This window comes from Salvelinus namaycush, chromosome 22 (assembly GCF_016432855.1).
Source record: "Salvelinus namaycush isolate Seneca chromosome 22, SaNama_1.0, whole genome shotgun sequence".
NCBI lineage: Eukaryota > Metazoa > Chordata > Actinopteri > Salmoniformes > Salmonidae > Salvelinus > Salvelinus namaycush.
In genome coordinates, this window is record NC_052328.1 from 4349219 (window position 1) to 4470040 (window position 120822).

The following is a 120822-nucleotide window of genomic DNA, read 5'->3' on the forward strand; positions in this document are numbered from 1 at the left end:
GCCCTCACTCCAGCCTCTCTCAGCCTATTGCGGACAGTCTGAGCGCTGATGGAGGGATTTGCTTTCCTGGTGTAACTCGGGCAGTTGTTGTTGCCATCCTTTATCTGTCCCGCAGGTGTGATGTTCGGATGTACCGATCCTGTGCAGGTGTTGTTACACGTGGTCTGCCACTGCGAGGATGATCAGCTGTCCATTCTGTCTCCCTGTAGCGCTGCCTTAGGCATCTCACAGTACAGACATTGCAATTTATTGCCCTGGCCACGTCTGCAGTCCTCATGCCTCCTTGCAGCATGCCTAAGGCACTTTCACGCAGACGAGCAGGGACCCTGGGCATCTTTCTTTTGGTGTTTTTCAGAGTCAGTCGAATGGCCTCTCTCTTTAGTGTCCTAAGTTTCCATAACTGCGACCTTAATTGCCTACCGTCTGTAAGCTGTTAGTGTTTTAACGACCGTTCCACAGGTGCATGTTCATTAATTGTTTATGGTTCATTTAATAAGCATGGGAAACATTGAAGAGCCGTGAAGTTATTTGGATTTTTACGATTATCTTTGATAGACAGGGTCCTGAAAAAGGGACATTTCTTTTTTTGCTGAGTTTAGGAACCTCCGTGTCACCTGTAGCCTCAGTAATCGGTTTCTGTCCATCCAGCCTAGCCATTGTGACAGGTATAACGGTCATGACCGCTGGCTATAGGGAATGAAGTCTGCAGTTAGCGAACACCAGTGCCCTCCTGCACCTGTAGATAGTGGTGGTGGATGGCTCTCTAAGTGAACCAGAGCTCTGGGCCCTCCCGCCCAGCCCTCTCCTGCTGTCAGAATGAAATCAATAGGGATGAAATAGTGTTGCCTTCCACAGATAAATCTGTGTTCGTCTGACGCCGACTCTGGGAGCAGTCCAACAGATTACCTTTAGTTTGTGCTTTTGGAAAATGGTGGCCAGCCTTAAAGATAATAGCTTAATCCAAATGGAGCAGACAGAGCGATTCCCTGTCACGCCAGATGGCTTTGCAGCAAATCTAATGTTTGTGGGAAAGAAATTATACTTCATAAAATCTGGGTCTGGAAAAGGGCTTGATTATATTCAGATGCATTGCTAGAAATATTTCATATCTCTTTGTGCTTCACAGTTGGGAACAGATGAGGGATCGAGGGATAACTGAGTTGTATCTCCTTTCCGGTTTGTGCTACTTTGTTGGCATTTGAATATATATCTGACAGTGAAAGATAGGAGGAATTTGTGATGATTAATTGGCCCACTTCACAACCCTCTGGAAAAGAAAAGAGGAAAACAAAAAGTCTCCACTGAAAACGCCAGAATAAAAGTTCAGCAAAATGTTAGAAGGATCTCAAATGAGTTGTACTTTTGTGGAGCTTGAGGAAAAGTTGCAACCAAAATCTGTGCTCAATTGAATGTTCAACTGTTTGATATTAATTTCCATAGTATGACGAATGTCCCCCATTCAAGTTCTTATTTTTTTAAGGCTTGGGGCAGTCCAACTGCTCACATATATTTTTTTTATTGGATAGGACAGAAGTAGAGAGGAAAAGAGTGTCCTGAAAATATCAGTAGGCCGGATTTAAGCACATGCTGCAGCAGTATGTGCACAGGAGGCAGCGGCTTAGACAAACCTAGGCACTAATTCTGCTTTTCAACTGTAACACCAGTGTAACACTAGTGTATACACCCTTATGTTATACTTGGGAAATTGTTTTTCCATAGCTAGGCCTGACAGTGAGGACTTGTGAAGTGAAAAATCATCAACCTCTGCATAATCAAAACAGTTGCTTTGTGAGAAGGTGTTTTTAAAGTTCACAGTTAGTCATTTTCATGTTAATGTCAGCTTAAAAGTACCGGTCACCTGGCTTTGGCCCCAAGTGAGTGCAGGTCCGCCGCAGCCTTGGCCCGGTGAGTACATTTTACAGTTTACGATAGTAAAATGTTTACTATAGTATAAATACTGTAGTAAAAACAGTAGTACATACTATAGCAATTACTGTACGTTTTTTGTGGCTGTAGTACACTGTCGTATTGACTGTAGTGTTTTTGTGGACTCTAGTATCCTGTAATATTTAATGTAGTGTTTCTGCAGACTGTAGTATTTACTGTAGTGTTTTGGGTGATATCACTGTAGTATTTACTAAAGTGATATTGCTTTATTACCTTTGACAAAGAATTGGGGGGCATTCTCCTTGAGGAAACCTACTGGAGAAATATGAAATTAGCAAATGTTTCATAACCTCAATAGGGTATGTGGGCCAACATCCTGTAAAATTGCAGAGCGCCAAATTCAAAATACAGGAATACACATAATAAGCATTCATAAAATATAAAAGTGTTATACATTGGCTTAAAGATTAACTTCTTGTTAATCCAGCCACTGTGTCAGATTTCAAAAAGGCTTTATGGCGAAAGCATACCATGCGATTATCTGAGGACAGCGCCCCATGTAAAAGAGCATTCAAACTTTTACCAGCCAAGTAGACGAGTCATTAAAGTCAGAAATAGCAAAAAAAATGTATCACTTACCTTTAATGATCTTCATATGGTTGCACTCACAAGACTCCCAGTTACACAGTAAATGTTTGTTTTGTTCGATAAAGTCCCTCTTTATGTCCTAAAAACTCTGTTTTGTTGGCGCGTTTTGTTCAGTAATTCAATGGCTCCAAGGCGGTCACAACAGTCAGACGAATACATACTAAAAGTACCGGTAAAGTTCGTCAAAACATGTCAAACGATGTTTATAATTAATCCTCAGGTTGTTTATTGTCTTTATAATCAATAATATTTCAATAGAAAGGAAAAAAAACAAACGGCGAGCTCACGGGAGTGCGCCAAATCAGGTCTGCAAACTTCCTCTGTCCTCTGACCAAAATGGCTTTTTACACGTCGTTTTTCAAAATAAAAGCTTGAAACCATGTCTAAAGACTGTTGACATCTAGTGGAAGCCATAGGAACTGCAATCGGATTCCTAACCCATTGGATTTTCTATAGGCATTGAGTTGAAAAACAGCCACATGAAAATAATTCCACTTCCTGGATGGATTCTTCTCAGGTATTTGCTTGCCATATCAGTTATGTTATACTCACAGACATAATTCTAACAGTGTTGGAAACTTTAGAGTATTTTCTATCCAAATCTACCAATTATATGCATATCCTAGCTTCTGGGCCTGAGTAACAGGCAGTTTACTTTGGGCACGCTTTTCATCCGGAGGGTGAAAATACTGCCCCCTACCCAAGAGAGGATAACCTGTTTCTAGGTAGGTAGGACTGAGCTCTGAACAGAGAGCTCTGCTCTTTTCTATAATGTCGGGGAACGTAATATATGGTATATACATGGCACATACAGTGTATTCGGAAAGTCTTGTCTTACATTATAGCCCGATTCTAAAATGTTTTAAAAAAACGATTTCTCATCAATGTACACACATTACCACATAATGACAAAACAAAAACAGGTTTTTCGAAATTTTTGCAAATGTATTAAGAATGAAAATAAAACCTACCTCATACCTTACTTACATAACTATTCAGACAATTTGCTATGAGACTCGAAATTGAGCTCAGGTGCATCCTGTTTCTAAAACTTGATACGAGTCCACCTGTGGTAAATTCAATTGATTGGACATGATTTGGAAAGCACACACCTTTCTATATAGGGTCCCACAGTTGACAGTGCATGTCAGAGCAAAAACCAAGCCATGAGGTCAAAGGAATTGTCTGTAGAGCTCCGAGACAGGATTGTGTCAAGGCATAGATCTGGGGAAGTGTACCAAAAATGTTCTGCAGTATTGACGGTCCCCAAGAACACAGTGGCCTCCATTATTCTTAAATGGAAGAAGTTTAGAACCACCAAGACTCTTCCTAGAGCTGGCCGTCTGGCCAAACTGAGCAATCGGGGCAGAAGGGCTTGGTCAGGGAGTCCACCAAAAACCCGATGGTCACTCTGACAGAGCTCCAGAGTTCCTCTGTGGAGATGGGAGAACCTTCCAGAAGGACAACCATCTCTGCAGCACTCCATTAACCAGGCCTTTATGTTAGAATGGCCAGACGGAAGCTACTCCTCAGTAAAAGGCTCATGACAGCCTGCTTGGAGTTAGCCAAAAGGCACAAAAAAGACTCTCAGACCATGAGAAACAAGATTCCCTGGTCTGATGAAACCAAGATTGATCTCTTTGGCCTGAATGCCAAGCGTTATGTCTGGAGGAAACCTGACACCATCCGTACTTTGAAGCATGGTGGTGGTGTAACAGTACTCTTCTTGTGTTGTGTACAATCAATCATCGACACAAACTCCAACTTGTAGCATCAGTCAAGGAGATGTATTCTGATAAAAACAGCACAAAATTGCATGTCATGCAATGCACGGCTCACCATCCAACTCTGCACTCACGCACTGTACAAAATATACAACCCCCCCACCAGACACAGTAAGTTACTAGCTAGCATTAGCTTGAATTCTCTACAACAAAATGCACAACAAATATTCCCCAAAAAAATTATGCATCTTGTTTGTGATGTTTGAATAACATTAACAAACAATTTATATAAATTGTACAATCAAATCATCACTTGGGAGTGTAAAAATCACTTTTGACTTACAGTGCTTTGCAACCAACAACTTACCGCTGGTTTGGTGCTTATTCACTGGGAAGAGTCTAACTGAAACATCCTCCCTCGTAAGCAAGCCACGCAAACCAGCCAATAAGATGCCATGTTCAGTAGGTGAAGGCATGACCAAACTCAAACCAAAAAACGCATTAGCTTAACAATAAAGTGGCAAGGGGAATCACCAATATAACCTTGTTACAGTGGGAACATCATGCTGTGGGGATGTTTTGCAGCGTCAGGGTCTGGGAGACTAGTCAGGATCGAGGGAAAGATGAACGGAGCAAAGTGCTTTGATCAAAACCTGCTCCAGAGCACTTAGGTCCTCAGACTGGGGCTAGGTTCACCTTCCAACAGGACAACGACCCTATGCACACAGCCAAGACAATGCAGGAGTGGCATTGGGGCAAGTCTCTTATTGGGACAAGTCTCTGACTGGCCCAGCCAGACCGATCTAACATCTCTGAAGAGACCATAAAATAGCTGTGCAGTGACGCTCCCAATCCAACCTGACAGAGCTTGAGAGGATCTGCAGAGACGAATGGGAGAAACACCACAAATACAGGTGTGACAAGCTTGTAGTGTCATACCCATGAAGACTTGAGGCTTTAATCACTGCCAACGATTCTTCAACAAAGTACTGAGTAAAGGGTCTGAATACTTTTGTAAATGTCTCTAATTTGATCTAATGTGAAAAACACAATTTCAAATGTTGATGCATAAGACCGAATCCAGGTGGTGAGTCACATTTGAGATTTCAGTGGAGGCTCCTCAGAGAAGGAAGGGGAGGACCATCCTACTCAGTGAATTTCAGAATTTGGCCAAATGTAGTCTGTGTATATATAGCTTGTGTTCAATTCAATTGGGGAGCTATCTAAAAGAAACCAACGAGGCACTGAAACAACTCTGTACTCTGCTAAAGTTATCTAGATGTACAGCATTAACCATTCGCTTCCAGAACCGTATGTCAGCAGTAAAATATGCTCTCAGGACTGTATTATGGCTGTACTCAAATGTGCTGGTTGATAAAATACCTGTAATGTTTGAAAAGGGTATGTTGTTCTTAAATTATATTGTAAATTGGCATGGTAGAGTTATGTCCTTCATGGAGTTATCAGAATTGCACGGGAAGGTCTGCTCAATCCAAGAATACAACCAATTGATTACAGCATTTCCCCAAAAATGGAGGAGGCATGGAACTGGTCTGTCTGCCATATAATATAAAGGATCAAAACTGGCGGAGGAATAAAAATAGCATAAATTGTGCCATACAGATTGCAAAATAGTTGGGAAGAGATTTTTGATGTAACGATTGCATGGTATGAGTTGATATAAAAAACTATGCAAGATTCAAGACGTGCTTTTCAGCTAAAATTATTATATAGAATTCTTGCCACCACCAAAATGTTGAATATTTGGGGCATAAAGTCATCAAAGCTCTGCAGATTTTGTTGTGAGGATACAGAATCAATTTACCATTTATCTTGGTATTGCCTTCAGGTAGCCTGTTTCCGGTCTCAGGTTCAGGAATGGCTGAAAATGCATAGCATTGATCTAAAATTGACCCTAGAAATAGTTATGTTAGGAGATCTGGAGAGACCGGGTTAGTCAATTACTAATATACTAATACTCTTAGTAAAAGTATTTATCTTCAACTTGCAATCTGTGGATTCTATTCGTTTAGATAGATTGAAATTGTACATTAAACATCACAGCATTGTTGAAAGATACGTGTTGCGTAGAAATCCGAAGTGGGTGGCCAGTCGAGATAGTTGGGATGTGCTGAGGGAAGCTGAGGATTAGGATGTGGAATTGGATACAAGTGGGGGTGGAGTTACTGTGTGAGCGATAGAATGATGGTCAAAGATAAAAGTAAAAAAAACTGAGGGGGAGTGGTTTTACAACTAATGCAGGTTTGCCTGAGGCTGATGCCGTGCAGGTGTTTGTACACATGCATATACACACACTCTCATTCAAATAAACACATACAAGAACACACACATACATGTAATAGTGCCAGACATGCACACAAACATATACATTTGGCATTGCTGTTATGATTTTAGTTGTCCTTGACGTCCTTTGTTTTAAATGTATTATTTTGTTATTATTTTGTGTTTGCATTGTTGTTTGTTGTTTTCTTCTGTCTTTTCCTTTTTCCTCTTTATTTCATTCTCTTGGTTGTTGGTGCATTGGGGGGTTCTTGGGGGTGGAGAAATGAATTAATTAAATGTTTTATGTTTTATTTTTCTTCTTTGGCGGGGGACTGTGGGAGGGGTCTCGAATGGTTGAGGGACAGCTACTGGGGAACTGTGGGGGGATCTTGGAGGGTTCAGGTTCACGTTTTTTGGCCTGGTGGTAGATTCGTCAACGTGCCCTTGAGCAGGGCATTGACCATGGATGCGCTCTGTGTGGGAATCTCTGAATTACATTTATGAACTGAATGACTAGAGAGGTGGAGGTAAAAAATAAATAGGCACGCCAGGTGAACTCCTGTGTGGGCTACATTGATCTGTTCTAAAAGGAGATATAAAGCACTTTCTACACCTGAGGAAGAAATATCATCGTAATTTGAAATAGAACATTTCATTACTTTGAGCCTCTGATGGAGGCAGATTCATACATTCCTCTGTGACCTATAAAGCATGTCGACCTTGACTTAATATCTTACAATAACTGAAGCCAGAGTAAATAGATTTTAGATGTTGCCATTCTGAAGATGAATAAATGAAAAGAGGTGAAATGACAGGGTTTTTGTGGGATTTGCATCTTTTTTTTAAACTTTACTTAAGATTATCGCCTCTGTGAACGTACATGGCTAAGTGCCGTAGCTCCCTATCATAAAATAAAGAAGAAAGATCACTTCCAAAGTACATTTCCTGCCGCTGCTCAATCTTGAGTGAGTGTGTGTGTGTGACTGCATTCATGGCTGTGTGTGCATGTGTGTGTGCAGTGGTGGAAAAGGCACATTTTTTCCAAGATGGCGTAGCAGTGCAGACGTGTTTTGTCGTTGTCCCGTGTAAATTTAGTTTTTTTCATCTTTTTTTGTATATATTTCAATATTTTTCAATCTCTTTTTCCATGTTTAAATTAAACATACCTTCCGGCAACCCGCCTCACACAATTGTGATACGGATCTGCTATTTTTAGACCTCAGCTAGAACCTCCATCAGAAGCTAGCCATCAGATGCTAATTAGCTGCTAGCTATTTAGTCATTGTTAGCCACTACTAGTGGTCTTTATCTTTAGCTCAGGCACCAGTCACTTTTAGCCTGGATAATACCCGCCAGTCTGCACAGCGCGATATCAACCCTGAGCTTATCGGACTCCTTTTCTCCACTACTTCACCAGATTCCTGCCGTAAGCTCTGGACCATTACTCCAGAGTTGCCCAGCCCCGAAGCTAGCCTTGAGACAGGCCCATCTCCCAGCCTGCTCAGTGGGCCCTATGATCACTCGGGTACACAGCTGATGCCTCCCGGACTCTTCACTAACACGACTAGAAGCCACTACATCACCGGATTCCTGCCGTAAACTCTGGACCTTTGCATCGGATCACCGCAGCTAGCTGCTACCGAGTGGCTATACAATAGTGGCTAACGCCCTTGTCCCGAAGCTAGCACCAGTTACTCTCGAGCAAGGCGCATCTCCCGGCTAGCAAACGGAATTACTCCAGCTACAATACCTCTTTTGCCAATTGGCCTGCACCCTTTGTCGACACGGAGCTCCGCCGATCCATCACGACTGGTCTGCCGACTTAATCCCGTCCAATGTGCCCTCAACCGGCCTTTGTCGGACGTCGGTGAAGAAGTTTCTGCTAGACCCGGCCTGCTTAACTTTAGGAACGCTGTGTCCCCCGCTTGCTAGTGTAGTAACAACTACCTAACGGATTCGCTGTTTCATCTATTGCTGTTCACTGGACCCTATGATCACCTGGCTACATAGCTGATGCCTGCTTGACTGTTCATTAATTATGGTACGCCTTGATTATGGTACTCGGGCCCTGTGTGTAGTTAACTGAGTCTCTCTGCCAATTCATCGCCCTTTTACCTGTTGTTGTTTTTGTCTTAGCTGATTAGCTGTTGTTGTCTTTCCCGTTGTTGTCTTAGCTAGCTCTCCCAATCAACACCTGTGGTTGCTTTATGTCTCTCTCTAATGTCAATATGCCTTGTATACTGTTGTTTAGGGTAGTCATCATTGTTTTATTTTACTGCGGAGCCCCTAGCCCCACTCAACATGCCTCAGATACCTCTTTTGTCCCACCTCCCAGACATGCGGTGACCTCACCTAGCATAACTAGTGCCTCCAGAGATGCAACCTCTCTTATCGGCACCCAATGCCTAGGTTTAACTCCACTGTACTCGCACCCTACCATACCCCCGTCTGTACATTATGCCCTGAATCTATTCCACCACGCCCAGAAATCGGCTCCTTTTGTTCTCTGTCCCCAACGTACAAGAAGAACAGTTTTGATAGTCTTTTAGCCGTACCCTCATCCTACTCCTCCTCTGTTCCTCAGGTGGTGTAGAGGTTAACCCAGACCCTGTGTGTCCCCAGGCGCTCTCATTTGTTGAGTTCTGTAACCGTAAAAGCCTTGGTTTCACGCATGTTAACATCAGAAGCCTCCTCCCGAAGTTTGTTTTACTTACTGCTTTTAGCACACTCCGCCAAACCTGATGTCCTTGCCGTGTCTGAATCCTGGCTTAGGAAGGCCACCAAAAATTCTGAGATTCCATCCCCAACTACAACATCTTCCATCAAGATAGAATTGCCAAAAGGGGAGGAGTTGCAATCTGCTGCAGAGAAAGCCTGCAAAGATCTGTCATATTTCCAGGTCTATGCCCAAACAGTTCGAGCTTCTAATTAAAAAATGATACTCTCTAGAAATAAGTCTCTCACTGTTGCCGTTAAGGTATAGACCCCCCTCAGCTCCCAGCTGTGCCCTGGACACCATATGTGAATTGATTTCCCCCCATCTATCTTCAGAGTTTGTTCTGTTAGGTGACCTAAACTGGGAAATGTTAACACCCCGGCCGTCCTACAGTCTAAGCTAGATGCCGTCAATCTCATACAAATTATCAAGGAACCCACCAGGTACAACCCTAAATCTGTAAACACCCTCATAGATATTATCCTGACCAACTTGCCCTCCAAATAAACCTCTGCTGTTTTCAATCAGGATCTCAGCGATCACTGCCTCATTGCCTGCATCCGTTATTGGTCCACGGTCAAACGACCACCCCTCATCACTGTCAAACGCTCCCTAAAACACTTCTGCGAGCAGGCCTTTCTAATCGACCTGGCCCAGGTATCCTGGAAGGATATTGTCCTCATCCCGTCAGTAGAGGATGCCTGGTTGATCTTGAAAAGCAATTTCCTCACCATCTTAAATAAGCATGCCCCATTCAAAAAATGTAGAACTAAGAACAGATATAGCCCTTGGTTGACTCCAGACTTGACTGCCCTTGACCAGCACAAAAACATCCTGTGGCGTACTGCACTAGCATCGAATTGTCCCAGCGATATGCAACTTTTCAGGGAATTCAGGAACCAATACACACAGTCAGTTAGGAAAGCAAAGGCTAGCTTTTTCAAACAGAAATGTGCATCCTGTAGCTCTAACTCCAAAATGTTCTGGGACACTGTAAAGTCCATGGAGAATAAGAGTACCTCCTCCCAGCTGCCCACTGCACTGAGGCTAGGAAACACTGTCACCATGATAAATCCACGATAATCAAGAATTTCAAGAAGCATTTCTCTACAGCTGGCCATGCTTTCCTCCTGGCTACCCCAACCCCCAGCCACCAGCTCTAAACCCCCAGCAGCGACTTGCCCAAGCCTACCCAGGTTCTCCTTCAACCAAATGCAGATAGCAGATGTTCTGAAAGAGCTGCAAAACCTGGACCCGTACAAATCAGCTGGGCTAGACAATCTGGAACCTCTCTTTCTAAAATTATCCGCCGCCATTGTTGCAACCCTTATTACTAGTCTGTTCAACATCTCTTTCATATTTTCCAAGATTCCTAAAGATTGGAAAGCTGCCACGGTCATCCCCCTATTCTAAGGGGGTGACACTCTAGACCCAAACTGCTACAGACCTATATCCATCCTGCCCTGCCTTTCTAAAGTCTTCGAAAGCCAAGTTAACAATCAGATCACTGATAATTTCAAATCCCACCATACCTTCTCCTCTGTGCAATCCGGTTTCTGAGCTGGTCACGGGTGCACCTCAGCCACGTTCAAGGTACTAAACGATATCATAACCGCCATCGATAAAAGATAGTACTGTGCAGCTGTCTTCAGCGACCTGACCAAGGCATTCAATTCTGTCAATCACCGTATTCTTACTGGTTTCTCAAATGACTGCCTCGCCTGGTTCATTAACTGCTTCTCAGACAGAGTTCAGTGTGTCAAATCGGAGGACCTGTTGGTACCCCCTCTATGGGGATGCCACAGGGTTCAATTCTCGGGCTGACTCTTTTCTCTGTATATATATCAATGATGTCGCTATTGCTGCAGGTGATTCCTTGATCCACCTCTACACAGAAGACACCATCCTGTATACATCTGGCCCTTCTTTGGACACTGTTAACAAACCTCCAAACGAGCTTCAATGCCATACAACACTTCTTCCGTGGCCTCCAACTGCTCTTAAATGCTAGTAAAACTAAATGCATGCTCTTCAACCGATCGCCCCCACCTGCCCGCCCGACTAGCATCACTACTCTGGACGGTTGTGACTTAGAATATGTGGAAAACTACAAATACCTAGGTGTCTGACTAGACTGTAAACTCTCCTTCCAGACTCATATTAAGCATCTCCAATTCAAAAATAAATCTAGAATCGGCTTCCTATTTTGCAACAAAGCCTCCTTCACACACGCTGCCAAACATATCCTCGTAAAACTGACCATTCTACCGATCCTCGACGATGTCATTTACAACATTTGCCTCCAACACTCTACTCAGCCAACTGGATGCAGTCTTTCACAGTGCCATCCGTTTTGTCACCAAATCTCAATATACCACCCACCACTGCGACCTGTACGCTCTTGTTAGCTGGCCCTCGCTACATATTCGTCACCAGACCCATTGGCTCCAGGTCATCTATTAGTCTTTGCTAGGTAAAGCTCAACCTTATCTTAGCTCACTAGTCACCATAACAACACCCACCCGTAGCACGCGCTCCAGCAGGTATATTTCACTGGTCATCCCCAAAGCCAACACTTACTTTGGCTGCCTTTTCTTCCACTTTCTTTTCTTTCACTTCTCTGCTGCTAATGACTGGAACAAATTGCAGAAATCGCTGAAGTTGAAGACTTAAATCTCCCTCACTAACTTTAAGCACCAGCTATCTGAGAAGCTAACCGATCGCTGCAGCTGTATATAGCCCATCTGTAGATAGCCCATCCAACTACCTACCTCATACCCATATTGTTTTTATTTACTTTTTTTGCTCTTTTGCACACCAGTATTTCTACTTGCATATCATCATCTGCACATCTATCACTCCAGTGTTCATTTTCTAAATTGTAATTATTTTGCTTCTATTGGCCTATTTATTGCCTTAACTCCTTACTACATTTGCCTACACTGTATATAGATTTTCTATTGTGTTATTGACTGTACTTTTGTTTATCCCATGTGTAACTCTGTGTTGTTTTTGTCGCACTGCTTTGCTTTATTTTGGCCAGGTCGCAGTTGCAAATGAGAACTTGTTCTCAACCGGCCTACCTGGTTAAAAAAAGGTGAAATTAAAAAAAACTGGGAAAAAATATATAAGTGTAAAATATAAGTGTCTAAAGTAAATGTAATTGCTAAAATATACTTAAGTATCAAACGTAAAAGTATAAATAATTTACAATTCCTTATATTAAGCGAACCAGATGGCACAATTTTCTTGTTTTTTAAATTTACGGTATAGCCAGGGGCATAGTTCAACGCTTAGACATAATTTACAAACTAAACATTTGTCTGAAGTGAGTCCGCCAGATCAGAGACAGTAGGGAAGACCAGGAATGTTTTCTTGATAAGTATGTGAATTGGACCATTTTCCTGTCGTGCTAAACATTCAAAATGTAACGCGTACTTTTGGGTGTAAAGGAAAATGTATGGAGTAAAAGGTTGATTATATTCTTTAGGAACGTAGTGAAGTAAAAGTAAAAGTATTTTTTACTTAAGTACTTTATACCACTGTGTGTGTGAATGTGTGTATTTGTGTGTGCCCTCTGCCTGTGTGTGTACATGTATATCCATTCAGGCATGTGGGGGTTCGGTATGTGAGTGTATTCCAGGAGAAACTCATTAAGGCAGAGGGGAGTGGGTGGAGAAAGCCCAGTAGAGTGACAGGTCTATTTACCCTGTAATCTGTAGTTAAGGACTGAGGGGGTGGACACAGTGCTTGCACACTCCCTTAAAATACCTTCAATTGAAAAACTAGAAAAAAGAGGCAATAGTACTGTTTGTCCATTTTGAGATGCCATAGCCATTATAGACTTCCTCTAAATAGTCAATAATGAATCAATTATAACTCAAGAAATGTGTGTAGTCGCTCAATTTTGCATCTGACTAGGATGTTTGGTCACTATTTCTCAAGTGAAAAAAATTGCATGTGGATGAGTCATCTCTCATTGAATGACTACAGGCACTTCAATGAAAAATCCCTATTGTTGAACAACTGCCGACAACAGTGTTCTCCGTTTTGCTCTACGACCCCCACAAGTGTCACAGTACTCATCTGAATGTAACCCGGTACAGGTTTAAAAAAATGAATGGAAGTATGGAGGTATTTTTTTACCAACAAAAAAAATTGGTTAAATTAAAATAAAAAAAATACATTTAAATTACAGGTTGTAATGCAACAAAATAGGAAAAACACCAAGGGGGATGAATACTTTTGCAAGGCACTGTATATGTCCAAAATACAAAAATATTTACTCAGCTTTCTTAAATCTCCTAGATATAAGACAGACACTTCAAAACCTTATTCTTTATAATACATTTTTTGACCGTGTTACTCAATGTGTTTCTATGAGCTATTTTAGTAAAGGCCAAAGTCAATATTTTATCAAATAATGTTCTAATATTAAAAATCTAAAATTCTAATATGTTTAATATGTTAGCTTAGTAGAACCCCCCCTTAAAGGCGTAGACTTTTAGAGATTTGAACAGTTAAAAGTGTACAAACGTTTTAAGTCCATTAGCAAATATCGAATCCTCTTCAAAGTTCTATACATACAATGTTGGAGCGCCAGTTTGATGTCTAACGTATCAAAGAATTAAAAACATGGTATTACCATAAAGAGATTGTGTGGTCCTGTAGAGCATGGGGCTTGCAAAGCCAGGATTGTGGGTTTGAGTCCAGCTGGGGCCACCCATATGAAAAGAAATGTATTGTGAGTGACTGAGAGCTAATGTGCATATGTGTGTCTCCCTCAGATTAACAGAGTTCCTGGAGCCCTTTGAGAGAGTAATCCAACCAGAGGAGCTGTGGCTCTACAAAAACCCCTTGGTGGAGTCAGACCACATCCCCAAGAGGGTCATGTTCGTAAGTGACACACACACAGACAGATGGCCGCACACACACAAGAGCACACACATGCACACACCATCATCATCACCATCATCCTCATCCCACTCATTATATTACCTCTTTACAAATGAGACTCAAATGCAAGAATTCAGATGGTCTGTGAACTGGAGAAATAAGTCATTCAGGATAATCAATATCTTGTAATGCGTCAAATTCTCTATGGGTATATGTTCTAAGCATTCATCAGAAGATATGAAAAGTGCATCACAGAGCCATATTGATCAATCGTCCTGAAAGAAATTGCCTGCAAGTCTCTACGGAAAGAATACGGCCAGTGGAGGTCCATGGAGGACATTGCCAATCCATTTTCACAAACATAACATAGCAAAATCTCCAGTACAGCTTTGTCAGTTGGAAGCATATAAAACATAAGCAAATCACCGACTGTAAATCTAAAACACCCAAACTCCTTAATGCTGATTGCCAAGCAGAGACGCATCGGGTCCCATTTTTACGGTCTTTGTTATGACTCTGCGCCAGGGATTGCACTCCAAACCTTCCAATCTCAGGGCAGACCATAAGGCCACCGAGTTGGCTCTTTCATGTGTTAGTGCTGTCTTATTGTTGAGGGATATGTTGTACTGTAAGGTCATGTACAGTCGAGGCCAAAAGTTTTGAGAATGACAAATGTATTTCCACAAGGTTTGCTGCTTCAGTGTCTTTAGATATTTTTGTCAGATGTTACTATGGAATACTGAAGTATAATTACAAGCATTTCATAAGTGTCAAAGGCTTTTGTTGACAATTACATGAAGTCCATGCAAAGAGTCAATATTTGCAGTGTTGAACCTTCTTTTTCAAGACTTCTGCAATCTGCCCTGGCATGCTGTCATTTAACTTCTGGGCCACATCCTGACTGATGGCAACCCATTCTTGCATAATCAATGCTTGGAGTTTGTCAGAATTTGTGGGGTTTTGTTTGTCCACCCGCCTCTTCAGGATTGACCACAGGTTCTCAATGGGATTAAGGTCTGGGGAATTTCCTGGCCATGGACCCAAAATATTGATGTTTTGTTGCCCGAGCCACTTAGTTATCACTTTTGCCTTGTGGCAAGGTGCTCCATCATGCTGGAAAGGCATTGTTCATCACCAAACTGTTCCTGGATGGTTGGGAGAAATTGCTCTCGGAGGATGTGTTGGTACCATTCTTTATTCATGGCTGTGTTCTTAGGCAAAATTGTGAGTGAGCCCACTCCCTTGGCTGAGAAGCAACCCCAAACATGAATGGTCTCAGGATGCTTTAATGTTGGCATGACACAGGACTGATGGTAGCGCTCACCTTGTCTTCTCCGGACAAGCTTTTTTCCGGATGCCCCAAACAATCGGAAAGGGGATTCATCATAGAAAATGACTTTACCCAGTCCTCAGCAGTCCAATCACTGTACCTTTTGCGGAATTTCAGTCATCCCTGATGTTTTTCCTGGAGAGAAGTGGCTTCTTTGCTGCCCTTCTTGACACCAGGCCATCCTCAAAGTCTTCACCTCACTGTGCGCGCAGATGCACTCACACCTGCCTGCTGCCATTCCTGAGCAAGCTCTGTACTGGTGGTGCCCCGATCCCGCAGCTGAATCAACTTTAGGAGATGGTCTTGGCGCGTGTTGGACTTTCTTGGGCGCCCTGAAGCCTTCTTCACAACAATTGAACCTCTCTCTTTGAAGATCTTGATGATCTGATAAATGGTTGATTTAGGTGCAATCTTACTGGCAGCAATATCCTTGCCTGTGAAGCCCTTTTTTGTGCAAAGCAATGATGACGGCACGTGTTTCCTTGCAGGTAACCATGTTTGACAGAGGAAGAACAATGATTCCAAGCACCACCCTCCTTTTGAAGCTTCCAGTCTGTTATTCGAACACAATCAGCATGACAGAGTGATCTCCATCCTTGTCCTCGTCAACACTCACACCTGTGTTACCAAGAGAATCACTGACATGATGTCAGCTGGTCCTTTTGTGGCAGGGCTGAAATGCAGTGGAAATGTTTTTGGGGATTCAGTTTATTTGCATGGCAAAGATGGACTTTGCAATTAATTGGATTATTAGACTCTTAAGGATTAATAGACTCTTAAGGATTAACCTGTTTAACCTGGATTAACCTGGTTTAACCTGTTATTTCATATGAACAAACATGTCCATCTTATCTCCCATTGGCACAAAATACTAGGCTACTAGTTTTTCAACTATACGATTTCTGTCCTGTGTGTGTTCTCTGGTGTACTTTTAGATTGCCAGATTGAACAAAACTCTTCCAACATTGATCACAGCTATAACGTTTCTCTCCTGCCTGCTTGCAGTGCAATACACCCACCACTAGAAACTGTGTGTATGCATGGTCTAAAGTTTATGTACATTCTACATCAAGTTGAATTTTTATAAATGACAACTTTGCATTACAACTTGCACACACATGTTTTGGAATTTATTTTATGCACACTCATGGTTTATAAATGTGACCCGTTTCAGGAATCTAGGAGTGTGTATCGGGTCATTACTTCACAGAGCCGTTTGAACGGAGCCGTTTGAACATCATTTTTTTTATCATGACTTTACTACCCTGCATGAATCTGCAGCCAGTCAGCTAACGTTAACTAGCTAACAGTACACTTTAACTTGAAATGTAACCACTTTCTGTTGAAATTAGAAACGTGTTTTATCTGAAAATGTTGCTATCATACTTGAATTCCACTGATTTCAAAACTTGGTCCTCCAGTAAGTGGGGAGCATACACATAATGTTAGCTAGCTAACAGTACACTTCAACTTGACAGTAGGCTTATGCAGTTTAATAGTAATAGTTGGCATTATGGTTCATTGTTTAGCTTGCTAGCTACATGTCTTAACAACAAACTCCACTATGCAAATATCCATTTAAATAGAATGTCACTGCATCAACTGTTGACAGACATACTAGCTGGTAAATTTGCTCTGGTAATCTACTGCAATTTCAGACCACAGGTAAGATAGTCTAGCTGGCTACATTTTCAGATATTACACATTTCAAATTTTGACAGGAAGTAGTTTCATTTCAAGTTAAAGTGTACTGTTAGCTAGCAAGCTAACGTTATCTGGCTGGCTCGCTATCTAATGTTACGTGTATGATCTTATTATTCGTATCTCAGACCCATTTGCTTGACTAGTTATAGCCTAATGTTAGCTAGCTAACATTAAACCTGGTGGTTAGATACCTGCAGATTCATGCAGGGTAGTAACGTCACGAGTTAGGATTATGGTTCATTGGTTCACCTAGATAGCTACATGTCTCAACTAAAGACTCTCGTCAGACTGTGCAAGAGCACAGTATATCTGATGAATTTACGAACGCTCAACACCCGTTGAATATGGCCAGTGTCCGTAAACGTTGGCAAAAAAGCGTAATTAAATTGCGGATAACATGGATAACATGAAAACAGCCTAACCAGCTCTATCTTTGGTGAGTAAAATGGTCAGAGTGGGGTGTTCTCTCATTATGGAAGTAGCTAGCAAGCTAGCCAATGTTAGCCATTTAGCTTGGGTGCTTGACTGACGTTGGGAGGTCAGAATGCTCGGATCAACCCTACTCCTCAGCCAGAGCGTCCAGTGTGTGCTTGAACACTCCGAGAGCAGAATGCTCTGAATTTACGAATGGACAATCTGACACAACAGTTGCAGTCACCAACGCTCTGGATAACATAACAGCCTAACCAGCTCTGCTATGGCGAGTAATGTTCAGTGAGCTGTTCTCTCATTTGTGTGTGGAAGTGGCTAGCAAGTTAGCTTGGTTGCTTGACTGCTTTTTTCCCTTTGTATTGTTATTATGAACAGAACAAACACAAAAAAAGAAATATATAAACAAGAGTACATATTACATATCGAGATACATTTTAAATTTGTCAAAAAGATTTATGGTAGGTAAGGTTTTTTTCTTTTTACAGTTAATATTAATATTTCAATTCTATCTTAAACAATGTGAAGAGGGGTTTGTTCTCCGCCCACTTTAGTTTAAATCAAGGTCCATATAATTTGGATCAAAATAAAACGTAATATCAGAGTCTTTCAAATTAACATTAATAGTAGTTACTTTTAAAATGAAATCTTACTCCAAAATCTTCTGACATAAGAACAGTACCAATATAAATGATCATGAGTCTCTGGGTCACAACCACAAAATACACATTTGTTATCAATAGCTATTTTTTTTAAATGGGGTGGATCAGCTTAAATTTGCGGAAATATTGTTGCATCCATCAATGTAATTGTCTGCATAATTGCCAATCCCCCATAACTTTTTGGGGGTAAATATATACATCCATATACATATGCATACTGTGGCAGACCAGGGGGTTTGGTCAAGACGTTTATCCAGATCAGACACGGACAGAGAAGGATTAGCTCAGTTTCAAGGGTGTTTATTTAAGTAATCCATCAAAAACAAAAGGATAGGTCTCCCCCATGAGACCCTCTCCGGGATGTCGACTTCAGGGTTCCGGGTCTGGCTGTATCCTGTCGGGCACAAAACTGAACTCCCTCTTGTTACCTCTGCAACCATCAACAATAACACGGGAGTCCTTTCTTCCCCCCACCCCCTGTGTGCTGCCCTTCTGGCAGATTTATGGACCTTGCACAGCTGGTGAGCAATCCGCCCTTGATTACTCACCAGCTCCCAATTAGTCCTGGCTGGAGAGCCCGTCGAGACCTGGCACGTCCAGCAGATGGAGCCATCGCCTCGTGACGTATACTCCATCTGTTACCAGGCCTCGACGAGTCTCCCCCTGGTGGCTGACCTGCTGTACGCCACAATACATATGCTCATATATACATATACATACCTATATAGATATACATACTCTTTTTAGATTATACCTTTATTATTCCCCGCGAACCCTACCACCCTTCCCCCAATTGGAGTAAACTAATAAACAATAACATTTAGTCTTCTACCTTCAGTTTATACATCTTATACACATTTTACAGACACAATCTATTTTAAAATAGTTATATATTTTTTTGTTTTTAGTCCTTCCTCTATTTCTGATGTCCATCCAGTTTGATTTCTACTTGTAACTGTGCTATTTCACAACATTTCTGAACCTATATACATTTTACAGATCCCGTATGTTTTACATTGGTTATCTTGTTATTAGTCCCACCCTTCAGCTCCATTAAACCCCTCCCATCTATCTCTCAACGCCATCCATATTGGATTTCTACTTGCCATATATTTTTCAACTGTGCTGTGATGCTTCACAAAAGTACTGAACCTTTCTATTTTCATAGCTTCTGGAGATTGTAAATGCTAAAATAATGTATATATTATTGATTGATTGACTATGGCTTTTCAAATCACCCAGAAATTGCTATATGCAGCATTAGTTCTAGGCAAATGTTGCAATTCTTCAGCCATTCCTGGACCTATGACCAAAAACAAGCTACATATGGACAATACCAAAATAAATGATCTAATGACTCTGCCTCCTCACAGCAAAATCTGCAGAGCTGGGAAGATTGTATCCCACATATATATAACATTCTATTGGTTGCAAGAATTTTGTATAGTAATTTAAATTGAAAAATTTGAAGTTTTGAATCCTGCGTTGTTTTGCGTATCAATTCATAAACAATGTGCCATGGAATGGGTACATCGGAAATCTCTTCCCAACTATTTTGCAATTTATATGGCACAGCTGTCAGTTTTTTATTACCTAAATGAAATTGGTATATGTTTTATTTATCACACTTTTCTTTAACCATTTATGTTCTTTAGTACAGGGCCGACATACAAGTTACTTACTTTTTTCCCCTTCTACTTGCCTCTTCCATTTTTGTGGTAATGCTGTAATTAGCTGGGTAGGTCATTTTGGGTAGAGCAGACATTTCCATGTGTCTGTGTTAGCTGCATGTGCGACAACTCCACCAGTCCTATTTATGATATCATTCACAAAAATTATATATATTTTTTTACAATCTTTATAAAAATATGTTTTTTAATCAATTAGTATATTTGAGTTCAACGACACTATTTGTTGTATTATTTGTTCTGTCTTTTCGGGTGGATTAAACTGAAATTGCAACTAACTTTCTAAGGCTTGTTTAAAAAATAAGGATATTTTGGAGATTATTTCCTTTTCAAACAAGCAGGTGTAATCTGAATAAAGGGAAAAAGGCCATTCTTGAACATAGGATGAGACATTCCTACCAATTTACTAGAGAACCAGTTTGGATTTAATTATAACTTTTGTATGACTGATGCCTTTAGTGAGAGGTCTAATGCCTTAATATTTAATAATTTCTGTCCTCCGAATTCATATTCGTTATATAAATAGGCACTTTAAATTTTGTCTGGCTTGCCATGCCAAATAAAATTGAATATTTTTTGTTCATATCATTTAAGAAGCAGGTCACTATGTGTAGGCAAAACCATAAGCAAATAGGTCAACTGTGATATGACTAAAAAGTTAATCAGGGTGATTGTTCCACAAATAGACAAGTATTTTCCTTTCCATGGTAGCAAGATCTTGTCTATTTTTGCTAACTTTCTATAATTTTTTTTTGAGTGAGATCATTTCTTTCGATTGGGATTTGTATACCGAGTATGTCCACATCTTCGTCAGACCATTTAATTGCATTTTTTAGGGATCCACTTATCATAATTTGGTTTTTATCCAGAGAGGATAGCAAAAGGATCTAGATCCTCTATGAGGCCATGGAGAGATTCTAATTGTGGTTTAAAAAGAAAACATGAATCATCAGCGTACAATGACACCTTAGTTTTTAAGTCACGGATTTCTAATTGCTTAATATTATTGTTTGATCTAATCTTAACAGCTAACATTTCGATGGCAATAATAAATAGATATGCCGATAGTGGACAACCTTGTTTTACTCCTCTAGATAGTTTAAAACTTTCTGAGAGGTAGCCATTATTTACTATTTTACACCTAGGGTTACTATACATAACTTTAACCCATTTTATAAGAGATTCCCCAAAATTGAAATATTCTAGGCGTTTATATATAAACTCCAGTCGTACTTTATCAAAGCCTTTTCAGAATCAGCTATGAAAACCAGGCCTGGTGGCCCCGATATTTCATAGTATTCTATTGTTTCCAGTACTTGTTTTATATTATCTCCAATGTATCGTCCATGTAAAAAAAACTATCTGATTAGGATGAATAATATCTGACAATTATTTTTTAAATCTATGTGCCAAGCATTTTTCTAGGATTTTTGCATCACAACACTGAAGTGTAAGAGGTCTCCAATTGTTTTAAATGGACTGGATCTTTATATATATACCACTTGCGTTCTGTTGCAGTAATAATGATATCAGACCTTCTTGTTGCGTGTCTGATAAACTACTATTTATATAGGATTGGTTAAAACATGCTAATAATAGTCCTCTGAGTATATAAAAAAAATGTTGTATACTTCCACTGGTATGCCATCCAGCCCTAGAGTTTTCCCAGCCTTATAGGCTTTAAATGCATCAAGAAGTTCCTCCTCTAATTTGGCCTTCACATGAAGAAGGAAAAGAATAGGAAAATAATCCATGCAATTAGCTTCAGTTAGTGGAGATGGAGGAGGCTGAAATGAAAACATATTCTTAAAGTACTTTACTTCCTCGTTCAAAATATAATTTGGTGAATCATGCGTGACTCCATTTATAACAAGTTTCAATACATTTTTGGGGGTAGGATTTCTATATTGAAAATTGAAAATGAATTTGGTGCATTTTTCTCCATATTCCATTCAGTTCGCTATATTTTTTATAATATATTACACTGCATCTTTCTTCAATAAGTTCCTCCATTTCTTTTTGTTTTTCCTCTAACTTATTCTGTGCCTCTATGGTAGAGTTTTTATTGCTATCTAACTGTACCTTTAGTCCTTCAATTTCCTTTGTTAATATGGACTCTTTTGATCTAAATTGCTTTTGTTTTATAGATGAGTACTGAATTGCATTGCCTCTAAAGGCACATTTAAAAGTGTCCCATACAATAAGGGGATTTGCTGTACCTATGTTATGTCGGAAAAAGTCCGTTATAAACGATTCTGTCCTAGTTATAAACAATTTATCATCTAGTAGGCTTTGATAAAATGTCCAATATCCTCGCCCACGTAGAAATTCTGTAAGAGTAATATATATGCCAATTATGTGATGATCCGACCGCATTCTGTCCCCTATCAACACTTTTTAAACTTTTGGTGCCAGAGAGAATGGCATAAGACAGTAGTCAAGACGACTATCAAGCTAGTCACTAATTCCAACATATCCATGACATTCATGATTTCCTTAAGTGTCTGAGGGTGATAGTTTGTAGTGTGATTTCCTTTCCGGTCCATAGAGGTATTTAAGGCCATATTAAAATTTCCCACCATAATAATAGAGTCTAGTGTTGCTTGTAGAGTTGATACATTCTTAAATATATTTTCAAAGAAGCTTGGATCATCATTATTTGGACTGTATAGTTTAATAAGCCATATATGTTTATTGTCCAATAACATATTTAAAATAATCCAACTACCTTGATGATCTGTTTGGACAATTTGCACATTTGGATCAAAATGACTGTTAATTAAAACCATCACCCCTTTTGAATTTCATTGCCCATGGGAGAAATATATTTTGCCCCCCCCAGTCCTTTTTCCACAAAACTTAATCTAAAATTGTTGAATGAGTTTCCTGTAAACAATAGACATTATATTCCTTCTCTTTTAGCCAGGTAAATACTGATGGTCTTTTCTTATTATCTGCTAAGCCATTACAATTGTATCTGGGTATACTTATTTCACCACTTACCTTAATGAGACACAACTTTCAATTCTATTTATCAAAATATATGTTTGTAAACGTACCATTTAAAAGTAACATGATCAATCAATCAATTTTATTTTATATAGCCCTTCGTACATCAGCTAATATCTCGAAGTGCTGTACAGAAACCCAGCCTAAAACCCCAAACAGCTAGTAATGCAGGTGTAGAAGCACGGTGGCTAGGAAAAACTCCCTAGAAAGGCCAAAACCTAGGAAGAAACCTAGAGAGGAACCAGGCTATGAGGGGTGGCCAGTCCTCTTCTGGCTGTGCCGGGTGGAGATTATAACAGAACTATGCCAAGATGTTCAAAAATGTTCATAAGTGACAAGCATGGTCAAATAATAATCATGAATAATTTTCAGTTGGCTTTTCATAGCTGATCATTAAGAGTTGAAAAACAACAGGTCTGGGACAGGTGGCGGTTCCATAACCGCAGGCAGAACAGCTGAAACTGGAATAGCAGCAAGGCCAGGCGGACTGGGGACAGCAAGGAGTCACCACGGGCGGCAGTCCCGACGCATGGTCCTAGGGCCCAGGTCCTCCGAGAGAAAGAAAGAGAGAAGGAGAAAATTAGAGAGAGCCAAGATTTTCAAAATGTTCATAAATGACAAGCATGGTCAAATAATAATCAGGAATAAATCTCAGTTGGCTTTTCATAGCCGATCATTAAGAGTTGAAAACAGCAGGTCTGGGACAGGTAGGGGTTCCATAACCGCAGGCAGAACAGTTGAAACTGGAATAGCAGCAAGGCCAGGCGGACTGGGGACAGCAAGGAGTCACCACGGCCGGTAGTCCCGACGTATGGTCCTAGGGCTCAGGTCCTCCGAGAGAAAGAAAGAGAGAAGGAGAAAATTAGAGAGAGCCAAGATTTTCAAAATGTTCATAAATGACAAGCATGGTCAAATAATAATCAGGAATAAATCTCAGTTGGCTTTTCATAGCCGATCATTAAGAGTTGAAAACAGCAGGTCTGGGACAGGTAGGGGTTTCGTAACCGCAGGCAGAACAGTTGAAACTGGAATAGCAGCAAGGCCAGGCGGACTGGGGACAGCAAGGTGTCAGCATGCCCGGTAGTCCTGACGTATGGTCCTAGGGCTCAGGTTCTCAGAGAGAAAGAGAGAACGAGAGAATTAGAGAGAGCATACTTAAATTCACACAGGACACTGGATAAGACAGGAGAAGTACTCCAGGTATAACCAACTGACCCTAGCCCCCCGACACATAAACTACTGCAGCATAAATACTGGAGGCTGAGACAGGAGCGGTCAGGAGACACTGTGGCCCCATCCGAAGAAACCCCCGGACAGGGCCAAACAGGAAGGATATAACCCCACCCACTTTGCCAAAGCACAGCCCCCGCACCACTAGAGGGATATCCTCAACCACCAACTTACAATCCTGAGACAAGGCCGAGTATAGCCCACAAAGGTCTCCACCACAGCACAAACCAAGGGGGGGCGCCAACCCAGACAGGAAGATCACGTCAGTAACTCAACCCACTCACCCCTCCTAGGGACGGCATGAAAGAGCACCAGCAAGCCAGTGACTCAGCCCCTGTAACAGGGTTAGAGGCAGAGAATCCCAGTGGAGAGAGGGGAACCGGCCTGGCAGAGACAGCAAGGGCGGTTCGTTGCTCCAGAGCCTTTCCGTTCACCTTCACACTCCTGGGCCAGACTACACTCAATCATATGACCTACTGAAGAGATAAGTCTTCAGTAAAGACTTAAAGGTTGAGACCGAGTCTGCGTCTCTCACATGGGTAGGCAGACTGTTCCATAAAAATGGAGATCTATAGGAGAAAGCCCTGCCTCCCGCTGTTTGCTTAGAAATTCTAGGGACAATTAGGAGGCCTGCGTCTTGTGACCGTAGCGTACGTATTGGTATGTACGGCAGGACCAACTCGGAAAGATAGGTAGGAGCAAGCCCATGTAACGCTTTATAGGTTAACAGTAAAACCTTGAAATCAGCCCTTGCCTTAACAGGAAGCCAGTGTAGGGAAGCTAGCACTGGAGTAATATGATCAAATTTCTTGGTTCTAGTCAGGATTCTAGCAGCCGTATTTAGCACTAACTGAAGTTTATTTAGTGCTTTATCCGGGTAGCCGGAAAGTAGAGCATTGCAGTAGTCTAACCTAGAAGTAACAAATGCATGGATAAATTTTTCTGCATCATTTTTGGACAGAAAATTTCTGATTTTTGCAATGTTACGTAGATGGAAAAAAGCTGTCCTTGAAACAGTCTTGATATGTTCGTCAAAAGAGAGATCAGGGTCAAGAGTAACGCCGAGGTCCTTCACAGTTTTATTTGAGACGACTTTACAACCATCAAGATGAATTGTCAGATTTAACAGAAGATCTCTTTGTTTCTTGGGACCTAGAACAAGCATCTCTGTTTTGTCCGAGTTTAAAAGTAGAAAGTTTTCAGCCATCCACTTCCTTATGTCTGAAACACAGGCTTCTAGCGAGGGCAATTTTGGGGCTTCACCATGTTTCATTGAAATGTACAGCTGTGTGTCATCCGCATAGCAGTGAAAGTTAACATTATGTTTTCGAATAACATCCCCAAGAGGTAAAATATATAGTGAAAACAATAGTGGTCCTAAAACGGAACCTTGAGGAACACCGAAATGTACAGTTGATTTGTCAGAGGACAGACCATTCACAGAGACAAACTGATATCTTTCCGACAGGTAAGATCTAAACCAGGCCAGAACTTGTCCGTGTAGACCAATTTGGGTTTCCAGTCTCTCCAAAAGAATGTGGTGATCGATGGTGTCAAAGGCAGCACTAAGGTCTAGTAGCACGAGGACAGATGCAGAGCCTCGGTCTGACGCCATTAAAAGGTCATTTACCACCTTCACAAGTGCAGTCTCAGTGCTATGATGGGGTCTAAAACCAGACTGAAGCATTTCGTATACATTGTTTGTCTTCAGAAAGGCAGTGAGTTGCTGCGCAACAGCTTTTTCTAAAATTTTTGAGAGGAATGGAAGATTCGATATAGGCCGATAGTTTTTTATATTTTCCGGGTCAAGGTTTGGCTTTTTCAAGAGAGGCTTTATCACTGCCACTTTTAGTGAGTTTGGTACACATCCGGTGGATAGAGAGCTGTTTATTATGTTCAACATAGGAGGGCCAAGCACAGGAAGCAGCTCCTTCAGCAGTTTAGTAGGAATAGGATCCAGTATGCAGCTTGAAGGTTTAGAGGCCATGATTATTTTCATCATTGTGTCAAGAGATATAGTACTAAAACACTTAAGTGTCTCTCCCGATCCCAGGCCCTCGCAGAGCTGTGCAGATCCAGGACAGCTAAGCCCTGGAGGAATACGCAGATTCAAAGAGGAGTCCGTAATTTGCTTTCTAATGGTCATGATCTTTTCCTCAAAGAAGTTCATGAATTTATTACTGCTGAAGTGAAAGCCATCCTCTCTTGGGGAATGCTGCTTTTTAGTTAGCTTTGCAACAGTATCAAAAAGAAATTTTGGATTGTTCTTATTTTCCTCGATTAAGTTGGAAAAGTAGGATGATCGAGCAGCAGTGAGGGCTCTTCGGTACTGCACGGTACTGTCTTTCCAAGCTAGTCGGAAGACTTCCAGTTTGGTGTGGCGCCATTTCCGTTCCAATTTCCTGGAAGCTTGCTTCAAAGCTCGGGTATTTTCTGTATACCAGGGAGCTAGTTTCTTATGACAAATGTTTTTCGTTTTTAGGGGTGCAACTGCATCTAGGGTATTGCGCAAGGTTAAATTGAGTTCCTCAGTTAAGTGGTTAACTGATTTTTGTCCTCTGACGTCCTTGGGTAGGCAGAAGGAGTCTGGAAGGGCATCAAGGAATTTTTGTGTTGTCTGAGAATTTATAGCACGACTTTTGATGCTCCTTGGTTGGGGTCTGAGCAGATTATTTGTTGCGATTGCAAACGTAATAAAATGGTGGTCCGATAGTCCAGGATTATGTGGAAAAACATTAAGATCTACAACATTTATTCCATGGGACAAAACTAGGTCCAGAGTATGACTGTGGCAGTGAGTAGGTCCAGAGACATGTTGGACAAAACCCACTGAGTCGATGATGGCTCCGAAAGACTTTTGGAGTGGGTCTGTGGACTTCTCCATGTGAATATTAAAATCACCAAAAATTAGAATATGATCTGCTATGACTACAAGGTCTGATAGGAATTCAGGAAACTCAGAGAGGAACGCTGTATATGGCCCAGGAGGCCTGTAAACAGTAGCTATAAAAAGTGATTGAGTAGGCTGCATAGATTTCATGACTAGAAGCTCAAAAGACGAAAACGCCATTTTTTTTTTTGTAAATTGAAATTTGCTATCGTAAATGTTAGCAACACCTCCGCCTTTGCGGGATGCACGGGGGATATGGTCACTAGTGTAACCAGGAGGTGAGGCCTCATTTAACACAGTAAATTCATCAGGCTTAAGCCATGTTTCAGTCAGGCCAATCACATCAAGATTATGATCAGTGATTAGTTCATTGACTATGACTGCCTTTGAAGTGAGGGATCTAACATTAAGTAACCCTATTTTGAGATGTGAGGTATCACGATCTCTTTCAATAATGGCAGGAATGGAGGAGGTCTTTATCCTAATAAGATTGCTAAGGCGAACACCGCCATGTTTAGTTTTGCCCAACCTAGGTCGAGGCACAGACACAGTCTCAATGGGTATGGCTGAGCTGACTACACTGACTGTGCTATTGGCAGACTCCACTAAGCTGGCAGGTTGGCTAACAGCCTGCTGCCTGGCCTGCACCCTATTTCATTGTGGGGCTAGAGGAGTTAGAGCCCTATCTATGTTGGTAGATAAGATGAGAGCACCCCTCCAGCTAGGATGGAGTCCGTCACTCCTCAGCAGGTCAGGCTTGGTCCTGTTTGTGGGTGAGTCCCAGAAAGAGGGCCAATTATCTACAAATTCTATCTTTTGGGAGGGGCAGAAAACAGTTTTCAACCAGCGATTGAGTGCTGAGACTCTGCTGTAGAGCTCGTCACTCCCCCTAACTGGGAGGGGGCCAGAGACAATTACTCGATGCCGACACATCTTTCTAGCTGATTTACACGCTGAAGCTATGTTGCACTTGGTGACCTCTGACTGTTTCATCCTAACATCGTTGGTGCCGACGTGGATAACAATATCTCTATACTCTCTACACTCGCCAGATTTAGCTTTAGCCAGCACCATCTTTAGATTAGCCTTAACGTCGGTAGCCCTGCCCCCTGGTAAACAGTGTATGATCGCTGGGTGATTCGTTTTAAGTCTAATACTGCGGGTAATGGAGTCGCCAATGACTAGGGTTTTCAATTTGTCAGAGCTAATGGTGGGAGCCTTCGGCGTCTCAGACCCCGTAACGGGAGGAGTAGAGACAAGAGAAGACTCAGACTCAGACTCCGACTCGCTACATAATGGGGAAAACCGGTTGAAAGTTTCTGTCGGCTGAATGAGCGACACCGGTTGAGCATTCCAACAGCATTTCCCTCCAGAAGCCATGAGAAAGTTGTCCGGCTGCGGGGACTGTGCGGGGGGATTTATACTAACGTTACTATCTGTACTTACTGGTGGCACAGACGCTGTTTCTTCCTTTCCTACACTGAAATTACCCTTGCCTAACGATTGCGTCTGAAGCTGGGCTTGTAGCACAGCTATTCTCGCCGTAAGGCGATCGTTCTCCTGTATATTATGAGTACAGCGACTGCAATTTGAAGACATCATGTTAATGTTACTACTTAGCTTCGGCTGTTGAAGGTGTTGACGAACCATGTCCAGATAAAGCGTCCGGAGTGAAAAAGTTGAATGAGGGAAAAAAGTTGCGATGGAAAAACTAAAAATATAAACGGTAATTAAAAACAAAAACAAAACAAAAAACGTAAAGTTGTCAGCTAGCAAAGTAAAGTAAAGTTGGCAGCAAAACGCACAGCAACAAAACGCACAGCAACACGTCTGCAGATTCAACAGGAAGTGACGTAAGCCATGATGATTGATTGCATATATAGCTGTACCATGATATTTGCATTGCTACTAAGTAAACCTCCAATTGGTCCCCACTATTCCACCCGCTAAAAGCCCTCCTCATCCCGAGTTGGGTTGTCATCCCAATGCCCGGCAGACCTCCCCCCGACCCCCCGTATCCCATAACCCTGAAAGGACTGGGACCCATCCTTCGAAAAGAGCACACATTGCGATTTACAGAACAGAAGTAGATCAACTGCCAAATGCATTTCCATCGCCCTCACCTCGATTTGTATTACATATAGCCATCAACAAAATATATACATATTTCAAAAATCCTGTTTCTTATTTTCCATAATTAGCTATTAATATTTGTAGTAATGTAGGCAATTTATGCAAAGGATTTTACCTCTCACCAGTCTCGTCTTTACCAAAATTACATTATTGCAAGCAATTATTATATTAGCAAACAATTATTGTGAATCATCCTATATTGTCCCTAACATATATTACTCCTTCGCAACAGTTGTGGGATACGCACATACACCCACACACTCATACACACTCAACTCTTTCCCCCCACACAACCATAGGCTCACATTCTCAACAGTTGCACCATCCCAGAGCCCAACTCAAGAAAGGTCTTGATTTACAAATGCATATACAGTTGCAGCTGTATGAGAAGGCCTGCAAGACTGTGCAACAAAAACAATGGGCAGAAATGGAGAGATTTTATTAACCATTGTCACGTCCTAGATGATGGAGGTCAAATGTACACCTTTTCCCTGACCATGAATAGCTATTTTGAATCTGTGTATAATAAAGGTCTTTACGGGGATGCTTGACTGCTGTTGTTAGGACAGAACGCTCAGATCAACCCTTAAAGGGATGGGTGGGGCAAAAGCTTAAGGACGATGCTGAATGGGTGTAAACAACCAAGGACTCTCCAGTAGTAGGTACCAAAACATTCAAAGGCCATTTTCTCAATAGTGAGTTTACAAGTTGATCAACTTTCAAAGCAAAATGACTTTCCCATTGTTCCTCAACTGCAGTGTATGATTATACTATTATGTAGCTCTGAGTCTCTACTTTTATCCAATGTAAAAAAAAAAAAACACCATTTCAAATTGTGCTACATAAGACAGATTTGAGCTGGTCGGTCACAAATGTTGATTGATCATTTTAATTTTTCAGATAGGCCTAGTTTGGGTTTCTAAAGATAAGCAGCTGTAACATCGCAATGCCTTCACAAATATTGTGGGATGAAGATGTAACATATTCTGGCGAATTTGTTACGATATTTGAGAAGAAGAGCAGGGCTACCCGGCTGGCAAGGAATTTTAGCAACCAGGAAATGGTGGAGCAATATCGGCATAGTGCATCTTTAATTGTCATTTGACTGTTTGCAATCCTTCCTAATTAGCTGATTGCAAGCCTGTGGCCTTCTGCCTCAAGCGCTTCAGTTGCAATGTTAAATAAAAGAAAAACGCTACAATTAATAATTTTTTCAACGTGAGACTCATTGGCCTTGGCTCATTTTCTGTGAAGAACATGTCAAATAACACCTTTTCATTGAGTGCACACTGTGCAGCCTCTTACACATGTATATTACTTATGTGGTGTTCGTGTCCACTGGACCCAAGGGTAATAAAAGTGTGGGAAAGTGGGTAGGTGAAAACAAGTAAAAATGAAGAAAAACAGGTTTGCTGTGTGCCTTCATTCTGTCTCCCTCCTCCCTGGGCCTTCTGTTTCAACATTACACCAATAATCTGTCTGTTTCCCTGCCTGTCTGCCTCACACTCTTTACACTTTGTAGCGTGTGAAACTACACGTCTTGTGGGAACCTGCAAAATGTTATTACAATACATTATTTAGATACATTGTAAAATAAAATCTGTATTTTCCCACACTCTACCCCAGTCAGGTGCAAATTGGGAGAGGGACACAACAAATAAATAGCTTTTCATGTATGGCTCCTTACCAAAGTCAATCAGTATGGCAAAAATAATCTCTGCTCAGAGGGTCTTAGAAATAGTCTTTGCAGAGAGAGAAGCTAGTGTGGATGGAGCTCTTCCACTTTGGATATTAAGACTTTTCCGAATATGAGGATCATGTCTCTGTCAATTCGGGAATCTGACAGTGAGTTGGAAGAAGATTGACCCTCAGCTAGCCCCAGGACCAGCCTGTCAGGAACCAGCTAAATAGCAGTCTGCAGGAGGAGAAATAAAGATGTCCATTTTTTTAAGTGTAATGGTCTTCTTGCCCAAGGAATGAGTCACCCTGCATGGCTGCCAAAGTGATAAGGACGCAACCAGGACCAACTCGGATGGCGGATACTCATGTGCAGGACATAAAGTCTTCTTTTGAACTGTTCATCCCAGACACCATCCAGAAAATCATTCTGGAATGCACTAATTTGGAGGGAAGGCTTGTTTTGGGAGAGAGATTGGAAGGAGATGGACCAAACTAATATACATGCATACTTACTGGGGTTCTTATCCTTGCTGATGTTTTCAGATATAATTGGGAATTCACAGAATCCCTGTGGGATGCAGAAACTGGCAGACCACTTTTTTGGAAACAATGTCTCTGGAAAACTTCCACATTATTTCCAGGATTATCTGCTTCGATAACCGAGACACCAAACCTGTTCGGCGGCAGAAAGACAAGCTACCTGAAATCAGGTCAGTGTGGGACAAGTGGGTGGACCACATTCCCCTGTTTTACAACCCTGGGCCCAAAGTTTCTGTTGATGAGCAGCTTATGCCATTTAGGGGCTGCTGCCTCTTCAGGCAGTACATGCCGTCTAAACCGGCAAAGTATGGAATCAAGATCAGGGCTGCCTGTGATGCTGCTTCATCATATGCTGGAACTTGCAAGTGTATATGGGGAAGCCAGATGGAGGAGCCCCAGAGAAGAACTAAGGGATGCGGGTTGTCCTGGACATGACACAGGGACTCCGGGGCCACAACATAACGTGATAACTTTTTTACTTTGCACAAGCTGGGACAAGAGCTCCTCAAGAGGAAGCTGACAATGGTAGGAACAGCTGTTGAATACACGGAACAGGCCAATCAATTCCTCTAAGTTTGTGTTCACAGCCGACATGTCCCTTGTGTCCTACGTGCCAAAGAAAGGCAAAAATGTGGTACTCATGAATACGCTACATAGGGATGGGAGAATCTGTGGCCAGGAACATCAAAAAACAGAAATCATAATGGATTACAATGCCACAAAAGAAGGGGTGGACAATTTAGACAAGCTGGTGACTGGCTACAGCTGCAAAAGAAGAACCCTACTGAACCCTAGGCTTCAGGAGGAGGATGCTGGTGCCCCATCCACCCGACCCACAGAAGCAACAACTCCAATACCGCAAGTAAGTGTCAGTGATGTTGTTGCATGTGTGTGTTTCTGACTCTCCTACCTTGGCCTGCTGTAACTATATATGTTGGTGAGTGATGCTGCCGGCAGATGTTAGGAAAATGTCTGAACTAAGTGTTTTCATCATTCTAGATTGTAGCCGGTAGCAACAAGAAGAAGCGCTGCAATGTGTGCACCATTGAAGGACTCTTCCATAATTAAACATTATTATTATTAGAGGATCTCTTTTTAGAGCCAGAAATGTCAATGACATCCATCTTCCGGACTCTTCCTTTCAAACAAGAAGAACTCAATTTAATGATACTCATGTTTGTAATCATTAGACCCACATTCCTGTTTTCTCTCTCTCCCTGAAAATTAGTTAGAAATCTCCCTTTAATCACAATGACATCCTCAACTAACCGGTGCCCCCGCACATTGACTCTGTACTGGCACCCCCCTGTATATATTGTTCTTTTTTACTGCTGCTCTTTAATTACTTGTGACTTTTATCTCTTATTCTTATCTGTATTTTTTGAAACTGCACTGTTGGTTAGGGGCTCGTAAGTAAGCATTTCACTGTAAGGTGAAACCTGTTGTATTCGGCGCATGTGACTAATACAATTTGATTTGATTTGAAAGATGTGACTTTTTCAATGAAACCTCAAACTTTTGCATCGCAAGCAGCGTGTTACAGAATCCCCATGCCGAATGCGCTGTGGAACTAATTCCAGCATATGTGTTGTTATTTATTTATGTCTGGCTGGCGCGGCGTACAGTGGTTCTTCCTTTAAAAGTTGTATCATACTGCAGCACAGCTTGTGGGGTGCCGCAGAATTATATGGCACATTATTTAAGTGTCAGCCATTGTTGACATTAATGCTAGTTAATGCTAGTTTGACCACCAGCGGGAATATTTGAGAAGTTAAGTTATTGAAATGACATGGAGCTGTAGACCTAAGAGTCCTGTTTACTGTAGCTGTTTTAGCGTAGCTTACTTATTGGCATACAGGTGTCATGACTCTCTCTCTCTCCTGGGTGAGGATCAAAGGGACCCATCAGCTAGGCCAATGGCTGACAGATAACCAAACTCTCTCTCTCTCCTGGGGGAGTTGTCCTGGTATTATGTCTTAACAACCGGATCGTAAATACCTGGCAGAAACTTGCCCTTTGGTTCTGCAGTACTGAGAAAGAAATGTGATGTGTGCAGAGAGAAACTTTGCCAAAACTCCAACATCCAAAAGTGTACAATGAAAAAATATTTCTAACATAAAGAATGTGGGAAATGGCTGGTGGGGAACCAAACAATAATCATGTAATATAATTCATGATTTTGTGATGTCATTAAGGATGGTATAACAAGATAACTGTAACTCTGAAGGTGTACACGTTCTAGTTATCAGGTTTGGATCTAAATGTTGTATAAAATAAATGATTAAGTATAAGAATACTTTTGTGAAGATAAAATATGATTGTTGCCTTCTAAATGAGATAATTGTTTTTCTCATGAACTTTTGCGAAGTCAGTAACCATGCCCAACTTGATGAAACACCCCCTTTTTACCCAAGCATAAAAGGACTCGAAACGAAATGAAAATTCGATTAAAACATGCCGGGTTGCTGCCGGTGTGTAAAGTGGTCCTAGCTGTACGCTGGATAATCAACCATTGAGACCAGTCTACGTGCAGCGCAAGCTGAATACGTTACCAATGGCTAAATCTCTACAGACTAGACAGAGTGGAGCAGTGGCTACACGGCTGGAATTTGTTAAAACTACAAGTCCAGAAAATGGTAGGACCCTATGAAACTCTCGACGAGTGAAGAAGGTGAAGACTATACCAAACATTCTCAGTCTGCAGCTGGGTAATGTAAAGTAGTCTAGAACAATCTACACAGTTGGGAAAGAAAAACAGTTCCCTATCACCACTGTGTGATAACCCTCTGATGGATCCATTCTAACAAACACTCCAGAACAAAAGAAGCCTACAACTATGTAGGACATTGTGACCTCTGGTGGATCACCAGAGACTTACATCAAACCACCACATTAAACCATCGAGTTCAACAGAGAGACGACAGAGAAAGACATCTACACATAAATATGTATTGCATTTCTTTTCTGAATGAGCGGTTGTTAGGGTGCTAAATATCCATATTTACGGTGAACGTATTTTTCAACTGTATGTACAATAAGTCCACTCTCTATGTCTCTTCCACTCCTCATCTTTCCCCAACCCCTTTCCATTGTGTAACAAGCCGTCATATCGGGTTAGTCCACTAGGGACTGTGTTCCATTGCATTATGTCAGTAATCAATAATCTATACTGTGTTTATGTATTTCTGTGTGATATTTTAGGTTAGTTAATAAATAAATAATTAAGCCAATTTGTGTATCGCTGAATCATCACTTAGGCTAGGGTTCGTGCAGATTTACGAGGTCAATGATGTTCAGAATGAGAATGATGAGGTATTAATACATTAATAAGTGACTTATCTATAGATATGAATATATCTTATAAGAGTTTAATTCGGGAGATAGTAACTCGTCAAATAGGTTTTCCTGTGGTGCTCCAAGTTACTAATTAATTAACTGTTACATGATTCATTTAATCATGTAATAATTAAAATGTGTTAATTGATTTAATAAAATAACAGTCATCACATTAATTATAGTCACGACACAGGCCTACTTCAATATATAGTTAATCAATCAATCATTCATTCATCTATGCATGTCATCACACAGCATACAAGTCATCTTTAACTTCACTAGGGTAGGGGGCAGCATTCGGAATTTTGGATGAAATGCATGCCCAATTTAAACTGCCTGCTTCTTGGGCCCAGAAGATATGATATGCATATAACTGGTAGATTTGGATAGAAAATACTCTAAAGTTTCCAAAACTGTTAAAATAGTGTCTGTGAGTATAACAGAATTGAGAAAATCAAGAAAGAAAATTGTAGTTTTCTATTCAATGCCATTACAGTATCCATTGACTTAGGACTCAAACTGCAGTTTCTATGCCTTCCACTAGATGTCAACAGTCTTTAGAAATAGTTTCAGGCTTGTATTCTGAAAAATGAAGGAATAAGAGCATTCGGAATGACTGGACGCTAAAGTGTCGCAGAGCTTTTTCATGCGCTCGACAGAGAGAGAGCAATTCTTGTTTACCTTTGAAATTGACAACGTTATTGTCCGGTTGAAATATTATCGATTATTTAGGCAAAAAAAAACCTGAGGATTGAATATAAACATCGTTTGACATGTTTCTATGAACTTTACGGATAAAATTTGGATTTTTTTGTCTTCCTGTTTTGACTGCGTTTGAGCCTGTGGATTACTGAAGAAAACGCGCGAACAAAATGGGTTTTTTTGTATATAAAGAGGCTTTATCGAACAAAATAAACTTTTATTGAGTAAATGAATGTCTGCTGAGTGCAACCATATGAATATCATCAAAGGTAAGGGATTCATTTCATCTCTATTTCTGACTCTGACTCTGTTCTACTTGGCTTGTTACTGTTTGTAATGAATTGTCTAGTGGGCTATGTTCTCAAATAATCGTAAGGTATGCTTTCGCCGTAAAGCATTTTTTAAATCTGATACCGTGGTTGGATTCACAAGACGTTCATCTTTAAACCTATGTAAAATATGTTTTGTTTTCTGAATTTTTATAATGAGTATTTCTGTATTTGAATTTGGCGCCCAGCAGTTTCACTGGCTGTTGAAGAGGTGGGACGCTAACGACCCACATACCCAAGAGAGGTTAAATACATTAAAGAATTGTTGTTATAAAATGAAATAACAAAGGGAGTCTTGAAATATTTAAACAATGAATCAACCTCAACATGTCGGCTACAGCGGTTGAATTCAGGAATGCATTTGACTGTTTTTAATATTAGGAAAATATGGTGCTGTACAACGTGACCGGTCGGGAGTAGGCCTAGGCTACTAAGTGACTGCGAGTGAAGAGCAAAATAATCCTAACATTTCCACACCCTAACTGTAGGCTAACCAATACCCAAACAGAGATTCAGTGAAAATAAAAATCTAATTAATTTATCAAGACCAGTCCCCATGCTTGTCTCAGAGCAGCACAAAATGGTGCTGAAAAATTTGACCACACGCGAGTAGGCTATTGCTTCAAATCCTATTATAACAATTGGACAACTTTGGGAGTTTCAGTAAGCAACAATTTGTTATCTTCCTTAGCCTACTTTATTCCAATATGTCTGTTATCCCCATAGTAAGTCGTTATGGATCCATCCAGATGTGGTTAGAAAACAATGCATTTGGTGGGCTATGAAGAAATGGAAGAAGTGACATAACTCGCAAACACCCATGAATACATTTAAAGTCCCTAAACTTGGCAAGAGTCTATTGTCCTGCTGACAACCCAGCAAGGGTGGAAGGCTTCTTTTGTATTCTTAAAATAACTCCAGTACAGAGAAGAGAAAGGACCCTTAAATAATTAAACAATGTATAAACTGCAACATGTCAGCTAAAGCGATTGAATTCACAAATGCATTTGACTGTTTTTAATATTGGCTGTCAAACAAAAACACAGAAGCTGGCTTGATGAAAACTATGTACATTTTGTCTGTTCTCTTTGGTTGCAATGTCATTTTATTTTAGATAACAGTTACCTTTCAAAAACGAGCTGTTTAAGGGTGGAGTTTTGTGCGGGTTGAGGAGTACTGGACAGGTGTGATTCCAGGTTACAATAGACCATAAGTATACAGCAGATTGCCGATTGTCCTCACCTTGATTATCCTGTAACAACATACTGTAGCATGACCAGGATCTCTATTCATTTAAGTGAACAGATTAGGGCTTTCAGGATGAAAGGAAAATCTACTGGAGACATTTCAAAAATACTATTATATTGGGGGATTATGTAGCTGAGATGTACAGTAGTTGAAATAAACATCTGCATTTTGAAAGAGTATTTTTATCATTATTTTATTAACAAAAGCATAAAGATGTTGATGACAAATTACTGTACATTATATGCTTGATCCAACATTTTATGTAATTTTAATGCAGGGTTAATAATAATAAAAATAATAATCGTTGGATAACAGATCGGCTCTCATCTATCTTCAGTATGATTTAAAATCTTCCAGGACCACCGACAGTTTTTTTTATGCCTGACGCAGGACTCTAGTGTCAGAGAAGAGAGACTCTCTCAGACTGAAAACACCTCCATTAACACCTCCACCGATAGATCAGCGTTCTAACTCCCCATTGTGATAGATTGGTGCAATGACAGAATGCCACCATCTACCACTAACGGTCGCAGCATAAGCTCAAAACTTTCAAAGGAAGAACCACTGTAGTCTAGCTCTCCCCTCACTTGAGAATATCGATCACCCCCAGCTCATGGCTTCAGCCAATCAAACTGACCCCATGCATCCCACACTGACCCCATGCACTTATCATGCACCCTGTGATTGGTCAGATGCTCCTAGCAGTCTAGTCAATCTAGTCCTTTGCATGCTCCCTCAAAAGTATAAGTATTAGCCGGGCCTGAACCATGTTTTCTGGTCTGAGAACGTGAGTGGACATATAGGCATGAGATGTGTTAACAAAGTAAGTTGTTGTCGATGTTGTTGTCATTGCCGTATGTGCAGAGTAGCATTATTCTATGTAGTTCTCATTCCTGTTATTACTAAGTTACTACTACTGATATTGTCTGCAATGATTAGTGACTGTTTACTACTACCTATTTCCTATAGATTTAAATACAGTCCTTGCTCTTGAATGTTGGTGTGCAATAGCCTACTATATGCTATATACAGTCCTTGCCATTATTCTTACTGTCCTATTGCCATGCTAGTCATTAATCTGGTGTTGCTATGTAATACATGGTAATTATTAGGTCAATATTAGATACAATCCTTGTTGTTCTATTCCATATCCCAATATATCGTACTGCATATTTCCATTCAGGCCAATGTATTTATCTCCTGTATAGCATATTCATTCTACAGTATCTCTGTTTCTGTCCGTTACAGAACCATCCCCATGCATATGCCCATGTTCATCTCCAGTGTGTTTAAATAAAGTTCCCGTGTGTGTTAATTCTTTGGCTGCTCCCACCTAACTGGGAATGTGTGTCACAGGTCAGCAAATACGCAGAGTGACAGCGGCTTACTGCTGTCCCCTGATACAAATTTGAAGAAGGTTAACACCATAACGTCTGTGTAACTTCCTCCCCTGCCTTCTATAAAAAGCAAGGAAAATTATATTAAAAAACTAAAAAGGAACTCTCTCCAAAAATACATTTTATTGTGATGACAAAATAACATATTTGTATTGACAAAGCAACAATACGCTAACTTTGCTTCTCCATCTATCGCTTTTGGCGCTTCACACAGACAGGGCTGTGCCTATCCTGTATCTAATCCATAGTCATCCTTCATCCCAGAAGTTTAAGAGCCCTACTCAGTCTGACCTCTCATAGACCCGCTATGATCTCCTGGGTGAGGTTATAATTGCCAGAGAGCGATAGTGATTTTGATACAGATTGCTTAACTGATACGATACATTTGAATTTAAAGACTTAAATGGTCCAATTATCGCTATCTCAAGGGAAATTCGATGTGCTGTGAACATCAATGTGCTGCACATCTTATGAATCAAGTGTTTGCATCCACTGCAGACTTTGAAGGAAAAACAGGATTATTGAATTTGGGCCGAAAGTAATGAACACTTTTTGAAGCAGAAATAATAACCTGGTGTCTGTGAAGGCCCAAGTCTCCTATGGAGTGACAGCCACTGAACACCAAACAGAATGCTCCCTTTAGTGCAAGAGATTCCAGAGCACAATAAAGAACCTTGTCAGTGGCAGCTCATTTTGCACTATTTTGGTTAAAACCTTTAACGGTAGATGCCACACTGCACACTCCCAGTGTAAGGAAAAGTAATTTTGTGTCAAGCCAGGAAAATCGCTCTTGTGGACCTCTTTAGGTAATCGGCAACAATGTCAGTGTTGTCTTTAGATTGTGTTTGTTCTTGTTTTCGTCACAGGCAATTTCGTTTCTCACTCCTTTGGCTGTGATATTCGTGGTGAAGATCATTCGGCGGACAGATAAGACAGAAATCAAGGAAGCGTGTCTAGGTATGTATGTTTTGAACCCTTAAATTGTCTCGTCATTTTCTCAGAACTGTTATCATTATTTACATCCTACAGACATGCTGTGAGTATGATTAAATAAGTGGCTGTAATGCAGGCCTTACCACATCTCACATCCTGTAGGAGGAATAGTAGTTGGTAAGGTAACATCTAATGGGGATCCGTATAAGCAATTTTAATAAGGTTAATTACATCCTCCTCCTTTCGTTCTTCATATTCACCATTATCCTGAATCTGTGTTTTATTATGCCAATTTTTGGTCACACTATAAACAAACTACAACTTATAGCATACATAAAGTCATCCGAAGCATGACATAAATGCTTCACACATCATCTATAAGCTTATGTCATACTATGTATAAATGGTGTATAAAGTGTGACATAACAGTGATGTTTTCTAATGCGGACTTGATGTGAAAGAAATACGGTAGGGTGCTTGAGTTGTGATGACTGGTCTAATGTGTGGGAATGAAATCAGTGAGTTGATATGTCCATATTAAGTGCATATTATGTATTTTTGCATTACTGAGGCATATAAATTGTGGGGGGGGGGGGGGGGGGGTGCTAAGCTGACATATGGAATTGTTTTACGATGGTAATCCTATGGATCATTTAGCTATTTGATTTGGAATTTTAGGAACCCTTTAGATATCACTGAAATAAAATCCCCAAGCTGACAAGGGAAAAATCTGCTGTTCTGCCCCTGATCAAGGCAGCTAAGCCACTGTTCCTAGGCCGTCATTGAAAATAAGAATTTGTTCATAACTGACCTGCCTAGTTAAATAAAGGTAACAACATTTTTTTAAATTATTTGATAAAATAAAGATTTTTGCTTTTACTATTAAAGCCCATGATGCATTGAATAACACATTCATAAATGTCATAAAGGACAGTCAAAAAATGAATAATAAGAAACAAGGTTTTGAAGTTTCTGTCCTAAATCAGTATATATAGGTAAACACATGTATATGTTTTTACCTATATTTAACCCCTTTTTTTGGGTAGGCACAACACTACCTTCATACAGTACTTCCATTTGTTTTTTTTTTAAACGATACCGGTTACTTTCAGACGAGTCCCGTGACACTTGTGAGGGTCGTAGAGCAAAACGGAGAACGCATCAGGTAACACTTTACATCAGGTGCACATTAATTAATATTTAACTAAATAGTAATAAATGTACTCATAACATAGTAGTTACATGTAAACGTTTTAGAACACCTACTCATTCAAGTGTTTTTCTTTATTTGTACTATTTTCTACATTGTGGAATAATAGTGAAGACATCAAAACTATGAAATAACACATGGAATCAAATAGTAACCAAAAAAGTGTTAAACAAATCAAAAAATATTTTATATTTGAAATTCTTCAAGTAACCTCCCTTTGCCTTGATGACAGCTTAGCACACTCTTGGTATTATCTCAACCAGCTTCACCTGGAATGCTTTTCCAACAGTCTTGAAGCAGTTCCCACATATGCTAAGCACTTGTTGGCTGCTTTTCCTTCATTCTGTGGTCCGACTCATCCAAAACCATCTCAATTTGGTTGAGGTCGGGGGATTGTGGAGGCCAGGTGTATGTAATAAGGGTAATACGTTTTTACACAAGTGTAACAAAGATATGTTATTACAAACCAGTTTGTCTGAGATTATTCCACGTGTAATTACTCGTGATTTATGTAATTACAAGATGTCTTGTTCCAAATGTAGCTAACATGTTCTGTAATTACACTTTTGCAGTCTCCTGTGTAGCACCATGTAACCTTGTTACATGTAACTACATTAATCACTCCCACCAAAATAAGCTAGGCAAGGACTCCGCCAGCTACTGTAACAATGCACACCCTATCATTAACTACAGCTAGAGTTATCTTATTTCCATATTATTTGGCTTAAAGGATGTATTGAATGAAACCTGGTCCTGACTGAGTCCGAACGCTCCTTGGCGACAACACCACCAGGCTCCAGAGCATCAAAGCTGTAAAACAGGAAATAACAAACAAACAAATTGAAGACATTACAACCTTGCATAACATCAATTCACCTCCCAAGTTTAGATAAGAAGAAAAACCTCATACAATGCAATGAAAATGATATTCACCTGAAGTGCTGGTACTGCTTGATCTGTGGCAGCGGCCTGAAGTACGGAGTCAGGTGTTGTTGCCAGCCATAGCTTTCCACCAGTACCGTACCATCCTCCAGTCCAATCAGCTGTAGGATGTGGACCCGTCACAGTGCTGTCCTTCACAACACCAGCAATCTCAGACAAAGTGTTCCCTCTGGTCTATCTGGAGCACTGCTTGATGAGGCTGAAGCACCAGTCGGGGGCAAACATGGTGTGGCCTGTGATCAGGAAGTGAAGGTCCAAACTGTGGTGGAGCTTGTGCATGGTCCGCCAGGCACAATACCAGAGCACAGACTTGTTCTTGTTTTTGCCACTGCAGTTATCACAATTCAGGTCCACACGTTTCCCCTACTCCGTGATGGTGAAGAAATGGCGCATGTCGTTGGTGACTGCGCTGCTGCCTTTGCTGAAATACATCAATCAATCAAGTAGTTGACTTGTTGTGGTATTCCTTCACAGCAGACACCAAACAAGCCACACTTGCGAGGAGTTAAAAAGTAGATGGGACCTGGCTGCATAGGTTAAGAAGGATGGATAGTGCACCTGCAAACAACAAAAGAACATTAAGATAAATTACAATTCATTGTCTCACCCCTGTCAATCTGTCTTTCCATCTCTCAGTGAAAGGTATTTGCCTGCCTCCCATATACAGACGTGCTCAAATTTGTTGGTACCCCTCCACAAAACACAAAGAATGCACAGTTCTCTCTAAAATGGCCCCGTGTGGCTCAGTTGGTAGAGCATGGCGCTTGCAACGCCAGGGTTGTGGGTTCGATTCCCACGTGGGGCCAGTACAAAAAAAAAGTATGAATGTATGTACTTGTAAGTCGCTCTGGATAAGAGCGTCTGCTAAATGACTTAAATGTAAAATAACTTGAAACTGACAAAAGTAATTGGCATCCACCATTGGTACTTCCATATTTAATAGAAATCAGTCTTTGCTTTTTATTTTTTATTAAACATAATATTGTAAATAATAAAACAAATGAAAATGGCATGGACAAATATGATGGGACCCTTAACCTAATATTTTGTTGCACAACCTTTAGAGGCAATCACTGCAATCAACATTTTCTGTAGCTCTCAATGAGACTTCTGCATCTGTTAACGGGTAGTTTGGCCCACTCTTCCTGAGCAAACTGCTCCAGCTGTCTCAAGTTTGATGGGTTCCTTCTCCGGACTGCAAGTTTCAGCTCTTTCCATAGATGTTCGATAGGATTCAGATCAGGTCTCATAGAAGGCCACTTCAGAATAGTCCAATGTTTTGTTCTTATTCATTCTTGGGTTCTTTTAGCTGTGTGTTTTGGGTCATTTTCCTGTTGGAGGACCCGTGACCTGCGACTGAGACAGAGCTTTCTGACACTGGGCAGTATGTTACACTCCAGAATGCCTTGATACTCTTGAGATTTCATTGTAACCTGCACAGATTCAAGGCACTCAGCAAAGCAGCACCAAAACAGAACCGAGCCTCGTCCATGTTTCACTGTAGGTATGGTGTTCTTTTCTTTGAAAGCTTCATGTTTTCGTCTGTGAACATAGAGCTGATGTGACTTGACAAAAAGCTCCAGTTTTGACTCATCTGTCCAAAGGACATTCTCCCAGAGGGATGGTGGCTTGTCGATATGCATTTTAGCAAATTCCAGTCTGGCTTTTTTATGTTTTTCTTTCATAAGTGGAGTTCTCCTGGCTCTTCTTTCGCTCAGAAAACGGGGGATGGTGCGATCAGAAACTGACGTACCTTCACCTTGGAGTTCAGCTTGTATCTCTTTGGCAGTTATCATTGGTTCTTTTTCTACCATTCGCACTATCCTTCTGTTCAATCTGGGGTCGATGTTCCTCTTGCGGCCCCGCCCAGGGAGGTTGGCTCCAGTTCCATGGACCTTAAACTTCTTAATAATATTTGCCACTGTTGTCACAGGAACATCAAGCTGCTTGGAGATAGTCTTGTAGCCTTTACCTTTACCATGCTTGTCTATTATTTTCTTTCTGATCTCCTCAGACAAATCTCTCCTTTGCTTTCTCTGGTCCATGTTCAGTGTGGTGCACACAAGCTTCTTCGCTTTATTCTATGACGTTTGGTATTTTGTATTTTATTAGGATCGCCATTAGCTGTTGCAAAAGCAGCAGCTACTCTTCCTGGGGTCCACACAAAACATGAAACAGAATGACATAATACAGAGCATCAATAGACAAGAACAGCTCAAGGACAGAACTACATAATTTCTTTTCAAAGGCACACGTAGCCTACATATCAATGCATACACAAAAACTGTCTAGATCAAATAGGGGAGAGGCCATACCAAAGGCATGCAATATTTCATGATAAAATAGCTTTTAAATGTTATAAATTTTCAGGAGGAATGAAGCATTATTTCAATGAGCTATGAGGGTAGCAACAAATTTGAGCATGTCTGAATATACACTACCGGTCAACAGTTTTAAAACACCTACTCAAGGGTTTTTCTTTATTTGTACTACTTTCTACATTGTTGTCACGCCCTGACCTTAGATATCCTTTTTATGTCTCTATTTTGGTTGGTCAGGGCGTGAGTTTGGGTGGGCATTCTATGTCTGGTGTTCTATGTTGTCCTTGTTTTGTATTTCTATGTGTTTGGCCTGGTATGGTTCCCAATCAGAGGCAGCTGTCTATCATTGTCTCTGATTGAGAACCATACTTAGGTAGCCTGTTCCCACCTGTGTTTGTGGGTGGTTATTTTCTGTTTAGTGTTTGTTGCACCGTTCAGAACTGTTCGTTGGTCGTTTTGTTGTTTTTGTTCGCGTATTCATCTTTATTAAAAGTATTATGGATACGTACAACGCTGCACTTTGGTCCTCCTCTCCTTCTCCCGACGACGCTCGTTACAATTGTAGAATAATAGTGAAGACATAAAAACTATGAAATAACACATGGAATCATGTAGTAACCAAAATAAATGTTATACAAATCAAAATATATTTTATATTTGAGATTCTTCAAATAGCCACCCTTTGCTCTGATGACAGCTTTACAAACTCTTCGCATTCTCTCAACCAGCTTTACCTGGAATGCTTTTCCAACAGTCGTGACGGAGGTCCCACATATGCTGAGCACTTGTTGGCTGCTTTTCCTTAAGTCTGCGGTCCTACTCATCCCAAACTATCTCAATTTGGTTGAGGTTGGAGGATTGTGGAGGCACGGTCATCTGATGCAGCACTCCATCACTCTCCTTCTTGGTCAAATAGCCCTTACACAGCCAGGAGGTGTGTTGGGTCATTGTCCTGTTGAAAAACAAATGATAGTGGGACTATGAGCAAACCAGATGGGATGGTGTATTGCTGCAGAATGCTGTGGTAGCCATGCTGGTTAAGTGTGCCTTGAATTCTAAATAAATCACAGACAGTGTCACCAGCAAAGCACCCCCACACCATAACATCTCCCCCTCAATGTTTTACGGTGGGAAATACACATGCGGATATCATCCGTTCACCCACAATGCGTCTCACAAAGAGTAAAGAAAAAATGTCCCCCGGTCTAATGTCCATTGCTCGTGTTTCTTGGCAACACAAGTCTCTTCTTCTTCTTATTGGTGTCCTTTAGTAGTGGTTTATTTGCAGCAATTCAACCATAAAGGCTCTGTGAAGCATTTATTTGGGTTGCAATTTCTGAGGCTGGTCACTCTAATGAACTTATCCTCTGCAGCAGAGGTAACTCTGGGTCCATTCCTGTGGCGGTCCTCATGAGAGCCAGTTTCATCATAGTGCTTGATGGTTTTTGCAACTGCACTTGAAGAAACCTTCAAAGTTCTTGAAATGTTCCCCAATGACTGACCTTCATGTCTTAAAGTAATGATGGACTGTCGTTTCTCTTTGCTTATTTGAGCTGTTCTCGCCATAATATGGACTTGTTCTTTTACCAAATAGGGCTACACAGGTCTGTCCTGGGCTTAGTGCTTGAGATGTGGGGCAGCAATTTTCTCCACAGATTCCTGATGGAAGGCAGCCCGACTACTCGTTCCTCTAGAAAATACAGAAATAATGTGAGATTAGTAAAAGTAGTGCAAATCATGTTGGAGGTCAATTAAATAATCAAAATGTGTTTATGCTTTACATACCAACTGTTGTCATCAAATCCTTGTAGCCACATTGCTGCTTTTGTCACAAGGGATGGCAACAGATTTGTGTTTGTGTCCTGGGTGGCGTCCTGGTAATACTATTGCATTAGCTAGCTCTCTTTTTGATGGGAGGAATCAGACCATTCTTCTTGTATGACTGGAGGAGGAGAGTCAGGCGTGTTCTGCTGATGCTGAAAGACAAATTCCAGATACTAATGTTACACACAATTCATACATGTAAGTTGATGTTAGTTAGCAAGCCAGCCATCTAACCAGCAAGCTTTAACTTGGGGTATTTTGTTTAGATATGTAACGTTAGCTAGCTAGCTAGCTAAAAATGATCTAAAATCCCAATCCATAGAGTAACGTTATTACGCCAGCCGTCGAACTCCAGCTGGCTAGCTAACAGCAAGCTTTAACTAGCAATACAAACCAATTTTCATAGCTAGCTAAAGTCAACCAAACAGGTTCACTGTTAGCTAGCAAGCCAGCCATCTAACCTCCGCTAAGGTTAGCTAGCTAACAGCAACCTTTAACTTGGGGTATTTTGTTTAGACATGTAACGTTAACAATAGCTAGATAGCAAAAAAATATACTAAAATCCCAATCCATAGAGAAACGTTAGCAAGTCAGCCATCAAACTCCAGCTGGCTAGCTAACAGCAAGCTTTAACTAGCAATACAAACCGATTGTCATAGCTAGCTAAAGTTAACCAAACAGGTTCAATGTTAGATTCTTACCCGTATACATGGATGAAAGTTTCACTGCAGACTGATTCATTTTCAGAGTCAGAGAGACTCAGCATCATCCTTCAGAAAGTAGTCCATCACAACAAACTCAAACCTTCTTCTATGAGGTTTAACGGCAGTTGGCATCCAATTTGTTGCATTACCGCCACCTACTAGACTGGAGTAAAACTCCCTTGTACTTTGCTTGAAAAATAAAAATGTACTAAATAAATACCCCACCATCTAACACTACACTCACTAATTTCAAAATTATATAAAATAAGATTAACACCACCCTACTCCTGTCACGTGTGCTTCCTCTCCGGCCTCTAGGTCACCAGGCTGCTCGTTAGGGCGCACACCTGTCACCATCGTTAGGCGCATAATGACATTCACCTGGTCTCCATCACCTCCTTGATTACCTGCCCTTTATATGTCACTCCCTTTGGTTGCTTCCCCAGTCGTCATTGTTCCTGTTCTATGTCGGTGCGCTGTTCGTGGTTCTTGTGTTGCTCTTTTATTTAATAAACGTATTCACTCCCTGAACATGCTTCCCGACTTTCAGCGTACATCGTTACAACTCCACTAATTAAATGTATTTATCCCTACCTCATGCCATCATCCTGAAAGGATGGGACGTCACCTCTTAACACACCCTGTAACTCTTCTAATGTCAAGTCTCGCACACCCAAATACCTCTCTGCAGCTGCCACCACAACCTCTATTTTCTGTGACTTCCGTTCCATCCCTGCAGGACTGTTGATAACCATTGCTATAAGTGCTAAAAATCTCACTGAAACTTATATCCCTTTTTTGTCTATCCCTCTTTACTGGTATATCTCTGCTACTCTCACCACTCCTCGCCCTTAACTTCTCTGGGATATGTGGGACGGTAGCGTCCCACTTGGCCAAAAGCCAGAAAAAATGTAGCGTGCCAAATTCAAATATATTACTATAAAAATCAATCTTTCATGAAATCACACATGAAAGACACCAAATTAAAGCTACACATGTTGTGAATCCAGCCAACATGTCAGATTTCAAAAATCACTAACCTTTGATGATCTTCATCAGATGACACTCATAGGACATCATGTTACACAATACATTTATGTTTTGTTCGATAATGTGCATATTTATATCCACAAATCTCGGTTTACATTGGCGCCATGTTCAGAAATGCCTCCAAAATATCCGGAGAAATTACAGAGAGCAACGTCAAATAACAGAAATACTCATCATAAACTTTGATGAACGATACATGTTTTACATATAATTAAAGATACAGTGATCCCTCGCCACTTCGCGGTTCACTTATCGCGGATTCGCTATTTCGCGGATTTTCATAATGCATTTTTTTTTTTTTTTTGGTGCATTGTGCTCTGCATTCTGATTCGCTAAAAACTCACTCCCGCTTCTTGTATCAAAACATGCTACGAATTGTGCTATCATTTTGTCGTCTCGTGCAGTTATGTGTACGTACATAAAACAGCTTGGCAAATTTACATTAAGTTGGCCAAATTATCTTGTAATTTCGAACATCTCCTAAACCCATAATGTCGACGAAACGGCCTACACGTGAGTCACTGTATTTGTATACATGTAATAGTTGCTAATTGTAAAAAAAAAAAAAGTTTTCTATTTCGCGGATTTCACTTATCGCGGGTCATTTTCGGAACGTAACCCCCGCGATAAACGAGGGATTACTGTACACTTGTTTTTAATGCAACCGCTGTGTCAGATTTCAAAAAAACTTTACGTAAAAAGCACACCATGCAATAATCTGAGACGGCGCTCAGATAAAAACAACATTTCTCCGCCATGTTGGAGTCAACAGAAATACAAAATTACATCATAAATATTCCCTTACCTTTGATCATCTTCATCATAATGCACTCCCAGGAATCCTAGTTCCACAATAAATCGTTGTTTTGTTCGATAATGTCCATTACTTATGTCTAAGTAGCTACTTTTGCTAGCATGTTTAGTGCACAAGTCCAAACGCTCGCGCAGGTGCAGGCAAACTCGGACGAAAACTTCAAAAAGTTATTTAACAGGTTGAATAAACTGGTCAAACTAAGTAGAGAATCAATCTTCAGGATGTTGTTATCATATATATCAAATAACGTTCCAACCGGAGCATTCCTTCATGTCTGTAGAAGTTATGGAACGCAAGGCGATATCATGAGGAAAGCACATGACCAGGAACTGGCATTCTGCCAGACCAATGACTGAAACACCTCGCATCTGGCCCCACATCACACTAGAGGCTTCATTCCACGTTCTACAGACTGTTGACATCTAGTGGAAGGCGTAGGAAGTGCAAACAGATCCATATCTTACAGGGAATTGAATCGGCGATGAGTTGAACATTGACCAGTCTCAGAATTCTCACTTCCTGTTTTTTCTCAGGTTTTTGCCTGCCATATGAGTTCTATTATACTCACAGACATCATTCAAACAGTTTTAGAAACTTCAGAGTGTTTTATATCCAATAGTAATAATAATATGCATATATTAGCATCTGGGACAGAGTAGGAGGCAGTTCACTATGGGCACGCAATTCATCCAAAAGTGAAAATGCTGCCCCCTATCATAAAGAAGTTAACCCATCTTCCTCTTCTTTCTTCACTGCCTCAGCATATGACAACTTCTGCATTACTCTAACCCTGGAAACCTCAACCTGCCTCTCTCGCACGGAAACCTCAACCTGCCTCTCTCCTACAATTAACACATTCCATTACTTTCCCCAATACTACACATTCCTTTGTCTCATGCCCTTCTGCACACTTCTCACACCTTGCATCCTCCCTCCTAAACACTGCTGCCACATGCCCATAAGCTTAACACCTGTAACACCGTAATGTATTCGGCACATACGCTTGTACAGGATAACATATATCCTAACTTCACTTTTTCTGGCAAAGACTCAACTTCAAAACTCAACAGAACAGGCAATGACTCTTCTGTTCCCCCATTCTCACCACCCTGTCTGCATCACATCAAACGATGAGCATCACATACACCGGGAATCTTTCCCCTCAGCTGGTCAACATTTACATTTACTGCTACCCCAGTTATCATTCATTTCATTTCTGCCCTTTCTTGAGTGAAACAATTCACTTTTCCTGCCCCGTTTTACTCCGAGCGCATTCTCCCTCTGACCAACAGAAACACAAACAATTATCACTAGACCACTTTTGGTTACCCTCACCGATTCCCCATTACTCAACTCTTTTTTTTCACCTACCATGCAACCACAAATGGATCAGTCAAAAGGCAAGAGTCCACTTTTTCCATAAACTTCACTCCTACTGTCATCTTTTTCCATATCTTCGGGTGCGTACCTCGTCTCCAATAACTTCACTGCACGTATCACCTCCGATACTTCACCCTCACTCACTTCCATTTCTCCTCCTGTCTTTAGCTCCCTCTGCTTACACAGTCTACCATTCTTCTTTAACAAACCATCTTCCACCATTTTAATCAGACTCAAGCTCACCCTCTTCTTCCCTCTCGCTCTTAGACCTCCTCTCCCTCTCTTTTTCCCTCCATTCCTTCTCCGTTTTCCACGTGTACGTCTCCTTATGATAATACTGCACTACTCCTGACAAACATCTTGTTTTTGCTTTCTCTAGGGACTCCATTTCCACCGAGGTGTCCGCCTTCCGCACACAAACTCATCTCTTGGCATGTCCAGCCCACTCATTATTTCAGCCAATTATGGCTAGCGAGAAGGTTGCTTACTTTTTCTTTGGCTAAACCAACTAGGCTCGTAATTTAATTATTTTATTTTTATTTACAGATGGAATACAAGTTTGATATTAAGGCACATGAAAGTTCACATGTTCGAGAAGGCATTTCTGCCAAAAAAAACGCGTTTTTATAAAAAAAATATTTTTTACGTTTAAATGAATCTCCTGTGATGTCGTGACTTGCGGAATATGCCTAGTTTCCTGAATCGGGTCACATATTATTTAGCATAAAGGATGTACTGAATTAAATGTAAGAACAATGTATTTACAATGGATATACGTTCAATACAATTACATATTTCACAGGATATATTAACATTTCAGTTATTACACTCTTGTTAAAGAAAAGTATCGTGGCTACAATGTTTCTACATAGGAGCAAGCAACTTAATGTAAAGTGAAACACATCATGGATTACTCATGCAATTACTATGTAGTTACTATGTTGCAACGATGGCAGACACCCAATACAGTACTTGTAGTTGAGGGAATCCATTTCAATCTAGGATTCCAATCTTTTTTGTGTGGTTGATTGTAATCCAGTTTATTCAGAGACCTTACATATGCTCTCCAGCAGTCACTCAGAATGGTGCCTTCCGTCCGGTACCGTTGCCCCACCTTTGGTTAACGACCCCTACCTGCCTTGACCTGTCTATTGCCTGCCCATGTTGGATTCGTAAACCATTGTTATTTCGACGTTGTCTGCATCTGGGTTTTACCTTCATACCTAATAGAAATATCCTAAAAGCTGGATTATTAATAATACCCTTTTACATTCAGTTTGTATATGAGCAAAAATTTCCTCAGAGTGAATATAGGTAAACAAAGCTGGTTGCTTTTTCAGAGTCAAAATTGCTCATAATCCTGTGTTGGTCAACAACTGTATGAATCACAATGCAACTCTCACCTTTCTCAGGCTTTTCGTCATTCTGCTCAGGGTCATTGAGCTCCGTGCAATGCCATCCTCTATAACAGTGGTTCCCAAACTTTTTATAATCCCGTACCCCTTCAAACATTCAACCTCCAGCTGCGTACCACCTCTAGCACCAGTGTCAGCGCACTCTCAAATGTTGCTTTTTTCCATCATTGTAAGCCTGATACAATACATTTATTAAACATAAAGAGTGTGAGTTTGTGTCACAACCTGGCTTGTGGGAAGTGACAAAGAGCTGTTATAGGACCAGGGCACAAATAATAATCAATGTTGCTCTTTATTTAACCATCTTACATATAAAAGTTTTTTTCATTGAATATAGTGAATAACTCACAGGTTAATGAGAAGGGTGTGCTTGAAAGGATGTACATAACTCTGCAATGTTGGGTTTGTATTGGAGAGAGTCTCAGTCTTACATCATTTTCCACACACAGTCTGTGCCTGTATTTAGTTTTCATGCTAGTGAGGGCCGAGAATCCACCCTCACATAGGTACGTGGTTGCAAAGGGCATCAGTGTCTTAACAGCTCGATTTGCCAAGGCAGGATACTCTGAGCGCAGCCCAATTCAGAAATCTGGCTTCTGCATTATTTCAATTTTCACAAAACCTCTTGTTGCAATTTCAATGAGGCTCTCTTGTTCAGATATTGGTAAGTGGACTGGAGGAAGGGCATGAAAGGGAAAGTATATCCAGTTTGTCATCCGTTTCAGGAAAGTACCTGAGTATTTGCGCACCCAACTCAATCAGCTGCTTCGCTATATCACGTTTGACATTGTCCGTAATCTTGAGTTCATTTGCACACAAATCATACAATGATGGAAAGACCAGTGTGTTGTCCTTTTTAACCGGTATTATAGTGCACCTGTTTATTATACTCTCTCCTGCACTTGACTTTGCCTCCCATATACACGCCTTACAGCAGCTGTCATACCGCTCAGGAAGGAGAAGCGTTATGTCTCCTAGAGATGAACGTACTTTGGTGCGAAAAGTGCAAATCAATCTCAGAACAACAGCAAAGGACCTTGTGAAGATGCTGGAGGAAACAGGTACAAACTTATCTATATCCACAGTAAAACAGTTCCTATATCGACATAACCTGAAAGGCCGCTCAGCAAGGAAGAAGCCACTGCTCCAAAACCACCATAAAAAAGCCAGACCACGGTGTGCAACTGCACATGGGGACAAAGATCATAATGACCATAATGACCATTGTTATGTTTGGAGGGAAAAGGGGGAGGATTGCAAGCCGAAGATAACTATCCCAACCGTGAAGCACGGGGGTGGCAGCATCATGTTGAACTCAATCCTATAGAAAATGTGTGGGCAGAGCTGAAAAAGCATGTGCGAGTAAGGAGGCCTACAAACCTGACTCAGTTACAACAGCTCTGTCAGGAGGAATGGGCCAAAATTCATCCAACTTATTGTGGGAGCTTGTGGAAGGCTACCTGAAACGTTTGACCCAAGTTAAAGACTGTTCACAGCTGGAGGAAGCTGAAGGGAATGCAATCTGGGTCATATCCCTTTATATAGTGGATACGCTTTCAATTGAAAAACACCCATTTCAAAATAATGGCACCTCCTGGATGGATTTTCCTCAGGTTTTCGCCTGCCATATCAGTTCTGTTATACCCACAGACATTATTTTAACAGTTCTGGAAACTTTTGAGTGTTTTCTATCCAAATCTACCAATTATATGCATATCCTAGCTTCTGGGCCTGATTTACTTTGGGCACGCTTCTCATCCGGAGGTGACAATACTGCCCCCTTTCCCAAACAGGTTTAAATAAAGGTTAAAAAAAATGTTTTTTTTTAAAACACTAACTAAAGGATTCCAAAGTACTGTACAGGGTGGCTACTATTGTTGTAACATAGTACAGTTGTTCGTCCTTTAAAAGGTGCAGCATACTGCGACGCAGCTTGCATGGTGCTGCAGAATTCTATGGCACGTGAACCACTGGTATTGAATGCTAGTTAGTGCTAGTTTGACCACCAGAGGGCATCTTTGAGAACCATTTGATAGCCTTCAATAGTGACAAGCAGGTAAGTGGGAGACGGGGAGGAAGGAGTAGGCTGTCCTTGTAAATAAGAATTTGTTCTTAACTGATTTCATTTGTGTTTGTAACGTCCTGACCAGAGTTCTTATGTGTTTTGCTTGTTTAGTGTTGGTCAGGACGTGAGCTGGGTGGGAATTCTATGTTGTGTGTCTAGTTCGTCTGTTTCTATGTTCAGCCTGATATGGTTCTCAATCAGAGACAGCTGTCAATCGTTGTCCCTGATTGAGAATCATATATAGGTGGCTTGTTTTGTGTTGGGGATTGTGGGTGGTTGTTTCCTGTCTTTGTGTTTTGTCTGCACCAGCAAGGACTGTGACGGTTAGTGTGTTTTGTCAGTTTGTATAGTGTTTTTGTTTTGTCTATTAAATTCATTATGTCTAATTACCACGCTGCACATTGGTCCTCTGATCCTTCTCGCCTCTCCTCGTCTGAGGAGGAGGACGAAGTAGACTGCCGTTACAGTGTTATTTCATAGTTGAGATGTCTTCACTATTATTCTACAATGTAGAAAATAGTAATAATAAAGAAAAACCCTCGAATGAGTAGGTGTGTCCAAACTTTTGACTGGTACTTGCTTAATTAATTTGATTAATATTATGGTGTTTATATTCCAAGAAAATCAAAAAACCCTCTGGGTTTCCATTAGAATGGAACGGAAAATATGGCGTTCTACAATGTGATGGTCGGGAGTACAGTACTGGGCTATTTAGCTAAAGCATCCCTGTGTTGTGTGGGCACATGGGAGACCAGGGTTCAATTCCCCAACGGGGAAGAAGAAGTAGGCTGTCCTTGTAAATAAGAATTTGTTCTTAACTGACTTGCCTAGTTAAATAAAGGTTAAACTAAGGGCATAACATTTCTACACCCTAATTTTCTAATTCTAGTATAACCAATACCCAAACAGAGATTCAGTGAAAATAAAACTCTCATTGATTTATCAAGACCAGACCCCATACTTCTCTCAGAGCAGCGCGAAACGGTGCTAAAATATTTGTAGGCTATTTCTTAAAATCCTATTGATTCTAACGTCAATATGCTCTTTAAATAAATAAGACCTACACCACTTTTAACAGCACATTTCTCAACACTAGTGAGACCCATGTCGCCTACGGTAAGCCTACAGCATATCGAAAAATATGCATATGCTACAGAATATCGCTGAAGCTGGAGACTTATATTTCCCCCACTAACTTGAAACATCAGCTATCTGAGCAGCGAACCAATCGCTGCAGCTGTACATAGCCCATCTGTAAATAGCCCATCCAATCTACCAACCTCATCCCCAAATTGTTTTTATTTGCTTTTCTGCTCTTTTGCACACCAGTATTTCTACTTGCACATCATCATCTGCACATCTATCACTCAAGTGTTAATTTGCTAAATTGTAATTACTTGCTACTATGGCCTATTTATTGCCATACCTCCTCACGCCATTTGCACACACTGTATATCGACTTTCTTTTTTTTCTATTGTGTTATTGACTGTACGCTTGTTTATTCCATGTGTAACTCTGTGTTGTTGTTTGTGTCGCACTGCTTTGCTTTATCTTGGACAGGTCGCAGTTGTAAATGAGAACTTGTTCTCAACTAGCCTGCCTGGTTAAATAAATGAAAATGAAAATGAAAATCGATAAGTATTTTTATCATTATTTTATTACATTGTTTTAGTTTTAACGTGTAGACTGGCACTAAGAACAGAATAGCGGGAACGTTTCCCTAGTCAGTGCCATTATTAGGGCAATGCCCCTTAAAGTGTTGCCAGTGTGTCCGAGTGGGCGAATATTATTTATTATTATTTATTAATTTAGAATTATATAAAAGCCCCTTAGGTATTCTCACAGATATATTATTAACCCTGATTTTCACAAGCGTAGCAGGCTTGCAATTCTGCAAACAACGTTTCTAAGATGGGCTATTAGCAGGACAATATATGTTGGTCATGAATCCCGAGTGGCCCACAATGCGATTGCTTGCAGTTCTCCAGTTTTATCCACTGAGATAGCGGAGGGTGCACAAGGTTCAAGGCACGAGGGCAGGGGGCACAGGATGGGCCGGGCCGCAGCGCACAGAAGACAGACCTAGCCTATGGGGAAGGGAGGAGGAGGAAGGGGGAGGGGGTATCTGGAGCATCAGCATTTGTGGGTTCAATTACAGGCTCAAAATAAGTAGAAACAAAAAACTTTCTTCTGAAACTCGTCAGTCCATTCGTGTTCTGAGAAGGCTATTCCATGTGATAAATAGCGAAGATACTGAAGATCTCGTACAACGCTGTGTACTACTCCCTTCACAGAACAGCGCAAACTGGCTCTAGCCAGAATAGAAAGAGGAGTGGGAGGCCCCGGTGCACAACTGAGCAAGAGGACGACAGATTTGCCGTTCTCACAAATGCTGATGCTCCAGATACTCAACTAGTCTGAAGAAGGCCAGTTTTATTGCTTCTTTAATCAGGACAACAGTTATCAGCTGTGCTAACATAATTGCAAAAGGGTTTTCTAATGATCAGCCTTTGAAAATTATAAACTTGGATTAGCTAACACAACGTGTTGTTGGAACACAGGAGTGATGCTTGCTGATAATGGGCCTCTGTACGCCTATGTAGATATTCCATCAAATCTGCCGTTCCCAGCTACAATAGTCATTTACAACATTAACAATGTCTACACTGCATTTCTGATCAATTTTATGTTATTTTAATGGACAAGAAATGTGCTTTTCTTTCAAAAACAAGGACATTTCTATGTGACCCCAAACTTTTGAATGGTAGTGTAAGTGTTTTGATTTAGAATTCACCATTACCATGCACCTGTCTCGAAACAGTGGAAAAAATACATGTCATCTATGCACTTAAATAGCGAATGGAGGATGCTTTACCTGTGGTTCATTTTCATGCCAGCCAGGTAGGCTATACTCCTGTTGTAAAGATAAGCTATAGATATAGTAGGCCTAGCCTATAGAAAGCTGATTGGATCCTCCTCTTATTAATAGAGCCCATCACTCTCTTTTCTCATGCAATTGCGTAGCCTATAGAAATGTTGCACAATATAAGCTCATGTGCTCTAATGAAGTGTTTGATTAGATTTTCAATTACATTTGCATTGATGTCAGAGAGACAGAGTGCTGAGTACCAGACAGTTGGCAAGTTTGGTAGGCTACTAATGTCCATCATCAGCATTAGAGATGCCTAATTTCCATGATTGAACAGTCACGTGGAATATGATTGACTTCATGATAGATGGCCACTGGTGTGGAATTAATACGGTCACCGCAATAGCCCTAGTCATGGGTGGGTATCTCTCACATTCATTTGAAAGGCATGCTGGGGAAATATGCAAATAAGGATTTTCAACCTACAATATTAAACAACAGGAAATGGAGTCTTTCCTAGTTTATGTGGGATTCAATGACATTATAAAGGGCAGCTCAGAATAGCTGAATATGGATTTTAAAGATCTGATTGGGTCACTACTTGACACCAATAAATGCCCCATAATATCGGGCCCTCTGCCCTCCCTAAAACATGGCATTGAACAGTTCAGCAGACTTTTAGCTCTCCATAACTGGCTACGAGACTATTGCAGGTCTGTGGGTGTAACATTTATTGACAATTTTGATACCTTCTGGAAACAAAGCTCGTTTTATAAGGAGGATGGGATCCACCCAAATAATTTGGGTTCCTGGATCCTTTCACAGCATTATAAGGCTGCGTTGAGACAATGACTTTTCAATGACCCAAGCCCAGCTCATTTAATCCCTACCATTGTGTCGCTGAGTTGTCATAATGCTTCAGCAAATGTACATTATCCCAGGGGTGTTGGAAGACACAATGTAAGTAACCTAATTGATGTCCCTCTTACTGCCCTGCATGCCTCTCCTGATCCCACAGATATTGTATGCAGTAATGTGCCCATGTGCCTCTGAACCAGAGTCATACTGTTAGCACTGAGGTGATGTGCTCTAGTAAGAGGTCCACTGTGTGCAGCTCACCCTGCACTAACATAAATAACATGTTTACCTCTGCTAAGCTTCCCAGTAAAGCAATAAAAACAATCAAGAATCCCATAAAAGTGCTAAAAATAGCCCACGTTAATACATGAAATCAATAAATTGCTAATAACAGATGGAGTTCATATTCTGACCATCTCTGAAACTCACTTAGATAATTTAATGATAGATTGATGGCAATACATGGTTATAAGATCTACAGAAAATACAGAAATGCGAAAGGTGGCGATGTGGCTGTTTATATTCAGAACCATATTCCTGTAAAGCTTAGAGAGGATCTCATGTTAAATACTGTTGAAGTAATATGGCTACAGGTTCATCTGCCTCACCTAAAGCTCATTCTGGTGGGAAGCTGCTATAGACCACCAAGTGCTAACAGTCATTATCTGGATAAAATGCTTGATAATGTGTGTGATATCAACAGAGAGGTATATTTTCTGGGTGATTAAAATATTGACTGGCTTTCATCAGGCTGCCCACTCAAGAGAAAGCTTCAAACTGTAACTAGTGCCTGCAACCTGGTTCAGGTTATCAGTCAACCTACCAGGGTAGTTACAAACAGCACATGAATGAAATCATCAACATGTATTAATCACATCTTTACTAATGAAGCAGAAATGTATTTAAAGCAGTATCCAAATCCATCAGATGTAGTGATCACAATATAGTAGCGATATCTGGGAAAACAAAAACCAAACCTAATATGGTTTGGTTTTTTGTTTAAGAGGTCATAAAATAAGTTTTGTAGTGATTTCTATGTTGTTGATGTAAAGAATATTTGTTGGTCCGTGGTGTGTAATGAAGAGCAACCAGACGCTGCACTTGACACATTTATGAAATTGCTTATCCCAGTCGGTAATAAGCATGCACCCACTAAGAAAATGACTGTAAAAACTGTTAAATCCCCATGGATTGATGAGGAATTGAAAAATTGTATGGTTGAGACGGATGAGGCAAAATTAATGGCAAATAGGTCTGGCTGCACAAACGATTAGCAAACATACTGCAAATTAAGAAATCATGTGACTAAACTGAATAAAAAGAACACTTTGAAATAAAGATAAATGACATAAAGAATGATAGTAAAAAGCTTTGGAGCACCTTAAATGACATGTTGGGCAAAAAGGCAATCTCAGCTCCGTCACTCATTGAATCAAATGGCTCATTCATCACAAAACCGACTGATATTGCCAACAACTTTAACAATTTTGTCCTTGACAAGATCAGAAAACTTAGGCCAGCAACAAATATGCCAGCAACAAATGCTGACACTACACATCCGAGTATATCTGACCAAATTATGAAAGACAGGCATTGTAATTTTGAATTCTGTAAAGTGAGTGTGGAAGAGGTGAATTTTTTTTTTTTTTCTGTCAACAATGACAAGCCACTGGGGTCTGACAACTTGGATGGAAAATTACTGAGGATAATAGTGGACGATATTGGCAGTCCTATTTGCCATATCTTCAATTTAAGCCTACTAGAAAGTGTGTGCCCTCAGGCCTGGAGGGAAGCAAAGGTCATTCCAATACCTAAGAATAGTAAAGCCGACCAATCAGCCTGTTGCCAACCCTTAGTAAAATTTGGGAAAAAATTATGTTTGACCAGATAAAGGTAAAAGTTTTGACAAAATACTTTCAGCACGCTTATAGGGAAGGACATTTAACTTTTTAAGGCTAGAGAGCAGTATTCGGAAGTTTGGATGACTGAGGTGCCCAAAGTAAACTGCCTGTTACTCAGGATATGCATATGCATGGTAGTATTGGATATAAAACACTCTAAAGTTTCATAGGGGGCAGCATTCGGAATTTTGGATGAAAAGCGTGCCCAAATTAAACTGCCTGCTACTCATGCCCAGAAGCTGAGATGTGCATATTATTAGTAGATGTGGATAGAAAACACTCTGAAGTTTCTAAAACAGTTTGAATCATGTCTGTGACTATAACAGAACTTATTTGGCAGGCGAAACCCCGAGGAGAAACCATTCAGATAGTTTTTTTTTAGGTCACTCTCTTTTCAATGAGATTTCATTGGGAATCCAGATTTCTAATGGACCTTCTTGCAGTTCCTATCGCTTCCACTGGATGTTAACAGTCTTTAGAAATTGGTTGAGGTTTTTTACTTTGAGAAATGAAGAAGTAACACTGTTCAGAATGAGGGTAGATGGAAGTGTACTCTTTGTTAGAGGCGAGTGACCTGAAAATTAGCTACACTTTGTTTTCCTCCGGTATTGAACACAGTATATCCCGTCTTAAATTTTAGCAATTATTTACGTTAACCTCTCTTGGGTATTTTTTATTTATTTTATTTTATTTAACCTTTATTTAACCAGGAAGGGCTCATTGAGATTTAAAATCTCTTTTTCAAGAGCGTCCTGGCCAAGATAGGCAGCACCAAGTCATTACAAAAATTACAGACAGACAACATGAAAAACTACAAGTAATCTAGTAAAAACCATTGAATTCACAAGAGTATAACAATATCAAAAACAGCAAATTAAAAACATTGACAGGCCAGGGAATCAGCCTCAAAATCCTTCATCAGTGATTTAAAAACACCAATCGGGACAAGTTCTTCCAGTTTAAAATTATTTTGTAAGGTGTTCCAAGACGATGGCGCAGAGTACATAAAAGACCTTTTACCAAATTCAGTTCGGACATTTGGAACAGTTAGCAGGATAAAGTCTAGCGAACGAAGAGAGTACCCATCACATTTCTGAACAATAAAAATGCCCAAATAAAAAGGTAGTAAACCCAAAATGGCTTTGTAAATAAAAGTATACCAGTGACTGAGCCTACGAGTGACTAGAGAAGGCCAGCCAACCCTGGTATATAAAGTGCAGTGGTGCGTAAGGGTTTTGCAGTTTAAAATAAATCTCAAAGTGCCATGGTAAAGAGTGTCAATTGATCTCAAACACTGAGCGGAAGCATTCATATATAAAATATCCCCATAGTCTAGTAAAGGCATGTCACACCCTGGCCTCTGTTATATTGATTTTCTTTATTAGTTTAGTTAGGTCAGGGTGTGACATGGGATGTTTGTGTGTTTTTTCTAGTTTAGGGTGTGTGTATTGTTTAGGGGGTTGTGTATGGGGTTGTGTTCAGTAGAGAGGTCTAGGAAAGTCTATGGTTGCCTGGTTTGGTTCTCAATCAGAGACAGCTGTTTATTGTTGTCTCTGATTGGGAGCCATATTTAAGGCAGCCATAGACTTTAGGTGATTGTGGGAAATTGTCTATGTTCTATGTTGCATGTGTGCACTTAGTTCGGTTTAGCTTCACGATCGTTTGTTTTGTTCGTTTATTAAAAGAAGATGTCTTTTTTCCACGCTGCGCCTTGGTCCACTCATTCGTCTCATAACGATCGTGACAAGGCATAAATGTAGCTGATACTAGCCTCCTTCTGGCTTCAAAAGAAAAACAGGCCTTATTCCTAAAATAAAATCCCAATTTCAGCTTCAATTTTTTTGTAAGTTGTTGAATATGCAATTTAAAAGAGAGGCTGTCATCAATTAGAATTCCAAGATATTTATATGAGGTTACAACCTCAATCTCCTTGCCCTGACAGGTAGTAATAGGTGATAGGTTCAGAGGTCTATTTCTTGCATTAGAAAACACCATTAGTTTAGTTTTGTCAGTATTGAGGATAAGCTTCAATTGACACAAGGTATGTTGAACAGTATAAAAAGCAGTTTGCAAGTTCTGGAAAGCTTTTGTAAGAGATGAGGCACAACAGTAAATAACAGTATCATCAGCATAAAAATTAAGTTGTGCATTTTGGACATTTTTGTCTAAATCATTTATATAAATAGTGAATAAGAGAGGACCAAGTACAGAGCCTTGGGGCACACCATTCAGGACAGACAATTTAACAGACATAAGCCCATCAAATTGAGTGCACTGAGTTCTATCAGACAGATAGTTAGCAAACCATGCAACTGCATGCTCCGAAAGACCTACACTCAACAATCTCTGCCTTAGTATAGCATGATCAACTGTATCAAAAGCCTTAGAGAGATCAATAAAAAGTGAGACACAGTGCTGTTTTTTGTCAAGGGCTTCAGTGATATCATTTAAAACCTTCATGGCTGCTGTAATTGTGCTATGCTTCTTCCTGAAGCCCGATTGGTACATTGATAAAATATAGTTAGTAAATAAAAACTCTTTTAGCTGTTCACTTACAAGGGTTTCAAGTATTTTCACCAGGGGTGACAGCTTTGAGATTGGCCTATAATTATTTAAAAGAGTTGGATCTCCCCCTTTTAAAAGTGGTAGGACAAAAGCTGATTTCCAGATCTTTGGAATTTCATTACATTCCAGGGTTAGATTGAACAGATATGTAAGTGGTTCAGCTATGAAATCAGCTGCCAGATTTAAAAAGCAGGGATCCAAAAGATCAGGACCTGCAGGCTTTCTTTGATCTAAGGATTTCAGGGCTTTATGTACCACCTGCACTGAGAATGGCAGAAAGCTAAAAGTTTGACCAGCTCTCACTGGTTCATCCACACAGGGTTGTACAGAGACAGAGGACACTGGTTCATCCACACAGGGTTGTACAGAGACAGAGGACACTGAATCAAACAGCCTACCAGATGATACAAAGTGCTCATTGAAACAATTCAGCATTTCAGTTTTGTCATATATAGCAACAGAGTCCTTCAAAACACATGACGGTAATTCATTAACATTACTGTTACCAGACATAGACTTAATAGCATTCCAAAACTTTCTAGGGTCATTCAGGTTATCAGTGGTAACAGACATAAAATATTCAGACTTGGCCTTCCTGAGAAGAAAAGAACACTTGTTTCTTAACTGCCTAAAAATAAGCCAATCAGCATCAGAACAAGATTTCCTTGCTTTAGCCCAGGCTAGATTACGGTTGTGAATAATACAAGACAGCTCAGAAGAAAACCATGGATTATCCCGCCCTTTAACCCTGAACCTGCGGAATGGGGCATGTTTGTTTACTATTTGGAAAAAACCATCATGAAAGAATATCCAGGCAGTTTCCACATCAGGGATAAGCTCAATCTTGCTCCAGTCAAAATAAAACAAATCATGAAAGAAAGCCTGCTCATTAAAACACTTCAAATTTCTCTTACGAATAAAACGTGGATTTGTCTTTGGAACCTTAGTATTTCTAACAGCAACAACAGCACAATGGTCACTTAAATCATTACAAAAAACACCAACCGCAGAATATTTATGTGGAACATTTGTCAATATCAAATCAATCAGGGTAGATTTATCTGGGCATTTAAGATTTGGGCGAGTGGGTGAATTAATCAACTGGGTAAGATTCATAGAATTACAAAACATTTTTAAATCATCAGACACCGGCTTTAACCAACACCAGTTGAGATCACCAATCAAGATCATTTCACTGTAAAGAAGTTTAGACATAAGGTGCGTCAAAGAAGAAAATGCATCACTGAGAGCAGAGGGGGGTCTATAACAGCCAATCACAGTTATAGAGAGGCCCTTTGAAACCTCAATATTCAAAGCAAGAAATTCCAACTGTTTACAAAGAGTTTCAGACTTTGCCACACTTACATGGAATTTAGATTTTACATATATAGCCACACCCCCACCTTTCTTAACCCGATCAGTGCGATAAACATTGTAACCACTTATACAAATATCCTTATCAAAAATAGACTTGCTGAGCCAAGTTTCAGAAAACACAATTACATCAGCATCAGTTGATTTAGCCCAAATCCTAACCCCATCAATTTTTGACAACAGGCTGCGTACATTTAAATGAAAAATACCAAAACCAGATCTTGATTTAAAATCAGAGGGGGTTTGGAGACATTGCATATCAGGGCCAGGGTTAGGTTGCACGTTACCTGATATCAACAACAGAAGAATAACTAGGCACCTCTGTTTAATAACCTTGCACGGCTTCTCTTTTTTAAGAGACCTACTGCAAGCGAATTCTACAAGTGAGTTTCCAGACAATACAAAACAGTCATTTAAAACCATTAGACTTTGGTAGTGACACATTCGTACTGTTCACATCATGCCACAAATGCATCGGCACTTGGACGAGTGGACCGAGTGAAAAAGAGCGAGTTCCTGCAAACAAAATGTCTAATGGACGCGAGAGTACATTGTCAGATGTACTCACCCTGCGACAATGTTCGTTTTCTCCAGAGTTCAGTAAAGTCAGTGCACAAAGCAATACCACGTAAATTGTCATTTTCTCTGACAAAAAAAACAAGAGGCCAGTGAAGGTAAGTGGAGAGAGGGACAGCGTGTATGTGAGTCAATGTGAGTGTTTGCGCGTGTGAGTAGATTGGGTGTTGAGGGCGATAGAGAGAACGGGTTGAGCTGCCACTGACAGCCAGGCGAAGAGCAAAAAGGAGCAGCTTGGACAAGACACTCCGCGGACGAAGGAGGAACTCAGGCCAGCCAGAGATAGGGTTACTTTGGTAAACTTCAAGTAATGAAGTGTCGAGTTGAGGAGGACCCGTGATCTTTACACCAGCAAAAATAAAATAGTTTGCACTACACAACAACGAAGTTACACAACCATAAATAAATAGATTATTAGTAGGTTAAAATGTACTAGTCACAAAGAAACGACTTGACATGCTGCCATCTTGGATTTTGTGTTTAGGGTTGTGAGACGTTAGCGTCCCACCTCTTCAACAGCCAGTGAAACTGCTGGGCACCAAATTCAACAAAATACAGAAATACTCATTATAAAAATTCAGAAAACAAAACATATTTTACATAGGTTTAAAGATGAACTTCTTGTGAATCCAACCACGGTGTCAGATTTTAAAAATGCTTTACGGCGAAAGCATACCTTACGATTATTTGAGAACATAGCCCACTAGACAAATCATTACAAACAGTAACCAGCCAAGTAGAACAGTTACACAAGTCAGAAATAGAGATAAAATGAATCCCTTACCTTTGATGATCTTCACATGGTTGCACTCAGCAGACATTCATTTACTCAATAAATGTTCCTTTTGTTCGATAAAGTCTCTTTATATCCAAAAACCTCAATTTTGTTCGCTTGTTTTCTTCAGTAATCCACAAGCTCAAACGCAGTCAAAACAGGAAGACAAAAAAAATCCAAATTGTATCCGTAAAGTTCATAGAAACATGTCAAACGATGTTTATATTCAAACCTCAGGTTGTTTTTAGCCTAAATAATTGATAATATTTCAACCAGACAATAACGTCGTCAATTTAAAAAGTAAACAAGAAAGGCACTCTCTCGGTCTCGCGCATGAAAAAGCTCTGTGACACTTTAGGGTCCACTCATTCAGACTGCTCTTACTTCCTCATTTTTCAGGATACAAGCCTGATACAATTTCTAAAGACTGTTGACATCTAGTGGAAGGCATAGAAACTGCAATTTGAGTCCTAAGTCAATGGATACTGTAATGGCATTGAATAGAAAATTACAAAACCAAAAGAAAAACTACTTCCTGAATGGATTTTTCTCAGGTTTTCGCCTACCAAATCAGCTCTGTAATACTCACAGACACTATTTTAACAGTTTTGGAAACTTTAGAGTGTTTTCTATCCAAATCTACCAGTTATATGCATATCATATCTTCTGGGCCCGAGAAGCAGGCAGTTTAATTTGGGCATGCATTTCATCCAAAATTCCGAATGCTGCCCCCTACCCTAGAGAAGTTAAGAAATACCTAAAGTTGTGTTACAAAAGTAGTTTGAAATGTTTGGACAAAGCTTACAGGTAACTTTTGTAGTCATGTTGCGCGAGTTGGAACTGGTGTTTTTCTGGATCAAACGCGCCAAATAAATGGACATTTTGGATATATATCGATGGAATTAATCGGGAAAAAATGACCATTTGTGATGATTATGGGACATATTGGAGTGCCACCAGAAGAAGCTCGACAAAGGTAAGGCATGAATTATATTTTTATTTCTGCGTTTTGTGTCGCTCCTGGAGGGTTGAAATATGATGGTCTGTGGTTGCTATCCTCAGATAATAGCATCGTTTGCTTTCGCCGTAAAGCTTTTTTGAAATCTGACAGGTTGGCTGGATTCACAACAAGTGTAGCTTTAATTTGGTATATTGAATGTGTGATTTCATGAAAGTTAAATTTTTATAGTAATTTATTTGAATTTGGCGCTCTGCATTTTCACTGGATGTTGGCCAGTTGGGACGCTAGCGTCCCACATATCCCAGAGAGGTTCATATTTTCAAGCTTTACTAACGACATGACTCAACATATACTGTACACGTCAGCTACTACAGCGACTGAAATGACTGCAACACTTAAGAGCTACAGTTAGTTTCAGAATGGATGGCAAGGAATAAGTTAGTCGGAAATATTTCAAAAACTAAAAGCATTGTATTTGAGACAAATAATTCACTAAACCCTAAACCTCAACTAAATCTTGTAATTAATAAAGTGGAAATTGAGCAAATTGAGAAAATTGAACTGTCATGTTCAAAACATATGCAACAATAGCTAAGATGGAGAGAGGTCTGTCCATAATAAAGCGCTACTCTGCCTTCTTAAACCTCTACAGGATTGGTGTGTCCCCCCGTGGGACGGTTGAGCTAACGTAGGCTAATGTGATTAGCATGAGGTTGTAAGTAACCATTTTTTCCCCCAGGATATAGACATATTTGATATGGGCTGAAAGCTTAAATTCTTGTTAATCTAACTGCATTGTCCAATTTACAGTAGCTATTACAGTGAAAGAATACCATGCTATTGTTTGAGGAGAGTGCACAAGTATGGACTTGAAAATGTATTAATAAACCAATTGGGCACATTTGGGCAGTCTTGATACATCATTTTGAACAGATATGCAATGGTTCATTAGATCAGTCTAAAACTTTGCACATACATTGCTTCCATCTAGTAGCCAAACTCTAAATTGCGCCTGGGCTGGAATAATACATTTTGGCCTTTCTCTTACATTTCATTTCATTGTTTGTATTATCTTTTACCAGATCTAATGTGTTATATTATCCTACATTAATTTCACATTTCCACAAACTTCAAAGTGTTTCCTTTCAAATGGTATCAAGAATATGCATATCCTTGCTTCAGGTCCTGAGCTTCAGGCAGTTAGATTTGGGGGTCATTTTAGGCAAAAATTTTAAAAACGGGTTAGATCCTTAAGAAGGTACAGGACTACCAACAAGGCAGGTCCTACAGGCCCTAGTTTTTGTCACACCTGGACTACTGTTCAGTCGTGTGGTCCGGTGCCACAAAGAGGGATTTAGGAAAAATGCAATTGGCTCAGAACAGAGAGCTAACAGTAATAATATGCATGTCTGTGTGAGCTGTCTGTTTGACCTAGTGGCACACAGCTTGGAAACCCATGCCTACCCCACAAAACATGCTACCAGAGGTCTCTTCACAGTCCCCAAGTCCATAACAGACTATGGGCGACGCACAGTCCTACATAGAGCCATGCCTACATGGAACTCTCATTCACATCAAGTAACTCATGCAAGCAGTAAAATTATATTTAAAAAACAGATAAAAATACACCTTATGGAACAGCGGGGACTGTGAAGCAACACAAACATAGGCACAGACACATGCATACACACACAAGATAACATATGCACTATAAACACACGTACAAGTGGGTTTTGTGTTATAGATATGTGGAAGTAGAGTAGGTGCCTGAGGGCACACAAATAATGTGTTGTGAAATCTATTTTGAATGTATTGTAATGTTTTTGAAGTTGTATAACTAACTTAACTTTGCTGGACCCCAGGAAGAGTAGCTGCTTCCTTGGCAGCACCAAATAGGGGTCCATAATAAATACTGTTACACTATGTGTTTTTCCCTAACACTAAAACATGTTAACAGCATCAACTATAATAAAGTATTAATTTAAGTCAGAATATGCAACCCCCATGATATAGAGACCAACCCTCTAGGGATGTTAGTTTGTGAACACTTTGAAAAGTGTAATTTTAACACAATTTTGATGGGACACACTTTTGAAGAGAGTGTGGGTGTTAAAATTCCTTGTGGTTGTCTTACCTAGCTAACTTAAGTTGAATGCACTGATTGTAAGTCGTTCTGAATAAGAATGTCTGCTAAATCAGCCATTCTCACCCCCAGGTCTGTGAGCCAATGTGGTCCATGGAGCAATGCCTGCCTGTCTGTGTCATTTCCCTCATGAAAAAGTCCAACTGATTGCACTGTATTCTTCTCACTTCACTTCACCCTTGTGTGGTGTTCATGTTTTTTTTATTCACCCAATGTTCGCGGGTCTGATGGACCTACAACATTATTGGGTTTTTAAAACAATACAGCCGTAACAATTTGTGGCAAAATACTTAATACTTAGATGTTGACTTATATCATTTACAAGCAATATAGAAAGCATACATGTTTAAATATTTGTGATCTGCTAGATCACATGTATCAATAAAAGCGCAATTCGTTTCTTTAAAAATAAAATTTGATTTTTGTTTACAAAAAAACGAATAGCGCAATTATAATCAAGACATGGGTGGAATAAATCATGTTTATCTTGAACAAATATAAATGAGACAAGGTTTTCATCACTATTGATGTTTATTGTTTTGAACTGAACAAATTGGAAGGACACATTTTACATACAGTATTTTATGGAAATGATAAATGAGCCCAATTGAACACAAATTAAGGCCGGTCTACACACCACATGAGGGATAGAGTTTTACTGTGTGTGTGTGTGTTGCAAATGTATTTTTGCACTTGATGCATATGTACTTTGTCTTCCTGTCCTTGGGCCCACACAAATCGCAACACTTCTTCTTGTTGCTACCGGCTGCAATCTAGAATGATGAAAACACTTAGTTCAGGAATTTTACTAACATCTCATTCACATATATAGTTACAGCGGGCCAAGGTAGGAGAGTCAGACACACACACATGCAACAACATCACTCACACATACTTCCGGTATTGGAGTTGTTGCTTCTGTGGGTTGGGAGGATGGGGCACCAGCATCCTCCTCCTGAACCTCCTCACGATGGCTGCAGAAGCTGGGCTCCTTGGGATATGTTGGCTCCTCTGGATTTAAGGTATTACCAATGCCTTGCCCAGCTCCTCGAGAAAGAGCCATCTCCTCTTGAGCTTCCCTCTGTTCCATTCTGGGTTCAACGCCATCCAGATGACAAACCCGTGGTACGCCGAGATGTCCAAGATATGTTAAAGAAAATCACAAGCGGCCACCGCGTGTTCTTCTTTTGCAGCTGTAGCCAGTCATCAGCTTGTCTAAATTGTCCACCCCTTCTTTTGTGACATTGTAATCCATTATGATTTCTCTTTTTTTGTTGTTCCTGGCCACAGATTCTCCCATCCATATTTCTCCTCCTGCAGGCTGCTGATGAGCTGGTTGATGACGGACTGGTCCTGGGGCTGGCTCCCTGACGGGTTGGTCCTGGGGCTGGCTGAATGTCAATCTCATCCTCTTCTTCCAACTCACTGTCAGATTTCGACCTGACAAAGACATGATTCTCATATTCGGAAAATTCTTCATCTTCCAAAGTGGAAGACGCTCCTTCCACACTAGCTTCTCTCTCTGCAAATACTATTTTAAGGCCCTCTGAGCAGAGATTATTTTTGCCACACTGATTGATTGTGGTAAGGAGCCACAGATGCAAAACACTTTTCCACACTTTATTACCCTTGGTAATATAAATGTGTAGGGGGGTCCACTTAATGACAATGTTTTATTTTACATGTTCTTCACAGTAAAGGAGCCAAGGCCAATGTGTCTCAGGTTGAAAAAAGTATTCATTGTATCATTTTTCTTTTAGTAAACATTGAAAATGGGTCCCACAGACCCGAACACCACATAAGGGTTAATGCGCCTCTTGGTTCATAGAACCACGGTTACGTGAGTAGCCACCGATAGCCGCTATTAGCGGTTGTGACAAACAGATCGGCTTCTTTTTTCTTCTTACTCTCAAGCCGCGCAGGACACCTCATAAGGGATTTTAACAAAATTGCATTTCTGTCACGTTCCTGACCTGTTTTCCTTTGTCATGTATTTGTTTTAGTTGGTCAGGGCGTGAGTTGGGTGGGTTGGTCTAGGTTTGATTTTCTATGTTGGGATTTTGTGTTCGGCCTGGTATGATTCTCAATCAGAGACAGCTGTGAATCGTTGTCCCTGATTGAGAATCATACAAAGGCAGCCAGGGTTTCACTTGTGTTTTGTGGGTGTTTGTTCCTGTGTCAGTGTTTGGGCCACACAGGACTGTTTCAGGTTAGTCACGGTTGTTGGTTGTTGTATTTTGTAGTGTTTGTTGTTTTCCCATTAAAACATGAATACTTACCAATCCGCATCTTGGTCCGATCCATGCTCCTCCTCGTCTGAGGAGGAGAACGACTACAACAGCCGTTACAATTTCAAACCAATGCAGATCTTCTTTTCTACACACAAATTATTACCTGATGTTTTCCTGAACTTCCCAATCAGGGCCGTAATTATAATATATATTGGGGGGGACACATCCCCCCAATATTCAAATATGCTCAAAATGTCCCCCCAATATATTGATATAAAAATATATAAATAAATAAAACATTTGCTATGCTACGACAGGCAACCACGCACCGCTGTCCGAAATAATCGCTAGAAAATGTCATTATCATAAATAAATTTAACAAATTGGCATTATTATTACTACCGGTCCTAGTATTACGGTTTACTGTAGTTCTGCATGTGGTTTGTCCAAGTGGTGTTGCCGTACCCCAGCATAAGCTGTTGCTTGACTACTGTGGGTAGGTACAATCAATGTCAAGCACTGTACTGTCTCTCTATTTCAAAACTTTCAAATGTATTAAAAAGTGGAAAACTAGAATGTAATATGACTGTCGATTGTGATAGTTTTAATGTCAATGTCAGTACGTCAATACGTAATTTTGCGCTGGAACTGTAATTGTGGAAATAAATAATATTTTGCTATAAAGTGTCAGTAATTACATATAACAATGCATAGATTTCTGTGAATATGATTATGGTTATGGTTGAACTTTATTCATCTCTGATCTCTGCCAGTACATACAATGAAAGAAGAAAAGGTAAAAAATGTAAAACAGAGCAATGTAATACAATACAATACACTATTAGACATTATTGTAAAAAAAAAAAATTATAATAAAAAGTTCATCCCATGTGTTAGTGATTTTTATTTTATTTTAGAATGGCAGGAAATTCGTTTTCAAATGTATACATTTTTCTGGGGGAGCCTCAGACCTCCCGGCAGATTCGGTCCCCCCCAATGTTGACTCCATGGCTACGGCCTTGTTCCCAATACCTTTCTGATGCATTTCAGGCACTAAACCATACGTTTTTCAGATATACATTTTGCCAACCTGATTTTACAAATCTCTGTGTTATTACTGTTTAGAGATAATGGCAGTAGAAAGTACAAATTCAAAAGTTTCAATTCTTTTTTGCTTCTTATACCTCGAGGTGTACTAACATAGAGAAAAAAATAGCTTGCTAGTCCATGAGTTTCTGTACCTTATCACAATCACACCATGAGTGGTTAATCATGAAACATACACCACCGCCCTTCTTCCCGGGGGATTCTTTATTCCTGTCTGAGCGATGTACTGAAAACCCAGCTGGCTGTATGGATGGGGACAGTATATCCGGAGAGAGCCATGATTTCTTGAAACCGGATATGTTTCAGTAACCGTTTGTCTCTCTGGAAGGAGATATTCGCCCTGAGCTCGTTGACTCTGTTGTTCAGAGACAGAACATTAGCAAGTAATATACTTCAAAGTGGTGGATGGTGTGCCTGCCTCCTGAGCTGGACTCGAAGTCCACTCCGAATACCTCTGCTCCGCCGGTGGCGTCTTGGAGCAGCCTCTGGGATTTTTTTTTTTTTAATACTGCAAAGTTGCTTAGGAGCTTGAAGCAGAGCTGCTATGTCTGTTGGCGCCATCTCTTGATACTCTGTTCTTGACATGTGTGCTCTAACCAACAGCTTGCAGATACAGTGCTGGTAGCCTATGTGAGCTGGAAAGTCTACATGATGAGAATATTATGGATAAGAGCATTTGTCAAACGGCATTAATTCATCGATCATCATGTCACCAGAATAAGACTTATCATCATTTATTTAATTTGTAGCCTTTTAAACTGCATGGTTTCCCGAGTCATAGTGGGAGGACCACACACAATATCTTACCATGACACCAAGTTTACTTTGATATGATGGTTATTAAATCTATACTTGCACATTTAATCATTTCCACAGCCATTTCTCGCATAATTTATTTTACCGACATGAAAAGGTCACACCATGTCAAACTAAGCTGTCTCCGTTCACTCGCTTCATTAATTCACCCGATCACTTCTCATTGCACTTCTTTCAGTTTTCACGTGCAACAACTGCAGTTTAGACACTGACCACAACTACTGAATTACAACTACTGACCACTACTGACCACAAAACTACTGAACGACACAACTAATGACCACAACTTCTCCATTACTACTGCAGACACTGCTATAACTTTTTCTTAAAACCATACATACTTTAAAGGATGCTAGCAAATACACCACATTTTCTCCAGGAAATGTACTTTTCAGTAATCACTGTTAGCCTAAAGAGTAAATTTAGGCCTTTAGAAAAAGGAGAAGAGCAAAGGGAGGAGAACGGGAAAAACCGCTGGTTGACTTGGAACACACAAGATGAACTGACACAGAGAGACAGGAAACACAGGGATATATACTAGGGAAAACAAGCAACACCTGGAGGGGGTGGAGACAATAACAAGGACAGGTGAAACAGATCAGGGTGTGACACCAACAAGTTAGACAAAACAGAAACTCAGCGAAAAAAGAAACGTCCCTTTTCAGGACCCTGTCATTCAAAGATAATTTGTAAAAATCCAAATAATTTCACAGCTCTTCATTGTTTCCCATGCTTGTTCAATGAACCATAAACAATTAATGAACATGCACCTGTGGAACGGTCATTAATACACTAACAGCTTACAGACGGTAGGCAATTAAGGTCACAGTTATGAAAACTTAGGACACTAAAAAAGCCGTTCTACTGACTCTGAAAAACACCAAACGAAAGATGTCCAGGGTCCCTGCTTATCTGTGTGAACGTGCCTTAGGCATGCTGCAAGGAGGCATGAGGACTGCAGATGTGGCAAGGGCAATACATTGCGATGTCCGTAATGTGAGCAGCTTAAGACAGCGCTACAGGGAGACAGGACGGACAGCTGATCATCCTCGCAGTGGCAGACCACGTGTAACAACACCTGCACAGGATAGGTACATCCGAACATCACACCTGCGGGACAGATAAAGGATGGCAACAACAACTGCCCGAGTTACACAAGGAACACACAATCCCTCCATCAGTGCTCAGACTGTCCGCAATAGGCTGAGAGAGGCTGGACTGAGGGCTTGTAAGGCAGGTCCTCACCAGACATCACCGGCAACAACATCCCCTATGGGCACAAACCCACCATCGCTGGACAAGACAGGACTGGCAAAAAGTGCCCTTCGCTGACAAGTCGCTGTTTTGTCTCACCAGGGGTGATGGTCTGATTCACGTTTATCGTAGAAGGAATGAGCGTTACACCAAGGCCTGTACTCTGGAACAGGATCGATTTGGTGGTGGGGTTCCGTCATTGTCTGGGGCGGTGTGTCACAGCATCATCGGACTGAGCTTGTTGTCATTGCAGGCAATCTCAACGCTGTGCATTACAGGGAAGACATCCTCCTCCCTCATGTGGTACCCTTCCTGCAGGCTCATCCTGACATGACCCTCCAGCATAACAATGCCACCAGCCATACTGCTCATTCTGTGCATGATTTCCTGCAAGACAGGAATGTCAGTGTTCTGCCATGGCAGCGAAGAGCCCGGATCTCAATCCCATTGAGCACGTCTGTGACCTGTTGGATCGGAGGGTGAGGGCGGATGTCCGGAAACTGGCAGGTGCCTTGGTGGAAGAGTGGAGTAACATCTCACAGCAAAAACTAGCAAATCTGGTGCAGTCCATGAGGAGGAGATGCACTGTAGTCATGTCATGTCATAATATAGCAGATTCATTACTGACAACCAGCAGCTGCAAATTCCAATTAAACTACATCACGTTTTGAAGTTCACTTTCCTTGCTTTGTCTAACAACACTATCATGAATCTAGCAAATAAGTTTTGTGGGTCACACAATTGCTGACCACATCTAGTGAACACAACCACATAACTACTGACCACATCCACACACTGCTGACCAAAACCACATCACTTCTGACCACAACCACACAAATTATGACCACACAACTACTGACCACTCAAATGCTGACCACAACTGCTGTCCACAACCACACCACTTCAGACCAAAACCACACAATTACTGACCACAACAACACAAGTTTTGACCACATAAGTACTGACCACTCAACTGCTGACTACAATTACTGACCACAATCACACAATGTCTGATCATAACTCAGCAACTACTGACCAGAAACACACAACTTCTGACCACATCTAGTGACAACAACAAAAGAGTGCAGGCAACCACTCAACTTTTTACCACACAACAACTGACCACAACCACACAACTTCTGACCACACAACTACTGACCAATCATGTACTGACCACAACAACTGACCACAACCACAGAACGTCTGACTAAAACCACACAACTTCTGACCACACAACTACTGACCACTCAACTGCTGTCCACAACTACTGACTACAACCATTCAACTTAATTCTACAAACACACAACTACTGACAACAACCACATAACGTCTGCTCACATCTAGTGACCACAACCACACAACGCAGACAACAACCACACAACTTTTTACCACAACCACAAAACTACTTACCCTATCTATTAACAACAACCACACAACTTCTGACCTCAACCAAACAAGTGCTTACCACAATTACTGACAAAAACCACACAACTACTGACCACAACCAAACAACTTCTGACCACACAACTACTGACCATGCTTATACTGACCACAACAACTGATCACAACCATTCAACTTCTGACCACAACCACACAACTTCTGACCACACAAGTATGACCACTCAACTGCTGACCACAACCAGGCAACTTCTGACCACACAATTATGCTACTTATCAGCTCAAGATTAAAGTTAGATTCACTGTACATTTACATATTCAAACATTTCTTACAGTACAGTATTCCTAATTGCAAACTTTTCCAATGTTCTCTAGTTCAGTTGTACTATTAACTTACCATACGTATCCATCTTTGCACGCGTGACAGATCATTTTCTGCTGGTGGCCACAGATTGAACACCTTACAGATTTCATGAGCAGGCCGTTCTTCTGGAGGTATTTGATAACCTTCTTTTTGTTTTTCTGATGTTTCTTGCCAACAATATATCACTTAGCACACAAGCCATGCGCACTTTAAGAGTGTACATTTGAAACCAGCTGAAAATTGTAGAAATTGTCATGAATTACCTACGTGTAGGAAATTGTAGTAACGTTAATCAGCAGAAAAAAGACTTTCCCTTGTTCTCATGTTGTTGAATGACATCGAAGAGAAAAGCGCAGTGACAGTCAACATTGACCAAGGACAACCAAGGTAAATACAGTTGAAGTTGTAAGTTTGCATATACCTTAGCCAAATACATTTAAACTCAGTTTTTCACAATTCCTGACATTTAATCCGAGTAAACATTTCCTGTCTTAGGTCAGTTAGGATCACCACCTTATTTTAAGAATGTGAAATGTCAGAATAATAGTAGAGAGAATTATTTCTTTCAGCTTTTATTTCTTTCATCACATTCCCAGTGGGTCAGACGTTTACATACACTCAATTAGTATTTGGTAGCATTGCCTTTACATTGTTTAACTTGGATCAAATGTTTTGTGTATCCTTCCACAAGCTTCCCACAATAAGATTGGTCCATTTTGGTCCATTCCTCCTGACAGAGCTTGTGTAACTGAATCAGGTTTGTAGGCCTCCTTGCTTGCACACGCTTTTCAGTTCTGCCCACAAATTTTCTATAGGATTGAGGTCAGGGCTTTGTGATGGCCACTCCAATACCTTGACTTTGTTGTCCTTAAGCCATTTTACCACAACTTTGGAAGTATGCTTGGGGTCATTGTCCATTTGGAAGACCCATTTGCGATCAAGATTTAACTTCCTGACTGATGTCTTGAGATGTTGCTTCAATACATCCACATAATTTTCCTCCGTCATGATGCCATCTATTTTGTGTACAAGTGTACCAGTCCCTCCTGCAACAAAGCACCCCCACAACATGATGCTGCCACCCCTGTTTTTCACGGTTTTTCACTTTTTCCTCCAAACATAAAGATGGTCATTATGGCCAAACAGTTCTATCAGACCAGAGGATATGCAGTTGTAAACCGTAGTCTGGCTTTTTTAGAGCAGTTTTGGAGCAGTGGCTTCTTCCTTGGTGAGCAGCCTTTCAGGTTATGTAGATATAGGACTTGTTTTACTGTGGATATAAATACTTTTGTACCTGTTTCCTCCAGCATCTTCACAACGTCCTTTGCTGTTGTTCTGGGATTTTTTCACCAAAGTACGTTCATCTCTAGGAGACAGAACGCGTCTCCTTACTGAGCGGTATGACAGCTGTGTGGTCCCATGGTGTTTATACTTGCGTACTATTGTTTGTACAGATGAACGTGGTACCTTTAGACATTTGGAAATTGCTCCCAAAGATGAACCAGACTTGTGGAAGTCTACAATTTTTTTTCTGAGGTCTTGGCTGATTTCTTTTGATTTTCCCATGATGTCGCGCAAAGAGACACTGAGCATGAAGGTAGGCCTTGAAATACATCCACCGTTACACCTCCAATTGACTCAAATGATGTCAGTTAGCCTATCAGAAGCTTCTAAAGCATGACATAATTTTCTGGAATTTTCTAAGCTGTTTAAAGGCACAGTCAACTTAGTGTATGTACACTTCTGACCCATTGGAGTTGTGATACAGTGAATTATAAGTGAAATAATCTGTCTGTAAACAATTGTTTGAAAAATTACTTGTGTCATGCACAAATTAGATGTCCTAACCGACTTGCCAAAACTATAGTTTGTTAACAAGAAATTTGTGGAGTGGTTGAAAAACGAGTTTCAATCACTCCAACCTAAGTGTATGTAAACTTCCAACTTCAACTGTCAATAGTAAGATATTAATGTAGTTACATTTTTTTATTGAATTTGCCTTGACAATCTGTGGATTTCATCTGACATCTCAGTGCAAATGAGGCGCTAATTACATAAGCCTGGCTATAGCTTGGCTATGTATAGCCATTTGCCATGTTTAGCCTGGCTATAACTTGCCTGTATGTAGCTGAATAGAAGCCCACTCAAATAGTCTGGATCTAATTTAAATGTCCTTCATAAAAAAGCAAATGTAAAGTAGCCTAGTCAGTACAGTAGCCTAGTTAGTTAGCTAGCTAGAAACCTCAGTAAATAAGCTAACTGGGGTTAATGTTACTAGCTAGGCTAGTCTCCTGTCAATGTGGTGCTAGCTAAGGTTAGCTTAGCAAAACCATTTGCTAGCATTTACTGTTACCTAGACAAGCTGGCTGCGTTAGCTTGCTAGCTAGTTGTATGCCATAGCTCTATTTTTTAGTAAAATTACAGATTTTTACTTTGTCATTCGATCTAGCAACCTTTCGGTTACTGGTACAATGCTCTAAACACTAGGCTACCTGCCACCCCTTCGCCAGATCATTGGAAGTTTTTACCAACATTGTCGTTACTTAAGAAGTGATATACCAGTAATAACCTAATACTACAAAAATATATACAATGTAGACATACAGTAATAGCTCCTATGTGATAATATATCTGTAATTATGTATGCATTCCTACAGTAATACCTGATGTATTAATATAATTGGCCTTAGAAGTATTATGCAGTGTTGCACTTGTAATAACCATAGCTAGAATGAATACCTGCAATTACATAAAAGTACATTTTAGTAACTTTTTAGATGAGTGCTCGCTATACCCTTAGTGATTCAGAAAACCATTTTTGTATGTCCCATACATTTTAATAGATTCCTTTTGAAGTACATGACACATTTTTCAACAGTCCTTTGGTTTACACTGAAAATGTGTTCTTTGTTCATCCATAGAATGTCACGTAAAAGGACTTACAAACAATGCAAGAAGATGGCCTCATCAGCAGAGGATGATTCATATTACTACTACCACTTGGTTTTCCAACACCATATTTAAGGTTACTCTACCCTCTGATAATTTTGGGCCCAAAAGCCCCCTGTCAAAAGCCATTTGGCACATTTGATATAGCTTAAAGTATAACATTAACAAATTACCTGAGTAGTAATAGTAACTACTTAGTGTTAGTTACTAGATAGTAATGTTATTGACAACATTTTTGTTTAATTGGAATTGCAACTGTGTAATTACATGGTAATATTGTTAAGAGCCATAGGTTATTACACAGGTTGAACAAGGTACAGGGGAGGGAGGACTCAGGGCGAGGCATCCTGTAATAACATGTGTCAAACTGTAATTACATTGCAATAACTAACTACACTTAAAGGTACTGTAACAACGTTTTTCCTGAATTGAGATGGATTCCCATTTATCACAACTACAAGTACTGCCATAGTAATTCACAACGTGTTTCACCTTACATTAATTTGCTTTTTCCTGTGTAGAAACATTGTAATTAGAATACTTTTATTTATGGGTGGCGCAGTGGTCTAAGGCACTGCATCGCAATTACTGTGCCACCAGAGATTCTGGGTTCGAGCCCAGACCGGGAGGCCCATGGGGCGGCGCACAATGGCCCAGCGTCGTCCGGGTTAGGGAGGGTTGGGCTGGCAGGAATGTCCTTGTCTCATCGTGCACTAGCGACTCCTGTGGTGGGCTGGGCACAGTGCACGCTGACCAGGTGTACAGTGTTTCCTCCGACACATTGGTGTGGCTGGCTTCTAGGTTGGATGTGCATTATGTCAAGAAGCAGTGCGGCTTGGTTGTGTTGTGTTTCGGAGGACGCGTGGCTCTCGACCTTTGCCTCTCCCGAGTCCGTACAGGAGTTGCAGTGATGAGACAAGACTGTAACTCCCAATTGGAAACCATGAAATTGGGGAGAAAAAAGGTGTATAAAAAATATATATTATTTATTTATTTATAATGACATTCTAATAACTGACATATAACTGACATATAGATTTTGATATATCCTATGAAATATGTAATTGCCTTGAAACTACATTGTAATTACACTTACAAGTGCTGTAACAACAGTTATTCTACATTGAAGTGTATTTTCCCAATTATTGTAATAAAAAGGTTTACTCTACTATGTTTTACTGTACTTGAAGCTGCTTGCTTGTGAGTAAATATATTTCCATTATACATTATATTATTTTGAACAACATTTCACTTACAATAAACCCTTAAATCCCTTTTCAAAGGTAGGAACATAGAATTTACAAAGGTTATACCGTTATGTGTTTCCCTTTACATTAAGTGACTTGCTCCTGGGTTGGTACATTATAGTTACATGCAAAACTATTATAAATACATTGCTCTTACATTTTAATTCAGTACATCCTGTAAGCCAAATAATGTGGCAATAAGATAACTGAAGCTGTAGTTAATGATAGGGTGTACATTCTTACAACAGCTTATTTTGGTGGTAGTGACTTATGTAGTTACATGTAACAAGGTTACATAATAGGACAAATTGTTAACTTTGACCTACACAGGAGACTGCAAAAGTGTAATTACAGAACAAGTTAGTTACATTTGGAACAAGACATCTTGTAATTACATATACATAAAGCATGAGCAATTACACATGTGGAATAACCTCACACAAGCTGATTTGTAATTACATATCCTTGTTCCCCTTGTGTAATAACCTATATAGATAGTCTCATATTACAGTGTAATTACATACTTTTTACATAGTAATTACATGTAAATACTTTGTTATAATACATTTATTACTATTTAGTTACATATGAATGAATGTACACTTAAGGTAAAGTGTTACCCAATATTTTTATCCGGACACATTCAAAGTCAGATTAGGATACAGGCCAGGGACTAGATAAAGTGTATTTAGGAGTACAGAGCCAAAACAACAAAAAATGTGTCACTGTCCCAATACGTTTGGAGCTCACTGTAGTTAAAAAAGTATATATAGTATCAAAAATCTTTCTACAACCAATCTAAGTAGGGTCAGACTGAACATTTCAACGGAGCTCACTGTATTTGCATTCACATTTGCATAAAGTAACATGAGGTTGAATGAGAACCATAGGAATACAGAGGTAGCTGTTCAAAATGCTCCTGCTCTTTGGCCAATTAATGAGGAGGCATAATACACCTCAATACAAACTGTTGTTAGAAAAGGTAACTTGTTAGAAAATAATTTAATATTGACACGTTGAAATATAGCCCATAGATAATTAGCAGGCAACGTGTGTCTTGGTTTGAGGGCAGCGAGGGTTTACTTTCCTGTTGTGTAATGATCACATTTTGGAACAGTGAGTGGATTCTGACATCACGCGCATTAAAAAAACTCCCGCTGGGGCGACCATTGGAGATATTTGGAACTCACGCGGAAAATGTTTAAGCATGTTCAGGCTATCCTAACTTCCAATTCTTTAACATTTTTATCAACAAAAATATATATTTGCTCACATTTGCATAAAATAACTCACCAACAGTAGTTATTGAACTGTTTAAGCAAGAGACACCAGACCAACATTCACATGTTCAGGCTATCCTAACTTCAAATTCTTGAAAACTACGAACTATTCACTTTTGCATAAATTAGAAGAAAATAACTGACCAACAGTAACTCTTGGCTGGCCACGAGACAAACACAGTCTTTACATTGTTATGTCCTCAACGTGACCAGTTTATTTTTGGATGCAATGTTCAGAAATTCACAGAAGGCGCAACAGCATAACACAATTCTCATCCAAATTAGAAACTATAGGCTACTTTAGTCCTAGTGCTAACTGAGGAAATAGTGAGCTCCCGCAAGGAGTCATAGTTAGCTAACTCTCGGCTGACAGAAATCATAATATGAATTAGCTAGTAGCAATTACTGGAAAAGTCTCAAATAGCTGTCCCTTTAATAGCTGGGCAACGGCACATATTTCAGCAAATAAACTCCTGTTTAAAATAAACAACGGTCTAAATGGATTGTTTATGAGTTTACCATGAATTACTCTGAATTGTTTAGAAGGTTTAATGTTTTATTTGCTACATTAAATAATTCAGTAATGACTCCAAAAAAATTATGGCAACTATCCGTTTTTATCGCCAGTCAGAAACTGCTAGGCGTTGGCAGCTGAGAACTGAAAACGGCTAGCTAACTGGTGTCATGACGTGACTATCATTAATGTGATGACTGCTATTCATTGAATAATTACCTACTACGCTTAGTTATTACTTGATTAAATTAATCACGTAAATCAAATCAAATCAAGTTTATTTTATATAGCCCTTCGTACATCAGCTAATATCTCGAAGTGCTGTACAGAAACACAGCCTAAAACCCCAAACAGCAAGCAATGCAGGTGTAGAAGCACGGCGGCTAGGAAAAACTCCCTAGAAAGGCAAAACCTAGGAAGAAACCTAGAGAGGAACCAGGCTATGAGGGGTGGCCAGTCCTCTTCTGGCTGTGCCGGGTGGAGATTATAACAGAACATGGCCAAGATGTTCAAATGTTCATAAATGACCAGCATGGTCAAATAATAATCAGGAGTAAATGTCAGTAACAATTAACTCATCAGGAATTTGGGGCAACACGGAAAAGTTACTTTAATGAGTTACCATTTCCCGAATTATCTCAAGAATATATAGATATCATACCAGTCATCAATCAATCATTTCCTCATATCTGTCTCATTCTGAACGTCGTTGACTTCGTAAATCTGCACAAACCCTAACCTAAGTGGTGAATCATCGATACACAAATTGGCTTAATTATTTATTTACTAACTAACAAAATAATCACACAGAAATACATAAACACACACACACACACACGGTATACATAGGTTATTGATTACTAACATAATGCATTGAAAAGTCCCTAGTGGACTAACCAGATATGATGGCTTGTTACCCAATGGAAAGGGGGTGAGGAAAGATAAAGATCGGGAGAGACAAAGGGAGCGGACTTCTCATAGATACATTTGGAAACTACGCTCACCGTAAATATTAATATTTATCACCCTACCAACCGCTCATTCGGATTAGAAATGCAACATATTTACACGTAGAAGTCTTTCTCTGTCGTCTCTCTGTTGAAACCACTCGGTCTCTTTATGAGAAGTAGTTCGATGCAAGTCTCTGGTTGTCCACCACAGGTCACAATGTAGCTGTAGGCTTCTTTTGTTCTGGAGTGTTCTTAGAATGGATACATCAGATATACCACACTGTGGTGAGAGGGATTTGTTCTTCCCTCCAGTCTTGGTCAATTGTCCTAGACTACAGTACTTTGCATGCAGAGCTGAAAACGGTGTAGGTTTTGGTCTAGTCTTCACCTTCTTCACTCGTCGAGAGTTTCAGAGGGTCTTACCATTTTCTGGTATTGTAGTTAGAACCATTTCAACATGTGAACCACATCCTCACATTCTCTGGTCTGTATTTAAATTCTCAACAAGTCCTTTTAAGAACTATGGCCTTGGAAGGCGGTTCCATCATGTTGACACAAACTCTGACCTTATTCGGGGCGTGACATAGTTAGTGCCACAGACAATAAAAAACATTATCTCATTAGAATACTAAAATCACATTTCTATCATATAAGTTTTACAACATTTAGATGTAAATCTGAAATATACTGTGTGAAAGCTCTTAAAGTTACAATGTTCCTGTTATAACGTCTTTCTGATCATTTTAATGACATCACAAAATAGACATTAATTCCCCATGTTCCATTTCTCATCATTACCAACGTTCAGAGGATGAAATATATTGTCCCGGTGTCCTTTGATTGATGTTGAAGTTCTTGGGCGGTGACCTGTTCATCTGCTGCCTATGATTTACGATCGAGTGAGGTGTCATAAAACCCCCTCTTCCCCTCTGCGGGAGAGAGAGAGCGCTGTAGAGCTGATCCACTGTAACCTGATCTTTTGGATCCTCACAGGAGAGTCATGACACTGGCAAGAACAAAAACAGTTCAACAACTTGGGGGAGTACAGACCCCTATAAATCATCCAATTGCTCTCTAGTGGTGAAAGCAAGAACTGGCGAAAATGCACAGTCATAGAAGAGAATCATTATTTTGTCAAGGATTTTGTTTAAATATATACAGTGGGGCAAAAAAGTATTTAGTCAGCCACCAATTGTGCAAGTTCTCCCACTTAAAAAGATGAGAGAGGCCTGTAATTTTCATCATAGGTACACTTCAACTATGACAGACAAAATGAGGGAAAAAAATCCAGAAAATCACATTGTAGGATTTTTAATGAATTTATTTGCAAATTATGGTGGAAAATAAGTATTTGGTCACCTACAAACAAGCAAGATTTCTGGCTCTCACAGACCTGTAACTTCTTCTTTAAGAGGCTCCTCTGTCCTCCACTCGTTACCTGTATTAATGGCACCTGTTTGAACTTGTTATCAGTATAAAAGGCACCTGTACACAACCTCAAACAGTCACACTCCAAACTCCACTATGGCCAAGACCAAAGAGCTGTCAAAGGACACCAGAAACAAAATTGTAGACCTGCACCAGGCTGGGAAGACTGAATCTGCAATAGGTAAGCAGCTTGGTTTGAAGAAATCAACTGTGGGAACATTTATTAGGAAATGGAAGACATACAAGACCACTGATAATCTCCCTCGATCTGGGGCTCCACGCAAGATCTCACCCCGTGGGGTCAAAATGATCACAAGAACGGTGAGCAAAAATCCCAGAACCACACGGGGGGACCTAGTGAATGACCTGCAGAGAGCTGGGACCAAAGTAACAAAGTCTACCATCAGTAACACACTACGCCGCCAGGGACTCAAATCCTGCAGTGCCAGACGTGTCCCCCTGCTTAAGCCAGTACATGTCCAGGCCCGTCTGAAGTTTGCTAGAGAGCATTTGGATGATCCAGAAGAAGATTGGGAGAATGTCATATGGTCAGATGAAACCAAAATAGAACTTTTTGGTAAAAACTCAACTCGTCGTGTTTGGAGGACAAAGAATGCTGAGTTGCATCCAAAGAACACCATACCTACTGTGAAGCATGGGGGTGGAAACATCATGCTTTGGGGCTGTTTTTCTGCAAAGGGACCAGGACGACTGATCCGTGTAAAGGAAAAAATGAATGGGGCCATGTATCGTGAGATTTTGAGTGAAAACCTCCTTCCATCAGCAAGGGCATTGAAGATGAAACGTGGCTGGGTCTTTCAGCATGACAATGATCCCAAACACACCGCCTGGGCAACGAAGGAGTGGCTTCGTAAGAAGCATTTCAAGGTCCTGGAGTGGCCTAGCCAGTCTCCAGATCTCAACCCCATAGAAAATCTTTGGAGGGAGTTGAAAGTCCGTGTTGCCCAGCAACAGCCCCAAAACATCACTGCTCTAGAGGAGATCTGCATGGAGGAATGGGCCAAAATACCAGCAACAGTGTGTGAAAACCTTGTGAAGACTTACAGAAAACGTTTGACCTCTGTCATTGCCAACAAAGGGTATATAACAAAGTATTGAGATAAACTTTTGTTATTGACCAAATACTTATTTTCCACCATAATTTGCAAATAAATTCATTAAAAATCCTACAATGTGATTTTCTGGATTTTTTTTCTCGTTTTGTCTGTCATAGTTGAAGTCTACCTATGATGAAAATTACAGGCCTCTCTCATCTTTTTAAGTGGGAGAACTTGCACAATTGGTGGCTGACTAAATACTTTTTTGCCCCACTGTATATACAGTACCAGTCAATACCCCTCAATGGGTTTTCTGTATTTTTTTTATTTTGTACACTTTAGAATAATAGTGAAGACATCAAAACTATGAAATAACACATATGGAATCACATAGTAAACAAAAAAGTGTTAAATAAATCAAAATATATTTTAGATTCTTCAAAGTAGCCACCCTTTGCCTTGATGACAGCTTTACACAAACTTGACATTCTCTCAAACAGATTCATGAGGTAATCTCCTGGAATGCATTTCAATTAACAGGTAGTATACAGAAGATAGCACTATTTGGTAAAAGACCAAGTCCATATTATGGTGAGAACAGCTCAAATAAGCAAAGAGAAACAACAGTCCATCATTACTTAAAGACATGAAGGTCCGTCAATTCGTAAAATGTCAAGAACTTGAAGTTTCTTCAAGTGCAGTCGCAAAAACTATCAAGCGCTATGACGAAACTGGCTCTCATGAGTAGGTGTGTCCAAACTTTTGACTGGTACTGTATACATATATAGGTATATATAGAGAGACATACTAAGACAAAAGAAACATGACAAAGTATGTAAACGATAACACATTAGTGCAGGAATGCTAGAATTAAACAATTAACTATGCAAATGAGCAGTAGCTGTGTGCATTAAGGAAAGAGATGCCTGACTCAAAAATAAGCCTTTTTCTTATAAGTGCCTGTTGTGTTCATTGTTTTTGGCAAATACATGCCTATGCTATTAATTTAAGTTTTACGGTACTATTTATAATTCATCACATTACGGGTGAGCTCACATAGCATTTTACATTACATTTAAGTCATTTAGCAGACGCTCTTATCCAGAGCGACTTACAAATTGGAAAGTTCATACATATTCATCCTGGTCCCCCCGTGGGGAATGAACCCACAACCCTGGCGTTGCAAGCGCCATGCTCTACCAACTGAGCCACACGGGACATAGCGATCAAAATAATTTTGTGAAACACTTTCTAAAAGTCTAAAGTAATCCCATGGTGGGTAGAGGGTCCCGTGTGGCTCAGTTGGTAGAGCATGGCGCTTGCAACGCCAGGGTTGTGGGTTCGTTTCCCACGGGGGACCAGTACAAAAAAAGTATGAATGTATGTACTTGTAAGTCGCTCTGGATAAGAGCGTCTGCTAAATGACTTAAATGTTAAATGTAGAGTTTGTGTGTGCCGCTATGTTTATTTTTCCGCATCAACCAAAGATAAGAAGATGCATCATTCAATTCCGGAAGTTTACACGAAAGACGAGTGAACAATCCCTTCACCTTTTTTTGTTATGATATCTTTGGTCTGACAGATGTTTACGTGACACCCGGAATACATTGTATGATGTCAACAAACATGGCTCCACACATAGCTGGTTATAAAGGATTGCACACAGAATGCATTATGTACAATATATAGCTACAGTACATATGGTGTGCTACAGTAGAAACAACATAACACAGAAACTATTACGATAATGTATTGGGCCACTTAGATAGGAACGCACACATAATTAATCATTAAAGTAATTATTAGTATGGAAAACAACAATGAAGGCAACCCAGCACCTGTTGGAATAAAAGGCAAGGGGGGGAAGTTTGGGCAGGTTCTGTTCTGACTGGAGATATCTGCATACTTGACCTGGGGAAACACTGGGGAAGATCTTGGGCTCACATCAAAGAAAGACATTTGTCCGGCTCATCAAGCTAATCCTCTCCCTACATAAGAATAGCATGCCTCAAAGGTAAATTGTCCGCCGCAGTGAAATGGGCTACTTCTACGTGAATTAATGAGGAGGCGGAACACACCTCATTTACATTTTTTTATTTGAAAATAAAACTGTTCTTTGAAAACAATTAGAAATTGACAAGTTGAAACACAGCCTATCGATAATTAGCAGGCAGCGTGCCTTGGTTTGAGGGCAATGTGGGTTAACTGTCCTGTTGCGTAACAATACCATTTTGGAAAAGTGAGGACATTCTGACATCACACTCATAAAAAACTCATGCTGGGGGGACCATTAGAGATATTTGTAACTCACACATGAAAAGGTTAAAAAGCATACTGCCTACTGTGCTCTTGGTATGTGCGCTCTTGCCAACAGCTCACAGATACAGTGCTGATAGGCTGTGCGGGTAGGATAGTCAACAAAATGAGATTATTGTGGATAAGAGCGAGAATATTTTTATTTGTCAAACGGCAGTAAAGCAGCGCTCATCATGTCACCAGAATAAGGCCCTCAATATTTATTGGAAAGGAGAATCAAGATTATCACCGTGCACAGTCACCACCCTGTGAAGTTCTAACTGAATTCATTTGTAGCCTAATAAACTGCATGGTTTCCTGAATAGTAGTGGGAGGACCACACTCCATATCTCAGCGTGACTGATGGTTATTATATCAATATTTGCACATAATGGCATTTTAATTTTATTGACACAAAAAGATCCAACCATGTCAAATGAACAAATTATCTGTTGGCATATACAAAATTGGACCGAAACTTCCTGTTTCCATCTTTTTTTTATACGGTATGAATTTATTTGCACAAAAACTGTAGATGGAAACCATTGGTGGTCGGTGCCATTTAAGATTATGGAGGAATTGTTTTATGACCATGGTCATATTTCTATTATTTTCTATAAATTTTTTATTTAACCTTTATTTAACTAGGCAAGTCAGTTAAAAACAAATTCTTATTTACAATGACGGCCTAGGAACAGTGGGTTAACTGCCTTGTTCAGGGGCAGAACAACAGATTTTTACATTGTCAGCTCAGAGATTCAATCTAGCAATCTTTTGGTTACTGGCCCAATGCTCTAACCACTAGGCCACCTGCTGCACCAGAAAAGGTAATTTAACACACGTGAATCCAATAAGAAATAACCAGGGTAACCTGGAAACTATAAAACAGGGCAAGGGTGCCCTCCAGCAGTAACCTAAGGAAAAACAATCAAAAAACACAGGAACTGTAACATTTCCAAGCCAGAGCTACGGAACTGTGATACTCTGATTAGCTCCTGCATAATTAAGTGTATGTTTTAAGCAAATGAAAAAAACAAATGAAGTGTAAGGGTGTTCTTTCGGTTCAATCCTTCTACGGCACCTTTGCAAACTAGTGAATTGTTTTTCTGTACTTAGTCCACCCTAGTATCTGTTTTTGATAGATGTTTGCAGGGTATAATTAGCTAAAGAGAACTTTGCAGGGACAACTCCTAATTTGGTAATTTCTCCTTATTTTACTATTCAGTCTTAGTTGGATCCAATTTAGAGAATAAATTGGATGGTACACTCCATGTAAATTTTAGACACAAATTTGAAAATAAATTAATTTTGCAGCAACATGGCTTTATAGCTTGGAGAGTATCCAATGGGAGTGTCTCGAGGACTACGGATAAAAATTTGCTGTTTAAATCAATCTGGCACTATTTAACCTGAGTATTATCCAAGTTTTAGATTATTGTGTACTGTCCCTGCTAAATAAATAACATACACATTTCAAATTTCATGTGCGGATCTTACTTTATGAACTCAAGTGCTCTGCTTTCTTGTTACAGTAAGAAAGCAGTAAATGTTGGCCAGGTGGGACGGTAGCATCCCACCTGGCCAACATCCAGGGAAATTGCAGAGCGCGAGATTAAAAAAGACAAAATTTAAATATTTAACATCTTGAAAATATATGTGATATACATCAATATAAAGCTTAACTTCTTGTTAATCCAGCCGCGGTGTCAGATTTCAAAAAGGCTTTCGCACACCATGCGATTATCTGAGGACAGCGCCCCACATACAAAGACATGAAAATCATTTTTCAACCAGGCAGGTGCGACACAAAAGTCAGAAATATCGATATAATTAATGCCTTACCTTTGAAGATCTTCTTCTGTTGGTACTCCAAAATGTCCCAGAATCATCACAAATGGTCCTTTTGTTCGATAATGTCCTTCTTTATGTCCCAAAAATGTCCATTTATTTGGCGCGTTTGAATACAACGGTTTCAACTCGCCCAACATGCCTACAAAGTATATAATAAGTTACCTGTAAACTTGGTACAAACATTTCAAACAACGTTCCTAATCCAACCGCAGGTACCCAAAAACGTAAATAATCGATAAAATTTAAGACGGAATAAACTGTTTCTAATACCGGATAAAAACAACGTGGAGAGCGCTCCTGTTCACGCGCAAAACAGTAGAGTCCACCTGGAGTGACACTTACAATGAATAGGACTACTTCTTCATTTCTCAAAAGAAAAACATCAAACAATTTCTAAAGACTATTGACATCTAGTGGAAGCCATAGGAACTGCAACCAGGTTCCTAAAAATAAGGGTATCACATAGAAAAACAATGGAAAATCCTATGACCTCAATTTTTTTCCCCCTGGATGGTTTGTCCTCGGGGTTTCGCCAGCCAAATCCGTTCTGTTATACTCGCAGACATTATTTTAACAGTTTTAGAAACTTTGGAGTGTTTTTTATCCAAATCTACCAATTATATGCATATCCTAGCTTCTGGGCCTGAGTAACAGGCAGTTTACTTTGGGCTCGCTTTTCATCCGAATGTCAAAATACTGCCTACTACCCAAGAGAGGTTAACCAAATACATTATACTCAGTTTTTCACAATTACTGACATTTAATCTTAGTAAAAATTCCATGTCTTAGGTCAGTTAGGATCACCACTTTATTTTAAGATTGTGAAATGTCAGAATAATAGTAGAGAGCTTTTATTTCTTTCATCACATTCCCAGTGGGTCAGAAGCTTACGTACACTCAATTAGTATTTGGCAGCATTGCCTTTAAATTGTTTAACTTAGGTCAAATGTTTCGGGTAGCCTTCCACAACCTTTCCACAATAAGTTGGGTGAATTTTGGCCTCCTTGCTCGCACACGCTTTTTCAGTTTTGCCAACAAATTTTCTATAGGATTGAGGTCATGGCTTTGAAATGGCCACTCCAATACCTTGACTTTGTTGTCCTTAAGCCATTTTGCCACAATTTTGGAAGTATGCTTGGGGTCAAATTCCATTTGGAAGACTCATTTGCGACCAAGCTTTAACTTCTTCTGGCTGCAAGCCCGAGGCCGCCCACAATATGACAACAGCCACTTCAAGTGCAGGGCGCGAAATTCAAAATATATATTTTTTAAATATTTAACTTTCACACATTAACAAGTCCAATACAGCATATGAAAGGTACACATCTTGTGAATCCAGCCAACATGTCCGATTTTTAAAATGTTTTACAGCGAAAACAGCACGTATATTTATGTTAGCTCACCACCAAATACAAAAAAGGACAGACATTTTTCACAGCACAGGTAGCATGCACAAAGCCAACCTAACTAACCAAGAACCAACCAAACTAACCAAGAAACAACTTCATCAGATGACAGTCTTATAACATGTTATTCAATAAATCTATGTTTTGTTCGAAAAATGTGCATATTTCAGGTATAAATCATAGTTTACATTGCAGCTACAATCAGAAATTGCACCGAAAGCAGACAGAATAATTACAGACACCAACGCCAAATACCTAAATACTCATCATAAAACATTTCTGAAAAATACATAGTGTACAGCAAATGAAAGACAGGCATCTTGTGATTCCAGACAATATTTCCGATTTATTAAGTGTTTTACAGCGAAAACACAATATAGCGTTATATTAGCTTACCACAATAGCCAAAAACACAAGCCATTTCCCAGTAGCAAAAGTTAGCGATCGTAACAAACAAGCAAAAGATATATAATTTTTGACTAACCTTGATTTTCTTCATCAGATGACAGTCCTATAACATCAGGTTATACATACACTTATGTTTTGTTCGAAAATGTGCATATTTAGAGCTGAAATCAATGGTTATACATTGTGCTAACTTAGCTACTTTTTCCCACTATGTCCGGATTTTTTTCTGACACTTTTTCTGACACACATATTCTGACCAAATAGCTATTCATAAACATAACTAAAAAATACATGTTGTATAGGAAATGATAGATCCATTAGTTCTTAATGCAATCGCAGTGTTAGAATTCTAAAAAATAACTTCATTACGACATCCAGCTTCGGTATAGCTAGAGTACCCAAAAGTTGGGCGCCGACGACTAGTTCACATGTACGACAGATATATGAAATAGCATCATAAAATTTTTCTTACTTTTGCTGATCTTTCATCAGAATGTTGGACAAGGGGTCCTTTGTCAAGAACAATCGTTGTTTGGATTTAGAACGGCCACTTTCCCTCTCGATTTAGCAAGGACACTAGCCAAGTGGCGCGAATCTCTCCATCGTCAACATTTACATTTACATTTAAGTCATTTAGCAGACGCTCTTATCCAGAGCGACTTACAAATTGGTGCATTCACCTTATGATATCCAGTGGAACAACCACTTTACAATAGTGCATCTAACTCTTTACTCTTTAGGGGGGGGGGGGGGGGGTTAGAAGGATTACTTTATCCTATCCTAGGTATTCCTTGAAGAGGTGGGGTTTCAGGTGTCTCCGGAAGGTGGTGATTGACTCCGCTGACCTGGCGTCGTGAGGGAGTTTGTTCCACCATTGGGGTGCCAGAGCAGCGAACAGTTTTGACTGGGCTGAGCGGGAACTGTACTTCCTCAGAGGTAGGGAGGCGAGCAGGCCAGAGGTGGATGAACGCAGTGCCCTTGTTTGGGTGTAGGGCCTGATCAGAGCCTGAAGGTACGGAGGTGCCGTTCCCCTCACAGCTCCGTAGGCAAGCACCATGGTCTTGTAGCGGATGCGAGCTTCAACTGGAAGCCAGTGGAGAGAGCGGAGGAGCGGGGTGACGTGAGAGAACTTGGGAAGGTTGAACACCAGACGGGCTGCGGCGTTCTGGATGAGTTGTAGGGGTTTAATGGCACAGGCAGGGAGCCCAGCCAACAGCGAGTTGCAGTAATCCAGACGGGAGATGACAAGTGCCTGGATTAGGACCTGCGCCGCTTCCTGTGTGAGGCAGGGTCGTACTCTTCGAATGTTGTAGAGCATGAACCTACAGGAACGGGTCACCGCCTTGATGTTGGTTGAGAACGACAGGGTGTTGTCCAGGATCACGCCAAGGTTCTTAGCACTCTGGGAGGAGGACACAATGGAGTTGTCAACCGTGATGGCGAGATCATGGAACGGGCAGTCCTTCCCCGGGAGGAAGAGCAGCTCCGTCTTGCCGAGGTTCAGCTTGAGGTGGTGATCCGTCATCCACACTGATATGTCTGCCAGACATGCAGAGATGCGATTCGCCACCTGGTTATCAGAGGGGGGAAAGGAAGTCAACAAAGTCAGAGAACGGAACACGGCAAAACTCCCGAAAAAATTTCAATAATCTGATTAAACTATATTGAAAAAAAATACTTTACGATGATATGGTCACATGTATCAAATAAAATCAAAGCCGGAGATAGTAGTCGCCTATAACGGCAGCTAAACAGAAGGCAAATCCAGGTACCTCCTCGCACTCTCCAGAAAACCGGAAATGGGGGACACGTCATACAAAGAGCTTGTATTCCACTTCAGACCAAGAAAAACACTCAATTTCTTCTCTCACCGCCTCTTGACATCCAGGGGAAGGTCTATGAAGTGCATGTATACTAATACGTATCATGCCCATTTATAGGCAGGAAGTAGAACAGAGCCTCGATTTCAGACTTTCCACTTCCTGGTCAGGAAGTTTGTGCCAAATTAGTTCTGTTTGACTCACAGATATAATTCAAACGGTTTTAGAAACTAGAGAGTGTTTTCTATCCAATAGTAATAATAATATGCATATTGTACGAGCAAGAATTGAGTACAAGGCCGTTTAAAATGGGCACCTTTTATCTGGCTACTCAATACTGCCCCTGCAGCCCAAACAGGTTAACTTCCTGACTGCTGTCTTGAGATGTTGCTTCAATATATCCACATCATTTTCCATCCTCATTATGCCATCTATTTTATGAAGTGCACCAGTCCCTCCTGCAGCAAAGCACCCTCACACCATGATGCTGCCACCCCCGTGCTTCACAGTTGTGATTGTGTTCTTCGGCTTGCAAGCCTTGCAAGCATTACTTTCTACTTTTGTACCTGTTTCCTCCAGCATCTTCACAAGGTCCTTTGCTGTTGTTCATCTCTGTTGTTCATCTTTGCTAGATTCATCTCTAGGAGGCAGAATACGTCTCCTTCCTGAGCGGTTTGACGGCTGCGTGGTCCCATGGTGTTTATACACTGCTCAAAAAAATAAAGGGAACACTAAAATAACACATCCTAGATCTGAATGAATGAAATATTCTTATTAAATACTTTTTTCTTTACATAGTTGAATGTGCTGACAACAAAATCACACAAAAATGATCAATGTAAATCAAATTTATCAACCCATGGAGGTCTGGATTTGGAGTCACACTCAAAATTAAAGTGGAAAACCACACTACAGGCTGATCCAACTTTGATGTAATGTCCTTAAAACAAGTCAAAATGAGGCTCAGTAGTGTGTGTGGCCTCCACGTGCCTGTATGACCTCCCTACAATGCCGGGGCATGCTCCTGATGAGGTGGCGGATGGTCTCCTGAGGGATCTCCTCCCAGACCTGGACTAAAGCATCCGCCAACTCCTGGACAGTCTGTGGTGCAACGTGGCGTTGGTGGATGGAGCGAGACATGATGTCCCAGATGTGCTCAATTGGATTCAGGTCTGGGGAACGGGCGGGCCAGTCCATAGCATCAATGCCTTCCTCTTGCAGGAACTGCTGACACACTCCAGCCACATGAGGTCTAGCATTGTCTTGCATTAGGAGGAACCCAGGGCCAACCGCACCAGCATATGGTCTCACAAGGGGTCTGAGGATCTCATCTCGGTACCTAATGGCAGTCAGGCTACCTCTGGCGAGCACATGGAGGGCTGTGCGGCCCCCCAAAGAAATGCCACCCCACACCATGACTGACCCACCGCCAAACCGGTCATGCTGGAGGATGTTGCAGGCAGCAGAACGTTCTCCACGGCGTCTCCAGACTCTGTCACGTCTGTCACATGTGCTCAGTGTGAACCTGCTTTCATCTGTGAAGAGCACAGGGCGCCAGTGGCGAATTTGCCAATCTTGGTGTTCTCTGGCAAATGCCAAACGTCCTGCACGGTGTTGGTGCTGTTAGCACAACCCCCACCTGTGGACGTCGGGCCCTCATACCACCCTCATGGAGTCTGTTTCTGACCGTTTGAGCAGACACATGCACATTTGTGGCCTGCTGGAGGTCATTTTGCAGGGCTCTGGCAGTGCTCCTCCTGCTCCTCCTTGCACAAAGGCGGTGGTAGCGGTCCTGCTGCTGGGTTGTTGCCCTCCTACGGCCTCCTCCACGTCTACTGATGTACTGGCCTGTCTCCTGTTAGCGCCTCCATGCTCTGGACACTACGCTGACAGACACAGCAAACCTTCTTGCCACAGCTCGCATTGATGTGCCATCCTGGATGAGCTGCACTACCTGAGCCACTTGTGTGGGTTGTAGACTCCGTCTCATGCTACCACTAGAGTGAAAGCACCGCCAGCATTCAAAAGTGACCAAAACATCAGCCAGGAAGCATAGGAACTGAGAAGCGGTCTGTGGTCACCACCTGCAGAGCCACTCCTTTATTGGGGGTGTCTTGCTAATTGCCTATAATTTCCACCTGTTGTCTATTCCATTTGCACAACAGCATGTGAAATGTATTGTCAATCAGTGTTGCTTCCTAAGTGGACAGTTTGATTTCACAGAAGTGTGATTGACTTGGAGTTACATTGTGTTGTTTAAGTGTTCCCTTTATTTTTTTGAGCAGTGTACTTGCGTACTATTTTGTACAGATGAATGTGGTACCTTGAGGTGTTTGGAAAATGCTCCCAAGGATGAACATACAATATTTTTTTCTGAGGTCTTGGCTGATTTCTTTTGATTTTCCCATGATGTCAAGCAAGAGGCACGGAGTTTGAAGGTAGGCCTTGAAATACATCCACAGGTACACCTCCAATTGACTCAAATGATGTCAATTACCTTATCAGAAGCTTCTAAAGCCATGACATACTTTTCTGGAATTTTCAAGCAGTTTAAAGGCACAGTCAACTTAGTGTATGTAAACTTCTGACCCACTGGAATTGTGATACAGTGAATTATAAGTGAAATAATCTGTCTGTAAATAATTGTTGGAAAAATTACTTGTGTCATGCACAAGTAGATGTCCTAACCAACTTGCCAAAACTATAGTTTGTTTACAAGAAATTTGTGGAGTGGTTGAAAAACGAGTTTTAATGAATCCAACCTAAGTGTATGTAAACTTCCGACATCAGCTGTAATTATTACAGTAGATTGCTATCCTTCCAGTCACCTCTGCTATCTCCAGGCCCCAGGATCCTGGGGCGGCAGGTAGCCTAGTGGTTAGAGTGTTGGACTAGTAACTGGAAGGTTGCAAGATTGAATCCTTGAGAAGACACATTAAAACTCTATTGTTCTGCCCCTGAATAAGGCAGATAACCCCCTGTTCCTAGGCTGTCATTGAAAATAAGAATTTGTTCTTAAACCTCTCTAGGGTACGTGAGACGGTAGCGTTCCACCTCTTCAACAGCCAGTGAAACTGCAGAGCGCCAAATTCAAAACAACAGAAATCCCATAATTAAAATTCCTCAAACATACATGTATTTTACACCATTTTAAAGATACACTTGTTGTAAATCCCACCACAGTGTCCGATTTCAAAAAGGCTTTACGACGAAAGCAAACCAAAGGATTATGTTAGGTGAGTGCCTATTCACAGAATAACACAGCCATTTTTCCAGCCAGAGAGGAGTCACAAAAAGCAGAAATAGAGATAAAATGAATCACTAACCTTTGATGATCTTCATCAGATGACACTCATAGGACTTCATGTTACACAATACATGTATGTTTTGTTCGGTAAAGTTCATATTTATATCCAGAAATCTGACTTAAATTGGCGCGTTACGTTCAGAAGTTCCAAAACATCCTTTGATTTTGCAGAGAGACACATCAATTTACAGGAAAACTCATAATAAAAATTGCTAAAAGATACAACTGTTATGCATGGAATTTTAGATGCACTTCTCCTTAATGCAACCGCTGTGTCAGATTTCAAAAAAGCTTTACGGAAAAAGCAAACCATGCAATAATCTGAGTCGGCGCTCAGAGCCCAATCAAGACACAAATATATCCCCCATATTGTGCAGTCAACATGTCAGAAATAACATTATAAAAATTAACTTACCTTTGATGATCTTCATCAAAATGCATTCCCAGGAATCCCAGTTCAACAATAAATGTTTGTTTTGTTCGATAATGTCCATCATTTATGTCCAAATTCCTCCTTGTTGTTCTCGCGTTCAGTACACTTTCCAAACTCACGACGCGCGGGCAAGTCCAGCGGAAAGTACGGCAGAAAAGTTAAAAAAGTTATATTACAGTCCGTAAAAACATGACAAACGAAGTATTGAATCAATCTTTAGGATGTTTTTAACATAATTCTTCAATAATCTTCCAACGGGAGAATTTCTTTGTCTTCAGAAAAGCAAATGGAACGGGAGCAAACTCTCATGTGAACGCGCATGGTCAGCTCGTGGCTGCTGGCAGACCTCTGACTCATTCCCCTCTCATTCGCGCCAACTTCACAGTAGAAGCATCAGACAAGGTTGTAAAGACTGTTGACATCTAGTGGAAGCCTTAGGAAGTGCAACATTACCAATATCCCACTGTATCTTCAATAGGAGCTGAGTTGAAAATCGACCAACCTCAGATTTCCCACTTCCTGGTTGGATTTTTTTCTCCGGTTTTTGCCTGCCATATGAGTTCTGTTATACTCACTGACATCATTCAAACAGTTTTAGAAACTTCCGTTTACTCTGGACATGCTTTTCATCCGGACGTGAAAATACTGCCCCCTAACCCCAAAGAAGTTTTAACTGACTTGCCTAGTTAAATAAAGGTATACAAAAACATATCCCTTTAATGTTCTGTTTTATTACTACATCAAATGCAGAATAACTGGCACAGATCCAGAATTTCTACCAGAGTGGCAAAGAAAACAGCACAAATCTTGGCACGCAACTTACTCCCCATAGATTATCATTCATCTGTAATAGATACATGCTTGCCCTCTGACTCAGGTTTATTGTTGAGGTTTTAAGTGCTGTGTCACCCCCGGTTGCTCAATCATTTTGCTGTGTTGTGTTTTACTCTGTGTCTGTGTAAAACCTGTTTCTGTCTCTGGGTTCTTTCTCTGTCCTGCAGCTGTCTCACTGGCTCTAGCCTTGAATGGAGTCTTCACAAACACTATCAAGTTGATCGTTGGCAGGTAAATACATCATTGCAGTACACCAACTGGACTCAAAAACTGTTTGGGGAAGGTTGAATTATATATCAATGAGTACCTTAATAAAATTGGCATTCACCATTCAGTTATGCGGTGTGGCACTTATTTTTATTTATTTCATTTTTATTTAACCGTTATTTAACTAGGCAAGTCAGTTAAGAACAAATTCTTCTTTACATTGACTGCCTACGGGACTCCCAATCACGTTCGGTTGTGATTTAAATAATTAACTAAATGCCTTGACATGTACTTAAAGTAAACTTTAGGTGGCATAACTTTAGCGATTGATTGAAATGTCTTCTTCCTTTTCTCTGCAGACCCAGGCCAGACTACTTCCAGCGCTGTTTCCCAGATGGACAGGTGAATGTTAAGATGCTGTGCACCGGAGAACCATACCTGGTGTCAGAGGGACGCAAGAGTTTCCCAAGCAGCCACTCTTCTTGTGAGTATCAGTCAGTCAGCAGCCACAACACTGTCGATCAGTATGTTTTGGGGATCAGTTTGAGCCAGGCAAGGCACAGGATCCCTAATCCCAAAACTGGTTCTGTGTAAGTTCTCAGAACATCGGTGAGGTTGTAGCAAATGTTCTCATGACACAAAAACTGTCCAGTTGTGCTGATCATTATATAATGTTTGTATAAACATTCGCCTGACGTTGCAAGAACGTTCCCAGAAAACGTTACGTCTGTTCTTTAAAGGTTCTCAGAAAGTTTCATTAGGTTGTGGGAACATTGTGGGGATATCACAAAAGATATGTTCCCAAAGCACCAAAACTCTCCAGTTGTGCAGATGACTATACCATGTTATTTTAGTGTGCAAAAAACACATTTCATTAGGTTGTGTGAACATTGTAGGGATTTTACAAGAGATAGTTTCCCAAAACACAAAATCAGTCTACTTGTGATGACATTCTTAAAATGTTTGAATCAGGGTGCACAAAACACTCCCCCAATGTTCTTAGAATGGTTTTCATATGTTCCCAGAATGCTACAATTCACTTTTGAACAGTGGTTTCTTTCATGTGTTAGTGTTATCTTACTGGTGTTAGGTTCTAAACAAACAGACGACTAGTAAAAAGCTCATACCAATTTTATTCACCCACTGGGTCAAACAGCCGCCAAGACAAAAACATGATTACACAAGCACATATATTTATACCCTCCTACTAGAAGGAGTCAACTCTTTGCACATCTAGACAGCCAATACATCTCTGCTGCTAGTCAGGAACTTAATTGGTTCCTCTCACTGGTGTAGTCACGGCTCTGCCTCATGCTAGAACCTTAATGGGAATGGAAGTATATGTGTGTAATAGGACTTCTCACTTCACCCGACCTGACTTCGGGACAAATTCCTCACTCCTCCCTAATCCATGGCTGTCCTACCTTATCAGTGACTGAAACCAGACTGTTGCCTTTTGCCTCCCTCCTTAAGAACCATGGTATATATCAATAACATGTTTGACAGAATCTAAAATTTCTGTAACTTTTTCTTAGAAAAAAATATTTGGTGATCAAAAACATTTTAATGTTTGTGGGACATTATCATCCTAATGTTAACTCAAACCCTAACCAGGGTTTTCTCAGAACCAATTTAATCGAATCCAAAGACGATTTGCTGAATAATGTTTAGGGGAACGTTATTGAAAAAATCATGTCATAACGGCACACTATAACTTTATGAGAGCTTTGTGGGTGCTTTGTGGGTGCTTCTTGTTATGGGTGATGTAATTAACATCATCAACATTAGCAGGACGTTCCTGTAATGTTTTCTCAGAACCATTTCTATTGCTCTCACATTTTGTTGCGGCAGAATATTCTGAAAACATTACTGATAAATTGTGTGATTACATTACCTGAAAACCTAATGAGAACGTTTGGGGAATGTTCTGTGTTTGTTGTGAAAGATTTTCTGGACAACATTTTTGTGAACGTTAGGAGAACATTCAAGAACATTCTTTGAATGTTTTTGGGGTGTTTATTATCCTAATTTTAGTTATAACCCTAACTAGAACTTAATAGGAATCTTAGCTTGTCACGACTTCCTCCGAAGTTGGTCGCTCTCCTTGTTCGGGCGGCGTTCGTCTTCTAGCCATCGCCTCTCCACCTTTCATTTTCCATTTGTTTTGTCTTGTTTTCCGCACACCTGGTTTACATCTGCTCATGATTACTATGTGTATTTAGCCGTCTGTTCCCTCCATGTCTGTGTGGGGTATTGTTTATTGTCTAGGTTGGCACGCTTCCGGCTGGTTTGCCCTGGGTTTTATTTGTACCCGTGATTTGTGGCAGCCGGTACTTTGTACTTGGTTGTTGTACTTTGTGCTGCCTCACTTGTTCTTTGGGCATTTGTTTTTGTGACGCGGTTGCATTCTGTTCTTACAAATTGCCTCAGTAAAGTGCTTCTTTGTTCACTCATCTCTGCTCTCCTGCGCCTGACTTCCACCAGCTACACCCAACGCATGACATAGCTAATGTTTTAGAAATGTCCCCGGTTTGCTGGGATCACATAATGAGTAGATATTTGGGATGCAAGAGGATTTTTAGATCAATGATTCTGTGCAGTCTGACTAATGTAGTCAATCTCAAACATTCCTCTGTCAGTAGTGTCACAAGGACACCTTGCATTACACCTAAAGGCTGTATTACAGTAATCCAAATGAAATGGAAAGGTTTTTCCTTCCATGTATCAAATCATCCTATGGATGCCTCGAGACAGGATCAATGTCAATTTTGGATACATCCCAAATGGCCCCCTATTCCCTACATAGTGAACTACTTTTGCCCAGAGCCCTATGGGCCCTGGTTAAAGGTAGTGCACTATAAAGGGAATAGGGTGTCATTTGGGGCATCTCTTATGACTCAGTCAACATCAGTCTCACAGTGACAATGTGAGTGTCTTTTCTATTGCGGAGTCACTCATGGTACTGTATTTAGTAATTACTCTGAGCAGTACTGAAGATATACTGAGTTGTTATTCAATTTGAGTTTTGAGTACTTGATTTGGCTACTGAGTTCTTATTAGATTTGCCGATCCTGGCCTGGACTGAACCTACAAAGAGTCGTCCTCATTTGACTGCGTTGCTTAGGTGTGTATTAGGTGTAGATTACTGAGCTAAAAGGTAGAGCTGCTGCTTTCAAGGAGCGGGACTCTAACCCGGAAGCTTATAAGAAATCCCGCTATGCCCTCCGACGAACCATCAAACAGGAAAAGCGTTTGGACTAAGATCGAATCGTACTACACCGGCTCTGACACACGTTGGATGTGGCAGGGGTTAAAAACCATTACAGACTACAAGGGGAAGCACAGCTGACAGCTACCCAGTGACACGAGCCTACCAGACTAGCTAAACTACTTCTATGCTCGCCTGGAGGCAAATAACACTGAAACATGCATGAGCGCACCAGCTGTTCCGGAAGACTGTGTGATAACGCTCTCCACAGCCGATGTGAGTAAGTAAGACCTTTAAACAGGTCAACATTCACAAGGCCGCAGGGACAGACGGATTACCAGGACGTGTACTGCAAGCATGCGCTGACCAACTGGCAAGTGTCTTCACTGACATTTTCAACCTCTCCCTGTCCGAGTGTGTAATACCAACATGTTTTTAAGCAGACCACCATAGTCTCTGAGCCCAAGAACACTAAGGTAACCTGCCTAAACGACTACTGACCCGTAGCACTCACGTCTGTAGCCATGATGTGCTTTGAAAGGCTGGTCATTGCTCACATCAACTCCATCATCCCAGAAACCTTAGACCCACTCCAATTTGCATACCGCCCCAACAGATCCACAGATGATGCAATCTCCATTGCACTCCACACTGCCCTCACCCACCTGGACAAAAGTAATACCTATGTAAGAATGCTATTCATTGACTACAGCTCAGCATTCAACACCATAGTCCCCTCCAAACTCATCACCAAGCTCAGGACCCTGGGACCTAACACCTCCCTCTGCATCTGGATCCTGGACTTCCTGACGGGCTGCCCTCAGTCGGTGAGGGTAGGCAACAACACATCTGCCACGTTGACCATCAACACGGGGGGCCCTCAGGGGTGTATGCTTAGTCACTTCCTGTACTCCCTGTTCACAAATGACTGCGTAGCCGTGCACGACTCCAACACCATCATCAAGTTTGATGACGAAACAACGTTGGTAGGAGGAAGCCTATAGGGAGGAAGCCAGAGACCTGGCAGTGTGGTGCCAGGACAACAACCTCTCCCTCAATGTCAGCAAGGCAAAAGAGCTGATCGAAGGGGCGAGCATGCCCCCTTCCACATTGATGGGGTTGTAGTGGAGCAGCCCCTTAGGTGGCTGAAAATATTTGGCATGGGCTCTCAAATAGGCCTACAGCTACACAATTGAGGGCATATTGACTGGCTGCATCACCGCCTGGTACGTCAAATGCAAGGCACCGGACCGCTAGGCGTTTAGAGGGTGGTGAGAATGCTCCCTGCCATCCAGAACCTCCATATCAGGCGGTGTCAGAGGAAGGCCCATAAAGACTCCAGCCACCCAAGCCATAGACTGCTTTCCCTGCTACCGCACGGCAAGCGGTACAAGTGCACCAAGTCTAGAACCAACAGGACCCTCAACAGCCTCTACCCCCAAGCCATAAGACTGCTAAGCAAAACTGCTAAATAGCGAATCAAAGGGCTACCCGGACAACCTGCTCTAACGCTCTTGTACTGACTCTATGCACACACTGGACTCTGCACACACACACAAACATACTGACACTGACACCCCAACATACACATACACACACTACATACGCCCACACAAATAACATGCGCACACATGCATAATATGGTCATAACAATCAATCAATCAATCAAATGTATTTATAAAGCCCTTTTTACATCAGTCGATGTCACAAAGTGCTGTACAGAAACCCAGCCTAAAACCCCAAACAGCAAGCAATGCAGATGTAGAAGCACGGTGGCTAGGAAAAACTCCCTAGAATGGCCAGAACCTAGGAAGAAACCTAGAGAGGAACCAGACTATAAGGGGTGGCCAGTCGTCTTCTGGCTGTGCCGGGTGGAGATTATACCGGTGTGACGGTATTACCGCCACACCGGCGGTCACGAGTCGTGATGGAAGTGAAATTCCATGTGACTGTTTAGTCATGGTAATAAGGCTTCTCCAAAATCTGATGCTGCTGATGGTCATTATTAGCCTACCAAACTTGCTAACTGCCTGGTACTCCATGCTCTATTGTCTCTCTAATCACTCAAGAATCTAATCAAACACTTCATGAGAGCCCATGAGCTCATGTTGCGCAACATTTCTATAGACTATGCAATTCCGTGAGAAAACAGAATCAAATCAAATTTAAAAAAATTGGTCACATACACATGGTTAGCAGATGTTAATGCGAGTGTAGCGAAATGCTTGTGCTTCTAGTTCCGACTATGCAGTAATATCTAACAAGTAATCTAACAATTTCACAACAACTACCTTATACACACAAGTGTAAAGGAATGAATAAGAATATGTACATATAAATATATGGATGAGCGATGGCCGAACGGTAAAGGCAAGATGCAGTAGATGGTATGGAGTACAGTATATACATATGAGATGAGTAATGTAGGGTATGTAAACATTATATAAAGTGGCATTGTTTAAAGTGGATATATTACATCCAATTTGTAATTATTAAGTGGCTAGAGATTTGAGTCAGTATGTTGGCAGCAGCCACTCAATATTAGTGATGGCTGTTTAAAACTTATTCTCAATAGGGGGTGCTATTTGCACTTTGTAATAATTTCGTTCCCAAATTAAACTGCCTCGTACTCAATTCTTGCTCGTACAATATGCATATTATTATTACTATTGGATAGAAAACACTCTCTAGTTTCTAAAACCGTTTGAATTATATCTGTGAGTGAAACAGAACAGGAGTTGGAGCACTTTTCCTATGAGGATGTGAGAATGCTGAATTCTGCAAGCTGTTTCCAGGTCAGTTTATTCATTTGCCTGTCTTCTATTGGCTGAGATGCACTGCATACGTCTTCCCCTGGGTGTCAGCGAATAGTGAGAGTTGAAATGGGGTTGCTAGGCAGAACTGAGAGGTTATAAATGGCCTGGGAACAAAGTGTACGGCCTTTGTTCACTTCGCTCTGACGCAGGAAGGACATCTGGCTGTGGCTCTAGAACGCTCCGGTTATAGGCCTTAGATATATCCGGTCATGTTTTTATTCGTTATAGGTGTTAAAGACATCATAATGTTGTTATATTAAACCGAGTTATATCAGTTTATATCGGTATATTACGATTTTCGGATATTTATTTGCCCTGCGTTTTATTGAGTCGGACACGTCTTTGCCACATGGCTAATGTTTACAGCTAATTCCAACGTTGAAGGCGACAATCTACAACCGAGCAACGATTCTTTTGGACTAAGGACACCTTGCCCAAGATTCTGATGGAAGCTCATCAAATAGTAAGAAGTATTTATGATGTTAATTCGTTGTTCTGTTGAAAAATGTAAAATGCATAGTCCGCCATTAATTTCGATGCGGTCTCGCTTTAACGCACGCTGTAGATCGTAGTAACGTTAATTTAAAAAATCTAACACAGCGATTGCATTAAGAACTAATGTATCTTTCATTTGCTGTCCAACCTGTATTTTTTAGTCAAGTTTATGATTAGTTATCGATTAGATTAGGTGCCTCTCCAAGATGGCGCCGGACAGATTGCTTGAAGTTTGCCTACTAATCACATTGTATAACCACGATTTGTGCCGCTACATATGCACATTTTCGAACAAACCCTATATGCATTGTGTAATATGATGTTACAGGACTGTCATCTGAAGATGTTTATGAAGGTTAGTCAAAAATTATATATCTTTTGCTTGTTTGTTACGATCGCTAACCTTTGCTGCTGGTAAATGGCTTGTGTTTCTGGCTATTGTGGTAAGCTAATATAATGCTATATTGTGTTTTCGCTGTAAAACACTTAAAAAATCTGAAATATTGGCTGGATTCACAAGATCTTTGTCTTTCATTTGCTGTACGCTGTGTATTTTTCAGAAATGTTTTCTGGTGAGTATTTAGGTAATTCACGTTGCTCTCTGTAGTTATTCTAGTCGCTTTGGTGAGAGTTGTGATGGTGGCTGCAATGGTAAACTATGATTTATACCTGAAATATGCACATTTTTCTAACAAAACATAGGCTATACAATAAATATGTTATCAGACTGTCATCTGATGAAGTTGTTTCTTGGTTAGTGGCTATTTATATCTTTATTTGGTCGAATTTGTGATAGCTACCTATGCAGGAAAAAAATGGTGGAGTAAAAAAAGTGGTGTCTTTTGCTAACGTGGTTAGCTAATAGATTTACATATTGTGTCTTCCCTGTAAAACATTGTAAAAATCAGAAATGATGGCTGGATTCACAAGATGTGTATCTTTCATCTGGTGTCTTGGACTTGTGATTTAATGATATTTAGATGCTAGTATTTACTTGTGACGCTATGCTAGGCTATGCTAGTCAGCTTTTTTACTGATGGGGGTGCTCCCGGATCCGGGATTGTGTGGAATTAGAGGTTAACAGTCTGATGGCCTTGAGATAGAAGCTGTTTTTCAGTCTCTCGGTTCCAGCTTTGATTCACCTGTACTGACCTCACCTTCTGGATGATAGCGGGGTGAACAGGCAGTGGCTCGGGTGGTTGTTGTCCTTGATGATCTTTTTGGCCTTCCTGTGACCTTGGGTTGTGTAGTTGTCCTGGGGGCAGGTAGTTTGCCCCCGGTGATGTGTTGTGCAGACCTCACTATCCTCTGGAGAGCCTAGCAGTTGTGGGCAGAGCAGTTGCCGTACCAGGCGGTGATCTAAAAAGTTTGATGTGATGTAAAAGAGTGTTTCTCTACTACTAAGAGAGGCTAACTACAGCTGACGTATGACGTAAAGGTAACGTAAGGGTAATGGCGGACTGAAGGGATTTATGTAGAGCACCTCAAGATAAAACATAATATTCGAAATATCTGCTAAATTAGACTAAAATATTAGCACTACTTAATCTGGTGAGTGATAACCTTCAATCTGGACAATAACACAAAACAAATCCTAAAACTAGAGACATTTATCGACAAATATTACGAAAACAGGCAACAACCAAACATGACGGAGAGTAAGACAGGGGAACCGATTACTAAACGAAAACGTGACTCTTCTACAGACACTGATGACTTAATATTCTCACCACCGGGAATGGTAAAGGTCGAAACCGATCTGTTAAAATCAATAAATGACAAACTGGGTATACTTGAATTAGTTAGTAAGGATATAAAAGAGTTGAAGGCAAGCCTAGAGATGAGTGATGAAAAAGCTGCGACATTGGAGAAGCAAACACACGCGCTAAAAGGGACAGTCAATAAGATTGAAACCGAAATGAATGGAATTAAAAAGGAGAACACCGTTCTGAAGGAAACCTTACTAGACATACAAACTAGATCCATGAGAGAGAATTTGGTACTTACAGGTATCCAAGAAAAAGAAGGAGAAGTTCCTGAATCTATAGTTAGAGAGTTCCTCCTTACAGCGCTTCAGATTCCACGCGAAGTTATCGACAAAATCCAACTTGAACGCGTTCACCGCTTCGGACAGAGAGGGCAGAGGTACGAACGCCCAATCGTTGCCAAATTTGCTTCATTTAAAGATAAAATAATGGTTAAAAGCCTGGGTAAAAGACTTGCTGGGACCAAAATTGGCATGAATGATCAGTTTCCAATTTTCAAAGAAAATAGATTAAAAGCGAAACGAGTAGCTCTCGTCGTTGATAAACTATATATTGATAACCAGTTGTTCAGAGACACAAAGACTACTCCATGGTTATTTTAAAAATTACAAAGTTCTCATAGACGAGGGAAATAAACACAATTCAAGCCCGGTTACTGATTGTAACAATACAATAAAAAATATAGCTTTTCTATAAATCTTCACATATAACTAATTGAACACACAAGCACTAATTCAACATAGTGAAGATAAAAACTAAGTAAACAGAAGGCACAGTATGTGTGGATGGTATGGTTTGTGTTTATTTTTTATTTTATTTGTTATGTTTGGAAAGTTGAGTGAGTGAGTAATGAAATGGTTGCATATCCCAGAGCCAATGTATTGCTGTGAGCCGGGTATGAGAGGGCTTTCAATGTTGTTCAGATGATGGATATACCTTTATAATGAATTATACGTCTTATTTATTTATTGTCCTATCATGGAGAACTACATTTTTTATTTATTTTTTTATAAATTATATCTAATTATTTATTATCCTATTTTAATGGTACGGTCCATGGCACTATACCCTAGACACCCACCTGAATGACCCAGATACTAAGGAGAAGTCCCTAACTGTTTTATGTGCCCGCTGTAAGCGGTCTGTATGCAGCTAAAATGAGGTCAGAGACCAAGAGCAGCACTGCCCCCTCAAGATTCTGAGCCTGCTTGGCAGGGTTGGTCCTGCAAAGCCAAAGCCCCATAAAGGGAGAGCATAATATACGGAAATATAAGGAAATTCTCAAAGCTGCTAATGAGAACCTTGACGACCTTGTACCTAGCCGGTGGGGATTCCGGTGGGGTGCCCCCACCCAGGCAGTGGCAGTGCTGGCAACACTAGCTGCAGTAACCCATGGGGAGGGGGTCACACTCGGACATTCAGAGAGGGGGTATATTATTGTGGCCCTGGCGGCACAAAATCATAGTCGGACTGCATGGAGATGCGTGGGGACATGGTCATGACGGGTGGCCGTATTGTGGGTGTTTCAGGAATAAGGTGTACATTTGACCTCCATTATCTAGGATATGACAATGGTAAATAAATCTCTCAATTTTTGCTAATTTTTTGTGCGGTCTTGCAGGCCTTCTCATGCAGCTGCAACTGCAAGTGCATTTGTAAATCATGACCCATCTTGAGTTGGGCTCTGGGATGGTGCAATTGTTGAGAAAGTGAGCTTATGGTTGTGTGGGGGTAAGGGCTGAGTGTGTGTGGGTGTATGTGTGTATCCCACAACTGTTGCGAAGGAAGAAGTAAAAGATGTTAGGGACAATAGAGGATGATCCACAGATATATATAATACAAATCGAGGTGAGGGCAATGGAAATGCATATGGTAATTGATCTTCTTCAATTCGGTAAATGGCACTGTATGCTCTTTTCAAAGAATGGATCCCAGTCAGTTCAGGGCTATGGGATACAGGGGGTCGAGGGTGGTCTACCGGGCATTGGGATGACAAGCCATCTCGAGATGAGGCCTTTTAGCGGGTGGAATAGTAGGGACCAATTGGAGGTTTACTTAGTAGAAATGCAAATATCATGGTACAACTATATAGACACTCAATCATTATGTTACTTTTTAATAGTACGTTTACAAAAATATATTCTGATTAAAAGAATGAAAGGTGTGTCTCATTATGGTAAGTGGTGAAATAAGTATAGCCAGTTACAATTGTAATGATTTAGCAGATAATAAGAAAAGACGATCAGTATTTACCTGGCTAAAAGAGAAGGATTATAATATCTATTGTTTACAGGAAACCCATTCAACAGTTTTAGATGAAGTTTTGTGGAAAAAGAACTGGGGGGGCAAAATATATTTCTCCCATGGGCAAAGAAATTCAAAAGGGGTGATGGTTTTAATTAACAATAATTTTGATCCAAATGTGCAAATTGTCCAAACAGATCCTCAAGGTAGATGGATTATTTTAAATATGTTATTGGACAATAAACAAATATGGCTTGTTAACCTATACGGTCCGAATAATGATGATCCAAGCTTCTTTGAAAATATATATAAGAATTTATCAACTCTACAAGCAACACTAGACTCTATTATTATAGTGGGAGATTTTAATACGGTCTTAAATACCTCTATAGACCGGAAAGGAAATCACACTACAAACTATCACCCTCAGGCACTTAAGGAAATCATGAATGTCATGGATATATTGGAATTAGTGGATATATGGAGACTTAAATACCCTGATTTAATGAGATATACATGGCGGAGGCTGAATCAAGCTAGTCGTCTTGACTACTTTCTTATACCATTCTCTCTGGCACCAAAAGTTAAAAAAGTGTTGATAGGGGACAGAATGCGGTCGGATCATCACATAATTGGCATATATATTTCTCTTACAGAATTTCCACGTGGGCGAGGATATTGGAAATTTAATCAAAGTCTACTAGATGATAAATTGTTTAGAACTAGGACAGAAGATTTTATAACTGACTTTTTCAGACATAACATAGGTACAGCAGATCCCCTTATTGTATGGGACACTTTTAAGTGTGCCTTTAGAGGCCATGCAATTCAGTACTCATCTATAAAACAAAGGGAATTTAGATCAAAAGAGTCCATATTAACAAAGGAAATTGAAGGACTAACAGTACAGTTAGATAGCAATAAAAACGGTACCATAGAGGCACAGAATAAGTTAGAGGAAAAACAAAAAGAAATGGAGGAACTTATTCAAGAAAGATCCAGTGTAATATATTATAAAAAATAAAGCGAACTGGATGGAATATGGGGAAAAATGCACCAAATTCTTTTTCAATCTTCAATATAGAAATGCTACCAAAAAAAATGTATTAAAACTTGTTACAAATGATGGAGTCACGCATGATTCACCAAATTATATTTTGAAAGAGGAAGTAAAGTACTTTAAGAATATGTTTTCGTTTCAGGCTCCTCCATCTCCACTAACTGAAACTAATTGTATGGATTTTTTTCCTATTAATAATGTAAAATTAACATCTGTACAGAAAGACTCATGTGAAGGCCAAATTACAGAGGAGGAACTGCTTGATGCAATTGGGGCCTTTAAGGATGGGAAAACTCCAGGGCTGGATGGCATACCAGTGGAAGTATACAAAACTTTTTTTGATATACTCAAAGGACCATTATTAGCTTGTTTTAACCACTCCTATATAAATGGTAGATTATCAGACACGCAACAAGAAGGTCTGATATCGTTATTACTGAAACAGGACCCAAGTGGTATATATAAAGATCCAGTCCAATTAAAAAATTGGAGACCTCTTACACTTCAGTGTTGTGATGCAAAAATCCTAGCAAAATGCTTGGCGCATAGAATAAAAAAAGTTTTGTCAGATATTATTCATCCTAATCAGACAGGTTTTTTACATGGACGATACATTGGAGATAATATAAGGCAAGTACTGGAAACAATAGAACACTATGAAATATCGGGGACACCAGGTCTGGTTTTCATAGCTGATTTTGAAAAGGCTTTTGATAAAGTACGACTGGAGTTTATATATAAATGCCTAGAATATTTCAATTTTGGGGAATCTCTTATAAAATGGGTTAAAATTATGTATAGTAACCCTAGGTGTAAAATAGTAAATAATGGCTACATCTCAGAAAGTTTTAAACTATCTAGAGGAGTAAAACAAGGTTGTCCACTATCGGCATATCTATTTATTATTGCCATCGAAATGTTAGCTGTTAAAATTAGATCAAACATTAATATTAATGGATTAGAAATCCGTGGCTTAAAAACTAAGGTGTCATTGTACGCTGATGATTCATGTTTTCTTTTAAAACCACAACTAGAGTCTCTCCACGGCCTCATAGAGGATCTAGATACCTTTGCTATCCTCTCTGGATTAAAACCAAATTATGATAAATGTACCATATTACGTATTGGATCACTAAAAAATACACATTTTATATTGCCATGTAGTTTACCAATTAAATGGTCTGACGGAGATGTGGACATACTCGGTATAAAAATCCCAAAAGAAAGAAATGATCTCACTCCAATAAATTTTTATAGAAAGTTAGCAAAAATAGATAAGATCTTGCTACCATGGAAAGGAAAATACTTGTCTATTTGTGGAAAAATCACCCTGATTAACTCTTTAGTCATATCACAGTTTACCTATTTGCTTATGGTTTTGCCTACACCTAGTGACCTGCTTTTTAAATTATATGAACAAAAAATATTCCATTTTATTTGGAACGGCAAGCCAGATAAAATTAAAAGGGCCTATTTATATAACGAATATGAATTCGGAGGGCAGAAATTATTAAATATTAAAGCATTAGACCTCTCACTAAAGGCATCAGTCATACAAAAGTTATACTTAAATCCAAACTGGTTCTCTAGTAAATTGGTACGAATGTCTCATCCTATGTTCAAGAAGGGCCTTTTTCCCTTTATTCAGATTACACCTGCTCACTTTCGGTTGTTTGAAAAGGAAATAATCTCCAAAATATCCTTATTTTTTAAACAAGCCTTAGAAAGTTGGTTGCAATTTCAGTTTAATCCACCTGAAAGGACGGAACAAATAGTACAACAAATATTGTGGTTAAATTCAAATATAGTAATTGATAAAAAAACTGTATTTATCGAAGAAATGTTTAAAAAAGGTATAATTTTTGTGAATGATATCATAAATAGGACTGGTGGAGTTATGTCACACATGCAGCTAACACAGACATATGGAAATGTCTGCTCTACCCAAAATTACAACCAATTAATTGCAGCATTACCACAAAAATGGAAGAGGCAAGTAGAAGGGGAAAAAAGTAAGGAACTTGTATGTCGGCCCTGTATTAAAGAACATAAATGGTTAAAGAAAAGTGTGATAAATAAAAACATATACCAATTTCATTTAAGGACCAAAAAACTGACAGCTGTGCCATATAAATTGCAAAATAGTTGGGAAGAGATTTTCGATGTACCCATTCCATGGCACATGGTTTATGAATTGATACGCAAAACAACGCCGGATTCAAAACTTCGAATTTTTCAATTTAAATTACTGTACAAAATTCTTGCAACTAATAGAATGTTATATATATGGGGTATACAATCTTCCCAGCTCTGCAGATTCTGTTGTGAGGAGGCAGAGTCATTAGATCATTTATTTTGGTATTGTCCATATGTAGCTCGTTTTTGGTCACAGGTCCAGGAATGGCTGAAGAATTGCAACATTTGCCTAGAACTAACGCTACAGATAGCAATACTGGGGGATTTGAAAAGCCATAGTCAATCAATCAATAATATAATAATTATTTTAGCAAAAATGTTTATTTTTAATTTACAATCTGTAGAAGCTATGAGAATAGGAAGGTTCAAATCTTTTGTGAAGCATCACAGCACAGTTGAAAAATATATGGCAAATAAAAATCCGAAATGGATGATGTTGGAAGATAGATGGGAAGGGTTGAGTGGAACTGAAGGGTGGGACTAATAACAAGATAAACAATGTAGGGCATACGGGATCTGTGAAATGTGTATAGGTGCGGAGCTTTTGTGAAATAGCACAGTTACAAGTGGAAATAAAATTGGATGGACAACAGAAATAGAGGAAGGACTAAGAACAAACAAGAGAGAACTATTATAAAGTAGTCTGTGTCTGTAAAATAGGTATAAGATGTATAAATTGAAGGTAAAAGCAGAAGTGTTTATTAGTTTACTCCAATTGGGGGAGCGGTGGTAGGGTTGCGGGGAATAATAATAAAGGTATATTCTTTAAAAAAGTATGTATGTCTATATAGGTATGTGTATGTATATATGTATGCATGCGTGTATGGATATATATATTTACCCAAAAAAATATGGGGGATTGGAAATGATGCAGACAATTACATTGGAAGCAACATTCTTTCCGCAATATTAAGCTGATCCACCCCAAAAAAAAAAAAAAAAAAAAAAAAAGAGTGTTTTTGGTGACAAGCCAAATTTATTCAGCCTCCTGAGGTTGAAGAGGCGCTGTTGCGCCTTCTTCACCATGCTGTCTGTGTGGACCATTTCAGTTTGTCCGTGATGTGTACGTCGAGGAACTTAAAACTTTCCACCTTCTCCACTCCTGTCCCATCGATGTGGATAGGGGTGTGTTCCCTCTGCTGTTTCCTGAAGTCCACGATCAGAATGATGGCCTCTATTAAAAAGAGGAGGATCCCATCAGCTTTCTATAGGCTAGGCCTACTATATTTATTTCTCAACCTTCCCAATATTAAGCACATTGCTTCCCTTTAAAACAGGAGTATAGCCTACCTGGCTGGTATGAAAATGAACCACGGTAAAAGCTTCCTCCATTTGAGTTGAGTTGAGTTTATTTTTACAGGGACAGTGCACATTAATCAACGTTTCAGTAAAAGTGCCGGTTTTAGCCAGCCGGCTAACCGCAGTCCCTGGGCAGGTTAAAAAACAATTACAATATAGACAATCATTGAGCAGTGAGCACACGCAGAGCAACATAGGACAAACAAGACATAGCATACAGACAGAGCAACATAGAACAAATAGCAGCAAGACAAAAATCATAAAAGCGTTTCCACACCTCACAAGCTACAGACAACAGACAACATGGACAGCGACAATACTCAGCTGGGTATTATGTTCACAATTCTGATTGACCTTTAGCCATGTCTTCATGCATTTTGTTAAAGTGTGATACGTGGTGCAGTTATGTGTGTCTGATGGCAGTGTATTCCAGACATGGGAAGCTCTCACAGAGAAAGCGGATTTACTAAAGTTGCTTTTCCTTAAGGGAACTATACAGTCACCTCTCATGGCACACCTTGTGGATCTGCTGCCATATGTTTGGGTTTTCTGTTTAACAAAAATATTTGATTATGTGCATAGATGACATGTATTTTCTTTCCGGTACCCCTGTTTCGATACAGGTGCATGATAATGGTCCATTCTAAATTTCACACATGTATTGTTTAGTATATGTAAAGACAAGATGAAATCAAAAATAGTGTAATGGGTGAGAATATTTGCCTATCACTTGTGAATTATATATTATCTCTTGTGAATGATGCCCAGTTTAAGGCAAACTGTGCATGCTTTTTCTTTGCGACTTTTTCATATCTAGTTGCACACCTCATGTATCCTAGCTCATGGGTCTATATGTTTTGATAAACTTTGTGTCACGACTAAAGTGACCAAATAACATCTTAAAATGAAGCATATTAATCTGCTTTACAATGGGTGTAGAGCCTAACTGTTTGGGGAAGATCATTTTCACAATAAAAATGCACGTTTATAATAAAACATTACATGCATAATGTGGTCACTTTGAGAATGGTGTTTTCCTGCTTATGGAACATTCTCGCTTATAGCCTACTGCCGGGTGCGCATTTCTGCACAGCGACAGATGGTGTAAGTGTGAAGAAATAGCTTAAAATGTTGATAAACTATTAGGCTATGTTCTATGTTCTCATCTGTTGCATCAGGCTAATTGCTTAAAACATTTTTTTTAAGCGAGTGTTTGTATTAATTTGGGATCAATCGCATCCCACAACTGTCCCAGATTATGTTGGGAATATTTAAAAGGCATTCGATTTGGGGGGGGGATTACGGCCACATAAAGGGGATGCATCTGAGAAATTTGAGGCATTATCAAGTGCTTGTCAAATTTTGAATGCGAGACTGACAAAGAGTGTACAACCTCAGCAAAAAAACAAAGCAGAGCTCATGCCTTTCATGCAACTTTTTCAAATCATAATTAGAGTCGCATCACCCAGCATTAGAATGTATTAAAAATCAAATAATATAGCCCAACATTTTTATCACAACAAAATTAAGCATATAAACACAGCATAAAAAGAAACGTCCTCTCACTGTCAACTGCGTTGATTTTCAGCAAACTTAACATGTGTAAATATTTGTATGAACAAAACAAGTTTCAACAACTGAGACATAAACTGAACAAGTTCCACAGACATTTGACGAACAGAAATGGAATGGAATAATGTGTACCTGAACAAAGGGGGGGGGTCAAAATCAAAAGTAACAGTCAGCATCTGGTGTGGCTACCAGCTGCATTAAGTACTGCAGGGCATCTCCTCCTCATGGACTGTACCAGATTTGCCAGTTCTTGCTGTGAGATGTTACCCCACTCTTCCACCAAGGCACCTGCAAGTTCCCGGACATTTCTGGGGGGAATGGCCCTAGCTCTCACCCTCCGATCCAACAGGTCACAGACGTGCTCAATGGGATTGAGTTCCGGGCTCTTCGCTGGCCATGGCAGAACACTGACATTCCTGTCTTGCAGGAAATCATGCACAGAATGAGCAGTATGGCTGGTGGCATTGTCATGGTGGAGGGTCTTGTCAGGATGAGCCTGCAGGAAGGGTACCACATGATGTCTTCCCTGTAATGCACAGCGTTGAGATTGCCTGTAATGACAACAAGCTCAGTCCGATGATGCTGTGACACACCACCCCAGACCATGACGGACCCTCCACCTCCAAATTGATCCCGCTCCAGAGTACAGGCCTCGGTGTAACGCTCATTCCTTCGACGATAAATGTGAATCTGACCATCACCCCTGGTGAGACAAAACCGCAACTCGTCAGTGAAGAGCACGTTTTGCCAGTCCTGTCTGATCCAGCGACGGTGGGTTTGTGCCCATAGGCGACGTTGTTGCCGGTGATGTCTGATGAGGACCTGCCTTACAACAGGCCTACAAGCCCTCAGTCCAGCCTCTCTAAGCCTATTGCGGACAGTCTGAGCACTGATGGAGGGATTGTGCATTCCTGGTGTAACTCGGGCAGCTGTTGTTGCCATCCTGTACCTGTCCCACAGGTGTAATGTTTGGATGTGCCAATCCTGTGCAGGTGTTGTTACACGTGGTCTGCCACTGCAAGGACGATCAGCTGTCCATCCTGTCTATTTGTAGCGCTGTCTTAGGCGTCTCACAGTATGGACATTGCAATTTATTGCCCTGGCCACATCTGCTGTCGTCATGCCTCCTTGCAGCATGCCTAAGGCACGTTCACGCAGATGAGCAGGGACCCTGGGCATCTTTCTTTTGGTGTTTTTCAGAGTAAGTCGAAAGGCCTCTTTAGTGTCCTAAGTTTTCATAATTGTGACCTTAATTGCCTACCGTCTGTAAGCTGTTAGTGTCTTAACGACCGTTCCACAGGTGCATGTACATTAATTGTTTATGGTTCATTGAACAAGCATGGGAAACAGTGTTTAAACCCTGTGAAGTTATTTGGATTTTAAATCTGTGAAGTTATTTGGATTTTTCTGAATTATCTTTGAAAGACAGGGTCCTGAAAAAGGGACGTTTCTTTTTTTGCTAGGTTATAACTGATTCAAGTATTTTTCGCCAGATCTTAATTGGTATATCAAATTTTATGTTCCTTTTGATGGCATAGAAGGCCCTTCGTGCCTTGTCTCTTAGATCGTCCACAGCTTTTTGGAAGTTACCGTATGTTTAGGCCGAGGTATGTATCGTTTTTTGTGTGCTCTAGGGCAATGGTATCTAGATTACATTTGTATTTGTGGTCCTGGCAACTTTTTTGGAACACCAGTATTTTTGTCTTGCTGAGATTTACTGTCAGCGCCCAGGTCTGACAGAATCTGTGCAGCAGATCTAGGTGCTGCCGTAGGCCCTCCTTGGTTGGGGACAGAAGCACCAGATCATCAGCAAATAGTAGACATTTGACTTTCTAGTAGGGTGAGACCAGGTGGTGCAGACTGTTCTGTTGCTCTCGCCAATTCGTTGATATACATGTTGAAGAGGGCGGGGCTTAAGCTGCATCCCTGTCTCACCCCACGGCACTGTGGACAGAAAGGTGTGTGTTTTTGTTATGAGAATGTTGTTATCAATGTTCATTAACTTAAATTAATCTACTCAGTCTGCAACCCAGAGTTTGTAAGATTCCGATTGAATGATACAGACAAGTCCCAACTTACAAAAGTACGAGAACGTTCTGACGTCCAAATACAAAAACATCAATTTTATACTGGCTCCTTACGCACATACCTCACACACAAACAGTAGGTATCCTACGCACATACATACAAGTTCAAATCTTAAGCTACACCTTGCTCAGACAGTCTGTATTTTTCCACTATACAGATACATTGTTTAATCTGCAACATGTTTCATCATTTTCTGCAAGCCTAACAGTTTCTCCCTTCCACGGGTGGAGACAGAATGTCCTGTAAGGAACACAGTATTACAGCTTGTCTGTCGATAGCTCCTCTTATCATTTGTTTCACACTTGCACCCTGCGTATATACTAAAAAGGAACAAAAGGTCCTTGTTCTAATTCTGACTAAAACTACACACATCATTAGATTATAGATTTATGACTCTAATACATTTCATACAATTATATGGTTTCAGAGTGGAATTATTTCATCATTATCTTTCAACATATAAATTATTTTATCCGTTTTTTGTCAATTTTAACCACACACTTGTTGTTTGTGTACATGGATTTTATAGCGTCATATGTTTTTCCCACAACACAACTTTCCATCAATTTGGGTAGCAGAGCCTCATACCAAATTTTTTGAAATCAACAAAGCATGAGAAGACTTTGCATTTGTTTTGGTTTGTTTGTTTGGCAATTAGGGTGTGCAGGGTGAATATGTGGTCTGTCAGTCCTTGGTTCCAAATATTGGGGAAGATGCCAGAGCTAAGGATGGTGTTAAAGAGTTGAAGTTTTGCCAATTGGAATTTGTTGTCTGTATATTTCATCATTTAATTTAGGATACCATCAACACTACAGGCCTTTTTGGGTTGGAGGTTTGTATTTTGTCCTGTAGTTCATTCAATGTAATTGGAGAATCCAGTGTGTTCTGGTAGTCTTTAATAGTTAATTCTAAGATTTGTACTTGATCATGAATATGTTTTGCTGTTTGTTCTCTCTCTCTCTTCTTTGCACTCCCCATCTCCCTCTCCCTCTCTCCCCCAATCCCTCAGTTGCATTCTCTGGCTTGGGCTTCACCTCCTTCTACCTGGCTGGAAAGCTGCATTGCTTCACGGACCAGGGCCGTGGGCGCAGCTGGCGTCTGTGTGCCATGTTGCTGCCCCTCTACAGTGCTGTGATGATCGCCCTGTCCCGCACCTGTGACTACAAACACCACTGGCAAGGTCTGTCACAGTCACATCCAAATTAACCAGCAGATATGCCATTTAGGTCGAGGAGTTTTTTCTGACCATGTGACTTACCAAGAGTGCCAAGAGTGTGCAAAGCTGTCATCAAGGCAAAAGGTCACTACTTTGAAGAATCTAAAATCTAAAATCTACTGTATTTAGATTTGTTTAACACTTTTTTGCTTACTACATGATTCCATATGTGTTATTTCATAGTTTTGATGTCTTCACTATTATTCTACAATGTAGAAAATAGTAAAAATAAAGAAAAACCCTTGAATGAGTAGGTATCCAAACTGTTGGCTGGTAATGTACTTTTACATCATTTAGATCTATGCCAGCACTCAAGGCCCAAGGTCTGTCAGGATACATACTGACTAACTGTTTGTGTAGCATCTGTAAGCCTGTGTAGGTTTAGTTAGGAACCAAAGCCCTATCTATAAATCATTATGCCCACATGAAGAAATTCTACCGTTTACTATAGTCAATTGTGATATACTATAGAATACTATACTTCACATGGTTGTATCCATCGATCATGTGTAGAACTTATTATAGAATGTTGTAGTATACTGTAGAACACTATAGGAAATACTACAGTATTATCTGCAAAAAGCACTGTAGTAAATGTTACAGTAATGACCTCAAAAACACTACAGTCCGCAAAAACACTACACTTGTTAAACTATAGTAACTACTAAAGTATTTAATTTGCATATACCCTGCCCATTCCCCTCCCCATATTGTAATTTGTGCCACCCATAACTGAGAAACCTACATGCCAAGTATTACATCGTATATGTTATAGAAAAAGAGCAAAAGGGCTGAATTATCTGTTCAGACCCTAGTCCTACTTACAGGTTAGGGTCCGTTTTTTTTTTTGTATGTCTCTAGTTGGTTTCTTGAAGGAGAAATCCTCCACTTTTATGTCACAGATAATAAATCAAAAGCACTATAGTAAATACTACAGTGATGTTTTCAAAAACACTACAGTAAATACAGTTTACTACAGTCTGCAAAAACACTACAGTATAGTACAGTCCACAAAAACACTACAGTATATGTTACAGTTTCCTTTCACTACAGTATTTATGCTATAGTTACAGTAAATAGTACAGTAAACTACAGTATACTACAGTGAATACTACAAGAAAGTCTGCAAAAACTATACAATGAATACGATAGTATTTATACTATAGTATGCTATAGAATTTTTTCATGGGGTGGTTTATCAAATATGGTGCTGTCTTGTTAACATTACTCTGCTAAGACACTTTATGTAACAGCAAGTGTATCATCACCACTGAGACAACACTGATGTCAATATATGAACCACAGTCATCAAGTAATCAACCAAGAGATAGGAACAGAAAGCTAACCAGGGTGTAGCAGTGTAACTCATGTGAATAAGATGTAGACCGCAGGGCACCGAGTCTCCAGGTCTAAAAGGGAAACCTGTCTCTCTCTCTTTCACACACTCACACAAACAATCACACAAACACATGCACACACAAACCCTGCCAGACACACACACAGGGGTAATTAGAGGTTCCTATAAGGAAGAGGCTGATAAGTGTGTGAATCTCAAAACATTGGCGATGACAGTAACACATTTTCTATGGTGTCTTAACTGCTGTCTGTTCCTCAATCCCCACCAACATGGACAGTAATGTCCAGAAAGAGAGGGATAGAGAGAGAGACAGAAAGCAAGCACACAGCATTGAGTAATTATTTCCTGAGAGAGAGTGAGAGAAAGAACCAGAGAGGGGAGAAAGAGAGAGAGATTTGATGTCCAGTGATAAAGTGACAGCAGAAATTAGGCGTTAGGCGACGTTGCTGTCAGACACCACTAATTACTTTTAGAGGGATCGCATATGAAAAAAAACTAGAGTTTACTATCGAATACTACAGTATATACTATATAATTATGTAGTAAACTGTAGTATACCATAGAATTCTATACTATACACTGTAGTATTTATCGATCATGTGTAGTACTTACTATAAAATGTTGTAGTATGCTGTAGAATACTATAGAAAATACTACATTAATGTCTGCAAAAAAACTACAGTCTGCAAAAACACAAATGTTTTTATTATTGCATATACCCTGCCCATTCCCCTCCCCCATAGCCCAATTTGTGCCACCTATAATTTAGAAACCTACATGACAAGAATGTATTATATAATGCCTTCCCTACAGGTTATAGAAAAGAGTGCAAGTGATTAACTATTTGTTAAGTCCTACCTAAAGTGGCCTTTTAGTATTTCTCCAGAGGTTTTCTGAAGGAGAAAGCCTCCATTTTATGTCAAAGATAGTAAATACTAAAGTAATTTCTGCAATAATACTACAGTCTGCAAAAAACGACAGTAAATACTGCAGCATATTAGTCCAAAAATACTGCAGTATAATACAACCTGCAAAAACACTACATTAAAGTGGAACTGACAGCGTTTTAGCACCATTCAATCTTATTCAAATCTGTTCATATACTGTACACCCCCAGGAAGAATATTACACCTTTTTTATGTACATTTTCTAAAGTAGGAAATAAGAAGGATGCAGCAGTGGTTTGGATCATTAAACTTGAGGGGCCCAATCTCCTATTACCCTGCTCTGTGAACAGTGCTGCGTGGATAACATCATGCACGCTTCCCCATTAAGGGATGCTGTAGCCCCCCCGGGTCCTTTGTAAATGTCTTGGTTCAGCTCCAGCATTGGAGAAGGGACACGTACTGAAGCATCAACACCATCAACATTTAGATGACTCTGTACATATTACGATGCGTTTCAAATCACCAGCTCAGTGACAGAGCCTCCACATCATTAGTTTGTAGTATCCCTACTTTTAGAATAGTCCTCCATCTCGACTGTATAGTTCAACTTGGCCATCAACAGGAGAAACTACTGGCTCTGTTCCAATCCGCACTAGCATACACTAGTTTAAATTATTAATTGGACATGTCTAAGTGGGATGCTACAATGGACATTGGAATGTTGTCACGGTTTACTAGGAGTGGTGGGTAGGAGTCAGGCGCAGAGAGCAGAGGGTTCAGTGATTATTAGTTTATTTGCTCCGGCACAAAACGGTCACGCCAAAAACAGGGCGCATAAACACTGACCAGCCCAAACACAGGGCAAACGATCCGGAGAACAAACTAAAACGCATCCACAACCGACAGAGAACACAAATAATCCCGCATAAACCTAGGCGGGCCTAACAGGCTTAAATAGACCAAAAATCAAGAAACAAACAGGAACAGGTGCAACTAATAAAACTAAACTAACAGAAAAGGAAAAAGGGATCGGTGTCGGCTAGTAGACCGGCGACGACGACCGCCGAGCACCACCCGAACAGGCAGGGGAGCCACCTTCGGTGGGAGTCGTGACAAATGTGGACAATCTATTTTCAAGCACAATTTATGGTGCAGGTGTTAACTTAATTTTATCCAGCTGGATAGATAAATAATTGTTTCCAAAAATCTTTTTGAGTCTAGTTCAGCCAGTCTAATGCATTAGTTATTCATTCTCTCTACAACATTACAATGTATTTGTTTGTGAACAATTGTTTTTATTGGATCACAAATCAACATTACAATTTAGCACTTATTTTCAAACATTGATCATGACGAGGAAATCATTTTGTTCTCAGCTATGGTGACAAAGTGACAGACGGGTCTGTCCAAGCCAGGTACATGTTGAGATTCAGCCAGGCCCAGTAGTGACATCAGCCCAAAGTTCATCCGATCTTAGCCCAACGTTCACAAGAGCAACTGATAAAACTAAACTAGCTGACATTTCCAATATAGACATCATTAATTAAGTAAATCATCAATGATTCATCCACTGTATAAAAAACTAAGTACCCACATGTATTTCCTACGGTAGATTTCTGAGACCTGAAGTGCAATCTAGCAATACTCCTGTGTGTGGTAGAGTGTGGTTAATTTCGTAGGAGTGTGGCACTAACTGTTGTGGATATCACTCACATAGACATACAAAAAATGTATGCACTCACTATACTGTAACTTGCTTTTGGAAAAAAACGTCTGCTACGGTAAGTAGCATATGTACATTATTAATATATTATTATTATTCCCCAGATGCCTTTGTTGGAGGGGTGATCGGCCTGCTCTTTGCCTACATCTGCTACCGGCAGCACTACCCCCCGTTCCTGCACACGGACTGCCATCTGCCTTACGCCAGTCTGGCCAAAGCCCCCCACCTCGTCTCTGCCCATGGCAATCCCCTGGTCCTGCCCACCGAGAACACCACCAGCATGCCTCTGAAGGGGCTGACAGTGGGGCCTGTATGACTCCTGCCCACCCCTACACCCAGACCTGGCACCTAGCCTCACACCCACCCAAGGAATACCTAACCCCCTCTCACTCACACAGACTGAGATGTGGACAAGACTGTACCCCCTCTCCCACTCTCAATCTTTCTCCCAGCCTCTCGCCTTCCTCCACCCTCGCTCTTTGTTTGTTTTACATGCCTGAATCAGGAGTATTTAGAGAGGCTGTATATGTGTAGGAATATAGGACAACACTGCTGGAGCAAAAAGGCAATAAAAATATGAAAAAAGGAAAATAAGG

At 40.4% G+C, this 120822-nt stretch overlaps 1 protein-coding gene, 2 long non-coding RNA genes and 1 other non-coding gene across 4 annotated transcripts; 2 read left to right on the forward strand and 2 right to left on the reverse strand.

The window, feature by feature from the left end:
* Positions 1-12223: 12223 nt before the first annotated feature.
* Positions 12224-120542, forward strand: plpp4 (phospholipid phosphatase 4; the record flags this gene model as incomplete). The annotated part of the gene is made up of 7 exons (XM_038960108.1): positions 12224-12240; positions 14046-14154; positions 39328-39418; positions 96260-96323; positions 96659-96783; positions 116053-116223; positions 120331-120542. Coding segments are annotated over 7 exons (789 nt in total), but the record flags the coding sequence as incomplete, so codon positions are not given.
* LOC120017886 lies at positions 40917-44647 on the reverse strand. The gene is made up of 3 exons (XR_005472157.1): positions 44602-44647; positions 41538-42104; positions 40917-41414 (listed from the first exon to the last, which is right to left on the reverse strand). It is a non-coding gene; the product is annotated as an uncharacterized LOC120017886 (long non-coding RNA).
* On the forward strand, positions 42277-42352 carry trnaa-ugc. The gene has a single exon. It is a non-coding gene; the product is annotated as a tRNA-Ala (tRNA).
* LOC120017885 lies at positions 45375-46442 on the reverse strand. The gene is made up of 3 exons (XR_005472156.1): positions 46393-46442; positions 45653-45843; positions 45375-45557 (listed from the first exon to the last, which is right to left on the reverse strand). It is a non-coding gene; the product is annotated as an uncharacterized LOC120017885 (long non-coding RNA).
* Positions 120543-120822: the final 280 nt, after the last annotated feature.